Source organism: Lygodium microphyllum, chromosome 4 (assembly GCF_053477565.2).
Source record: "Lygodium microphyllum isolate KBCC chromosome 4, Lygodium_microphyllum_v1.1.10, whole genome shotgun sequence".
In the NCBI taxonomy this organism is placed as follows: Eukaryota; Viridiplantae; Streptophyta; class Polypodiopsida; order Schizaeales; family Lygodiaceae; genus Lygodium; species Lygodium microphyllum.
Window position 1 is genome coordinate 131,354,535 of NC_141138.1, and position 144,179 is coordinate 131,498,713.

The following is a 144,179-nucleotide window of genomic DNA, read 5'->3' on the forward strand; positions in this document are numbered from 1 at the left end:
CACTCCTACATCTTCTTCATCAAGTCGTCAAGAACAGAGAGATAAGTTATAACTCCATATCTTCAAGCTTTAAAAAAAATTAAAGCTTAGGAAGCTTTAAAAAGCTTAAAAGCTTCAAATCGTCATCGCATGGTAACAGAAGGGACCTCCAATTTTTGCACCGGCTGAGAAAAACGCCCCTCCCCCCCCCCTCCACGATTTCACATTTTGATTAGTAAGCTAAAGCTTACTTACTAAAGCTCCAAGTTACATAAGTCTTACAATTTAGCAAGTACTGCAAGTCTGCAAAGTTCAGATTCAGCAAGTCTATCAAGTCAAAGTTCTGCAAGTTCCATAAAGCAAGCAAGTTATGCAAGTCTACAAACTCTGCAAGTCACATTAGTCTGGTACTCTGCAAGTCAGACAAGTCAACTGGAATCAAAACTGACTTCTGTCCAAAACTCATAGAATGGCTGTTCCTGCGCAGAAACTCCGAACTGCAAAGTTGTTCATTGGAAGGTACTCTACCCATACGCAGGTTTGCTAAAGCATTTTCAGCATACGAAGAAGGATAAAACACAGATTTTTCGAAGATTTGAAAGCCACACCCAAAAATACATAAGCCTTGTATTCTCGAACTTGAGCTATGCTCATCCCGCTAACTTGATTTTGAGAGTGTAAGGTCTTTTGAGTTTTGCAGGATGACGGAACCACATATGGATGATTTAATGGCTGAAGGCGACCTACCTGAACCTACGATGGAGCAAAAGCTGGATTTAATCATGATGCAATTGGATGAAGAACGACGGGCTAGGCAAGCATTGCAAGTTCAATTGGCAAATTTACAAAGATCGTCTACTGACAAAGAAGAACCTCAATCTGAAGATCTTATCCGATGTACCATTGACGCGACTCTCGAAGCTCAAACTATCCGCAAGGAATCAAATATAAGTTCATTAGTCAGTTTGACGACTACTTTCATGAGGAAACCTATACATAAAAAGATAAAATCAAGTGTGTCACTAATCATTTAGTGGACAGAGCATCTCTTTGGTGGACTGTAGTACGCAAGAGTGTAGATTGTCCCGCTACCTGGGAGAATTTCAAGAAGTTCATGCAGAATTTCCTTCCTCCACAATTTCATGAGAAAGCCATAAAGCAATGGGATCTTCTTCAGCAACGGGATCGTGAGCTTATTCCTCAGTACACAGAGCGTTTTTGGAATGCATTACTCCAGTTACGCATGCTTGAAGACGTATCTGAAGCGACACACAAGCGCAAGTATATGTCTGGACTCCTTGGGCATTACTACGCTGAAGTTAACATGTTCAAGCCTGCTACTCTTGAAGACGCAATCTCACTAGCTCACGACACTGAAGACAAGCTGCGAGGTAGAGACAGATGTCCACAACAATTCCAAGCCAATGGTAACTATGGATCTAAACAATTCAACTCAAATTTTAGAAAATTTAATCAAGGTCGTTTCACTTCATCATCTTTCCGTAAGAATCGGGCAAAACCACCTGCTTTACCATACAATGCCAATCAAAATCCTAAGCCTATTCCACAGCCAAATCCCAATATCCCTAGACTTCCTGCCATTGCAAACAATGTAACCAAAGCCAAACCTATAGTATGCTATAAATGCCACCAGCCTGGACATTTAGCAACAAATTCCCATTCAAAGAAGCCACCTACCCATATCAACTACCTTGGAGCAATGGACGATGAAGAACATGAAGATATGCCTGATTTCACGGAAGATAAGCACATCACTATTCCTTCGGATACTTTACCACGTATGCCAACTCCACATTCTTTATTGACTATGAAATGTTCGGTGCATGGAAAGGAAAAGATTATTTTGCATGATGACGGTAGCACTCATAATTTTATTTCAGTAAAGCTAGTAAAGGAATTGAAGTTACAGATTGTACCTACGCATTATCGCATTAAAGCAACATTCTTAGGCACTAGGTATAATGGTACACAGGAAGTGCATGACTTAGAGATTCAAATTGGTCAATACACTGAAAGAAGAAATTTTCTAGTTGTTCCATTATAGTTGAGTGACATTATTCTAGGTATGCCTTGGCGTCATCAGCATAACCCAGATATAGATTATTCCACGCATTCAATTAATATTAAATTTCAAGGAAAACCTATTACATTGTATGGTATACATGCATCTAATGCTTTTCCACTGCTTTCGCATACTCAAGCTAAACGTGCATTACGCAAGAGTAGTAAATCCTATCTCATTTGGGTGAATGAACTACAAGTTAAAGAAAATTATATGCATCCTAGGCATAAAGAATTTCTTGCACATTTTAAAGACTGTTTTGCCGAAGATCTACCACCTGGTTTACCTCCTTCACGTCTAGAAGACCATAAAATAGATTTGATTCCTGGTACACAACCACCTTGCAAAGCACCATATAGGCATAACCAGATAGAGCAAAAAGAAATTCAAAGTCAAGTTAAGGAATTACTAAATAGAGGATTGATTAGACCTAGTAGTTCTCCATTTGGTGCACCTGTTCTGTTAGTCAAGAAAAAGAATAATACCTATCGTATGTGCATTGACTATCGAGCTTTAAATAAGATCACTGTAAAGAATAGGTATCCAATTCTTAGAGTTGATGACCTTATGGACAAACTGCAAGGATCTACTATATTTAGTAAAATAGACCTTAAGTCTAGTTATCATCAGGTGAGACTAGATAAGTCATACATATTCAAGACTGCATTTAGGACACAGTTTGGTCATTATCAATTTTTAGTGATGCCATTTGGATTGACTAATGCACCTGCTACATTTAGTAGAATGATGAACCGTATATTTTTGAAATATCAGTATTGTGTAATTGTCTTCTTTGATGATATTTTGGTGTTTAGTCAAAATGAGAAAGAACATTATGAGCATTTGTCATTGGTTTTTCAGTTATTAAAAGATAATCAACTGTATGCAAATCCTGAAAAGAGTGAATTCTTTAAAACAAAAATTGAGTATTTAGGTCATATTGTATCATCTGATGGTATTAAAGTTGACCCTAAGAAAATAGATGCAATATTGAATTGGCCTGTACCTAAAAATGTGCATGAGTTACGATCTTTCCTTGGTCTTGCTAGTTTCTATAGGAAGTTTGTGCGTAATTTTTCCTTACTTGCTTTACCATTGACTAAACTTCTGAAGAAATGTATTGTCTATCATTGGTCCGAAAATCAACAGAAATCCTTTGACTTATTGAAACATGCATTAACCCATGCCCCTGTCTTACAGTTGTCTGATTTTAATATACCATTCTTTTTAGTAGTGACCGATGCTAGTGGATCGGGAATAGGAGCTGTACTTATGCAGGATAATCATCCTATAGCCTATCCTAGTTGTAAGCTGAAACCCTCTGAACTGAAATATTCCACATATGACAAAGAACTATTAGTTGTTGTACAAGCCTTAAGACAGTGGAAACACTACTTAATGGGTTTAGACTTTATGATTAAGACCGATCAGCAAAGTATTAGACATTTACTTAGCCAACCCCAAATATCTGACCGACATATCAAATGGGCTGCCTTTATTCAGAGTTTTCATCCTATCATTCAATATCAACCCGGAAAAAAAAATGTAGTGGCTGATGCATTAAGTAGAAGACCTGCCATTCATAATATTTATGTTATATCTTTTCATTATTTGATTGCTATGAAAGATACTTATCATCAGGATATTACTTTTCATGCTGATTGGAATAAATTAGTTCAAAATAACTTGATTCCTATTGATTCACTATCATATAATGATGGATTTATGTTTTATGAAAAGAGATTGTGTGTTACAGTTCCATTCCGATCTTTTGTTTTGAATGAAATTCATTGTCCCCCATATCAAGGTCATAGAGGTATCATATCTACTTTACGTACATTAACTAAAGATTTTTATTGGCCGCATATGGACACTGATGTATCTAACTTTGTTTCTGAATGTTTGATTTGTCAAAGAGTTAAGAGACATCATGGTAAACAGTATGGATTACTTATGCCTTTGTCCATTCCATCTAGACCATGGGAACAAATTTCTATGGATTTTATTACTGGTTTACCTAATACTAAATCTAACCATGATATGATTTGGACAGTAATAGATAGATTTAGTAAACAAGCATATTTCATTCCATGTAAGAAAACTTTAACATCATCACAGGCAACACAATTGTTTTTGAAAACTGTTTTCACTAACCATGGATTGCCAAAAGTTATTATTTCTGATCGTGATTCTAGATTTTGTAACAACTTTTGGATTACTCTGTTTGCTAACCTAGGCACAAAGATTGATTTCTCATCTGCATTTCATCCTGAAACTAATGGACAAACAGAAGCCACTAATAGCACTATTCTAGATCTTTTACGTGCTTATACTATTTCTAAACCTCAGACATGGGATACACATTTGCATTTATTACAGTTTACATATAACAATACACCACACACATCTACAAAGAAAGCACCGTTTGAAGTGATTTATGGTTATAGATTATCTACACCTGTTGCATCTTTGTCAAATAGAATTCAGAGTGCTGATGATATTGCTAGTATGTATAATACTATTTTTGATGAGGTTAAAGACATGATTGCCAAAGCCCAGCAATCATATACCAAATAAGCCAATAAGAAAAGACAAGCAATGAATTTCAAAGTTGATGACTATGTTTGGTTGAGAATAGAAAAACGTAGACTACAAAGTGTAGATAGACATCCAGTTGTCAAATTAACCCCTAGATTCTATGGACCATTTAGGATCATTCATAAAATTAATGACAATGCATTCAAGTTAGAATTACCACCTCACTGGAAAATTCACAACACATTTTACATTAGTTTACTAAGACTATTTAGAGGCCAATTACCTGTACATCCTGTTTATGAAAACCCACCTTTGTTAGAGGAAGAGACTGAAATACTTGAACCTAAAGCTATCATAGACATTGACTTTATGACCACTAGAACTGGGCGAAGATATTCTAGATATCTAGTCAAATTTAAGAACCATCTTGTAGAGGAAGCACAATGGATGCACGCTAGAGACTTAAATGCTTTCCCCACTCTGTTAGCTCCACATTGAGCTAATAGCAATTGAGGTCAATTGCTATTCCACCCCGGGGGTATGATGCCAGGAGGCATATTTCACGGTGGATTCCGTGCCACGGTGGATTTCGTGAGGTTTTACGGTGGATTCCGTAAACTTTGGTGATCGTGGCTCATACACAAAGTGGATTCTTTGTGCGAGAAGTTGATGGGGACGCCTGTCCTTTTCGGGCGTTTCATTAATTTAGTGTGTACATGGGTGATTCCATAGCGGGTGATTCCGCAAAATGCATATTAAATTAATAAATGTTTATGAGTTTAGAGTGCACACTCATAATAAATTAAGGTTAGGATTTATTTCTAATCAGTTGATTTATTTATGTAGCTGAAGACTGCTAGGTATTCACTTTTGTCAGTTTAATTGTATTATTTTACTAACGATTGTGAATGCTTCAGTTGATGTGTAGAGATAGCAGCAGTGGCGGAGGAAAGCATTGGAGGATAGCGAGTATTCGATTTATGGATTATATTTTGATGGGCGCATACCTTAGGCATGACGCCTATATTTTGTCACGCCTATTTATTGAGACGTTGGATATTTATTATTATTTTGTATGCGCATAGACGCACGATTATGTTATTTCTATTTGGACATTGTATTGGGCATGCCAAATTCTTTGGGCACCGCCCATTAGCTTTATTCCTATTTTATGTTAAAGCAAACTCAAAAGCTAAAAGCTTGCTATTTTGTAATTTGGGCTATTATTTGAGCTTGAAGATGAATAATACATAAAATACATGCTTTGTGGAGCGCTCACAAAAAGGCATGGGGGGAGATTGCACCCAATTGGTCTCTTGCTCTTGTCGTTCATGCTTTTTACCTTGTAATTTGTGCAAAAAGTAGGGTTCTATTGTTCTTGGGGACCTTCCGGCATTCAATACGCGAGCGTACAGCATCCGATATGCGCACCACTTGGTTATACGTATCTTTCATAGGGATAAGAGAATCAAAAGATATCACGGAGATATTATGAATAGTCGGTCTTCTACTTAAGGCATCGACAATAACATTTTCTTTTCCAGGTTGATATTGGATAAGTGGATAAAAACTTTGAATAAAAGCAACCCATTTAATGTGTTTGTCAGATATTTGTGGCTGACTAAGAAGATGTTTAATGCTTTGTTGGTCAGTTTTGATCATGAATTCAGATCCCATTAAATAGTGTTTCCATTGACGTAAAGCTTGTACTACAGCTAGCAATTCCTTATCATAAGTAGAATACTTGAGTTCAAAGGGTTTAAGTTTGCAGCTAGAGTAAGCTATGGGATAGGAATCTTCCATAAGGACAACTCCTATTCCAGATCCACTAACTGACAAAAATGGTCTAGTAAAGTCAGGAAAGTTAAAGCATGTTTCAGTAAATCAAAGGACTTTTACTAATTTTTGGACCAATGATACACAATACCTTTCTTTAATAATTTTGTCAAAGGTAATGCAAGCAATGAAAAATTTCTCACAATTTTTCTATAAAAGCTAGCAAGACCTAAGAAAGAACGTAGTTCATGCACATTTTTAGGTATCGGCCAATTCCAAATTGCTTCTATCTTTTTAGGATGAACTTGAATACCTTCATATGAAACAATATGTCCTAAGTATTCAATTTGTGTTTGGAAAAATTCACTCTTTTCAAGATTAGCATATAATTGATTCTCTTTCAATAATTTGAAAACCAAAGATAAATGTTCATAATGTTCATTTTCATTCTTATTGGAAACCAATATGTCATCAAAGAAAACAATGACACAATGCTGATGCTTCAAAAATATGTGATTTATCATACGACTCAATGTAGCTGGTGCATTAGTTAATCCAAAAGGCATAACAAGGAATTCATAGTGTCCAAATTGAGTTCTAAATGTAATTTTGAAAATGCCAGATGTGTCGAGTCATACTTGATGGTATCCAGATTTAAGATCTATTTTGCTAAATATTGCAGACCCTTGTAGTTTGTCCATAAGATCATCTACCCTAGGGATCGAATATCTATTTTTTATAGTAATTTTATTTAGGGCACGATAAATGCACATCTTATAAGTGTTTTTTTTTTTAACTAATAGAACAAGTGCACCAAATGGAGAACTACTGGGTCTAAAGAGTCCCCAGGTTAACAATTCTTCAACTTGAGTTTGAATTTCTTTCTGTTCAATTTGATTATGTCGATAAGGTGCTTTACATGGTAGTTGAGAACCTAAAATTAAGTCTATTTTATGATCTTCAGGTCGTGTGGGTGGTAAACCAGGTGGTAAGTCAGCAGCAAAACATTCTTTAAATTGTGAAAGAAATTATGTGTGTCTTTAGGATGCATATTATTTTTCTTAACTTCAATTTCATTCACCCAGATTAAATAGGATTTGCTACATTTTCTTAATGCACGTTTAGCATGTGTATGACTAAGCAATGGAAAATTATCAAAAGTGGACATACCATGCAATGTGATTTGTTTTCCATGAGAATGAATCTTCATTGAATGCGTGGAATAATCTATATCGGGATTATACTGATGACTCCAAGGCATGCCTAGAATAATGTCACTAGATTGCAAAGGCACAACTAGGAAATTTCTACGTTTAACATAATAACCAATTTTAATTTCCAAGTCATGCACTTCTTGTGTTCCATTATATCTAGTGCCTAAGAATGCAGCCTTGATGCGATAATGAGTGGAAACAATATGTAAATTCAATTCTTTGACCAATTTTATAGAAATAAAGTCATGTGTACTCCCATCATCATGTAAAACAGTATTTTCTTTACCATGCACAAAACATTTCATTGTTAATAAAGAATGGGGATTTGGTATACCTGGTAAAGTATCTGAAGTAGTACCGTTATCGTCCTCATCTTCCGTGAAATCTGGCATTTCTTCATGGTCTTCATATTCAGTTACTCCCAAATAGTTGATGTGAACAATTGGCTTTTTGGATTGACATTTCGCCACCAGGTTGATGGCATTTATAACAGACTATGGATTTGGCTTTAGACACATTATTGGTAGTAGCGGGAAGTTTAGGAATGTTGGGATTTGGCTGAAGAGGTGGCTTAGGATTTGGATTTGTGTTTGATGGTAAAGCAGGGGGTCGTGTCCAAGATTTACGGAATGAAGATGGAAGAAAACGATTTTGATTGAATCTTCAAAAATTAGAATTGAATTGTTTTGTACTGAAGTTACCATTGTTTGAAAATTGTTGTGGTCGCTTCCCTCGTCCTCGAATCTTGTCTGCAACATCATGGGCCAAGGATTTTGCATCTTTGAGAGTCGTTGGCTTGAACATGTTCACTTCCGCATAGAAGTGACCAAGTAACCCAGACATAAACTTGCACTCATGGGTCACCTCAGGTACATCTTCAAGCATTCGTAGTTGCAATAAAGCATTCAAAAAACGCTCGGTATATTGGAAAATAGGCTCACGATCTCTTTGTTGTAGAAGATCCCACTATTTGATTGCTTTTTCGTGGAATTGGGGTGGAAGAAAATTTTGCAAAAATTTATTTTGGAAAGTCTCCCAAGTAGTAGGACAATCAATGCTTTTGCGGACAATAGTCCACCATAAGGATGTTCTATCCACTAAATGATTAGCGACACACTTAATTTTGTCTTTTTCGGCATATTGTTCTTCATGGAAATAATCATCAAACTGGTTGATAAAAGCAAGTACAGTCTTTCCATCGCATGACCCATTGAAAGTATGAAATTTGAAATTTCATTTACTTATCTTTGTTTCTTTCCAAATAGATTGCGCTTCAAGTGTCGCATCGATCGTACGTCGTATAATATCTTTAGACTGCGGTCCATCTTGATCGGCAGTAGATCGCTGCAGATTGGCCAATTGAGCTTGCAAAATTTGACATGCTATTCGTTCCTCTTGAAGCTGCATCATAATTAGGTCTAGTTTTTGCTCCATCGTTGGTTCTGGTAAATTACCTTCGGCCATAAATTCTTCCATATTTTGATCGGTCATCCTGCAAAATTTCAAACAACCTCACACACTCGAAATCCTATTAGCGGGATGAGCGTAGCTCAAGTTCGGGATTACAAAGACTTGCTCTTTTTTTTTTTAAATAAGCGACTTTTAATGATCTTTCTTCTTCACGGCTATGGAAATTGATGTCGGCCTTCTTCCAAGAGGATACTTCATCCGTGTAGATTGCGTATAGCAATCTGTGTGCTAGGATTTCGGCTCTGCCAGAGCGCATGTGCGAATGGGGGCTTGCAGAGAAGTCAAAAACCGGTTCAGGATTAACCAGTGTGAATGCAGGCTACTAGAAGCTTCAAACTGGTTCAAGAGTTCAAATAGTGTGAACACCCATGATAGAAGATATAATTTATGACTATTGTGATTACGCTTGTTAAGCTTAAGAAGATATATGGGGTCATTTTTGCTGATGACGTGGAGGGGGGGCTTTTTTTATGCTGCCGTCTGTAGTGACATACTCCCGCAAAAACACTACAATTTGGAGAGTTTAAAGCTCTTATAAGCTTTTAAAGCTTATATTATACTTAAGCAATAAGTGCTTATAAACTTATAAACTTCTTCTTCTTCTTGCTTATCTGTAAACAAGTGACTTGATGTGGGAGTTTGTCTGCTAGTCCTCCGCCTCATGCAGCTGGTCCTTCGCGATCAGAGGGTATAGCAGAGGATATTGACGGATCATCGTAAGACTAACTGTAGAGCCCGTTCGTTCCAGGAGCTTCGCCTTCGCACAAGATAGTAAGCAATTGGAAGCCCTTGATCTCAGCTTTGCTCTGATACCACTGGTGTGCAAATCGGATGTCGTATGTGTACATAGCGAGCGCCATAAGGTCCCCAAGAACAAAGAACTCTACTTTTTGCTCAAAAACCAAGAGAAAATTTACACGACATGAAGCAAGAAGACCAATTGGGTACAATCTTCCCCCATGCCTTGTGTGAGTGCTCTACAAAGCATGTATTTTATATATTATTCATCTCCAAGCTAAAAAATAGCCCAAATTTACAATTAGCACACTTAGCTTTTGTGTTTGCTTTTGTCTAAATAAAGAATAAAGCAGTTGGGTACCCCAAGAGTCGAACTGTGCCTAAATGCAATGTCCAATAATGAATATTTAAATAGTGCACCCATGCGCATACAAAATAATAAATATATGTCAAGCGCTTTAATAAATGAGCGCGTCAAAATAAATATCGGTGCCACGCCTAAGATGCGCGCCCATCAAAAATGATAATTTCTTCTAAATAACTTGAATACATGCTATCACCAGTGCTTCCCAGTGCCACCACCACCTGCTCTACACATCAATTGAAGCATTCACAATTGTTAGAAAATAATAAAATTAAACTGACAAAAGTGAATACCTAGTAGTCTTCAGCTACAAAATAAATAAATAGGTTGGAACTCAGTCCTAACCTTAATTTATTATGAGTGCACACTCTAAACTCATAAACGTCCATTAATTTAAATATGTATTTTGCGGAATCACCCACTTGCACATTAAATTAACGAGACGCCCGAAAATGACAGGCATCCCTATCGACTTTTCGCACAAGGAATCCACCTTGTGTACGAGCCCCATAAAATAAATATAAGTTTATGGAATCCACTGCAAAAACCTCACGGAATCCACCATGGAATATGCCTCCTGGCATCAATAATAGTATGGTTTTATTAATGGATTGAATATTATGCACAATATTTTGAATTTTCAATTGGGAGTAGATTATGCTAAAGCCTCTAGTCAACTGGTGGTTATGATCTAGATGGATATTGAAAATGGTTTTGATCATGCCAACATGTCCATTCTTCAACATTAATGTCTACTATAGGTTTTGGTCCTTGAATGACTTCTCTTCTTGATTTAATTAGTTGTGATGTAGTGGCACAAATAGTGCTTCATTGGCTGAGGGGGGAGGGGTTTTATGGAGATTGCTCTCACTCATTCCCTTCATCACGCATGCCCCCTTAGTCATTTGCTATTTGTATTGTTGACTTATTCGAGGCTCTTCTTGCTATATAAGTTGGTGATTGATGGTCTTGTTGTATAAATTGGTGATTGATGGTGAAATCATTAGTTTGGCTCTTTCAAGTGGAGTCTAAAATTTGGGACAATGTCTTATAGATGATTCACTTATGTATGTTAAGGATGAGAAATCTAATTTGGATAAATTGATGAACGTTTGGAGATTGTTTGGTCTAGCTTTGGGCCTGTACATCAATGCATAAAAATCCACTCTGATCAGTTGAATAAGGAGAGATTTGCATGCTTTGGGTTGGTAGGAAAATATTGTTTATTGAGGTGAGATCACTAAAAATTTGGGTTATCCCATTGGGGTGGATGTGGCCCCTTGTACTTTGCTTAATTGGATATCTTCATGCATTCGTGTTAAGTTTATGTATTGGAAATCCCAAGTACTTTTAAAGTTGCGCAAAATAATCATAATAAGCATGATCTCCTATTTCTTGCTTTTGCTTCCTTGGACATAGAAGTCATTGCAATAATTGATGCAACCCATTTGTTTTGTATTGTGGAACAAGTAAGAAAATTGTTTGGGTCGAGTGTGGGTCTCTTATAGGCAACATTACTACACCAAAACGTTTGGGTGGTGTTGCCTTTGTTGGATGTTAAGATTCATATGACAACCTTGTCGTGGGTCCTGTTGTAGTCTTTATGTCTACAACATCATCCTTGGACAGTATGGCTTTTATTGAGGAAATTAGCATCTCACATGACTCATTTGAATCTTATTCTCAAGGTGGAATGTTTTGGATTCGAATTGAGCATTCAAAACTTCACACTATTTTCTAGTTTTTGCGCCTCTTGGCAAAACATCATTTGTTTCGTTGCTTAGCATCCTTCTAACTTTGAAAAGGAGGTTAATTCCTTGCAAGCAGAGGTTTTAGTCACATCTAGGTGGCTTGACTAGCCTAATAAGCACATGGAGTGGGTTGAGTTTAATAAGATATCAAGATTGGGTTTAACGACTATACAAGTGCTATCATTCCTAGTCAATCTTGAGCTTATTCTTTCGACCTTATTTGTTAGTACTTTCAAGTGCCTCGAGGTTATAGACTGATTTAGTAGAACTTGGAGGAATGACTTCAACAACATTTACCTTTGCTCAATGCTTCACAACCTCCATCTTATTCATTTGAACATTCAACCAATCAAGATTATCATAAAACGATAACATATGGATGAATGAGAAAGCAAACAAAGTCTGCTATGTTCAAGGTAGTAAAGCTAATTGACATGAGTGGTTGCTTCAAATTTGAAGTTTGAACTTCCTTACCAAGTAATGTTTTTATATGGGGGCTACTTATTGGGGATCTTCCCATAGGGGATATGCTACATGGTTGCAATATCTTTAGTGGTATATATATATATTCTATACAACATGTGATGAGACCTCTATTCATTTTTTATCTCTTGGCCATTTACTAGATAGATTTGGAATTTCATTTCCTAAGTATAGACTTTGCTGACACATCAACAAATGATCGTCTACTCTTGGGTTTTAAATAAGATGCTATCCATGGCCATTTTATAGCTGTAGCATCCTTGTCTTTTTCATTTTATGTGATGGATTGTTCTTTGGTACGTCTAGTAGACTCCTAATGCTTTTATTTGATTTAGCATCAAGCATATGTGATCATGTGGGCCATGTTCAAGACTACCATCTAGCAAACTCCTAATGCTTTTATTTTATTTAGCATCAAGCATCTATGATCATGTGGGTCATGTTCAAGACTACCATTATTTACTTCCATGGTTTTGGTTGGTATGATACCTTGAGAGGAGGTTGGTCCTTGGATGGATATCATTCACACCACCCCCATTGTGCCTACTTCGTGATCACCTTATTCTATTCTTATAGTATTGTATTGTGTGCTTGCTTCATAATCATCTTATTCTATTCATATAGTCTTGTATTTTCATAGCCTTTTGGCTTCATGAGTACTTGCTGCCTGGTGCGCAGATCGGACGCAGATAGCTCACGTGGTGAATTCCCAAAGGTCCCCAAGAACAAAGTACTCTACTTTTTAGCACAAAAACCAATGTAAAAGCAAGCACGACATGAGACAAGAGACAAATTGGGTTCAATCTCCCCCATGCCTTGTGTGAGCGCTTCACAAAGCATGTATTTAATGTATATTTCCAATCTTTATGCTCAAAAATAGCCCAATTACAAAAATATGACAAGCTTTTAGCTTTTGAGTTTGCTTTCTACCAAAAATAGGAAAATAAAGCTAATGGACGGTGCCCATAGTGTCTGGCACGCCCAATCTCAATATCCAAATAGAAATAACATATCCAGGCGCATAAGCGCATACAAAATAATAATAAATAATCAATGTCTCTATAGACATAACAAAATATAGGCGTGGCGCCTATCAAAATATAGTCCAAAGGTCGAAAACCCGCTAGACTCCAATGCTTTCCTCCGCCACTGCTGCTATCTCTACACATCAACTGAAGCATTCACAATCGTTAGTAAAATAACACAATTAAACCGACAAAAGTGAATACCTAGCAGTCTTCAGCTACATAAATAAATCAACTAGTTAGAAATAAATCCTAACCTTAATTTATTACGAGTGCGCACTCTAAACTCATAAACGCTTATTAATTTAATATGCATTTTGCGGAATCACCCGCTATGGAATCACCCATGTACACACTAAATTAATGAAACGCCCGAAAAGGACAGGCGTCCCCATCAACTTCTCGCACAAAGAATCCTCTTTGCGTATGAGCCCCGGTCATCTAAGTAAGTTTACGGAATCCACCGTAAAACCTCACGGAATCCACCGTGGAATATGCCTCCTGGCATCATACCCCCGGGGTGGGATAGCAATTGACCTCAATTGCTATTAGCTCAATGTGGAGCTAACAGAGTGGGGAAAGCATTTAGGTCTCTAGCGTGCATCCATTGTGCTTCCTCTACAGGATGGTTCTTAAATTTCACTAGATATCTAGAATACCTTCGGCCAGTTCTAGTGGTCATGTAGTCAGTGTCTATTATGGCTTCTGGTTCAAGTATTTCAGTCTCTTCTTCTAGTAAAGGTGGGTTTTCATAGACAGGGTGGATAGGTAATTGTCCTCGAAATGGTCTCAATAAACTAATATGAAATGTATTATGAATTTTCCAATGGGATGGCAGTTCTAACTTGAATGCATTGTCATTAATCTTATGAATGATTCTAAATGGTCCGTAGAATCTAGGGGCTAATTTGACAACTGGATGTCTATCTACACTTTGCAGTCTACGTTTTTCTATTCTAAGCCAAACATAATCATCAACCTTGAAATTCATAGCTTGTCTTTTCTTGTTGGCTTGTTTGGTATATGATTGTTGGGCTTTAGCAATCATATCCTTTACTTCATCAAAAATAGTGTTATGCATAACAGCAATATCATCGGCACTTTGTATTCTATTAGACAAAGAGGCAACAGGTGTAGATAATCTATATCCATAAATAACTTCAAAAGGTGCTTTCTTTGTAGATGTGTGCGGTGTATTATTGTAAGCAAACTGTAATAAATGCAAATGAGTATCCCATGTCTGAGGTTTAGAGATAGTGTATGCACGTAAAAGATCTAGAATGGTGCTATTTGTGGCTTATGTTTGTCCATTTGTTTCTGGATAAAATGCAGATGAGAAATCAATCTTTGTGCCTAGATTTGCAAACAGTGTAATCCAAAAATTATTACAAAATCTAGAATCTCTATCTGAAATAATCACTTTCGGCAATCCATGGTTAGTAAAAACAGTTTTCAAAAATAACTGTGCTGCTTGTGATGCTGTTAAAGTTTTCTTACATGCAATGAAATATGCTTGCTTACTAAATCTATCTACAATTGTCCAAATCATGTCATGGTTAGATTTAGTATTTGGTAAACCAGTAATGAAATCCATAGATATATGTTCCCAAGGTTTAGATGGAATAGATAAAGGCATTAATAATCCGTACTGTTTACCATGATGTCTTTTTATTCTTTGACAAATCAGACATTCAGAAACAAAATTAGATACATCTGCATCCATATGCGGCCAATAAAAATCTTCAGTTAACATGCGTAATGTAGAAATGATACCTCTATGACCTTGATATGGGGGACAATGAATTTCATTTAAAACAAAAGATCGGAACGGAATAGTAACACACAGTCTCTTTTCAAAAAACATGAATCCATCATTATATGACAATGAATCAACAGGAATGAAATTATTTTGAACTAATTTTTGCCAATCAGAATGAAAAGTAATATCCTGGTGATATGTGTCTTTCATAGCAATTAAAGAATCAAAAGATATGATAGAAATGTTATGAATTGCAGGTCTTCTACTCAATGCATCGGCAACTACATTTTCTTTTCCAGGTTGGTATTGAATGATAGGATGGAAACTTTGAATGAATGAAGCCCATTTGATATGACGGTCAGAAATTTGGGGTTGGCTAAGTAGATGTCTAATGCTTTGTTGGTCGGTCTTTATCATGAATTCTGAACCCATTAAATAATGCTTCCATTGTTTCAATGCTTGTACAACTGCTAAGAGTTCCTTGTCATAAGTGGAATATTTAAGCTCAGAGGGTTTCAGCTTAGAACTAGAATATGCTATTGGATGGTTGTCTTGCATTAATACGGCTCCTATTCCTGATCCGCTAGCATCAGTCACAACTAGAAAGAATGGTCTATTAAAGTCAGGCAATTGTAGAACAGGGGCATTGGTCAATGCACGTTTAAGTAAATCAAAGGATTTCTGCTGGTTTTCAGTCCATTGATAAACAATACCTTTCTTAAGAAGTTTGGTCAGTGGTAAAGCAAGTAATGAGAAATTACGTACAAACTTCCTATAGAAACTAGCAAGACCAAGCAATGAGCGTAGTTCATGTACATTTTTAGGAATAGGCCAATGCAATATTGCGTCAATTTTCTTAGGATCAACTTTTATTCCTTCTTTTGATACAATATGACCTAGATATTCTATTTCTGTCTTAAAGAATTCACTCTTGTCAGGATTTGCAAACAATTGATTTTCTTTCAGTAATTGAAAAACTAATGATAAATGCTCATAATGCTCTTTTTCACTTTGACTGAATACTAAAATATCATCAAAGAAAACAATCACACAATATTGATATTTTAGAAAAATACGGTTCATCATTCTACTGAAAGTAGCAGGTGCATTAGTTAATCCGAATGGCATAACTAAGAATTCGTAATGGCCAAACTGTGTCCTGAATGCAGTCTTAAATATGTCGGATCTATCTAGCCTCACCTGATGATATCCAGATTTAAGGTCAATTTTACTGAATATAGAAGATCCTTGCAGTTTGTCCATAAGGTCATCAACTCTAGGTATAGGATACCTATTCTTTACAGTGATCTTGTTTAATGCTCGGTAGTCAATACACATCCGATAAGTATTATTCTTTTTCTTGACTAGGAGCACAGGTGCATCGAATGGAGAACTGCTAGGTCGAATTAAGCCTCTATTTAGTAATTCTTCAACTTGACTCTGGATTTCTTTTTGCTCTATTTGATTGTGCCTATATGGGGCTTTGCAAGGTGGTTGTGTGCCAGGTATTAGGTCAATTTTATGGTCTTCTGGACGTGATGGAGGTAAACCTGGTGGTAGGTCTTCTACAAAACAGTCCTTAAAATATGCAAGAAATTCCTTATGCCTAGGGTGCATATGATTTTCCTTTGCGTGCAATTCATTCACCCAAATGAGATATGATTTAGTGTTCTTGCGTAGTGCACGTTTTGCTTGAGTATGCGAAAGCAGTGGAAACATATGAGATGCATGCATACCAAATAATGTAATAGATTTTCCTTGAAAATTAATATTCATTGTGTGTGTGGAATAATCTATATTGGGATTATGTTGGTGTCTCCATGGCATTCCTAGAATAATGTCGCTAGACTGTAATGGGACAACTAAGAAATTTCTTCTTTCAATATATGAACCAATTTGAATTTCTAAATCTTGTACTTCTTGTGTGCCATTGTACCTAGTGCCTAAAAATGCAGCTTTTATGCGATAGTGCGTAGGTACTGTATGCAGTTTCAGTTCCTTTACCAATTTTGTTGAAATAAAGTCATGGGTACTACCGTCATCATGCAATATAATTCTTTCTTTTCCATGCACCATACATTTCATAGTCAACAATGAATGTGAAGTAGGCATACCTGGTAAAGTGTCGGAAGTAGTAGTAGGATCATCCTCTTCTTCAGTGAAATCCGGCATATCCTCATGCTCGTCTTCGTCCATAGCTCCAAGGTAGTTGATATGTGCTGATGGCTTCTTTGAATGACAATTTGCTGCGAGATGCCCTGGCTGGTGGCACTTGTAGCATACGATAGGCTTGGCTTTGGTCACATTATTTGCAATGGCTGGGAGTCTGGGTATATTTGGATTTGCTTGTTGGATAGGCTTAGGATTTGGATTGACAGTGGATGGTAATGCAGGTGGTTTAGGCCAATTCTTGCGGAAAGATGGTGATGAAAAACGACCTGGATTAAACCTTCTGAAATTGGAATTGAATTGTTTAGATCCATAATTACCGTTTGCTTGGAATGGCTGTGGTCGTCGATCTCTTCCGCGTAACTTATCTTCAGTGTCGTGGGCTAAGGAGATGGCATCTTCAAGGGTAGCAGGCTTGAACATATTCACCTCAGCGTAGTAATGTCCAAGAAGTCCAGACATGTACTTCCGCTTATGTGTCGTCTCTGGTACGTCTTCAAGCATGCGTAACTGTAGGAGTGCATTCCAAAAACGCTCTGTATACTGTGGAATAGGCTCACGGTCGCGCTGTTGAAGTAAATCCCATTGCTTGATTGCCTTCTCATGAAATTGCGGTGGTAGAAAATTTTGCATGAACTTCTTCTTGAAATCTTCCCATGTAGCAGGACATTCTATGCTCTTGCGGACTACAGTCCACCAAAGTGATGCTCTATCTATCAGATGATTAGTAACACACTTGATTTTATCTTTCTCAGGATAAGTTTCCTCATGGAAATAGTCATCAAACTGGCTAATGAATGATAAAACAATCTTTCCTTCTCTTATGCCATTGAAAGTGCGAAACTTGAAACTTCGTTTACTTATCTTGGATTCCTTGCGAATGGTTTGTGCTTCAAGAGTGGCGTTGATGGTACGGCGAATCATATCTTCAGCTTGAGGTTCTTCTTTATCAGTGGACGCTCCTTGTAGCTTTGTCAATTGCGCTTGCAAGGCTTGTCTAGCTCTTCGCTCTTCTTCCAATTGCAACATGATAAGATCCAGCTTTTGCTCCATGGTAGGCTCGGGTAGGTCGTCTTCAGCCATAGGATCATCCATATGTGGGGTAGTCATCCTGTAAAACTCAACAAACCTTTCTCACTCAAAATCAGTTAGCGGGATGAGCGTAGCTCAAATTTGGGGTTACAAGGCTATGTATTTTTGGGTATTTTATTCTTCAATTTTCAGAAATTCTGAAATATTTCTGTCTCTGTTTGCTGAAAGTACTTCAACGAACTTGTAGATAGGTAAAATAGCTTGATGCGAACAACTTTCCAGTTCAGAGTTTTTGCAAACAAACAAGTCTTCTATGAGTTTTAAGCACTAGTCAGTTCTGATTTAGTCTGACTTGCAGAGTTGCAGACTTAACAGACTTGCAGAGTTGTGAACTTGCTGAACTTAGGCCGACTTACAGAACTTGCAGGACTTGATTCCAAGTGACTTACTGAACTTGTCTTCTGGAGCGCAGGACTCGGAGTTTACTGACTTTGTTTGCCTTAACTGACTTGCAGAGCTTGAAGTGTCTTAAGCTTAATTAGTTAAGCTTAAGCTTAATAAGCTTAAGAAGAGAAACAGTCGCCGTTTTTTTTTCGTGAAGGGGGGGGGGGGTCCGGTTTTTTTTCCGCGCGTGATTTTCGGGGCCCTCCTCTTGCCAGTCGACTGATGATTTGAAGCTCTATAAGCTTCTTAAGCTTAAGACTAAGCTTTAAGGTATTAATAAGCTTGATTAGGAAAGATCTTATCGCTGTTTGCCACGACTTGATGAAGAGAATTGATGAGTGGTCCTCCGCCGTCAGAGATTGGTCCTTCGCGATCTGACAGTGGAAATAGGGGTTCTTGATCGCCAGAAGTCTGCCTGTATCGACGGTTCGCGACGAGATTGACTGTAGAGGCCGTTTGTTCCTGGAGCTTCGCCTTCGCCCGAGATTGGTAGCGATTGGAAGCCCTTGATCTCTGCTCCGCTCTGATACCACTGGTGCGCAGATCGGACGCAGATAGCTCACGTGGTGAATTCCCAAAGGTCCCCAAGAACAAAGTACTCTACTTTTTAGCACAAAAACCAATGTAAAAGCAAGCACGACATGAGACAAGAGACAAATTGGGTTCAATCTCCCCCATGCCTTGTGTGAGCGCTTCACAAAGCATGTATTTAATGTATATTTCCAATCTTTATGCTCAAAAATAGCCCAATTACAAAAATATGACAAGCTTTTAGCTTTTGAGTTTGCTTTCTACCAAAAATAGGAAAATAAAGCTAATGGACGGTGCCCATAGTGTCTGGCACGCCCAATCTCAATATCCAAATAGAAATAACATATCCAAGCGCATAAGCGCATACAAAATAATAATAAATAATCAATGTCTCTATAGACATAACAAAATATAGGCGTGGCGCCTATCAAAATATAGTCCAAAGGTCGAAAACCCGCTAGACTCCAATGCTTTCCTCCGCCACTGCTGCTATCTCTACACATCAACTGAAGCATTCACAATCGTTAGTAAAATAACACAATTAAACCGACAAAAGTGAATACCCAGCAGTCTTCAGCTACATAAATAATCAACTGGTTAGAAATAAATCCTAACCTTAATTTATTACGAGTGCGCACTCTAAACTCATAAACGCTTATTAATTTAATATGCATTTTGCGGAATCACCCGCTATGGAATCACCCATGTACACACTAAATTAATGAAACGCCCGAAAAGGACAGGCGTCCCCATCAACTTCTCGCACAAAGAATCCTCTTTGCGTATGAGCCCCGGTCATCTAAGTAAGTTTACGGAATCCACCGTAAAACCTCACGGAATCCACCGTGGAATATGCCTCCTAGCATCACTGCCTGTCTTTGTTGTGGTTGGTTCGCCATAAGGAAATCATAGATATTACAATTCATTAATTCCATCTTATTATTATTATTCTTCTTCTTCTTCTTTTGAGAGAGAGAGAGAGAGAGAGAGAGAGAGAGAGAGAGAGAGAGAGAGAGAGAGAGAGAGAGAGAGAGAGAGAGAGAGAGAGAGAGAGAATTCTAACATCTCTTGAATCCAAGGGGTGGGAAGAAGAAGTAAGGGAATTGAAGTTTCTATGCAGTGGTACTTCTGATGTTGCAATACAAAAAGCACGTAGGGAGGATATTGACTTGAATATACAAGAAAGAAGGACATGAACTAAATCCTCATCAATTCAAACATATATGTTTAATTATGTTCATTCAAGAAAGATGATATTGCTATTGTACATAAGAGTTTTAACATATCACAATGCACTAGATCTTCATCCTTAAAAAATGTTTAATTTTTGTTAACTCATAAAACAAAGAAGCACCCAAAAGTATGAAAGGAACATAAGCCAATTCTAACACTAAGATAATTTTGATACATATGCCATGAATTAATGAAAGCCCATGTCCTTATGCATTAATAAAGAAATGGATTCCATGATCAATGGTACATTTAACACGGCAAAGTTCTAGTACCCATTATCAGAAGGCTAGTCAAATTACAATTCATTGACCTTCACCCACTTGGTTTTACAATTTATTTGTAGCAAGGTAATAAAAGTCTTTTGCTATAATGTGCCATTGGACTTGAGAAAGCACAATAATAGTTGTAAAGTAGGCAAAATGAGAACATTGCCTCAAACATTAAATTTGGATATTTATGTAAAGTTTCTTATGTACACAACACACGTTTAATCATACATCTACCACCTAAAAGAGGACTTGACTTTAACATCCTCTTAGTAAGGTATGTTCTTCATATTTCCAAACACAACTAGCTCCTTACATGTGTATGTGTGCGTGTATATTCATGCTTTCAAACATAGTTGAATGCACCTTGGTGACCCTTTGTTTAACTTCCTTTTGTTACCAAATAGAGCGGATATCTTTAACATGCAATGGATGAGCTTGCTTCAAGAGGCTTAAGGTTCGAATCCTCAAACCTTGCACAAACAATAGTTAGAAAATGCATTGATGGCTAAAACTTACAAAAAATTTCAAAAAGGGGTGACATATGTAACAGGCGCGAAGTAGAAAGGTACGGATGTTCCCACGTAACAATGTAGACATGTTATTTTTGTACACATTAGCTTCCATACATTAAGAGGCTAGCCTTTTGGGAATTAACGTGAGTTTACTAGTCAATTTCACAAGCATTTACCCACCATGGAGAGCACTTGATTATTGATGTCACTTAAAGGTTGACTACACGTGAAGTGAGAAACACTCACTTTATCCGTTGTCACCCAATCAAAGTGTTTATTTAGGGGTTGGGCATCCACTGTCCTTTACACATTAGATAGGTAGTGACTTGTTATGTACTTGCTAAATTGGAAAACTCCCCACCCACTTTTGGAGGGGGAGTCACCACTTGACCTCTTTACAAAGTGTTGGACAAGGAGGCACTTTTTGCATGTGTATGCCATTTAAAAAATTCATGTTTTTATTATTCTTCATTTTTTTTCACAATGGGTATGTAAATATATTGTGTCCAGGTTTATGCCCACTTTCAAAAAGTGTAGCTCATGCTTTGGACAAGGGGTAAGAGTCTGTACTTCATTGTGTACCATGTCTCAATGTGCAATCATATACATTTTCTACACGATTTAGAGACCACATGCTTTAAATCTTTGACGTGCCATGGAGTTGATGCATGCATTGAAAACTTAGGAACAATATATTTTAGAATTCATACCTTTCACTCTACAAAAGTTGCAATGGAAGCCCCTTAGAGGTAATAGCATATGATGCATGGAAATATGTGTGGAATTTCTTAGGGAGGTTTCCCAACCTTTCAGTCTACTTATTTGCTAGCCTGATACCCATTACACTAGTGAACTAGACCACAAATGAGTTTTGGTGCATACTGGCGTTGTAGTTTTGGATTAGAGTGAAGATAGTTCTTGTATTTATGCATGCAATCAAGCATGAATCTCATACCATTATTATGCACTTCACAAACTTCTGCTTGAAAGGCACAATTCACATGTGTGCAAGAAATGTTTTGTCTTGATGATAGGAATGAGGAGATTGATCGATAATATGAAAGCTTGTCTTAGGCTCATATTCTCTCTTCTATGAACCCACACCTTAGGTGACACCCATGAAGTATGGCTTACGATGGGACCCTTACACCTATGGACGTGGCGTGAACTTGGCAAAGTAATGGAGGTACCTTTAGCGGTGATTGCAATTTGTCACTAAATTGGGGTCTTCACCCTATATGCCTTACATATGGATTTGGCTTGAAGCCAATCTTGGGTATGGGAATATGTGCTAGGCTAGTGATGTTGGGGGAAAGGAGGGATTAATTAGTGAGGCATTTGCAGTGTCGGTCGCTCGCTGGCAGTGCAGACACCTGTTTCTTTTTCTTCTGCGCGGGCGGAGCTGGTACACGGAATGGAGAGGCCGCGGCACAGCTAGGAGGACGCGCGGCGCATTCGAGCGGCAATGCTAAAAGCCATTCTCCTCTTCCGCCTCTCCTTCTCCTGCATCGCCTGCCAGTCCTCCTTCCCTCCGGCTTCACTCGCACTCCATCCTGAGGTGTTTTCCAGGTAAGCTTCCGATGCGCGCCTTCTTCCCATTCTCATCCCAAGTGGTAGCTTTCCATCTTTTTTAGTACTGTTTTCTTGGTTCCGTCGTAAGTAGTCTCAGACCAGAAAGTCTTGGCTAGTGAGCTTAGGGTTCAGGTTTAGACATACATCTGTAGCATTCGGCGGGAACATTCACTGGTGATAGGTTGAAGTCATGCTACGATCTATGGCAGCATCGGCAGCGAAGAGTTTCTTTGGAGTACAACTTCTCACCTGGGCAGAGAGAGGCAGGCAGGGAGGGAGGGAGGGAGAGGAGTCTTTTGCCAAAACGACTGTTGGAAGAGGCAGTAAATAGTGATCTTTGTATCTTTTGTTACATTCTGCACAGACATCTGCTCGGAGACAGGAGTCATTTTTTAATGTGCTTTCTACGATGCTTTCATTTCTGCAATTGTTCATTAGCAAATGCACAAGAAATAATAACCTTGTTCATGCGCATAGGGTCTAATATTCTAAGAATCTGAGGACTTTCAATCGCTATAACAGCCTTATGCTGCACCAGGTACTCTCAACACAGGCAATGTTGTATGCATGTAATACTATGCTACAAATGTCGGTGCCTTTTATGCATTTGAAGGGTGTGTCTGGGATCCTCAATTATCAATAATCTATTTTGTGCACGTCCACATTGTTAGTTTTGAAACCTTCTATCTGTTAGATTGGCTGACATTGAGGTATACTGACCTATTTTTTTCTGGGATCTATATTAAATGTTAGTATTAAGAGTTTAGGTGAATGATTCAAATACAAAAATTTCAGGCGTCAATGGCAATTGAAATCACAATCATTCAGGCTGTTCAAGAGTCAATGGCAATTGAAATCACAATCATTCAGGCTGTTCAAGATACAAGCCAAATTCGTTTATGGGCTGCCTCCGCCCTAAAGTCTTCCATAATTTTATTTTGTATTTGGAGATCTTTTAGTTCAAATAATTTCAAGTATATGTGACCATCCCATTGATATAGTGGAAATTTTCATGCTACTGTTGATGGTAATTTTTACATGTTAGTAGAGTTATCCAGCCCTTTATGCATGTTTATTGTATATACCTATCCATTCCTTAGATATTTGGCAAGTGTACATACTTTCATTGTGTGTGTATTCTAACTTGGCATGGTGTACATATTGTAATGTAATCTTTATATGGTTGATTAAATACTTTCACATGTATAATTGGTGGTTATATACACTATTATTGCACATTTATTCTAGTTGGGTTAGTATACACCTTCGAATGCTAAGTTTAATTGGTTGAATAAATACTTATGCTTCTCAAGACAGTTATTACATTGCATTGATATTTTATTTCCCTATTGTTGCCTAGTATTGTAAGCTCCCCTACCCCTTGTATTTCTTCCCCTCCAAAAAACAAAAAAACAAAAAAAAGGAGAAATTGAATCAATGACCACCTTACTACAAAATAAAAACCAATGTAAAAGCACAACACATGCTTTGTATAGGACAATGACATGGTTACTAGGAACGGGGAACGGGACCCCTCGAAACGGGAAGAACATCCAAAGTTAGGAAACAGGAACCGGGGGAACGACACACACACACACACACACACACACACATATATATATATATATATATATATATAGAGAGAGAGAGAGAGAGAGAGAGAGAGAGAGAGAGAGAGAGAGAGAGAGAGAGAGCATAATTCGTGAAATTAGAGACATAATAATTAAGTTTCAACATAATAAAGATTCAAAACATTGTAATAAGCAATGGGTTGTTGCATTCATGATTCAACATTGTAATCATCAATGTTGCACAAGTCCAACAAGTGTGCATTACAAAGACACAAAATATGCACTAAATTTTAAAGTCTAAAGATCCGACGTACAAGAGCTCCAATTTTCAAGTCAATACTCTAAAGTTCTAAGAGGCTAGCTGCTAAGTGCTTTGATTCATGGAAGATGGCTCCACTGTGCCTGAATGCTCATCTTGTTGAACAACATCTTGGCCATTACTATCACCATCACCATCACCATTATCATCACCATCGTCTTCACGTATAAAACATCAATTGCAAAGGCTTTGAAGCATCATGACTACCAATGAAGCATACATCCCCACGAGAATATGTGACAACACTATTTATGGACGTATGGCGTGCCACTCCATCCATCTGCTATCAATGTCACTCCATTTCTTGCCCATTGATTGTGAATATTTGTTGTTGCAATCTCTATGGTTGCTTCCTCCTTTTGAAGCAATGTAGTCTTGATAGTTTCTGATGAAGGGGGCTTATATGTGGGTCCATACTTTGCAATCTTTGTCACCATATTTAAAAAATAAGGCAACGTGGCTGATTTGAATGCAATATGGTCATGGTAAAAAAAGCGTGCCATTGTTGCATCAGTTTCCTCTTTTTTCTTTGGTTCCCATGAAGTGTGCAATGAACTCTGTCTAACACCATGACCTATTGCCACTGATGGCCCTCAAGAAGGTTGCATAGCTACTAATCCTAGTGGTCTTCTACATGAAGCACCATGCCTTGTTGGTCTTGGGAGTCCATGTTGTTGGATCCACTGCTATATTTGGCATCAACCTGGTATGTGAATTCCCCATAGAAGTGGCTATGCGGTCAAGTAGCTCCTGCCTTTTCTCAATTGATACATTGGTGCAAAAATGCACCTCTTTCCCCTCCTCATGTAGAAGATAGGCTCTCACTTTATCAGTCCCACTAGTGTGAGCATAAGAGCAAAGCTTGCATTTCCAAGGGCGAGCCCCTCCACCTCTCAATGGCACCCTTGCATCTACCTCATCCCACCATGACCAAGTAGTGCTTCGACTTCGTCCAGCTGTTGAGGATGATGAAGATCCCATAGATGTCATTGCTGCCATCTATATAAAAGTGACAAATAATCAGTAAAGTTCAATGAAATTGCAGAAATTTGTAGCCGAAATTTCAACATGCATGTGTTGAATGTTTGCTAAAAATGCCCGAACTTTGGTGCCACTTCAGCCTGCATTCCTTAACTGAAAATGCCACAATTTTGGGGCATTCCAACCTGCATTCCCTTGTTGAAAACGCCCCAAAATTTGGCGCATTTTCAGCTCCCAAATTTGGGCAATGACTGATTCAAAATGCCACAAATTTGGGGCATTCTAGCCTGCATTCCCTTGCTGAAAATGCCCCAAAATTTGGCGCATTTTCAACTCCCAAAGTTGGGGCAATGACTGTTTCAAAATGCCCCAAATTTGGGGGCTCTTTCAAATCCTGGGATAATGGATTCCAATGCCCCAAATTTGGGTACATTGCAACCAAATTTGGGCCCCAATCCTTGTTGAGAAAGCCCCAAATTTTGGGGCAATTGCCAACAACTAATCCAAAATGCCCCAAATTTGGGGGAGATAATGAGCCCTTTGAACAAAAATTAGTAAACAAATACTTTGGTGCTTTACACGAGTCCTTACTTGATTGCGGGAGTCGGGCCAGGCACGTAGGAGAGGTGGGCCAGGCAGGCGGGAGAGGCGGGTGGCGGGCTAGGTAGGCGCGAGTCCACATTCGAGTCGGGCTAGCAGGCAAGGCGAGATGACAATCGGGATAGTCACGACATGCGACAATTGGGCAGGCGGGAGTAACAGATAGGATCGACGATTTAAAAAAAAAAGCCTTGCTGCTAGAATGGCCGTTCCAAACAGGGAACAGGGCAAAACAAGCAAGAACGGGGCAAGGAATGGGCTGGAACATTCCGCCAGCATTTCCTCGGCATAGACCTCTCGGAACGCATTAATGCATTCCTAAGTGCCGGAACGGGTGTTCCTTGTCTCTATGGACAATGATAATACATCATAAGATGACAAACAAGAGTCTTACACAAGAGCCATGTAAAAAGCCAGTTAGGATGTCTATAAATAGATCATATGTGGCTCAAGATTTTTGGAGGGCATGTGGATTTATCCCAAAGTCCTAAAGGACTTATGATTTCTCTCTAGTAATTCGAGTTCACCTTGTGTGCCACCTTGAGTTGTTTAAAAGAATGATTAGGGTAAGATGAACTGACTAATTTAATCGAGGAAATCTTGCGGCTTGAGGATATTGCTTGATATATTTCACTTAAACTCGAATAGTGGTTCTTGACTATAGGACTAAACGACCTTGTCGGATTGTTTATCTCAGTATTTGGTCAAGTTGAAGAATCGCTTGGAGGCGAAGTAAAACATTTCTCTAGAATCCAACTTGCACGTGAGATATGCTACAAGTCACATTCAAGGAATATAAGGGATTAGACATCAAAATCGCTTCCCAGCCATAGAGCTAAATGGGCTCACCCTCGAGATGTCAGAGTGCAGTGATGCGGAAGCGTAGGACAAAGATTGAGAGAGAGTGAACACAGAGAGAAGAGAGAGAAAAAGAGTGTAAGGCAGAAAATTTGTAGTGTAGTATGCTGTATAGGAATGCAGAAATACACACAGGTGCAGAGAAAGTATCTGCGTGTGTCTCCGCCTTGAGGACCTGGATCTCCGTCAGCCCGGATGCTGTCCATCTCTGCAGTCTGTCTCTGTCAGATCTCAAGATTAGAATGTGTGTCCAAGTGCTGGACTGGAGTGCTATAAATAGCAGAGAAAATAATCACGAAAAATGGGCAGAATTAGGTTGGCTGTATTTAATGCAGTTGACTGCACAGGAAACCTGGCCGACTGTTGCTGTGCCACGTGGCACCTGTCCAACCTGTCCGACTGCTGCTGATGTGGAATCGACTGCACAGTCCGTACTGCCTGCTGCAGTACTGCTGTCCGGGGAATGACATATCTAACATGAGATTGGGAGTTAATAGCACTTTGGGTCATGACCACATCAAAGGATTGGTGTTCCATACCACCAACCGAGATGTGTTGGCCAATAGACCAAGAGTCCAAGATTGGTACTAAGGGGCTTTAACTTGTCATATAGCTTGACTTTTTCAGCCTTGATTCTTTGACAACTTAGAGATTGGGTAATGTATTTGATGGATTCCCACATGCCGCGTCTGTGGTGTAATGATCGGATTGCTCGCAAGCACAATGACACTCTGGTTGTCGCAGTAGACAACGGTGGGAGAGTCGCATGGGAAATGAAGTGCCGCTAGTAAACTCCTCAGGTAGATGGCCTTGGTGGTGCCATCAAAGAGAGCCTGATACTCAACCTCGGTCGTGGAAGCTGCCACCATCTCTTGCTTATGGCTTGACCAAGAAATGGGAGTTGAGCCCAAGGTAAAAAGGTAGCCGCCATGGGAACGTTGGGTATTGGGATCTCTCGCCCAATCAGAATCAGTATACCCATGCAAACATAAACCAGAACCATATGTCAGGCCATAATAATAAGTACACTGTAAATATTGTAACACACGAAGACATTCAATCCAATGTGACATCTTAGGTGTTGTGAAATATTGATTGAGTAAGCTAAATCTGGCCTAGTATGAATTAACCAAAGGAATTTTCCTACAATAGAGCGATAGGTATGTGCATCGAAGGGCTATCCTAGGGTATCCTTCAACAAGTGGACAGTGGGATCAAGAGGCGTGGTGACAGGCCGTGTCTGATCCGAAGTGTGTTGTTCCACTAGGTGAAGTGTGTACTTCTGCTGTGACACAAAAATGCATTTCCCAGAACGAACTACCTCTATCCCCAAAAAATAAGACAACAAACCGAGGTCTGTCATCTCAAAAGTAGCACTAAGCTTTGCCTTGATGTTTGCTAGGGCAAGAGAATTTGAGCTTGTGATGAGTAAGTTGTCAACATATAGTAGGATATAGTTGACCCCTTTTGCAGTAGATCGAACATATAAGTTTGGGTCATAAGGGGTAGAATGGTATCTATGAGTCCGTAAGAACTCATTCATCCTATGGAACCAAGATCGCGGTGCTTGCTTTAACTCATAAAGAGCTTTCTACAAGTGGAATACCTTATCCCTCCGGTTCCTTGAAGGAAAGCTCGGCGGCTGCTCCACATAGATTTCCTCCTCCAAATAACCATTCAAGAAGGCACTCTTGATATCCATTTGATATGTCGGCTAATCGTGGTGAGCGGCTAGCGTGAGAAGCAACCGGAAAGATGTCAACTGCGCGGTAGGAGCAAAGGTCTCTTCATAATCAATGCCATGCTTCTGTCGAAACCCTTGCACGACAAGGCGAGCCTTGTACTTATCTAGAGTTCCATCAGCTTTTAGCTTGGTCTTAAAAATCCACTTTGTCCCGATGACTTTCTTGTGGCTTGGACGATCCACCAATGTCTAAGTCTCATTTCGGTCAATACTCTCGAGCTCCTTCTCCATGGCTTGTCGCCATTGAGGGTGCTGAAGAGCCTCCTGCCATGTATCTGGCTCAAAATGTGTTATATAATTGATTGTAAACAACAACACAAATGAAGCATGAAGAGCAAACCGAGTAGATCTTCCAAGTCCCTCCGGAGTTAAATCCGGTGGTAGGATCCTCGAATCCCGCATGGTTTGTCGGTACCAGTGAGGTAATGGGTCGTGCGGAGGGGCCTTGGAGGATGAGGAATTTGCAAGAATGTCAGGAGTGGGAAGTAGACCAGGTTCAGTAGGCATGATCTCCGATGATGTGGAAGGAGGAATAGGATCGAAATTTTGTGCAAAGGATTGCAGGATAATCCTCTCGTAAAAAACGATATCCCTCCTAATGATCACCTTGTTTGTCCAAGGATTGAACAAATGATAGGCTTTTGCTTCAGAGGAGTGTTTGACAAAAATAAGGAGATTAGCTCAGCGAGTGAGTTTTCCTATCTTATCATCAGGCATATGTGTGTAGGCACGACACCCAAAGACTTTGAAGTGGGAAATGATAGGTCAAGAGTCAAAATATACCTTACACAAGGTCTTTTGAAGAAGAGCTGTAATCGGGCACTGGTTGAGGATATACACAGAAGTGTTAATAGCCTTGACCCAAAGGCGCTCAAGAAGCTTTGTTGTGAACATCATAGAGAGTGTCATTTCCATGACTATCCGGTTTCTACGCTCTATGACTCCATTCTGAGAGGGGGAGTTTGTAGAAGTGAGTTGGCGAGAGATGCCATGCTTCAGTAGAATCTCGGAAAACTCATGGGAGATAAACTCACCACCGCTATCACTCCTTATGCAACCAACACAACGACCGGTCTGGTTATGAACCAGCAGCACCACCCAAGTAGAAAAATAGGTAAAAGCATCGGACTTATGCTTGAGGAAGTACGCCCACATATATCTAGAATGACCATCCACTATGAAATAGAAATACAGCGCGCCGTTCAAGGTGGTAGTGGATGTCGGTCCACAGATCAACATGAATCAATCTAAGAGGCTCCTCAACACAATGTGTGGATTACTGAGGGAATGGGTACAGTGCTACTTTCCAAGTTGACAAGCTTTATAGACATCGCGAGCTAGTTTTAGGCAAGGAAGACCCTCAACCAGTTGATGGCGGGATAACTCATAAAGAGAGTCATAACCAAGATGCCCTAAGCAAAAGTGCCAAAGACGCTCATTGTTCGTAGGCTCTCGAGATGTGGCTAACGCCTGGAAGCTATGGAACACGAAGCCCTCGGCTGTTGGCTTGGTCAGAAAGTGTCATGTGGTAAAGGCCACTAGGCTGTGCCTCACCACGAGCAATCACTAAACCAATTTGAGAGTCAAAGATCTCGACTGTGGTCATTGTAAAGAAACTGCTCGCCCCAACTGCAAAGCTGTTGAATCGATAACAAGTTCACCCCAGGCTGGGGGAACATGGTATACATTGTCTAGAAAAGCTGGATTTGGATCCTTGTTAGTAGCAAAACTGACGCTACCTTGAGCTTGAATCTTGACCGAGGCGTTGTTTCCTATGTGGACCCGCCTGGTTGCAAGGACTCGGGTACAGAAAATGTCCTCTATAGGAGTCATATGGCATGTAGCTCCACTGTCCACAATCCAAACAAGAGTTGAAGTACTCGGCTGTGACGTGTGGGCCTTTGCGGTAACCTCGTCGGGAGGCAACTCACAGATGTGGACGAGACTGGCATCTAATGTCTCTATGGAGATAATGTGGGCCTTTGCAGACCAATCAAACAATCCCTCTGGAGTTGAGAATGTTGTCGATTGAGCAGTGGCAGTATGAGTTTCACCTTTAAATTGCCCCTTGCTATCACCCTACCTCCCTTGCTGGGGATTGCTCAATTGAGGGGTGGAGGTCTGATTTGAGACTTAGATTTGGGTGCTATGCCTCTAGCATTTGAGTGACACTCGTCGTCAAAATGACTAGCCTTTTGACAATGTTGACAATACCTATTCTTTTTAGGTACATTCTGCTACCCTTGTTTGAGTTGTGATTTGGAGTTTCCTTGTGATTCCCCGGATTGATTTTGTTTTGGATTTTGAGTGGAGGTTTGATTTTATTTGCCTTTCCCTTGTTATCTCTTTTGAGAATGAGCAACAAGAGCCCCCTCTGAGGAAGAGTTCATATGAAATTGATCAAACAACCGTGCATAACGCAATAGTTGACACTCAAATTCATAGAAAGTAGGCATGGTAAGCTTTGAAACTATACCTTTCACAAAGTTGAAGTATTTCCTAGGGAGTTTGTTTAGAAACAATGTGACTTGATCGTCAGAGGACTTGGGAGTCCCTGTAGTGGAGAATTCGGCAAGAAGTCACTGATACTTGGCCAACTTGACTTTCAATAGTCATCCTGGTCAGTGATTTTAAAAAGTTGGAGCTCATGGTTAAGATTTATATGACGGGTCCTTTTCGGAGCTGCATAGCAGTTAGTCAACTGTGCCCATTGCTTTGACGCTAAGTCAAATTCCTGAAGTTGAGAATGAAACTCAGGTAATAAGCCTTGCATCAACTCGACAATAGCGGAGGCATTCCTAGCCTTCCATGAGCGGACAACCTCGTATGGAACAAGTGCGAGATCGGGTTGGGGTTCCAACCCCTGCAAAAGATCCCATAGGTTTTGGGAGTCAAGGACATGTCTCATTAAGTTCGACCAAGTGGTAAAGTTTGACCCGTTAAAACGAGTCTTACCATTGAAAGCATGCTTGGCAGAAGATGAGGTGGAACCATGAGGTGTCGTGAAAATGGGATAAGATGGAGGTGGAGGGTAAGATGGTGGTGGTGGGTGTGTCTGATAGGAAGAATGAGGGGAAAAAGGTGGGTAGGTAGAAATAGGCTGGGAGTGTCCAATGAGTGCCGATTGATGCGGAGGCATTGGAACATGAATGTTTCCATAAGGTGCAGATGGGGATGGAGATACTGGGACATGAAAGCCCTATCCAAAGCTTGGTTGGGGCACAATAGAATGACCAGGAGGCCCACTAGGTAATGCTAAAGATGCAAGCTGTGGTACCAATTGATCCACACTCGGAAGAGATTGGGGGGGATACCCAGGCTGCAATGATCCCGAAAGTGTGTGAGAAGTAGGTGGAACACCACCCGACTGAGGAAAGGATGAGACCCTAAAGGCAGTGCCTATGTTTCCATAACCCCCCGATGCGGTGTGATATGAAACACGAGGTGTTTGATAGGGGAATGTAAATGGTGTAAAAGGAAGTGGAGAAGCAACGGAAGAATGTGGTGGGATGGGTGGGTTTTGAATTTGTGGTGTGAAAGTTGCAGATGCATATGGTTCATTTTTACCACTTAATGATTAAAAATGAAATGATGATGGTCATGATGTACCATGCAATGTAGAAATAGGAACACCAAATTCATTCTGATTTTGAGAAGTAAATTGAAAAGAAGGAAGGGTAGAAGAAGAGGTACCTGGTTTTTTCTTATAATCCCCACGACATGTGTTAATATACAAGAATTAGTCCTCAAGAGAACCTTTTCCATAGTCAATTGATTGTACTCTATCTTCCTCATGATTTCTACGAGTATATTGTAAAGCAGAAGAGGTAAAAGACAACGGAACAAAAGACGAATCTAAAGTACCTTGCATCGGAGTGGACGGAAGAGGATGAAAGAATGGAACATAATCTGAATCTCTTTCTCCAACAAGAGAGCCCATCCCTGAAGGAGGTCTCGACAACCTTGCAATATCTTAGATTTATGCGCAACATCTGAAGAGAGAAATTCATGCATATCTTCATTGAGTAGCTTCTCCTGAAGGGCAATCCTTCGATCGAGCTTCTCAATCTTCTTTTGTCTAAAGTCCATGATCACATGATATTCTTCAGTGGAAAGCTTGAATAGCCTTTCTTCCTTGTTGTCAAAAGTGTCTCCCACCATGTCAGAACTTTGTGGAGCAAGCTGTTCTGCCCACTCTCGCTCGGTTCTCGGCATAGGTTGTTTTGGAGATAGAATTGGCGTTGACGTGTTCAAAGTCATTTGAGCCTACTATTGTTCTTCTTGCGGAGAGCTTTGAGATCAAAGGCCTAGGTTTCTCAGAGAGTACTAGGCTCTAATACCATGTAAAGAAAAACTCAGATGCAAACACAAATAACATTCGTATGACAAACCACAGACTGATAAAAGAACACAGTTAGGGTTAGGGTAACTCAGAGACAAGGAACACAGAAAATCACTGAAGTGATATAATTGCTGAATATACAATGCTCATGCAGCAAACAAACTATGCAGTGAATGAATACCGAACCTCGAACTATTGTCCTGTATCTCAAGGATCAAGGCAGGGGTAATGAGCTGGAGAGTGTGTTGTACTTTGACAATCCCGAATCGCAGTAGGACAGCCTTCGGATGTCGAACACTAGCAAACACAGCAGTGAGAAGTTGGATCTGATGTAGATGGCAGTGAGGAGAGAGAAAGATTGAAAACGCAGGTAGGACAGCCTGCAGGATAGAGAAGAACTAAAAACGCAGGCAGGATAGCCTGTAGGAGAGAGAAACAGCCAAACGTAGGCAGAACAGCTTGGTAACAGCCTATAGGAGCTGGCGACTGTTGGAGGAGAGAGAAAACTGCCAGTCGACAAGTAGGACAGTTGGGCAACATCCTGCAGGAAGCAAGGAAATCAGGCGCCAATTGATAAAGACAACAATGGACAGCTTCGGCTGAGATGTCCTCTGCGAACGTGGTGTGGGCAGCAAGTTGAAACACCTGAAATCTGCAAAAATGGGATTGTGGGTTGAATGGAGGGCAGCATACGTATTTATAGAAAGTTCGGACCCTTCCAAGTGGGTTTGTGCTTATGGGACACAGAAACTCTCTAGGATCGCGTTTCTTTTAAATAAACTAGTGTAGGCCTCATGCCTTTAAATGTGCTCGGGTGTGAACGCACCCTTAGCACTTGCACTTACACATATATATCTATCTAAAAACCTAAAGGTACACACTCGTCATTGTACCTAAAAACGTGCTCTCTCTACTCTGTTCTATCTCACTCTCTCTGTCTCTCCTTGCGCGTAATGACTGAGTGTCTCGATCTTCGTTCCTCTCCCATCACTACAAACTGGTATTAGAGCGGGCAAGAGACAACTAAAAAGTTGTAGAAGTCCTAGGCGGACTCGATGATCAGCAGTCGGTAGTCGATTGGTGTAGAAGCGATTGTAGCTAAAGAATAGCCAGGGCAACTAGCAAGGAGTAGGAGAAGCAATTGCAGCTGACGAATGTTCAGCAGATGACTGATGGGACAATCGGGTGCAGGCGTAACGGGCTAGGCGATTGGTCGGGGGTTCAATGTGGACCACACCGACAGGAGGCTTTGTTGATGTGCAACAAAGTGACTGACGACTTCAGTGGGCTTTGCTGACGGCGACCATGCGATTGTCGACCAACGGACATGACGACTTCAACAGGTGGCAGTTTGGTAGGCGATGTGTCACGGACTTGAACGGCCGTTGACCCGGCATCTTTGTCCTCTTTTTCAAAAATATTTGAGATTATTTTTTTGCCTCCTCTCCTCCGAGTGTTCGCGCGTGCAAGCACAGTGTGCAAATCTGTGCAGGTTTAGGCCTAGAAACTTGGGGCTTTTCCCGAATTTGGGGATCTCAACGCAAAATTGGACAATCTGACTCAGAAATTGCAAAGGTGGTGCACATTTGCCTAGGATTTTTGGAGCTTTTCACATTTTAGTGAAATTCTTTCAATTTCACTGAAATTAGTGTACGCAGGACTTGGAAAATTTGGGGATTTGTCCAGATTTGGTGCGAGCAAGATGCAATAGTGATATTTGTCTCAGAAATTGCAGGAATTTTGTGACATTTTGTCCCCGACATTTGGGGCTTTTCATGTACATGCACAAATTGGGCTGAAATTTACCCAATTTCTCGACATTGATGCACATTGGACCCCATGCAATTTGGGGCTTTTGCAGTTTGGGCAAAATTTGTGGAGCATTTGGTCAGTTTATGTACATGTAGGTTAAATTCCACGCAATTTGGACTTCAACACTTGGTAAAATTTGGGGGTTTTGCTGAAATTGCTCTATTTTGGCAAAATTGGCCTGTTCTATGCATAATAGAGAAAATGCAGATGTGTGGTTGATGCTTTGAGCACAAAATTTTGGGGCTTTTGACCGTTTGTGTCAAATTTTATGCCCGTGGGTACATGTACAACAGAAATTGCAGCTAAAATTTGGGATTTCTCATGTAATGTGATGCATATGCCCTTGGAACAGCTGTAATCAGTTGGATAATGCTGTAGTACATGGTTTGGTGCTTCTGAAAATTTAATTACAGATCTGAAATCTGTGCTTCTATGGGTTACTTATTGCTGGTTGGTACTTGTTTGTACCTTGGTCACTCGGGTGACAGTTTTGGGCCTGCATTTGTTGCTTTTTGGTCACATTTGGGCTGAAAATCAAGGCTGGCAGCAATGACAGCAGTAATCTAATGCACATAAAGAAGCTTGAAGGCGCACATAACTTTGCACTTTGGCAAAAGCAGTGCTACAATATCTTGTTGCAAAAGAAGCAGGCAAAGCCGATCAAAACCAAAGGGGCAAAGCCTGCGGACATGGAATAGGACGATTGGGATGAGTTAAATGAGCTTGCACGCTCAACCATAGAGCTATCGATTTCTGATGCCTTGCTGTTCAACATTAAAGGTTTGGATTTTGCATATGCTATATGGACTAGACTGGAATAATTGTATGCATAAAAGAGTGCTGAAAGCAAAGTGTATTTGCTGAAAAAGCTTATGGATTTGCGTATGAAAGAGAGTACATCAATGTCTACTCACTTGTGTGAGTTTAACTCCATTTTCAGCCAGCTGGTCGCCTTGAAGTTCATGATTGACGAGGAATTTAAAGCTACTTTCTTGCTTTGCACTGTATTAGAGAGTTGGGATACATTCAGGACTGCTATGAGCAATTCTAATGTGATCCTTTTGTATGTTGATGTAGAGAGTGCTCTACTTATGGAAGAGATGAATCGGCAGAACAATGCATCCAGTAAGTCTTCTAGTGCTTTGCATACTAGGGGCAGATCACAGCAAAATGGTAAATATGATAGCAAGGGACGCAGTAAATCACGTGGCAAAGATGTTGAATGCCATCATTATGGCAAGAAGGGTCACTTTTAACGTGACTGCTACAAATGGAAGAAAGAGAAAGGAAAAGGCAAGAAGACAGATGATAGCAAGGAAGAGAAGAAGGACAATTAGCCTAACAATCAGCCTAAGAAGAGCAGTGTAAAAATTGAAGAGGTAAATGTAGTCACTCATGACAGTGATAGTGGGAGTGACGTACACTATGTCTCTTCACACTTTGGTGCACATGCTTTACTTGCAGATACAGATGATGACATGCATACTTGGATTATCGATTTAGGTGCTTCCTTTCATGTCACCCCTCATCGTGAGTGGTTCTCTGCCTATACAGGGGGTCAACATGGTGTTCATCTTAGGGATAACTATGCATGTGAGATTGCAGGTATTAGCAGTGTGCAGTTATAGTTTCAGCATGGCTCTGTCTTTACAGTTCAGCATGTACCTCATCTCAAGAAGAGCTTGATTAGCACAAGGTAGCTAGATGATGATGGTTTTCATACCACCTTTGGTGATGGAAAATGGAAGATCTGTAAGGGATCAAGAGTGATTGCCAGAGGTTGCAAGAGTGATACTTTGTATCCACTTCATGTATCTAGTGTGCGTGACCATGTTGTTGCCGTGATCGAGCAGCCAAGTGTTTCTTTGTGGCATGGCCAGTTGGGACACAAGAGTCAAACATGAATGAAAGTGCTTTCTCGTTTGGGTTACTTGCCTTGTCTTCGTTATGCTAATTTTGAGCACTGTGATCATTGTATTTATGGCAAACATGCATAGACGTCTCATAAAAAGTCTCTTTCTTTGAAATCTTCTCCTCTAGAGTTAGTACATTCGGATGTATGTCGAATGCTAGGATTATGTTTAGGGGGAAATAAATATTTTGTCACCTTTGTTGATGATGCTACCCGGAAGGTATGGGTTTACCGTATTTGTAGCAAGAATGAAGTGCTTGACAAGTTTAAAAAATTCTTGGCATTGGCTGAAAATCAGACAAATAAGACACTTAAGTGTCTTCACTCCCAAAATGGAGTTGTAGAGCGTATGAATCGGACCATACAGGATAAGATCCGTACAATGCTGTCTCATGCTGCATTACCCCATGGTTTTTGGGCAGAGGTTGCTATGACAGCTGTTCACATAATTAATCGGTAAGTAAACAGGTCTTTTGTGGGGGGGGGAGTTCCCCAAGAAGCATGGTCGGGCAAGCCACCTTCATTCCTGGCATGCGAATACTCAAAGATAGATCAAAAGGCTTACTCTATCTATTTCAGCAAGAGTATATCTCCAAGGTTTTGCAGCGTTTCAATTTGGAGGGGGGGGGGGGAAACGATTGGGGTTCCATTGCCTCCATATGTGAAACTCAGTGCAGAGGACAGCCCTACATCTGATGATGAGAAGGTTGAAATGGCCAAGATACCATATGCTTCAGCTGTTGGCAGTTTGATGTATGCTATGGTTGCTACACGTCCTGACATTGCCTTCGCAGTGGGAGTGGTTAGCAGATACATGACATCCCCTTGCAAAAAGCATTGGGATGCAGTGAAAGGTATTATGAGATACCTCAAAGGCACAAAGGAGTTGTGCATCTGCTTTGGAAAGCAGAAGGCATTTGTTGTTGGCTTTACGGATGTAGACTATGTTGGTCATGCGGACTGCAGAAAGTTCACTTCTGGGCATGTGTTTACTTTCACAGGAGGAGCAGTCTCTTGGATCTTTAGGCTATAAAAGTGTGTTGCATTGTCTACTATAGAGGCAGAGTATGTGGTTGCCACTGAGACATGCAAGGAGGCTTTATGGCTTTTACGTTTGGTGGGAGAGCTTGGTATCACAGAGTTACTTGTTCTCTATTGTGATAGTTAGAGTGCTATCATGCTAGCACGGAATTTCGTCTTTTATGCAAAGACAAAGCACATATAGGTGAAGTACCACTTTATTAGGGATGTACTTGACAACAAGAGCATTGAGCTTGTCAAAGTGCATACAACAGAGCGGTTTGCTCATTGCCGATAGATGATGGGAGTTGGATAGATATATGTATTTGAATAAAGGCCTCGTGCCTTTTAATGTGCTTGTGTGTGAACACACCCATAGCACTTGTACTTACACATATATATATCTATCTAAAAACCTAAAGGTACACTCTCTGCTATTGCTTTTTCATTCACTCTCTCTGTCTCTTGTTTGCGTGTAACGACTATTTGTCTCGATCTTCGTACCTAACCCGTCACTTTTTGCATGGATGTACGGAGCTAGTGGCTTCTCTTCGGAGGTTGAGTTTCGGGTTTTCAAGTTGACTCTGTCTACTGTTCTTTACTGCAGGTTACCTTTCAGGTGGAAATCTTGGATCTTAGGGATCCTCTATATCTTCTTCCTCCTCTTCTTCTTGCGTTGGTCACTTGGTTAGCATGGAGCCAACTTTCGAGTTCGAGTACGAGCATATCCGTATGGTTCCCGACACCACACAAAGTCCGACATTCCTCCTCTGCATTGCATGTTTTTATCATCTTTGTACTATGGCGCTTGGGCAAGTGAACAATTTTTCCACGAGGGACATTGTCTAAGTGTCACCTGCTGCATGAGTATTCTTTAGCATGTAGCATTTCATATCCACATCACTCTTCTCTTCTTCCCCTTTTTGGACCTGAGAGGGGGTGTCGAGAAACCCTTCACCCGCAGTTTGCGTTTTTTCATTTTTGCATTTTGTGTTTAGGGTTTGCAGCCCAAAAAGGGGGGCCATCCTAGACTGATTGTGCCTATTTATAGGCCACTCTCTCATTCATTCCTTACGGCTGATTCATTCAGTTCGTCACCTCTTCTCTCCAGTCTCTCCACTGCCCTCAGATCCCTTCAGGAGGACATTGTGGTTCGTGGTTCGTGGATATCTTCATCATCTTCCTTGTGCTACGGCATCCTTGTTCCCTTATATTATATTCACTCCATGATCAGAACTTCATCATTCCATTCATCAGAGTTTCTTCTCTCCTCTCTTCTCCTTTTGCTAAGTTCACCCTATGTTCCTCCCCATAAACCCTACTGTCTCGCTGGTACGCCATCTTTTGATAAGACATTGGGATAGACACAGAGATATACTATGATCTTCCCTATTTTCAGGAGCTGGTATGATCGACCTCGACATCACACCTTGGTGGTGGCTTGATCACCCACTGCTTGGGTATCCATGGTTCTACTTGGTGGTTCTATGTCGTATGGTTTATGATTCATTATCATTGTACCATTGTATTGTAACAGATCATCCATGATCTGAGAGAGGGTGTTAGCTGATATATTAGTTCATGTGCGAGTTTGTGCATGTAGAGGCTGGGGACATTATTTAGAATATTTTAGGTATTTTTAATGGTCTTCATTTTGGTCATATTTAGCATTTATTGTTGGTTGACCAGCATTAAATGTTGGTCGACCAGATCATATTCAAGACATATTTTTGTCCTATATATTCAGGCTCCTCCTCCTCACTTAGTCAATCATCTACCATCGTACGTGTGGAGACTTCATAGAGAGAGGAGCCAGTGTTGGTTCCCACGCAGCCATTGACTCAGTGTTATATGCGATTGTCTCATGTTGGATATATGGATTCCATTTCTTTAGCATACATTCGAGTTCTCATGTTGGATATATGTATGCGATTGTCTCAAGTTGGATATATGGATTCCATTTTTCGAGCATACATCTGAGTTCTCATTTGTATTGTGTTCTTCAGTGTTCTTTCTTTCCTTTTCTCTTTTGTCTTGTGTTTCAACAGTTTATTATAGCATATGTTTATGCTTCCATTTCCGGTTCACTTCTGACACATAGGCATGATACATTGCCTCTGTAGAAGAAAGAGCCACAGTTGGTTGCTTCTTGCTGCTCCACGAGATAGCTCTCGATCCAAGGGAGAATGCATAACCTGTAGTGGACCATCGCAAATCCACATCACCTACCCAATCAGAATCACTCCAACCAAAGAGAGTAATCCCCCCTTCATGCATGATCCCGTAGGATCAAGTCTCTTGTAAATAATGAAGAACGCGCAAGGCTACTCTCTAATGCTCCTAAGTGGGAGTCTTCATGGAAAAAGACAACGATGCCACAACAAAAGTAACATCCAACCGAGTGTGAATAAGCCAGATGAGGGAGCCAACAAGACACATATATTAGTTGGCATTTGTAAAGGGAGTTTTGGTTGCCAAAAGCTTGGACTCAGGGACCATGGGGCAAGAAATAGCCAACAATTGGTCATACCAAACTTCGAGAGAAGCTCGAAAATGTACCTATGCTGCAAAATAAAAATGCCTTGTGCTATTTGATAGATCTCCAAGCCAATGAAGAAATGTAGGATCCCAAGATTCGTCATGTCAAACTCCTGTTGCAAAATCTCCCGAGTATGTCAATCTCTTGAGTAGAGCTCCATGTAATGATAAGATCATCCACATACACGATGAGAAAAAGACACATGTCACCCTTAACCTTGAAGTATAGGTTGGAGTCATCAGCTGGTCGATGGAAGCTACTTTGTAGAAAGAAGCAATCAATCCTTTGGTACCAAGCATGAGGAGCGTACTTCAGGCCATAGAGAGCCTTCTACATTTGTAGACATGGTTCTCCTTCCCTTGCACAAGAAAACCCGGAGGTTGTGAAACGTAAATCTTCTCCTCAAGGGCACCATTCAAGAAGGTAGACTTGATGTCCATTTGATAAAAAGGCTAGTGGTGGTGGGCTGTAAGAGCCAAAATAAGCCGAATAGTAGACATTCGAGCTGTAGGTGCAAAAGTCTCAAAATAGTCCAAACTTGCCCTCTAAGCAAAATTTTTGGCAACAAGCCTAGCTTTGTACTTGTCCAAGGAACCACTTGCAAGGTACTTGGTCAATAAACCCACTTTACACATACCACCTTCCGCTTTGGGGAATGTGGAACTAGTTTCCAAGTCTGATTATGCTTGATAGAATTGAGCTCCTTCTGCATAGCTTGACGCCAAATATCGCGTGCAATAGCCTCCTCAATTGTAATAGGCTCATTGGCATGAAGAATTTGTGACATAAGAGCATAGTTCACACAAAGTGAACTATTCTATTGGGCTTGTAAGCGAGCTGACTTGTGTGGACTTGTAGGAGAAGTAACAATGTGAGAAACCCCTATATCTTGCATGAGTTGTCGGTACCACCAAGGGACCTGAATAGGCCTATCCTATTGCGAGGGAGATTGAGTAGCCTCTAGTACTTGCAATGCACCTGTCTGTGAAGTGACTTTCTCTCACCAAGTGAGGTAAATCCTCCTCATTAGAAAAAGACTTCCCCATTGACGGTTGAGCATCCCTAGAAGACTTCAGAGGGGAGGCCAAGGGGGTGGAAGTATGTGATGAAGAAGAAGAAGTCGCATTTGCTAAAGGTGGTAGGAAAGTTGGGATATAGAAGACGGAGGAGGAGGGGATGGAGGAGTCAAAGACTAAGAAGGGGTGCTAAGAGGCAACCTAGAAGGAAGGAGAGGAACTAAGGGTGTGGGAGGGTCAGTTGATGATGAAGAATCACATGGAATAGAATCATCAATAGGATCCTTGGAGGTCGAAGCCTTGTCGAAGATCACATACTTGCTCATCTCAAGCTTCCGTGTCTACAGGTCATAGAGTTGATAGCCCTTTGTGGTAGTGTTGTAACCCATGAAGATGAACTTCCTAGATTTTAAGTCAAGCTTCATCTTCCTTTTCTTCTTGTCCACATGGAAAAATGTGTCACATCCAAAGATATTGGAAGTGAGACACGGATGGGCTTTCGACCAAAGAAAGCCTCGTAGGGAGTCATGTCTTGTAATGTAGAAGTCGGAAAACGGTTGCAGATATGAATTGCAATAGCCACTGCCTCACCCTAAAGGGAATGAGGAAGACCTCTATGCTCTAACATCGATCAAGTCATCTCTAGCATGGTTCGATTCGCTTGCTCCACCACACCATTCTCTGAAGGTGTGTTTGAATGGTTATACTCCACCTGAATATTGTGATCCTTGCAAAACTGAGAAAAGAGATTAGAGGTAAACTCTTTACGATGATCTGCTCATACGCCACGAACTCGGGAAGTAGTTTGTGTCATAGCTTCTGCTTGCAAAAATGGGAGTAAGCCTCACTCTTGTACTCCAGAAAATGGCCACACAACAATTGAAGTCGTCGATAATCAACGTCAAATACTTGGCCTTTCCAAGGGAGGCCGTGCCCATAGGTCCGGAAAGGTTGGTGTGAACCAACTCAAGTGGCGTAGAAGCCCTTCTAGTTGGGAACCTAGGGATGAGGTTGTCTATGTTGCTTGCTTCTGAAGTAGCTAGGGCACAAAGTGTGAATAGGAGGGAAGTCATGAAGTCCCTCCATCATCTTCTTCCGAGAAGTGCGTTGGATAACATTAAAGTTGAGATGACCATAACAAGCATGCCAAAGCACCCCAAGCTTGTGGGAGGACCTCATGCCTAAGGTTGAGTGTGTAAAGCCCACTCTCGTATCTTGTTCAAAGAACGGCACTTGTAGAAGCATTCTCCATTGTCGCTGCATCTTGTGTAAATGCCATGTGGGTACCAAGTTGTGTAAGACAATGAATAAACAATAGGTGAAAACCTAAATTTGCTACATAGAGAAGTTTGGTTGAAGAAGATTGTTTGTTTGGCAACGAAGGAATAGTTTCCACTCCTCGAATGGGAACGATAGAGTTGTCACCAATGGTGATAGTGCCCCCCTTTGGCACTTGGATCTTGAAGCCAATCCTATCTGTAGGTCATGTGAGAAGAGGCCCTATTGTCAATGAGCCAAGGTTTCTCTGGAGTGGAAGAAGAAAGAGCTAATTCTCCTTAGCAAATACATGCACAAAGATAGACTCTGTCATTAGGGCAGCTTTTGAATCCTTCGAATCCTTCTCCTTTGTCTTCAAATGGGGATACTTTTGCCAACACCTCTCCTCGGGATGAGTGACCTTCCCACAGTGTGGGCATTTGGCCTTCTTCTCCTTCTTCCCATCCTTCTCGTCCTCTTGCTTCTTGTCCTTGGCATGTACCTTCTTCTTCCCTCCTCTTGTACTTGCAGTAAATGCCTTGGTGGAGACAGAACCATTGGTCCCAACCTCTCTGAGTTGCTTGTCGTGCTCCAAGACAAGTGGTGAAAACTCCTCCCATAAGAGTGTCTTGTGGGTCCTCCATGTGATGGGTCCTCCATGTGATGGGTCCTCCATGTGATAAGGCTACTATAGAAGACATTGAACTGAGGAGATATGTAGTTGAGTTAAAAGGATTATCGCCATGTCTTTGGAGGATATCATCCAATCAAGAGAGGCAAGCTTACCTCTCATGTCCTCTATTTTCGTGATGTGCTCCTTCATAGAGGAGTAATCATCATGTTTGAGCATTTGCAACTTCTTCTCAAGGGAAATCTTGTGGGAAAATGTCTTGTGCTGATACAAAGATGCAAGATTCTTCCACACTTTTGTTGCAGTCTTCAACCTATGAACATGTGCAAGGACAGAATCCTGCAAACTTATAAAGAGAAAGGATTGGGCTCGAGAGTTGAGTTGATCCTAGAAGGTTGCTCGGTCCATAGAAGTCCCATTTGTTGGATCGTCCTTAGGACGGGTGATGGAATTTGAAACAAGAGTCCAAAGATCGAAGATGTCCATTATGCACTCCGCCTTACACGACCACAATGAATAGTTTGAACCATCGAGTTTGTCTTCTTTGGGTAATGAAGGTAAGACAGGCACTTGTACCAAGGGTATCAAGAATGGCATCTTCATTGAGGATGAAGTCTTTTGTGAAAGATGAATAGAAGAGGGATGGGTGCAAATGGGGGACTTCTCTCACCGATTGTAATTGTGATAATCGCGTCTTCACTCAAAAGAGTGTTGAGAGAGAAGCTCCTCCTCTGAGTCATCAAAGCTTGTGAACTGGTAAGACATCTTCGATCTTGCAATCACTTAGAAATTTGCGTTTATCAAAGAAACAATTGTCACATGCCACCAGGAAGTTGTCACTTGGATTGAAAGGTGTTGCTTATGTCTAGGAAGCTTTTGCTTGCAGCAAAATGCTATTGCTTGCACCACCAGGAAGAGGTCACCTGCAAAACACAAATTTACGTTTTCTACAAAACACAAAAGTAGATGCCGCCTAATGCCTTGATGTTGTTGCTTGGGTCTTGGAGGCTGTCGCCCTTGGCTGTCAGGAAGGTTGGCAATGGACCACCTGTACAGGCTGTAAACATAGGCTGAAAATTAGTGTTTTGAAGATTTGGGCTGCTCCTTCGCGATAAAAACTTGTTCTTCTACTAGAAATCTCTAAATTGTGTCCTCACTTAGGCGATGATACCATGTGAGAGTGCACATTGAAAGGGAAATATATATATATATATATATATATATATATATATATAGAGAGAGAGAGAGAGAGAGAGAGAGAGAGAGAGAGAGAGAGAGAGAGAGAGAGAGAGAGAGAGAGAGAGAGAGAGAGAGAGAGAGAGAGAGAGAGAGAGAGAGAGAGAGAGAGCAAAAGATGAAGAAAGAATACTGCATTGATTGAAGAATGCTAATACAATTATGATGGATAGATTAGTCCTTGCACAGAGTCCAAAGCGTCAATAAGGGCACCGGATTAGGTTGATGACGATGGTAGCACCAAGGACAGAGAGTCGGAGTGTTGGAGTGTGCACTTGCAAAGGGAAGATTGAAGATTGAAGATTGAAGAGTGCGTGTGTTTGCCAAGTGGGGGGACTAGCTATAAATATGCATAAATGGCCAAATTTGGCCAACCTGTACTAGGAGAGGCCATAAATGCCAGCCGACCAGCAATAAATGTTGGTCACGAAAGAAAACAATGCTTGAAAATGGAAAATTCTTGGATGGCAATGATAATGTTTGGCAAGTGTAGGTAGATTGTGGAAAGAAGTAACTGGCCTAGGAATGCACATAGGAAGCCAGCAAATAAAGAAAATGCACCTAAACTGCCAAAGCTCCTATATCTCTGTCGGACTCTGGCAAAGCTCACAACTAGGAGATGACAGATTGACATAACTAACTTAGGCAGGCTAACAGGGCCCCCTAGTATTATGGGAGAAGACATATCATGAACACTTAATAGAGATGGAAAGGAAGGTGCAGCGGAAGTAGAGGATGGTATGGGAATGGGTGGGAGATTAAATGGATTGGTTGATGTAGTTGTTGGAAATGATTTTGGTTCCTTTTGTCCATTAATTGCATTAAATGAAGATGAAGACGGTTCACCTATTTTAAAATGACATTGAGAAGAAAAAACTAAAGGAAAAGAAGAGAGATAGCTTATAGGTGTTTGAGTTAATCTTTTTGACTCATCATCTTTTTTGTATTCCAAAACAAAATTTTATATTTTCAGGACTTATGAACCACTACCATGTTTGCACGGTCCATTCTGTTGAGCTAAAATATGCATTACTTGTTGATTAGCCTCTTAAATAGCCCCAAAACACACTAAAAATACTCTTTTAGAGTCAAACCCTAAAACGGGGAGCGGTTCGAGAGAGTTCAGTGGAAACCCTAAAACGGGGAGCGGTTCGAGAAAGTTTAGTGAAAACCCTAATTTTTGGGGTGCCCTTTCACATCTATAAATAGATAGGTTGCCCCCATTCAGCAATCATCCTTGTTTGCAGGTTACACCAGTCCACACACCCTCTGCTGCTGTTGGCGCCCAGTTTCCAGCCTGCAGCCCGCCTCCATCTGCTGTCCAGCCATCATCGATTGCAGCCACATCATCTTCAGCCTGTCCATTGCTGTAGGTGATAGCTCTCAGCTGCTGGCGACTGCTCCAAACTGTCCTAGACTGCTGTTCAGCCTGCTGTCCATCATCTCCAGGGTCAGCTAGCCTGCGTTTTCAGCATTGCAGGTCCTGACACTCTCAAACACTATTTCAGCCTACTGTTTACAGCAGATTGTGCACAGTTTCCAGCCCCCGATCGGTGGTACACTGCTACATTTTGGTGACCAGCCTGTTGCCATTCACTATTCAGCACTCCTACACTCCAACTGGTGGTCATAGACTTGGGATCCGTCTTCGGTGGACGTCACACTCCGACATTGCTTTGGCCTTGAGCACACTGTACACTCTTACATTCATTTACAACATTCATTCACTTCAGAGTTGTGTTCTCTCTCTTCCTTCTTCTGTTTGTGTTTGAGTTTCTGTGTTTGAGTTTTGAGTTTTGCGTTTAGGGTTTGAGTTTTGCCCTCTATGTCAGTGTCTGTGTCTTTGTGTTTCTGTCGTGGTCGTACACTCTGTGTCCTCAGTGCAAACCCTAGCACTCTTCTTAACACCTTCTTCATGAGAATCGCCTATATCTTGCTGAAAAGAGAAAGAAAACTTAAAAGATTGATAAGTATTGTTTTGCATGCTTGACATAGGAGTGAATGAAGATGAAGATGGAATAGATGAAAGAGGTAGAGATGGTGATGAGAGTGGTAAAGAGAAGAAGGGTTTGCACTTCGTGCCAGTTTTCACATCAGGATGGCCAACCCTTTGTGGAGCTTCTGTCCTTCTTGTAAAATCATTGGTGCTCCGAATCTAAAGGGGAAAACTTAGATTTACCTTCAATTTGTTGTTGAGCTCGATACATGAGGATGTAGTCGAATTTGGCTCTAGAAATCTCGTATGGGCTCTCAAATTTGTGGAGCTTCCGTCCTTGTAAAATCATTAGATTGGTGCTCCGAATCTAAAGGGGAAAACTTAGATTTACCTTCAAATTGTTGTTGAGCTTGATACATGAGGATGAGGTCGAATTTGGCTCTAGAAATCTCATATGGGCTTTGGACTCCATGGTAATCTAAAGTCTCTCCAGCCACGTCAGAAGATGACGAAGCAAGCTATATTGCCCACTGCCACCCGTTTTTCAATGGATTTGTCATGGGCGAATGAAGTGGTGATGTTGTGTTCGAAGTTATCTTACCCTCTTGTTGTTCTTGCTTCTTGCGAATGGCTTTCAAATCAAAGGCCTAGGTTTCTTCGGAGAGATCCTAGCTGTGATACCATGTAAAGAAATACCCTAATGTAGAAACACAAATACAATCGCATGACAAAGCACAAATTGAATAGAGCATAGTTAGGGTTAGGGTAATTCAGAGACAATGAACATAGTGAAGATTTGAAATGGATGAAATTTGTATAATACAATGCTCATGCAGCTAATAACGCTATGTAGTGAAGGAATATTATACCCCAAACTCTCATGGCTCCAAGACCAAGGCAAAGGTAATGAGTTGGAGAGTGTGTCATACTCTTGAGGGATCTTGCCAAGGCAGCCTCCGAAACGTCTGACATCAGCAGATGCATCAAGGTAAGATGGGCAAAGGAGAGAACTGCAAAATGCAGCTTGTGGAGGTAGATGCCAGCCTCAGTGGCAGCTATAGGGTCATAATGCAGCCTTCTGGGTGATGTGGAGAGCATGGCAGCAGCTGGTCAGCCCAAACGGAGCAGTTAGGAGGTTGCTAGGTGCCTTGAAGCTGCCAAACAGCAAAACATAGCAGGATGAGGGGCTGGATCAGCTGGTGAAGGCACTACAGGGTACGATAGCGAGGAGAAGGCTGGAAACTGGCGTTGGATGGGATGTAGACATTGATGGGCAGCTTTGGCTGAGATGTCCTCTGGAATGGAGAGTGGGCAATGAAGCTCTAGCACTAGAAACTTGCAAAACTGAGTTTGGTTGAATGGGAGGGTAAGCTGTCTATTTATAGAAAGTTTGGGGCTCCCAAATTAGGGTATACATATGGGACATTGAGACTCCCACAAACCACTCTTGGTTTAAAGAAATGGTTAAAATTCATTAATTAACTTGAGTTTTGGGGCGGTTAAATTAAAGCTAATGATAATTTAACTCAACAAGATTGTCCTAAGAGGTTGCTATGTGAGTTGCCATGAATAGGGTGACAACAGAGGCAACCCCTCTAATAGATTGAAAAGCAATAAATGTGCACAAATGCATGCTTATAAGAATAGAATGCCAATGCATGGATGCAAGAGGCAATTTAAATCATCATGCTCATGCAAATTGCTATGAAATGGTGCCACTTGGATAGTGCTCCTGTAGAGGAATAGTTCACTTGCCCAAGTGCTCGTTTACGATCATAATTATCTTGATGGCATAGATAATGTTAAACGTACAATAATGATAGTCTTTGAAGTAATCACAATCTTGCAGATGCCAAGAGTAGAAGATTGTTCCCTCGCACCATCAAACGGTGGAAGGAGAAGGTCTTCTCTCCCCTAGATATCGATGTCAATGGGGGAAAGGAGAAGCACTCAAGGAACAAGAGTAACTTATGTGTCTAATTGAAACATGTGAAATAAATGGCCTCCAAGGACGCCTCAAGGAAGGCAAGAGTTGTGCCTCGAGGAAAAGGCTCCTTGTTGGCCCAGAGTATAAAGGCCCATCTAGGAAGGGCAACCAAGAAGAGCCAAATGATCCAAGTCTTTGTTCTAATCAATCGGTAGGTCTTGTAAGGGTTAGTGTCATCTTGCAAAAGACAAGTTAGGAGCAAAAAGTACCATAAGTGACAAATGACCATAAAACATGTATACCTTAGTTTCAACGAAAAGCGCTTGTGAGTGCAATATGTGAGGTGTGAAGATGAACCTACTACCAAAAAATAGGCATGCTAAAAACGCAGGTAAGTAAGAGTAGCAATGCATAGCGGAATAGTGAAGCTAGACTAGAGTGTGCCTTGCAAGAATCAACAAATGTGTAGATGGGAGGTGTATGGTTAACGTCGCTTACATTTGAATTGGTGGAAAGCTCCACGATTTGTTGGATGGAAAGATCTCTAGGGAATGTGGGCACAAGTGCTTCTAGCTACACATTCGATATAGAGGGCAACTCAAAGAGTGAATGGGGCGCATCGAGTCTATTCTCAAGGGAGATGAGGAGTGCTCAAGGCCTACCGTCCAAAATAGTAGAGTGTGCATATATTTCTGACAACTCCTTTGGTGATGAGGGAGCAAATGGTCCAGCCACCATGTGAAAAGTAGATCCACCTTGTTGGGGCAGAGGATGACCTCTTGATTGTGGAGGTGGGGTAGAAGCTGTGAGAGTGCGTAACGGAAGAAGGAACATGAACATAGTGAGAAAGAGAGAGAAAGAGACAATAGGAGATGTAGGAAGAAATATTGCACTGACTGAAGAAGAATGCTGAATACAATTATGAGGACTGATCAGTCCTTGCATGCAGCCCACAACGTTAGTAAGGGCACCAGATCAGGCTGATGAAGATGGCAGCATCAAAGTCGAGGAGTGTTCGAGATGTAGCGTGCAAGATTTGCAAAAGAATGAATGATGAAGTGGGAGGGAAGGGCTGCTATATATAGCAGCAATACCACCAAACTAGCCAATTGCTGTTTGGGGCCCCAAATCTGGTTGATTGCTCATAAACAAGAAAATGACTGCAATAAATGCAGCTTGAATGCTCACAAAAAATGGAAAAATGGTGACAAAATATCCTAGCAGTTGTGGAGCAGGTAGACATTGGCAGGGGTTGTAAACCAACTGACAGACAAGGAAATGCACAGGAAATGTGCATAAAACAAATGTACACTAAATTGCGAGAGCTCTCATGTCTCCATTAGATTCTAACAAGAGCTCACAATCAAGAGATGACAGACTGACATGACTAAGATAGGTAGGCTAAAACCCCCTCTCAGATCTTGGGAGTGTCTGTATATCCAAGAACCTCATGTGATGAAGCATAGAAGCCTTGGGCAAAGGCTTCATGAAGAGATTCGTTGCATTGTCCTCAGTAGGATTGTAGACCACCGCTAACTTGGAATCCACGATCCTCTCTCGAACATAGTGGTAATGAACCTTGATGTTCTTTGTGTGAGGATGAAACAACGGGCTCTTTGCTAGAGCAAGGGCACTTTGGTTGTCCACGTGCAACTCTGTGGATCTTGTTTGTGGAAAGCCAATCTCTGCCAACAAGTGACGGAGCCAAACTGCCTCCATAGTTGTAGAACAAAGGGCATGGTACTCCGTGTTTGTAGATGAAAGAGCCACAATAGGCTACTTCTTATTGCTCCAAGAGATAGCTCGTGATCTAAGGGAGAAGGCATAACTAGTAGTGGACCATCGTGAGTCCACATCACCAACCCAATTAGAGTCACTCCATCCTGAAAGAGTAGCTCCCTCTCCATACAGTCCTGTAGGATCAAGTCCCTTGTAGATAACGCAAAATGCGTAGAGCAGCTCGCTAGTGAGCATGAGTAAGAGTCTTCATGAAAGAAGACAACAAAGCCACCACAAAAGAGATGTTCGATGGAGTGTGGATCAACCAAATCAACAAGGCAGCAAAGACATGTAATGGGTGGCATCACTAAGGGGATCACTTGCTGTCAAAAGCTTGGACTTTGGGTCCATGGGGCAAGAAATAGGCCGATACTTGGCCATACCAAATGTCGAAAGAAGCTCGAAGATGTACTTATGCTAGGAAATAAAAATGCCATGTGCCATCTGATTGATCCCTAGGAGTATGATCAACCTCTTACGTATCATTCTTTGTAATGATGAGGTCATACGATGACCAAGATACACTTGCTCTCCGCAACCTTGTAATAAGGTTGGGGTCATGGTCCCAGCAATGGAAGCCATTGTCTAAGATGAATCGATCAATGTGCTGATATTAAGTCCTAGAAGCTTGCTCAAGCCATAGAGGGCTTGCCACAACCTATAAACATGGTTTTCCTTTCCTTGCATAAGAGAACCAAGAGACTTTGAAACATAAATCTCCTTCTCCAAGATGCCATTCAAAAAGGCCGACTTCATATCCATTTGATAAATGGGCCAATGGTGATGGCAGCCAAGATAGCTTGAATAGTGAACATTTAAACTATCAATGTGAAAGTCTCAAAACAATCCAAACCTGCCCGTTGAGAGAATCCCTTGGCAACAAGTCGTGCCTTATACTTATCCAAGGTCCCATTTGCAAGATACTTGGTTTTGAAGACCCACTTCACACCAATCATCGTATGCTTCTTGAGACGAGGAACCAAATCCCAAGTCTGATTCTGCTCGATAGAATCGAGCTAAGCTTGCATAGCACTATACCAAACATCTTGTGCAAGAGTCTCACCAACTATAGTAGGGTTATGGTGCTAAAGAATTTGAGAAAGAAGAGCATAGTTCACACAAAGTGAACTATTCTGTCGAGTATGTAACCTAGTTGATGGGCGTGGTGTTGGGTATGGAGCTTGTGTGTCACTAGTTAGCTATGGAGGATGGAACTCCAAGGAGGAGAGAGAGAGAGAGAGAGAGAGAGAGAGAGAGAGAGAGAGAGAGAGAGAGCTCTTGCAAGTATACACAAATTGAAAGAGAGATTGATAATGATAGATGAGATATATGGGATGATAGTACAAGTGATAGGGCTTGAATATATAGGCTAAGGTATCCACATAGACCTTTGATCCTTATTTGCTAAGTGGTGTAAAAGGTGCTCACACCTAGACATGCTCTTTTACACACAATAATGTGTGTTCACACATGGGGGTAAATAAAACTAACAAACTCCCCTTTGGGTCATGGGTGACTGTAACTCATGACACAAAACATATGAAAAAAGGACAAGGAAATGTCTTACCTCGAAGAGGCAGTGTTTAATCATGTACAATGATTCTAGAAAAGGAGACATAAGTAAGAGAGAGACAACAGAATGTAAGTCATGGTCTACCGAAAAGCGTAGGGGCTCTATATAAGACATAGTTCAGAGGTGCATGTGCATGGTTGAGAGGTTAATTAAAAGCCAGCGTGGCTCAAAGGCACTGGGCACATGATTAGAGAACAAATACACAGGTATATCCTTCAGGATTAACTTAGAGGTCATGCGGGAAGTGGTTACGATACACCTTGAAATATAGCTCCTTTGTATATTAGATGGAAAGAAAATAAAAAGAAATATAAGACAATTTATTTTGGATTAATATCTAGATAGAGGACCCCACACAATTATTTAATAAGTGATAGAAAGGTCTTAGCATATGCAAGAGCACGACCAATGTCTAATTCCAACCGCACATTTTATATTTTATATTTTATTTTTTGTTAAACTTTACTTTTATCAAGATAAAAATCCCCCCTTGATGTTGATGTCGAGGACATCATGATTAAGGTCGATCGCTGGTGATTATGTCGCTAGGCATTGGATGCTTGGCAAGTTATTTTACAACCAATGTCACAAGCAAGTGCTTGTGCGGACTTCAACATGTTGTTTGATGCCTCAATTCAGTGGCGGAGGGCTCTAGGTACTTGATTCAAACAAGACAGTGCGATCATCTTTTGAGCTTTGGCTCCATTGTAGCAACTTTCCTTCTCATAGCACGATTCAGTGTATCATCACTGTGTTTTGTGTTTTTTGAGTTGCTCTTTTCTTTATGTATTTGTTTTTTGAGTTGCTCTTTTCTCTCTGTGTTCGTCGTACACAGTGTTTCTTGTAGGGACCAATTAGGCACGACGATCAAGACAGACTGTCCTACGTGTAGTGAGAGCTAGAGAGAGTGAGAGAGAGAGCAGAGTAGAGAGTGAACACGTTTTCAGGTACAATGACGAGTGTGTGCCTTTAGGTTTTTAGATAGATATATATGTGTAAGTACAAGTGCTAAGGGTATGTTCACACATGAGCACATTTAAAAGACACGAGGCCTTTATTCCCAACAACCTCCCACCTAAAGGCAATTTGTCTTAAGAGGAGAAAATAATCAACTAAGTCTAGGTATGTACAAAGCTGAAATACATATATCTATCCAACTCCCATTATTTGTCGGCAATGAGCAAACTGCTCTGCTGGAAGACCCTTCGTGAGAAGGTCTACAGTGTTATCATCTGTATGCACTTTGACAAGCTCAATGCTTTTGCTGTCAAGTACATCTCTAATGAAGTGGTACCTCACCTGTATGTGCTTTGTCTTTGCATGAAAGACATGATTTCGTGCTAGCATAATAGCACTCTGACTATCACAATGGAGAACAGGTAACTCTGTGATGCCAAGCTCTCCCACCGGACGTGAAAGCCATAAAGCCTCCTTGCATGCCTCAGTGGCTGCCACATACTCTGCCTCTGTAGTAGACAATGCAACACACTTTTGTAGCTTGGAGATCCAAGAGACTGCTCCTCGTGTGAAAGTAAACACATATCCAGAAGTGGACTTCCTGCAGTCCGCATGACCAACATAGTCTGCATCCGTAAAGCCAACAACAGATGCCTTTTGCTTTCCAAAGCAAATGCACTTCTTTGTGCCTTTGATGTATCTCATAATACCTTTCACTGCATCCCAACGCTTCTTGCCAGGGGTTGCCATGTATCTGCTAACCACTCCCATTGCAAAGGCAATGTCAGGACGTGTAGCAACCATAGCATACATCAAACTGCCAATAGCTGAAGCATATGGTATCTTGGCCATTTCAGCCTTCTCATCATCAGATGTAGGGCTGTCCTTTGCACTAAGTTTCACATATGGAGACAATGGAACCCCAATTGTTTTTCCCTCCTCCATATTGAAACGCTGCAAAACTTTGGAGATATACTCCTGCTGAGATAGATAGAGTAAACCTTTCGATCTATCTCTAAGTATTCGCATGCCAAGAATGTGATTTGCATCACCAAGATCCTTCATGTCAAAGCTGCCATGAAGACTTTGCTTCAATGAATCCAAGGCATGACTATCCCTGCCAGCAATCAGCATGTCATCAACCTACAAAACGAAGATAATCAGGTTGCCATTCTGCTACCTTCTTGGTGTATAAGCAGTGATCCACTTGACTTCTATGAAAGCCTTGGGACTGCATGAATGTATGAAACTTATGATACCATTCTCTTGGTGCTTGTTTCAGCCCATACAAACTCCTTTTGAGTTTACATACCATTTTTTCTTTCCCTTGTTCAACAAACCCTTCAGGCTGCTGCATATATATGTCTTCATGCAGATCACCATGTAAAAACACAGTCTTTATATCCATTTGTATGAGCTCTATATCCTCAATTGCAACCAAGCCCTAAATGGTTCTCAATTGCAACCAAGCCCTAAATGGTTCTCAATGTAGTCATCTTGACTACAGGAGAGAAAATCTCATCAAAGGCAATTCCATGCTCCTGCTTATATCCCTTTGCAACTGATCTTGCTTTGTACTTTGGTGAGGAATCAGAAGTGACCTTCATCTTGTAAACCCATTTGCATGGAAGATTTTTTTGCCCTTTAGGCAACTGCACCAAGTCCTAAGTGCCATTTTTTCCAAGAGATTCCATCTCTGACAGCATGGCTTTATACCATTTCTTGCTGTCCTATCTGTCCATTGCTTCCTGGAAGCAAGATGGTTCATCACAATCTGTCAAGATGACATAATCAGCCACATTAATTGCGCCAGGAACAAACATGTCAGGTTGTCTTATAGCCCTAGACGATCTTCTAACCCAATGGTCATTGTTTGCTAGCTGTTCCTACAAATTTCCATTTTCAGCATGCTGTCCTGGCATTTCAGCCTGCAAATCAGCACTAATAGCTTGCTGTCTTGGCTGTTTCTGCACATGTAATGGCTCATTTTCATGGGCAATAGTTGGCTGATCATTTCCGGCATCATTTCTTGCTTTTACAGGTTCATTTACAGCAGGTATTTGCTCCTGTACAACGGGCACATTTTGCTGTCTAAAAGGTATTTCTTCCCGGAATACAACCCTACGGACCTTCTCAGTCTTTTCGGGCTGTTTGTGCATGCGATCTTCTCGGAAGATAACGTCATTTCTGAGTACTACTTTCCTTTTCTTGGGATCCCACAATCTATACCTCATTTCACCCTCGTCACCATATCCTAGGAAAATGCATTTACAGGACTTTGGCTTACTTTGCTGCGTTTTTCTTTACGAATGTGCACAAAAGCCTCACAGCCAAACACTTTCAGATGAGCATATGAAGGTGGCTTGCCTGACCACGTTTCTTGGGGAACTCCTCCCCCCCCCCCCCAAAGACTTGTTTGCTGACCAATTAATTAAGTGAATGGTTGCCACAACAGCCTCTGCCCAAAAACCATGGGGTAATGCAGCATGGGACAGCATTGTACGGACCTTATCTTGTATGGTCCGATTCATATGCTCTACAACTCCATTTAGGGGCGGATTATGAGGGGCAGTGAGCTCCCTCTTTATCCCTTTGCTGTCACAAAATGCCTGAAATGCCTTGGACATATATTTCCCAACATTGTCAGAGCAAGGACACGTAAGTGTCTTATCTGTTTGATTTTCAGCCAATGCCAAGAATTTTTAAAACTTGTCAAGCACTTCATCCTCGCTACGAATAGGGTAAACCCATACTTTCCATGTAGTATCATTGACATTGACAAAGGTGATAATATTTCTTTCTGTCCTAAAGATAATCCTGGCATTTGACATACATCCGAATGTACTAACTCTAGAGGAGAAGATTTTAAAGAAAGAGACTTTTTGTGAGATGTCGTGCATGTTTGCCATAAATGCAATGATCACAATGTCCAAAATCAGTATAACGAAGACAAGGCAAGTAACCCAAACGAGAAAGCACTTTCATTTCTGTTTGACTCATGTGTCCCAACCGGCCATGCCACAAAGAAACGCTTGGTTGCTCGATCACGGCAACAACATGGTCACGCACACTAGATACATGAAGTGGGTACAAAGTATCACTCTTGCAACCTATGGCAATAACCCTAGATTCCTTACAGATCTTCCATTTTCCATCACCAAAGGTGGTATGAAAACCATCATCATCCAGCTGCCTTGTGCTAATCAAGCTCTTCTTGAGCTGAGGTACATGTTGTACATGCTGAAGTGTAAAGATAAAGCCATGCTGAAACTGTAACTGCACTCTGCCAATACTCGCAATCTCACATGCATAGTTGTCCCCAAGATGGACAACACCATCTCGATCCCCTTTATAGGCGAAAAACCACTCACGATGAGGGGTGACATGAAAGGAAGCACCTGAATCAAGAATCCAGGTATGCATCTCATCATCTGTATCTACAAGTAAAGCATGTGCACCAAAGTGTGAAGAGATATCACTCCCACTGTCACTGTCATGAGTGACTACATTCACCTCTTGAATTTTTACACTGCTCTTCTTAGGCTGACTGTCCTTCTCTTCCTTGCTATCATTAGTCTTCTTGCCTTTTCCTTTCTCTTTCTTCCATTTGTAGCAGTCACGTTTAAAATGACCCTTCTTGCCACAATGATGGCATTCAACATCTTTGCCACGTGATTTACTACGTCCCTTGCCATCATATTTACCATTTTGCTGTGATCTGCCCCTTGTATGCAAAGCACTGGAAGACTTACTGGATGCATTGTTTTGCCGATTCATCTCTTTCATAAGTAGAGCACTCTCTACATTAGCATACAAAAGGATCACATTAGAATTCCTCATAGCAGTCCTGAATGTATCTCAACTCTCTGGTAGAGTGCAAAGCAAGAAAGTAGCCTTAAATTCCTCATCAATCATGAACTTCCAGGCAACCAGCTGGCTGAAAATGGAGTTAAACTCACTTAAGTGAGTAGACATTGCTATACCCTCTTTCATACGCAAATCCATAAGCTTTTTCAGCCAATACACTTTGCTTGCAGCACTCTTTTGTGCATACAGTTCTTCCAGTCTAGTCCATATAGCATATGCAAAATCCAAACCTTCAATGTTGAATAGCAAGGCATTAGAAATCGATAGCTCTATGGTTGAGCGTGCAAGCTCATTTAACTCATCCCAATCGCCCTGATCCATGTCCGCAGGCTTTGGCTGCTTCTTTTTTAACAGGATATTGTAGCACTGCTTTTGCCAAACTGCAAAATTATGTGCGTCTTCAAGCTTCTTTATGTGCATCAGATTACTGTTGTCATTGCTGCCAGCCATGATTTTCAGCCCAAATGTGACCAAAAAACCAGCAAATGCAGGCCCAAAACTGTCACCCAAGTGACCAAGGTACAAACAAGTAAAATGACCACGTAGAAGCACAAATTTCACATCTGTAATTAAATTTTCAGAAGCACCAAACCATCAATATCAATGAAAAAAACTTGCTCATAAGCATCACCCCAATATGATCCCAAACACGAGTATTGGACAAGGAAAATACATTGTCATATTCACCACCTGCAACATGTGTGCCCTATGTATGCCTCGTGCTAGTAGCGTGTCATACCCACCCTATATAAGATGAAAGTGTGCTTGTCAAAAGTGGACCATCATAATCTTGTGAGGAAATAGTGGTTTTGTGCATGTTTTCAAATATTACGCGAGATAGTAAGTTGAGGCTGTGATGCTAATGAAACCCCTTGAGGATCCAACTTGCACACGACACATGATGCAGCGCTCAGCCGCGACAAAGAGCATAAAAGGAATGATCATTAGAATCACCTCTTAAACATAGAGCTAAACAAGCGTACTCCTAAGCTTGGAAGCTAGTAGCAAATGGGGTCACGATCACATACCGAGAATTGGCATTCCATACCACTAGCTTACCGCACCCATACTAGCGCCCATGTCCAAGGATCTAAAGTTGTAGACTTTTGACAAAGAATGTTCTTTTGCATTTGTCATGTAAATCCTGCCTTTGCCGAATTTGGTTAATTATGGTTAAAAGCATAAATCTTGTCCTATGCCTCTTCCAAGTTACACTAGATGAAAGCTTAGTTTTTTAATTTGAAGAAAAATAAAGTAAATTCTCACTCTAATATGATTGCTAAACAACGCGATTCACAATAAAATTCAACTCAATTTGATGCTAGGCTAACTTGAAGATTACGTGCAACTTTCAATCCGATCAGTTTGAGTTAGTCATACTGCTTTTGAAACCTACTCTGAAAGAGCTTTCATTAGATACCAGTATCAAAGGTCCCAATATTTTAGGAGGCCCCCTGAAATGGGATCAGATTTGCATCAAAACACTGATCATCTGATGCTAAAAGAAGCTAGAGAAGTCTCTGTTCAGTACATTTGTGACACGAGTTTCCAATTGTGCCACTACTTGTCCTGCTTTTTAACATGTGGCTGGCAGCTGCACATCTGTCTCATTCAGCTTTAGTTCCCCTACAACTCAAAAAGCTTTGATATCATATAAAATAGCCCTTTTCTTTGAATCCAGTACTTACCTCTTTTAAATATCTACAAGAAGCCTTTGTAGCTTTGGGCTCAACAGAAGTCCATCATCTGCCCTTTCACATGCCCAACCATTCCAATCCTGAACGCTTTCTTTGCTGGTTCTCCCTACATTGATATGCAATGTTTTCCAGCCATCTATGGATTGTGTACAAAGCTGTTCTGGATGTACAAGTCCTTGGCATCAAGAAGGCTGATTGATTCTTGTATTGGCTTTCAATAGTTTCTGTTATTTGCATATATACTTGCTGATTGTGTATGCAGCTGGATAGATGAGCATTAGAATAAAAGCTACTTTCTTTATTGATTGCTTGGTCCTAAGGGACTGAGGGCTTGAACAATAATACTCCCTTTAGGGGACTGTCTATCTTCAACCCCCAACTTACATCTCTATAGAATTTCTTTGTCAACTCTACTTCTGTGACTTTAATTGAAATAAGTTGTGGGTGTAATTGTACTCTAGTGTATAATTTCTTTGCAAAGGCTTGAATGTGCATATTAATCTAGTGTAGAATAAGTGAAGCTCAGTTGTAAGCTTATTTTTAATGGGTTGTTCACACTAAATATTATATTTAAAGCTGGCAGGATCCTACATTCTCTCTCTCAAGATAAATCATCTTTGTTCTATGTTCTCCGAGCTCCCACTAGTCTGACAGCTTTCCTGAGAGACTCTGCAACAGCAGTCTCAGTCGCTCATATAGTTAGTAAAATTACTGTCTTAAATTTCTTGGACACAGAATGGTACTACCAGCTAATTCTTTCACATGCTGTTTCTAGGGCCATTTGGCCATGTTGAAGTGTTCCTTCTTTTGATCCTCCTGTTTGGTTCTGACAAGTCAGACTTGAAATAGCAGGCCAAACCATACTGACCATGTTTATTGCTTGTTTCATTAAATGAATTCCAAGGCTTGCATCTTTCTTGCTGGTAAATTTCTATTTAAAATGCTAATGTTGTGACATAAATGATAGAGCACTGTTCCACCTGTCTGTTTTGTGAAACTGATAAACTTTATTTGCAGGTTCAACTATCAAATAAAGCACCCAATGGCCAAATGTGAGGGGAAGAGTGTCTAACGTGGCCTTGTAACGTGGTCAGTGGAGCTATGGCAGATCCAGTGCACATAAATGGGTATTGGGGGCCTACAACAGCTAGCACAACCTGTGAAAGACATTATGCTGTCTCTGCCTATGTTGCAGAGTTCTATAATACAATATCAAATGTACCTGGCATACTTCTAGCTGTGGTGGGGTTGATCAATTCAATAAGGCAAAGGTTTGAAAAGAGATTTGGGATGTTGCATCTTGCAAACTTGGTGTTGGGCTTGGGTAGTATGCTTTTTCATGGTACACTTCATCACATGTAAGATCTGATTGCGCGGTCCTTTTTGTTAATTTTGTTCTCTTTAGGTTGTTGTTGTTTGCTTTCTGTTATCATTCACTCTACAGTTCTTTGTCAGTCTTTTGAAGTCTTAAGTGCCTTGCAAGCTTTGACCTGAATCACTTTTTCAGTAGGTTGGGTCACCTGTTAGTTTTATGTAAGCAAGTTGTTCTCTCCCAATCGTAATTTTTTGAGTAGCTCTATGTTTTTGAAATCTTAGTGGGTTATTGAAGTTCACTTTTGTACACCAGTTCATGTAGAATTGAAGCCCATCCTTCCTAAACTCTGCTGGCAGCTGCTATGGGAGTTTGTAACTTTTTGGTTTTTTCAGACTTGATAAGTTGAAGCTTATCCTTTCCAAACTCTGCTGGCAGCTTCTATAGGAGTCTGTAAGTCTGTTGGTTTCTAGGCTTGAAAAGTGACAAGCTGAATAAAATGAAAAAGTTATAGGCCTTTGCTCCTGGTCTGAGCAGAGAGTGACTAGAAAGTGAGCATTTTGTCTGCACTTAAAAATTTTGGCACCTTACAGGTGGTAGTTTTGCCTTGAACATCTAAGATAGCAGCTCTGGATGCTATGATTCAATAGGCTTGCTAATTAAGAGATTTTCTGCGTCTTCTCATATGGGATTATAGTTGGATCAAGTGGATTCAGATTCGGATAAGGATAAATGGTTCACATAGGAACTTTGCCATTTATGAGTGGAATGTGCATCAGGAACATTGACAGAAAAATCTGCAGCAAAATGACTATTTCACATTACTGTGTTATCAACTGCAGCAGCTAATTGTTCATGGTGCCAACTTTGATCTATTTTCATGAATCATTTCTGCAGATTAGTACTCATGATTGGAAGAGATGGATTGTGTGATCCACCAATGCAGTCTCAACAACCATAAGAAAGTACTGTAATGTAATTTATATGAAGTGCCATCCTGGAGAGCTGCAACCAATCCTTGGTTCCATGAATGCAAAGCAATGGATTGCCATAAAAGTAATCTGCTTGTTCTATGACAAATTTAAATTCAGGAGACTCGAGTAGCCAAGTTGTTAGGCAGTAGTCTTTGACCATCTACTTGCTGTAGATGCATGTTGCATGGATTGAAAGACCGACTGGTCGATATCACTAATGGAAAACTTTGGATTATGATAGAAGTGACCTGCCTGCAATTTATGGTAAGTCCCAAGATTAGGAGTTGATTGAGGCCTCTAACCTTGACTACCTTTGTAAATTGTTAGATACTTTCTACCAGTCGCCTCCTATATTTTTCTAATTTATATAGTGTGAGCTGTTGAGCCTTGTCTCAAAGGCTGTGCACCTCTTTGAGATTCTTGGTGTTTCCAATGTTCTTTTGACCATACAGCCCATCCTGATGGTTGATAAAGCTTGAAGGAAAGACAAAAAGGATAGGGAAAGGGCAGATACTATTGTTTGTACAAGAGGTTAGGTTTCTCACATCTGCAGGTCTCCTTGTTTTATGTGTATACAGTGTGTGCTTACATACGCACAAGTGATGCCCATGTGAAACATACTCTCAACTGTCAAGCAGTACAGCGACACCTGGGAGTTGCATGTTTCACACCCTTCTACCACTTTGCCTTGGTTAAACTAGAGCAATGAGAAAGGGACAGAGGCTTTTATTTGATTTGCTCAATGATGCTATGTAACTCTTATGTCTGAATCTTCCATGACAAATGCGAATCTTTCCAACAATTTCAAAACCTAGAATTGTTTGGTTTAAAAAATGTACGGTATATTGAAAGATAGGCTGATTCTAATAATTTATTCTAAGACAAATTATTTGGCTGTAAAAAACCTTCGGAATATTGAAACATATACTGATTCTGATAATTCATTCTAAGACAGATTTGAGCCTTGATGTGTTTGCTGTTGCTTGTGCAGTCATCAGCAGAGCGAGGAAACGCCGATGGTTTGGTTGATGCTTATGTATTGCTACGTTCTCTACTCTCCCGATTGGCACTACCGAAGCACCATGCCTACTGTGCTTTTTATCTATGGATCATTGTTTGCAGTTCTTCATTCACAGTTTCGGTTTGTCTTAAGCTACCAAATCCATTACTTCTTTCTGGGTTCTCTTTGTTTGCCTCGGATGTACAAGTACTATATACATACAACAGATATACATGCTAAGCGGCTTGCCCATATGTATATTTGCACTATGGTTTTGGGATGTGCATGCTGGATCCTAGATTGGGGATTCTGTAAGAGTATATCCTTGTGGGCTGTCAATCCACATGGACATGCATGGTGGCATTTCCTCATTGGACTGGATGCATTTTTTGCCAATACATTCTTGCAGTTTTGTCGAGCTCAGCAGCTGAACTGGAATCCAGAGCTTCATTACTTCTGTGGGTTGCCCTATGTGAAGATAACGAAACCCAAGTTGCAGTGAAAGATAATGTTTCAGGTCCTTGGAGCTACCTGTTGGATTGAGGTCCGGTGCTTGCTTTACATTTTCTTTGGAAAAAACAGGCATTTATATATATCAATCTCATGTCATTGTACCATCTCCATTTTGGTGGTTTTTGGTAGTTTTTGGATTGCAGCTTCTCTCAAATGTTCCACAGCTTTTGTAGGCCCCTGCTGAAAAGGAACATCTTGCAAGAGAAGTTTTCCACAGCTTCTAAAGGGAAGTGAGAAAACTATGTGGTATACGATCAAGCATTCTGTGTTTTAGCATTGATGGCTTTAGGCTGCAGGTTATTTATTTCTTGATATTTTTTTAGAAAACTCTTCCAGACCCCGGTATCTCATTTGAAAGTCTTGGTAGCCTCTGGGAAGAGTATTGAAGATAAGGCGTCTTGTCTTAATCCGTGATGTTGACACTTTTCTTTAGATTGTATTCTTGTGCTTTGCGTGGTCTGATGAGGCCTTTAACTGCACTAATTCATTGCATGTGTTGATGCGGACTAAAGAGGCATTTTCCAGTGGTATCACTCCAGGAAAGTAGAAGTTAGTACTTCCATTGATTAACAGATTTCTATGCCTGCTTTGAAAGTGCTCTGCAATGCAGCAAACATAATTGTATTTCTATTTCCTGCCATTTTGGCTTTGCAACACTCGCAGTTAATGTTGGGTGAGGGGCTTCTGGTTGGACCCTTTTTTTAAAAATTAACTCCAACTGGCCACAATGGTTATCAGAACAGTGAACAGTAGGGGCAAGTCAATTGGGAGTATTATGAAGATTTTCTGAACATTGATCTTGATGAGATTTCTGGGTAAGTACAAAGGGACTAGAGTCTCTTCCAAGTCAAGAGCTGTGTAATGAACTCGTCAAACATCCAAATACTCAAACCTAGTAATATGCTATTACAAGAGGCTGACCTGTATGCAGAACAGCAGCTAAACAATGACATAAGAGGAGGCTTTGTGTCGAAAGGTCATTATGCAAATATATGAGCAATTGATGCACCAAGTCCTATTCTTCTGACCTTCAAACCATGGTTGAGCAACAAGGGGTGAATTTTCCTTGCAACTCGATACTGTAATGCTAGTGATAGAGAGTTTGCTCTGAGACCCCTTTGATGGTGATTTAATGCATACTGATGGTAAGATCATGTCCTCATGAAAATCTCAAATATGAGCCTGTAACCTGAGTAGTCTGATACATGGCTCTTGACTACTGTACTTGTTGATACTTTATGCTGTCATGTAAATCCTAGATATGTATATGCCTAGTTGGATGATATCGTTCGTCTTGATTAATTGAATTCTTTGAGTACTAAATGTTACCATTCTTGTCATGTCTTGGCCAAATGTCCCAATATACAAGTTTGTGAGGATGCTTTGTTATAGAGAGGAAGAAATATGGGTTGTGTATGCACTGTGGATGAAGGGGAGAATATATAAGCCTTCCCGAGCCTTAGAGAAAGTAAATATGGTTTGTGTGTGGAGCATGGATGAAAGGAGAGTGAAGCAGGGCTAAACCTTCGAAAAGATTGACTTGGCCAACCATCATCCGAAGAGAGAAGTGTGGACAGATGTGTACACACTTGGCCAAATCCCATTTTCAAAATTGGAGCATTTGATTTGTTAGAGTCAAATATTGCAATGGTGTGATTTGTTGGGGTCATATTGTAATGGTGTGATAATGATCATATAAGAAATAGATGCATGCTTAATATCAAGAGCACCAATGGTCTTTTGATGAATGGCCAAGTGAATAGTTTACTGCACTCAGATGGAAGAGGAAATTGGCTACTTGGTCCTTCAGTGTAAATATCTTTGGTCACCAAATGCATAGGATGCTTGGGATATTGTTGTGATAAGCATATTCAAGCCTCGTTTTGCCAGATATTGGAAAAGCATATTGTTGTGTAAATGGTGGCATCTTGGTTTAAATAGTCTCTTTTTTACTCTTCAACTATTGTATACTTAAGGGGTATCATGTAGGACATCATTTAAAGTTGTATAATGTTCAAACTACAATCATTTAGATGGTTAGTCATACGATCTCCCGTAATGATTCGTGGAGAGTTTTCTTTGCAAAGCTTGCAATTCAATGCTTTTGATTAGTGACTGGTGTCCTAATTGGAAATGGATATTTCTAAGAAGTGTTACGGTTTCTTGTTTTGGAAGGGTCTTGATCATAAATGATGTTAAGAACAGTAAGCTTTGCAAGAGGGAGGAGTCTTAAGAGTCTATGGATTCTTTCTTGTCATTTACACATTGGACTGGACATACATTCACATTATTTAAGATCAATTCAGTGGAGTGTTGTACTCTAATCATGCGAATTGTAAAATATTATATTTCAGTTGTAGACATCAAAGAGGTTCACACAATTGTTATTTGTTAGTTGGGTTTTGCCAGAGGCTTCAGTAGGTTTAGATTGGAGGACCAATGGACTTGAGTAGCTAGCATTTCTTATGGTTCTTATTTGACGTGTGAATGATTCAGAAATTTATGTCAAACTCATTGCAATGAATAAAAACTAAGTACATGTTATGCCATGACCTCTTTATTCCTTAGGATTTCATTACTTAGTATGCAAACAAAAACAAATTTTGGGTATTCATGCCATAAATGAGAGCACCTCTTAGTGAGGTTTTTGGTTTGATATAATTAGAAAGTTAAAAGAGTCTTTTTATAGTAAAGAGGATTGTATGGAAGATGGATTTTACACTGCAACAAATGTAAACTTGATTAATTGCAAAGGAAACAATTGGAAACATAATTGTCTTTTGCAAGTTCTCACATCATGTTGACAATGTTGACATTTTTTGGATATAATTATGTATGGATTTTATCTTGCACCCAATCTTGGGTATTGATCTTTGCATTGGCACCACTCACATGTTGGATACTTTTAAATATCGATTTTATCTTGCATCTAAACTTGGGGCATTGATGACATGAATACAAATGTATATGTGGTGAAGTTATAGCTTGAAACATTTTTTTGGTATAGTATGAGACTACTGAATATCCATCCATTTGTTTATAAGGTGATTTGATATTTCTTAAGTTTTAAGTAACTTGTGAAGTGGTGGTTTTCAACTAGACAAAGTGGAGCTGGGAGTTGGATCAAACCTTAGGGCTTGTGGTGTTGTCCCACACTTGAGGACCCAATTTGTGTACAAAGGGAGGTGCTATGGGTGCGACTCAGGGAGACATGTCTAACTTTAGGGGAGCATAAACTCCCTAGGTGTGTCCTTCCCTTGATGTGCCCCAAGTGTGAAGTGGGGACAGGGACTAGGTATATAATTGTCCCTAGGGGCAGTGTTTGTGGCACTATGATGGTATATAAGAGTTCTATTTCTTCCTTTTCTTGTGCTTTGTCATTTGTTCTTTCTTTGCCTTCTTTTTTTCTTTTTCTCTTCTCTTTTTTTCTTGTTTATTTTTTTATTTTTTATTTTTTTATTTTAATATATTTGGGGGGGGGGGGGGGAGCAAGCTAGACGTCATCCCTATGCTCTTTAGGAGCTACACTACAAGGGAGCCTAAGGGACTTGGTAAGAAAGGGCCTACTCTGCAAGTAGCCTTTTATGTTAATGCATACATTTAGGGGTGTCGTCGCGATAGGAAGAGGTGGCTGTAGTTGGTGAAGCGGTTGTCGTTCATATCTTCAAGAATGACCATACAAAAGGAAGGCAGGAGCATAGCCCTCATCATGAGGCAGATTATCGCACATCTATCAATTCTTGCATTTAGATTAAAAAAGAGTGGTGGTAGTCGGCGGGCCTCTTCCTCTGCAGGCTTTTGCTTGACCAAAATCCTAAGTAACCTAAGATAATCACATGTAGTAATAAAGGAGGGATTGGAGTAGGATAAAAACTCATCGAGGAAGTGCGTGATGGATGGGCAGATGTCTCACTTGATGAAGGTTAGGAACTCCCCTCTCGACTCCCTGCATTCACATTGTAGTTCCTTGGGAAATCATACATGCCATGCACGTTCGATTTATACTCTACCCCTAGTCTCTATGGTAAATGTTCTCCTTTGTAAGCAATTCATTTGATTTTGAATTGTAGATGTGCATGTGATATTGTGGTGGGAAATCTATTAGTTTGTAACCTTCATTTTGAAAATAAGATTCTACCAAGTTTCTCTTTCATGTCCTACCGAGGTTCCCATACATACGTGCACACATGTACATGTTTTTATTCTCTTCTTTATGGTGAACTTGTGGAATAGATTATCCAATTAGATTATGATAAATGTATATTTGAGTACTTCATACCTAGGGAGCTTATTCTAAATTCAAATTATAAACCACCCCTCATTGTTATGGTAATTGTACTTAGTTCAAACTATGACAATGTAAGTTTATTTTTGAGAATGGGATAAAGGAATGCCATTAGTTTTTATATGTTAGAAGTTACAATTTTTATTGGATTTGGAGCTATAGGGATACACACATATAGCTTGGAGGAGATTAAGCTTGAGCGTGCAAGAAGAGTGATACTAAAGTAGAAGATTTACAAGACACTTATACCCTAAGTAATAGGCATATAAACAAAGACCAGGGAAAAGAGTCTCATAGACGGGAAAAATGTGCCCAAGTATTCCCAAGTTTGTTCATATATGTCACTATTGAATTATGGTAAAGAAATTCTCATCGAGAGATGCGATGAACATAAGTTAGCCCTTTTATATAGGGAAGTGCCAAGGCTAGTAGACTACGATGAATCCACAAAGGGAAGTAAGCCCAAGGCTTCGTAAAAATTTTTAAGCTTCTCATGATGGGAAGCCTTTGTTAAAATATTTGCAAGGCTATCCTATATTGGCACATAGGCCAGTTGATCTCTTGTAATGACACTCATTGATATAATGATAGTGGGCCTCAATATGCTTAGTGCGAGTGTGGAACATTAGGTTTTATACGAGTGTTAATGCACTTTGATTGTTAATGAAGATAATTGTGGTAAATGACTATCCAACATCCAAATCAGTTAAAAGATGTTTGAGCCAAATATACCCAATCATAGTTATGAAGTTGCCTTGTACTTAGCTTCACCACTAAAAGTGTCCATAGTATATGCATGAGCTACCAAATATAAAGCAAAAACCAATTGTGGATATATAAGTATATATCCAATGTAGTTAGAATGTAAAAAGCATGTAAATTTGGTGGTAATTATTTCCCCCTTGGGATAAAATAGTCCAAGGTATTAAAAGTATCATGCAAGTAACAAAAGATGTGCTTCATTTTCTATTAGTGCTTAATGCCTAGGCTAGCATAAACACAATCATCTATGAGGTTGTAAACTAAATGTCAACTCTTGTAATGTGTTTATAAATCAAACATCCAACACCCTGTTGATAAATAGAAATGTTAAAGTAGTCTCCAACATCATAAAGGCTTACCTTCAAACTTGTCTCCAAAGGAGTGGCAGTAGGCTTGTAGTTCTCAAGTCCAAAATTTAGTAATGATGTCTTAAATACTTTGTTTTGACATATCTCGGTCACATTGCTTAAACCAAATGCCCAAATAATGATGTAATAGATTTAAATTTGACATGTCAAAAACTAAGTTTAATCAAGTCTTAAAATTAACAATACATGTCTCATTAGGATTAGTGAGCAACATCATCATTATAAAGCACAATGATTAGAGGTTTGTTATCCTCATGTGTGACATATAAGGTAATCTCTATTGGACTATTTTGAAAACCATGTGCAAGCAATACATGTATGTTCTCATAAATGATTAGAGACACATTACCCTCACGTTTGATATATAAGATGCGCTCTATTGGACTATTTCTGAAAACCACGTCTTATATCAATATATATGTATTGTTTTATACCAAGCTTGAGGTATTCGTAAACGTGCAAGTGAGCAATGCCTTTTATCATGCTAAGCCTTATATGGAGTGATATTGCAATGCCTCAATGGGAACTTGTTAAGATCATAAGTTGCACGCAAAATAGCTTCATGCCAAAAATTGTGGCAAAGCTCAACTTTTAATAATGGATCATGATATATCCATGAGAGATCTATTCTTAGATATACCATTATGTTGTGGTGTATATGACACTATGGATTGGAGTTTCACCCTTAATTTTAGCTAATATGCATTAAACTCCTTAGGCCTCTTCTTAATTAGACTAGAGTGTCCACTTTATATCCTAACAAATTTTTAGCAAAGTTACAAATTGCTTGAAGCATAAAACATTTCAAATTTAGCTTTCAAATAATTTATCTATGTATACCTAGAGTAGTCATCAATGAAAGTTATGAAGTATAAATGTAGATCAAAACAAACCCAAATAAAGAATCTTGTGATGCAACACCCAATGAGCTTTTTGAAAGGTGGAGGAAGACAGAGCACAAGCAGACGCAAGAGGATGTAAGAGTTGTGGAGGTTTATGAGAGAGAGAGAGAGAGAGAGAGAGAGAGAGAGAGAGAGAGAGAGAGAGAGAGAGAGAGAGAGAGAGAGAGAGAGAGAGAGAGAATATATGTAGGAACTCCAACATCAATGTGTGACCTACTTTCCCTTATTCCATTGTCATAGAAAAATTAAAGAATAAAGTAAGAGTGATGGGCGGTCATAACCTACACTGTATAGGTTTGCGAACACTACATACAAAGTAAATATAGGTGGCACCCAACCACCTCCCACTTAAAGGCACATGTGTCTAAGTGAAAAGAGAATAAGAAAAAAAAGGTGACAAAGTACAATGTGTACAAATAAGTACACTAGGATGAGGAATATATGTCATCTCATCTTACACCCATCATCTTCCTAAGGAAGGAATAACACTTGACTTGAGACTTTTAGTAAGCATATGTGCAATTTTCACATTAGTTGAAGCTCTATTTGCTTGTCCTCAATCATCTCTTTGATGAAGTGATAATCAAGCTCAATGTGTTTGGTCTTTGCATGAAAGATCATATTACATGTCAATTGGATGGCACTCATAAAGCTTGAATGCAATGTAGGAGTCATACTAATATCAAGGTCTATAAAACTAGATAGCCTACTAACCATAGGGCCTCCTTGCAAATCTCAATGTGATTGCAATGTACTCAATTTGGGTAGTAGATAAGTCCATGCATTTTTCCATCATGGACATCCAAGAAACAACACCTCAAGCGAACATAGCTAGAGGTGGACTTCCTACTAGTTGCATATCTTGCGTTATTTGAGTTTGTGTAGCCCATGACTCTAATTTCCTAGCCACCATAACAAACGCACATATTTGCAGTTTCCTTAAGGTATCTCATGATACCCTTCATTATGTCACAATATCAAGGGCTAGGCATTGCCATATAATGTGTGAAAGCTCCCACTATAGATGCTATGTTAGGTCTAGTGGGGCTATCATGGCATAGATCAAGCTACCCACTCTAGATGCATATGGGATCTTGGCAATTTCTACATTCTCATCATCTAACTTGGGACGATTTTCTTGACTGACCTTCACATGAGAAGATAATGGGTAGCCAATAGGCGTACCACCCTTCACATGAAGTCACTCGAGTACTTTGTGGATGTACTTCTTTTGGGCCAAGTAGAGAAGCCCCTTAGAGTGATTCCACATAATGCATATACTAACTATGTGAGGGGCATGCTTTATACCCTTCATCTAAAAGCTCTTCTTGAGCTGAGTCTTCAGAGCATCCAGCTTAGCATTTGCACTTCTAGCAACAATCAAGATATCATCAACATATAGTACCAAAATTATAAGGCTATCGTCATGTCTTCTTCATGTAAAGACATGGATAGATAACGATGCAGGAATAACCCTGTGAATGTATAAAAGCACCAAAGTGTGGCACCATTTCTTAGGTGCTTGCTTAAGACCATAAAGACTATTTGTCAGCGTGCACACATTGTGTTTCTAGCCCTTTTTCACAAAGCCCTTAGGCTGCTACATGTAAATGTTCTTATGCAAGTCCCCATGTAAGAAAGTTGTTTTCACATCCATCTAATAAAGCTCTAGATCTAGTGTGCAACCAAGGCCAAAACCAAATACAATATAGTCATCTTGATCACAGAGGAGAATATCTCATCGAATTTCACTCCCTTTTTTTGTTTAAAGCCCTTTGCAACCAAATGGGCCTTGTATGCTGGCTTAAGGCAACTAGGGGTGCTTTTCAACTTATATATCCACTTGCATGGCAATGCATGCTTACCATATGGTGAGAAAACCAAGTTTCATGTATGATTTTTTTGGTCGTGAATCAAACTCAATCTACACGGCCCTCTCCCAAGAGTGACTATCATCTCTGCACATAGCCTCCTCCATGAGTAAGGGGCTCATTAGAATCTGTCACCAAGGTATAATGTACATAGGACCCAAAATGATCAGGAGAATGAGAGGCTTTAGCAGAGCATCTCAGAGCATCTCAAAACTAGTTGTGGGACATGTACTATCTATCTTCTCTATCTAATATCATGATTCTGTACAATAAGCAAATCCTAGGCCACTACAACATTAGTAGTGGGATTGGTTGTATCATAATAGAAAGTTCCTCCCTGAAAGATCACCTTGCGTATCTCAACCACCTGTTGTGGTCTCTTATGCATCTTATCCTCATGAAGCACAACAGAATAGCTGTGGGGGTGGATCACCTTCGGAGCGTGTGGATCCCAAAGGCAATAGCCCATCTTATTTGCATCACCATATCTAGGAAACACAATTGATAGACTTTGGGTCTAACTTGGTGTGTTTGTCTTTGGAAATATGACAAAAAGTCTCACATCCAAAGACGTGCTAGTGTGCATATACGAGGGAGGTTTAGCAAACCATACCTCATGTGCAACTCAATCACTAAGAGTAGTGCACGGGAATCTATTAAAATCAAATGAGACATAGTACTAACTGTCTTAGCGCAAAAATGTTGTGGTAAGCCTTACCATCTAAGCATATTGTGCACTCTTTCCTGAATGGTTCTATTCCTGTGCTTTGCAACACCATTTTAGGGAGGGGTGTAAGGGGCAATGAACTGATTTTTAATACCCTCTCATTACAAAACTGCTCAAATGCCTTAGAGACATATTCACCCCCATTGTCAAATCGTAGATATATATACAAAAATTTTGGCTTTTATTTTATGGGCTAGGCATAAACCTTATGTGAATAATCAATCATCAATGAATGTAACGAAATACTTTGCACTATCTAATGACTAATAGGGCATGGGACCACAAACATCTTAATGCACAAGAGCCAATGGCTTACCCGTGCATGTAGAACTGGACTTTTTATACGAGATACAAGATTGCCAACCATATAAATAATGATTACATGAATGAAAACATGAGTAGTCAAGTGGTGGTAATTACTGTAAATGAGCCAAGAGTTTGATTTCTTTAAGGGGCATATGCCCAAGACAACAATGCTAAAGAGATACATGTGGAAGATCGGATGCGGCCAAAACATGATCAATAGATCTAGATACAGTAAGGGATACAGCCTGCCAATCTTGGCACCTCTAGCAAGAGTGAGATTGCTACATCTAATCTTCCATGTAAAATTGCCAAAAGATACATAATACCTATCATCATCCAATTGTCTAATTGAGATAGGGCTTTTAGTCAAAATCGAGATATGACATACATCATGCATCACAAAGGAAGTACCAATATCATGCTATGATCTCACATCACCTATGCCAACAATATCACATACATGATCATCACCTAGTCTGACTAAATTTGTAACAATGCGGTAAGTATAAAATCGATGAATGATGGGGAGTCACGTAAAAGAAATCCCCTAAATCAAGAAACCAACACTGAGAGTAAGGAGATTGATTATCAGTCAACTGAGTAGCATCAAGTGAAGAAGTAGCAAGTATGTAATCATTTGAACTGTACTCCAAGGCATTGAGCTCCTCAATCTTAACAGTGAACTAATAAACAATGCAATCACTAGAAGACCTGGCATTATCTTGCACTTTCTTGTTGCCTTTTTCATGCCTATCATTGTGCATTTTATGACACTATGGCCTTATGTGACCCTGCTACCTACAATAATGACAAGTAAGAGATGACTTAGGACCACGGGATTTAGTACATGATTGTCCACAAGACTTAGACTTGCCCCCTATTGGGATGTGAGTCTCTACCATGATGATTGTTATTTCCTTTACCATCATGTCTACCTCTACACGCAATTACACGAGAAGAAGTTGCATTGATGTTCTTCATTAGGGGAAGTATAGACTCAAGAATGCCTTTCTAGATTAGGAGTCAATCTTCTTTAAAAGCAAGAGAGATTTGAGGTGGACCAATAGGAGAGGGGGTGATGTGCACACTTTATCCATTTCCCTTTCCATCTTTGACTCATAAAGGTGGTTTCTCCAAAAGTTAAGTGGTTTTGTGTTATTTTCCTATTTTAAAATTGTGGTCCCTTTCGAAGGACATATTTAGCATGACACTGGTAAAGAGAGTTGGACTCTCAATTTTATAAATTCAAAATTGATTTGCTCCATATCAAAAATTGTTTTTTAGGTGCCCTAGACATATACATGCCACATGGGAAGAAGTATGATAAGTCGAATATTACATACTACAAAAATTAGAATTTGTAGGTCCACAACCATTAAAGCCAATAATTTCCCTAGTGTTGTGCATGGGAATAGAATCCATGCTCTCTCTTTTAGAGGCCTAGGCTCTTATCAGTGGGATAAAGAGCCAATGGTGATAGAAATGCGGCCTATAACATAATAAATGGAAACCTATATATTTGTTATAATAATTTCCATTGAAAATGATATTTTTTTGGGAGAAAACCACCATTAATCTCATCGTAGATTTTTAAACCCGCCATGTTGATCGATTTAAAAAAAATCCTCCCACTAGTCGCAATCTCTTACACGGCCCTTTTGATTCCATATTTTCCCCAAAGTTGTTCCTTGCTTTTGTAAGCAAGGCTCCCTCTACATCTCAGAGCATTTAAAGCCATCTCTCTTTAGGGAGAATTCACACTCATAGTAGTATTGAATGTATACCAATACTTAGGTCTTGTGATAAGCAAGAATAAAGACTTAATGTTATCCTCAAAGTGAATGCTATGTAAGATATGCTGGCTGAAAATGGAGTGGAACTCATTCAAATGAGTGAACATACGAGTGCCCTCCTTCATACAAAGATCCATAAGCTTCTTTAGCCCCAATACAGTTGTGAAGTATGACTTTGCTCATATTTTTTTTCATAAATCATAAGCGCCACCTTTAGTCACAATAACATTGAAGTAAACATGCTTCGACAAAGATAAAATAATGGTGGACTTGCATAGCTCATCAAGCTCATCCTTTTCCCAATCATTAGTATTCCAGTCTTTTGGCTTTATTTCCTTGGTTTTCAATTTCCTCACTTGCTTCTTTTTCACCAATACATGCCAAATTTGGGTCTTTCAATACGTGAAGTTATGGCAATCCAACTTCCCTATGTTAAAGATAGCATTGTCATTGGAAGCATTTGAAACACGTGCTAGTATATGCCTACCAATGAAAGAGAATAGGAGTTCTTGTAATAACATTAAATCGGCTCCAAAATTGAACCAAGAAGCGTACACATGAGGAAAATGAAAGGTGAGAAGGATCGAAGCTTGCACGCGAGCTATGGTGGGAGAGCAAGAGCAAGAAAGAGAGAGACAAGAAATGGGAACTCCAACAGTCACAATGTATGACCGGGCCTTCCTTTATTCAAACTGTCACTAAAAGAATAAAGAATAAAGTGACGTGACGGGCGCCCGCCACCTGCAGTGTGCAGTGGCGGGTACTGTCAGTGTAGTAATACACGGGGCGGCACGGCGGAGGCGCCTTTACCCCCAACAACCTCCCACTTAAAGGCGAATCTGCCCTAGTGAGAGAGAAAAGAAAAAAGAAAAGACAGTACAAATGTACATAGGTACAAGGGATGAGGAAAGGTGACATCTCATCCAACGCCCATCAACCTCCTGAGGAAGGCAAAGCGCTCAGTAGTGAGGCTCTTCGTGAGTAGATCTGCAGGATTCTCGTCAGTGGAGATCTTGACAAGGTCAACAGACTTGTCCTCCACGACACCACGTATGAAGTGATACCTCACCTCAATGTGTTTCGTCTTCGCATGGAAGACCGGATTCTTAGCCAACTGAATGGCACTCATAGAATCTGAATGCAGTGTAGGTGTAGCATCAATCCCAAGGTCAGCAACTAGACGGCTTAACCATATGGCCTCCTTGCAAGCCTCAGTGGCTGCAACATACTCGGCCTCAGTGGTAGACAAAGCCGTACACTTCTGAACCCTGGACATCCAAGAGACAGCCCCTCCAGCATAGGTGAATACATAGCCAGAAGTGGACTTCCTACTATCTGCATGTCCTGCATAATCGGAGTCAGTGTACCCCACGACCCCTGTATCCTGGCTGCCATAGCAAATACACATATCTGCTGTGCCCTTCAGGTACCTCATGATACCCTTCACGGCATCCCAATGTCTGCTGCCAGGTGTAGCCATATAGCGTGCCACAACACCACTTGAGCTAGGAAGCTCTAATTCTCAATACTTTTGATTCAAATAGAAGCCAAAGATGCCCTCCTTAAGATGAGCTATAACATGTCATAATAACTTTAGGACAGAAAATTCTACAATTCAATCTTTGAGGTTGAACTGTCCAAGCTTGTGCCCTATTTCAAACTGTAAATACCTTGTTTCAACTTGTAAGGGTAAAATGGTGGTTCCAAATGGCTATCAAACACTTTAGGAGGCTAAATAGGACCTGTGGGCACCCTATAGTACTTGCACTTGTACTTCAATAATGAAGTTGGTACCCGTAGGATCTATAAAAACCCTATAGTGTCTTGTAAAGTCCCTATTTTACCCCGTTTTGCTCTTGAAGGTACTTGAGTATTCAAAAGTTCTTAAATATTCAATTCTCCACTTGTTGTACCTGTGTGAGGGATAAAATGGTAGGACAAGCTCCCTACACAGGCTTCGAATCAACGGGGAGGTGGGCAAAGTCCCCCTCGGGTTGGTTGGTTGCACCCCTTCGGGATCTTAAATAGTAAGGGAGGGTCACCTCTCTTTTGTTCCACTATCTCCCTTGGTATCCACCTTTTTCCTTAGTGGGAATATCAACATGGTAGTAGCATACTACTCTAAAAAATTAGCATGAGATGCATTACTAAAATATCCATTCAACCCTTTTTATGAAAGATAGTACAATCTTTGAAGGCTGAATATTGAAGAATGGAGTAGAATCTTTGAAGTTGGTTGAGAGATTTCACTTGTCAATGATCTGAAGAAGTGCCAGAGGTTGAAGATTCAACATGAACAGTAGGGAGCACATTGGAATCAGCTCGAAAAATGTGTCACATTTTTTTAGGCTATTTCTTGCTCCATGGCTGAGCTCTTTGTAGCATATGGGTTGTCATCATTCAGATCTTGAAACAAGGAAGTCAAAGGTGTTGCTTTGTCAAGATGAGAAAGGGTTTGAAAGTTAGAAGGAGATCTTGATGGTAGACTCCATGAAACTTGCAGGAAGCTCCAAGAAAGGGGAAAGAGAATCCTCTCTTTACACCTCTCTTTACAAAGTAACCACAGTTTGTTTCCCCTCTCAGCCCGATTAACTCCCATTTGACCTAGTTACCTCCAAATTGCATGAAAATTTGATGACAATCTACCATTTTAGCCTTCCACCACCATATCTATCCTTGAAGATCTCCAAATACGGTCTTCAGCTAATTGTAGATATCCTGCAAACCTTTGCTAGTCACTGTCTATGTCAAGTATTTGTACTACTTGTGTGAGTTTGTTTTTTATGGTGGAAAATTAGACTGAAATAGATAAAAAATGGATCAAAGACCAAAGCTCTGATACCACTTGTCAAGGAGTGAACAAGAGAGAGGAGACTGCATAAGAGAGAGAAGAAGTGTGAAAGAGAGTGACGAAGCTCAGGCATATTTTTTAGAAATTACAGCAAGGTCTCATGGAAGATAACTTGCATTATTAGCTTCAAATTGGCCTCATCTGGTTAAATGGCAAGATTGTCATTCGCTCTACTTATTTTACACAGAAAATTATGGAGGAGTTGCATTCTTCACCTTTAGCTAGCCCACCTTGGAGTTTTCAAAACCTATGATAGGATTAGCAAAAGTTTCTACGGAAAGAGCTATGGAAAGATGTCAAAGACTTCTTCATGAAGTGCATGCCTTATCAGTAGAATAAGGACAATACCCATAAGCCAGATGGTTCCTTGAAAGTGTCAGACCTCTATCCAGAAGCAATCCGTGGGACATTTATCCACGAAGTGGAAGGTGAAAGGCAAGTGATGTTCTTGGATACTGACGGTACTGAATGTCACCTAAAAGTGGGTCTCAATCTTCCAGAAGAAGAACTAGTGGTCCTGCAAGACTTACTAAAGGAGAACTTAGACGTGTTTGCTTGGTCGTATAAAGATCTAAAGGGGATTGATCCCACAGTATGCCAACATCATATTGACCTAGAGTCTGATGCCAAACCTGTAAGGCAAAGACAAAGGCATATGAATCCTAATTATTCTGCTCTGGTGAAGGCCAAATTATTGAAACTTCTTAAAGCGGAGTTCATTTATCCCGTGGCTAACAGTGAATGGATTTCGCTCATTGTGGTTGTACCCAAGAAGAACGGGAAACTTCGAATATGTGTAGACTTTCGAAAGCTGAACTCGAAGATGAAGAAGGATCATTTCCCTATCCCTTTTACAGACCAACTATTGGACACAGTGGCAGGCCATGAGTTGTATTCCCTCTTGGATGGATTCAACAGATATAGCCAAGTCCAAATTGCATAGGAGGACCAATTCAAAACAACCTTTACCACAAAATGGGGGACCTATGCCTATAGAGTGATGCCATTTGGGCTCTGTAATGCTCATGCCACCTTCCAACGAGTAATGATGGCTGCCTTAAAGAATCATTTGCATGATTTCATTGAGGTGTATCTTGATGACTTCTATGTCTATAGCTTAATCCGTGAGTATTGGGGACACCTAGAGCAGTGTTTTGATAGATGCCGAGAGTATGGAATTTCTCTCAACCCCGACAAATGTATCTTTGGCGTTTCATTAGGAGTTCTTCTGGGCCATATTGTCTCTATACAAGGGATTGCAATAGACCCGGCGAAGATAGAGAATATTGCCGCCTTGGCAGCACCAACAAACCTCAAGAAATCGCGAGGATTTATTGGCCATGTGGGCTACTACAGAAGATTTATTGCACATTTTGCTACCAAGGCATCCCCTCTGCACAAGCTCCTAAGGAAAGATATGGATTTCCTTTGGACTGATGACTGTGAAGAAGCCTTTAATACCCTAAAACAGTGCCTTATCCAAGGACTTATCTTGCAACCTCTTGATTGGACGAAGGAGTTTCATGTGCACACAGATGCATTAGTTGAAGGGCTAGGTGCTGTCCTATGTCAAAAAGGCCCCTCTAAATTAGATCAACGAATATATTATGCAAGTCGAAAAGTAACCGACCGCGAGTGGAACTACACAGTGACAGAGCTTGAGTGCTTAGCAATGGTGTTTGCACTAGAGAAGTTTCAACACTATCTATTGTCAACACATTTCAAGTTCTACATGGATCATGAAGCCCTGTCCTTCTTGATGAATAAAGCAGATGTCAAAGGATAACTAATGAGATGGTTGCTCTTATTCTAGGAGTTCGATTTTGAAGTGATCACTAAGCCTAGTCGTTCCCATATCCTAGCCAATCATCTGTCATGGATCCCTCAAACTGCAAGAGAGGAACATGATGATCCAGACCTTCCTGATGCTTCCTTATTTCTAGTTGAAACAGTTACTCCCTGGTATGCAGGCATAGCCAACCTCCTGGCAACTCAATAGTATCCTCCTGGCAACTCAACAATATCCTCCTAGCATCTCAAGCCTTGAGAAGAAGAAGCTTCTGTTAGAATCAACTCCCTACACCTTGCTAGGCGGTGCACTATACAAGACGGGCAAAGATGAAGTGCTAAGAAGATGTATCGTAGGTGCTTGTCAGCAAACGGGAAAACCCACCAAAACAAGCGCTATGCCACTGCAACCTATTCTTCCCCTAAAGCCATTCAAGAAGTGGGTGATTAATTTTGTGGGTCCCATTTATCCACCCACCAGACGAAAGCAGAACATATACATCTTAGTATGTACGAATTATGTCACAAAGTGGTGTGAAGCTAAAGCTTTGAAGCAGGACGATGGTAACAGCGTAGCTCTGTTCATGTACGAAAATATTATCACCCCTTTTGGCAATCCCCTCGAGCTGGTAAGTGGCAGAGGTACTCATTTCCTTAACAAAATCATGGAGGAGCTGACAGAGCTGTATAAGATCTGCCATCGCAAGCCCACTCCTTACTACCCCAGAGCCAATGGCCAAGTTGAAGCCACCAATCGCATCCTTTGCTCGATCTTGACAAGAACGATTGGCACACATCATCGTGATTGGGACGATCGATTTACAGAGACCCTCTGGGCATATAGAACCTCCTATAAGGAAGCTACAGGACAGACCCCTTTCCAGCTAATGTATGGTATAAAAATTGTCTTTCCTGTTGAACTGGAATAGCCCTCTTTGCGGCGAGTGGCAGTTAAAGAACGCTTGGGAGATGATGAGTCACTGCAACATTGCCTCCTCCTACACTTGGAATGTTTGGATGAGATATGGTGGATGGCCCTACAGTGTATGGAAACCACTCAAGTGCGACGCAAGGCCTATCATGACAGTGTCATCAAGCACAAGGAGGTCAAAGAATGTGATCTTGTCCTAGCTTACGATTCGAGATTTGGCAAGTTTCCCGGTAAGCTTCAACAACGGTGGATGGGCCCGTACAAGGTACTTGCTGTCAACCCTAATGGCTCTGTTCAGGTGCAGATGCCTTTGATGATCCTTTTCTTATCAATGGCTATCGTCTGAAGAAGTAATTCCCTCCTTGGGACTCTTGACAATCACAGTCGCCCTATCCTCTCCTTTTTGGGCATCGCACTGTCATTCTCTTCGTGCTTCTGATAGCCCTTATGATTTTCCTCATGAGGCGGTCTTGTTCTGCTAGCCCCTCACAGATACCTCTCAACCCTACATTGTTCTCTTCTCGTCTGATCCAACAACGGTGGCGAGGTTGGTCATAACACATGGTATTTCTACCATTCTCTTTATTGGAAAAAAAAAACAAAACCAAAAAAACAAAACAAAACAAAATAAAAAAAACACAAAATAGTCAAAATTGTTATGGGAGAAAATGAAGAAATTCCCTATCATAACAGGTCTCATTCCAAGAAAAGGTGGAAACACCCTTGGGCGGGAAGATGACTGTGGAAAAGGTAGTAACATCCTGCAGTTCAGGATAGCTGCCTCACCAGTAGAACCTTTCCAATAAGTAATTTGAAGCCACCTCCCTTGGTGCGCTGTCTCTGCAATATCAGTCCGTTGCCCTTCTTAACAGACGACCTTTCTTACAAATCATTGAAGTACCAGAATTGTTGGCTGCCTCCCTGGATACGCCTCGTCTTCAATATCTTGATGACAACAACAGCCGACATGATCTTCATCACCAACCCCTTGAGCGATGTGATCTTTCATCCTAACAGGATGGGGGACGTGAGTATGGGCTGCCCTCTGTATCTCTCAGTGAGTGTAAGATAGAGGGTGGGCTAAGTGACCAGTCTTTCCCTTCAAATCAAATGCGAGGTGAGATGTGCAAATGGAGTGTTGCACGCATGAGATGGGCCTCTCAATGCACAATGCATGATCTATTCCTATGCACTGCACCATAAGGCTCCCTGGCCTTCTTTCTTGCACTGTATACCGACACAAGGAGGGATGCACAGTTACACCATCAAATGCGCACAAGGCATACAACCTCTGCACAAGTAACAGTGAGGATTACATCAATGGGTTTCAGGAATGGATTGCCCCCCTGGATCTTTCAATAGAGAGTGAGATAGAGGGTGGGATGAGTGTGACTAGTGTTTCTTCAATCAATTATTGAGAGGTGAGGCTTGAGGGACGTTACGATAATTGGCATCAAGTACATTTCTGTTTCCCTATGCACCCACGGGATGGGTCTTTGCTATTATCACAGGACACATCCCTCTGTTCTATACACTACACTACAAGGCTCCCTAGACTTCCTCCTTGCACCTATGCCAGATGGGTGGAACGCATGAATGCACCATCAATTGCACACACTGGTATACTCCCTCCAAATCAATTTCCCCTTGTTCAATTCTACACCGGCTGCGAGTTATGGGATTTCATGCTTATTCATTGAGCGATGTGCATCATGGGGTGAGCAACTATTATATCATCCTCTTGAGTGCCTGTGAGTTGACTGACTATCCTTCGTCAATGACACCTACCCCGATGGGCTTTACCGACTAGCTACCTCCCTGGGTGCTGTTGCATAGTCCCTGCCATGCTGGCTAAACATTGGAGCAAGCCATGGTACCTCCTACAGCCAACTCCAACCCTTCTGTAGCAGTGACGGTTACTTCGACCATACGTGAAACGGGCCAAGTCCTTCTAATCTTATCCTTATGATTGCAAGTGTACGTATGTTTTAAGTGTGGGGATGCTAGCGTCCAGTCAGTTGACGAGTCCTAGGCCATGTTGTTGCATCTAACCCTATCCGTTAAGGTTTTCAATGTGAGGACGAGTCCCTATGCATCTATGTTGCATACCCCCCTACATATGCCTCACTTTAATCCTACATGTATGCTCTGATCAGATTTTACCCTGATGAGGTCCCTTCCCCACCTACTCATCCATGTTCAACCCACCCTTGGGGCCGTTCCTTCTCTTTTTTCCTTTATCCCTTATTGTGATAATTTTTCATGAGAACGTATCATACGTTCACTGAGACCCCCATCCAACCTTACAATCCTATTCGTCCCTTCGCATGGTACACTTTTCCTTTTTACCAACCCTTGTTCTGACCGTCAGTTCTTGAGTTATTAATTTTTGAAGTATTTCCCGTAAATTGGACGATTTTCCATGTGAATGCACTTTTATTCCTTCATAACAACAATCTAACGTGACAGCCCTAACCTCCATCTTTCCCCTGACATTTTTTCTTTTTACTCCCTGTCATTCTGCTGCACGGTCCATCCGATATTAATTTTTGCACGTTTTCGGGCCATTTTCGTGCATATTTTTAACATTTTTAAATGTGAACATGCCCTATTTTCACCAGAATTCTAGTTTCATTTGACTGTTGTGTCTCGCCAGTCTTTCCCTACATTTTTTCTTTTTTCTCCACCCTATTTCGACCGTTGTATTTTTTGTTATTAATTTTTCCATATATTTTCGATTCTTTTTTGTGTTTTTCTTATGAGAACCCCTTTTAACTCCACCGAAAGTGCATTTTGATGTGACAGCCATGTGCATCCCCTTCCCATGGACATTTTCTCTTTTTACTACTCTTCATTTCGCTGCTTGGTTCTTTCTGTATTCATCTTTGAGCCCATTTCAAGTCCCTTTTTTGGGTTTTTTCCATGTGAACGCATCCTCTCTCGATCAAAACCGTGTGTTGGCGTGATAAGTTTGTTGGGCACATTATTTGGCACATTTTACCTTCGTTTCGTCTTGTGTTCCGACACGTGAATTTTTCCATATTAATCCCTATATGTATTTTTTGAGCCGTTTTTCGTGTTTTTTCCATGTGAACACCGTGATTTTGCCCCATCACCCGTGTCGCAATTTTATGTCATCTTCCGGCACATTTTTCCTTTTTATGGTCTTTCGATCCGGTGTATGGTTTGGATTTTATTAAATTTTCTTTCTATTGACGTGTGGCCACGTCTTTCGTGCTGCGCATGAATGCATATGTTTTTGGTTTTAAGCGCCTCACGTCGCCCCCGTGGCCTTTGTGCCTCGTGTGTCGCTGTCCCCGCCCCGTCTGATCCTGACGATGCAATTTACTCCCGCCCCGCGCATGCACGCGGGACGGGGGTGCGTTCACTTTTTAATGGATTATCCAAAAAACCCAAAAAAAAAAAACAAAAACAAAAACAACCACCCAAAAAAAAAAAAAAAAAAAAAAAAAAAAAAACCCAACAATTCACCCCTATCCCCACAAACAAAAAACCAAACAAAAAAAAAAAAAAACAGACAAACAAACAAAAACAAACAAAACAACACAAAACAAACCTAAAAAAACAAAACCACCATACTTTTTTTAATTTAAAAACAATTTTTTTAAAAAAAACCACAACCACAAACATTTTTTACACCAAAAAACAAAAAAAAACACACACAAAAAAACACAAAACCACAACAACACACCCACAAAAAAAAAAAAAAACAAAAAAAAAAAACACACACACACACACACAAAACCACAATAGTAATACTAAACAAGAGAAAAAACAAAAAAAAAAGCTACAAAAAAAAACAACCAAAAAGACAAAACCAACCACAAAAGAAAAACCCCCAAAAGACGAAAAAAACAAAAAAGAACAAAACCACAAACGAAAAAACCAAAAAAAAACCACACAAGAAATAAAACACAAACAAAAAAAAACAACAAAAAAAGGAAAAAAAAAGAAAAAAGAAAAAAGCAAACAAAAAGAAAAAACAAAAAAAGAACCAATAAAAACCAAACAAAAAATGAAAAAAAAAACCAAAAAAAAAAAGAAAAAAAATTTGTCTTCCTACCTGTCACACCGCACGGCCCTCCTCCCCTTCCTCTGCGTCGTCGTTTCCTCCTGCGCGCCCGCAGGGCCTCCCTCCTCTCCACCTCTTCCCTCTCCCGCGAGCTCTCCCTCTCCACCTCCTCCGTCCTACGCAGTGCTTCCCTCTCCACCTTCTCCCTCTCGCACAACGCTCTCTTCTGCCGCCTCCTCCCTCTCTCACACGCCTCCCTCCTCTGAGCCTCCTCCCTCTCCCTCCGCCGCCTTCTCTTCCGCCTCCACCCTCTCTCCTCTCCTCCCATTCTGCCTCCTCCTCCTCCCATTCCTCCTCTTGCTCCTCCAACCCTCCCATCGGCCGCCCCCCCCCCCCCCCCCCCCAAAACCTACCTCCAACCAAACCTAAACCCCCCTAACCCCAGTTACCCCTACCCTAGCCCCCTTTCCCACCCCTACCCAATTATCCCCCTCATAGCCCTCTTTCCCACCACCCCCACCCGCAGCAAATACGCAGCCCCCCCCCCCCCCATTTCTTATGAAAAAAAAAATCTACAACAACCCCCCACACGCAGGCCCCCTTGCTGCCCGGTGGTCCCATGTGTGCATGTGTTCACGCGAGCCTCGAGGTGTGCCTATGTGTACGTGAGCTGCCAGCAGGTGTTCACGCACGAGGACATGCGTTTGGTCTTATACATGCGGTGGTGTGTGCCGTCCCCGAGCACATGTAATTGTTCACACGAAGCCCAGGTATCTCCTTTGATTTTCCACAAACTCGCGAAAAATACCTAAAAACACTTAAAAATATTTTAAAAATAAAAAAAAAATAATTAAAAAATAAAAATTTACTGAAAATTTCCTTACTAAGTTGGGTAGTTTCTTGGTTTATCTTACCGATTATAATATAGAGAATTAATTGCCAAAAAAATTAATAATTTTTTAAATCTTTTTTAAAATTCACTAAAAATTGAGAAATTTTCATTAAAAATCCCTAAATATCAAAATTAAATTCAAAAAAATCACCAAAATTTCCATCAAAGCATTTGATTGCTTTTGGAATATTTTATAAGCTGAAAAAGCCTTAACACATGATCACTCTATTATTTTCGAACCCCAATGATAAACTTTTAATCTAAATTCATTAAAAAATTCATTTTAAATGCCAAAAATATGCTGTAAAATTATCATAATAATAATACATATCCATTGTTAAAGCTTGATGATTTCATTCTCATTAAGGTTTAGTTGATACCTTAATAAATCAAACATTTAAAAAAATACAAACAAATAAAAAAGAAAAAAGAAACAAAAACACACCCAAATCACAATGAAATAATAATAATAATATCAGCCAAGCACTAATCAACATTAACTAAACCAAATGTGATCCCACTAACATCACCTTGATATTTCTTTTGTTTTTTAAAAATAATAAGGTGTTTTATTTTTTTCAGTAAGTGGTTTTTGCTTTTTTGTTGTATTCCTTGCATTTGGAACTACTCAGTGCACCCTCGGTCTCTTACATACACACCCCTGCTAAGTATCTATCTTTCGTGTTTTATTTATTTTTTGACATTCCTTAACCACGGTTAATTGTTGAAATGAACTTTATTCACCTACTTTTCCACATGCGCTCGCGCTAAACACACATTTTTCTAATAAATTAAAATCAACCCGCTGTTCGCTTTACACACACTACATGCGCTTCATATGCACATTAATTTTAAATAAAAATGAACCAACCATCACAAAAATACACGCGCTGAAAAAGAAAAGCGCTTCAGACACATTAAATTTATAATCAATGGATGTGCATTTAGAGACCTGAGTCTAGGTATCGAAGTCTGGGCTTCATTAAAAGCACCATTTTACATTAATAAATTGTAACTAATAATTTAAAAATAAACCGCAGTTTTTTTTATTAAGGTTTACAACCTAATAAAATTTCAACCATTATTAATAGTTCATTAAAACAAACCCTTCACTAAAATCATTCCCCTCACTGCACTTTTTTCCCTTTTTTAATAAATATGCTTTGTGGGATGGGCACGTACAATCCTTTAAGCTGACATTGTTTATCAAAGTTCTGGTTATGTCATGATTAGGTTATTGAGGTATTATGGTTTGATTGTGTGATACGATTACGGGTGCGGTTTGTAGTTTCATTTTCTACCTGATATGGGGTCTTGGGTGCATGTTTGTTACATAGCATGAAGTTTTCAGTTACATATGTGTAGGGGTCATACCGAATTTTTTTAAAATGTGGGTTGTTTAGGGTGGTTAATTAGTTAGCTATGTCTGTGTTTATTAGGGTGCTTATTTTAATGGTTAATTAGGGTGCTTATTTTGATCGATTTCTTTTTTATAGCTATTTTGTTGTTTTACAGGCATTCAATGATTGTCTGTGTTTGTGGTGTGTGTGTATATTCCATCTGAATGACATCTCAAGCTCCTCCTCCTGTTAAGCATATCCCATTGATCAGTAGGGATTATTCTTCCTTATTGACCTTTGAGCCTATTGTGAAAGCTGGCCTTACATCTTTTGTGGCTGCTTTACTCCCTTTGATTCCAGACGATCCATCCCTTTTTGTGATGAGTTTCTTGTGTAATACAATAAGAAATCGGACTTGGTACGTGGTATTTCTATGGTCCTGATACCTAGAGGGTTAAGGAAGGCTTTGTCTCTTTCCTACAAAGGAGAACCCTTTGTTATAGCCAGACAGTTATTCTCAAATGACAAGATTCTCAAGATGTTACAGAAGTAGACTAAAGAGGTCCTCGATGTTAAGAAGGTGATTAACACTTTAGGAGTGTCTTTCTCAATGATCATTGATCCTCTCTGGAAGCTAGTCTATCAATTTCTCTAGGACAGGTTTATGCCTGCCAAGACACCATCTCACTATTTGTCCAAGGAGCTCTTCATAGCTTCCAGGATGGTTTTAGAAGGGGTTGCCATTGACCGGAGTACTTACCTTCTTACGAAGATGGACCAGCATTTTGTCAAAGTGACTAGAGGGAATGTTACCAATGTAACCTATGGTTCATATTTATATGCTTTCTTGACATATTCAGGCCTTAAGAAGGGTGTGCTACCTCCTCCTCCATCTAATCTAGTTCCTCCCCCTCCACTTTCAGAAGATTCAGAACCCATTGACATAGAGGATATTGATTCCCCTCCTCCATTGGTCATTCAGCGGAAGCGCTTGAAGCGTGTAACAGAGAAAATTACACCAGTCATTCCTTCGGTGTCTGTTCCTGCCACCTCTGGAAGTGACCTCCCTACCTACCTCACATGCAACAACTTATTCAGGGCACATCGAGAGGGTTCTTTAGAATATTAGTTCCTTCGCTGAATAGTTTAGTGTCAGGGGATGCCATTCCTTTCCTTTGTAACGATATCCAGAGTTCTATTAAACTCTCAGTGACAGCTTGTGTTCAATAGTTATATACTTCTTTCTATGAAGAATTGATGCAGTCCAAAGACCAGATGCATAAGGCAACCATAGAGTTAGCCTCTACTAAAGATACTCTTGCCGATCTGTTTAAGAAGATGGAGCAGCAGACACAAATGATTGAGACCCAGAGAGAAGAAATGTCTTCTTTGAAAATTTAGTTAGCAGAAGCTCAGTCAGAGGTCACTAGAGTTTCGGAAGAGAAAGAGAAAATGTCCAAAGAAGCTCAAGAGTTTAAGACTCTTTTGGATATGAAACTGTCAACTTTGCAGATTGTTCACAATACAATGGAATCCTAAGCTTCCCAGATTAAACAATTGAAGGACCAATTGGTACAGTCACGGTCCATTCCTCCAAGTCCTAGTGTCCCCATGATTCCTTCTATATCTCAACAGGACTTGGTAGTTCTCCATAGACAAGCCATGTTATGTCTGTTGTTTCAAGATAAAGTGGAAAGATTGCAGTCCACGATGGATTTATTATGGTCTACATTTGAGCAATTTTAGGAGTATGTTTCTCCCGACCATTCCTTTTTTGTCCACTATCAGCTGCAGAAGTTGGCCTTTTATATTAAGCTCTCAACGATGGATCTCCCTCTTCCAGAGGATGGTTGGAGTAGGGCTTGGTCTTCTGATTTGCTAACAAAAGTTGTCTATATGGTCTTTGAAGATTCTGTGATGATGGATACCATATTGCTGTCTTATATGTATCTACGAGGTGATCTGTTAATTTCAGATGATGTAGATATGGCTTGGTATATTCCTCATTTTAAGATTTTGCCTACCCATCTCTTCATCCTCTTTTACTTATTCCTCTTCCATCTCCTGCCACTTCTATTTCTCAACCCCCTCAGTTGGTTAGTGGGTACGAAGGATTTAATCAGCAGATTCCGAGAAGAAGAGGATGGAGCTCAATTGATTCTCTCACGGGACCACAGATTAATTGGCCATTAATTCTAGGGGACTGGACAACTGCTAGTCAAGGATACCAAAATTACCTCCATTTTTCTCAACAATATTCACAATGTCTAGATCCTTCAGTGAAATTGACAGCCCATTTTGCTTAGTACCTGACATATATCCATAGGCATTCCCATAACGATCAAAAGGCCATTCCAAAGCTTTGTATGAATGTCAATGTAAACATTGATTCCCAACAGTTGGATGTCCTATATTTTCATGCCCTTTGTCTACCTAGCAGATACCTTGTTTTGCTAGAACAGATGTGTTGCCTTCAATTCTTTCAGAATCCTCCAAAATCTTTTGTAGATGAGCCTTTATCCTTGGATCACTTTCGTAATCATCAAGCTTTTAAGAGAGATCATCTTCATTGATACCCCTGAATGTATCTTCTATGCTTCTTAATGAGATATTTTTTGGAGGTGTCATTCAGATGGTTGTGTTTGTGTTTGTGCTATAATAATTTGTATATGATGAGTTCGTGCTGGTTGAATAATTTGTTCGAGAGCTCTCTTTTCACCTATTGATTGCGATGGTGGATGGCAAGCCTACGATGCAAAGCTAAAGAACCTCTTATATCCTTTACAAATTTGTTATGACTTTCTATTGTTTATCAAATGTGTTAATGAATAACAAAGTTTTCCTTTAGTAGTATTCTTTTCTAGATACAGATGATAAGTTGGGGTCGTGGTGGAGTGATTGTTGAAGATACTACAGAAGATCAAATTGAGCTCTTTACTGAACTTACATTCTTCTTTTCCTTAGGTTGTAAGGGCGCTTCCTTTCTAAGTGTGGGGATATGTTGAGAGTGGAAAAAAGACTAAATTTTTTATTGATTTTTATTGTTTTTGAGGTCTGAATGGTTGATTTTTGATGGATTTTGAGTGATGTATGGTTGTTAATGGAAGTGTTTGAGAGTTTTTTGGATGATATTGATTATGTTTTGAAAGTTCATGATGATTCTTAGTAGAAATATGAGGCTCTGTGATGTTCTGATAGGTTTTGTTGAGGTTCTGATACCTTTTGTATAGCTTCTGTTTTGTTCTGATTTTCTGTATGTAGCATGGATTGATGATTGATGAAGGTTGAGGTCTTTTCGAAGTTTATTGAATAGTTTTTGATAGTTTGGAATGGTTTTAGTATGATTAAGGAGGATATGATGTTCTCTGATGACCTTCTGTAACCCTCTGTAAACCTTCTCTAGAGCCTCTGTCTCTAATCTGTTCCTGTTCTGTTCTATGGAAAAGTTTTCTAACTTTTGGAAAGGATGAATCTAAGTTCAAAAGAGCTAACACAAATGGAAGAAGCAGCTGATGAAGACTAAAGTGACAGTGACAATAGTGAGTTATGAAGAGACACTGTAGTGGCTTTGGTGCCCTTTCATACCTCCCATACCTCTTGGGAGGTGCATCCACGACCTAAGAGGGATTGCCATTATTGAGTATTGTAGTGAGGAGATGATGTATTATAAAGAGAGAGAGAGAGAGAGAGAGAGAGAGAGAGAAAGCCAATTCTATCAAAACAGTGTATCTGTATATGAGAGATTGAGAAAGAAAACTATGAAGACATTGAAGATGAATACTATGTGATTGATTTCCATTCAAAAATGGTGTATTCTTTATGTTCCTTGTTCTATTGGTGGATTTTGTGAAGATGTTGAAGATTATGGTTGATTCTATCAAATCCGTGGGAGATATCTACTACGATGCTGCGTGAAGAATTGTTGTTTTCTTTGTTTTGGTCATCAAAAGAATGAAATAAAAGCTTGTTGATGTTACAAGATAGATTTTCTTGCAGTAGAATCCCCTTTTCCTTGGTGTCTCTCTTGGGGCTCGAAAGGCCAGTTAGTTTATCGAGCAGATTTTTAGATTACATGGATTACCACAGGCGATTATTCATGTCAGATATTCAAAGTTCATGAGTAACTTTTGGCAAGCGGTATTCACATCCATGGGGACTAAATTGGTTCCCTCTATGGCCTATCATCCAACAGACTAATGGACAGAGAGAAAAAGTAAATAAGTGGCTGGAGGCTTATCTTTGCCATTTCTGTTATGATGTCCATAATTCATGGGATTCTTGGTTACACTAGGCTAAGTTTTCCTACAATAAATCCACTCATGCTAGCATTGGAGTTTCACCCTTTTATTCTATGTATGGCTATAATGTGCCCTTACCCACAATCATCTTTAATAAACGAATCAATCTTCATGGGAAAGAAGAATTGAAAAGAATACAGACCCTTCTTCGGCAATGTAAGATGAATCTTAGGAATCTTAGAATAGTTTTTATTTTGCCTAATTTTTAGAATTATGCCACCTATATAGGATCAAAGTACTCTTCAAGAGCTACATTTTGACATGTGGCATGCTTCATTTGGATACTTCTACCAGAAGTTATGGCAGATTTGGTTCATTAGGGTATGTTTATACAACAAGATATCTACTTCATTTTGAGCTCATCAATTTAAGACTTTAAGACTCCAAGTACTTTTGAAGCATTCTTGATCATATATATAGCTGAGGCCTACTTCCATTCCTTCATTCCAATCCATATGTCTCTTATCTTTTATTCATTTTTCCATTTGTAAAGATGAAAACAGAGTAGTACTCTATTCTATCCATCCTTTTCCAATCGTTGTAAGTTTGTTTTTTAGGGAAAAAACCCTTGGGATGGGATAGATTGTAAGAAGCTGAGAAGAATAAGGATTTAGTGTGTAAATAATAGCGATGCCATGTCACACTTACATAGATATAAAAAGGAGGGGACATGTAATTTTTCTCATCTTTTGACACATTAATACATTATTGTCCTTCTCTTCATTGCCTTGCTCTCAGCTTTAATGGCTTCTTTCTCTTTCATGCCTTTCTCTCTCCATTTCTAGTCTTTCTCTCTCCTTATCACTCTCTTTCTCTCTCTTTTGCACTTCTTCTCTCTCTCTCTTTTGCAACCTTCTCTCTCTCCAGTTCACTCCTTGACATCCCATACACTAACTAATCCATGAGAACAAACAACAAGAGAAGAGAGGAGAGAGAAATACTAAAATCAGGTCTCTTCATAGAATGCATCAATTTTTGCTCCTTTTGTCGCGATGGAGGGTGAGGAAATTGAGAAACTTGCTACCTTGAGCATTCCCTTCATCATCAAGAGTCAAGAAAATGAAATTTTTAATGATTTTGGGGGTGCAAAAAAAACGGCGCTCCCCCCCCTCCTCCCGCTCCCCCCACATTTCATGCAAATTATGTCTTTTCATTCTAAAGCTCAAGCCAATCTTAAGTTTTAAATTTAAAAAAAAACTCTTTTTGTGTTCACACTTTGGCAAAGTGGTTTTTTCCGTTACCTAGAACCACAACTGACCCCTGACCCATAAAATTCGAGTGTGATGATTCCTCCAAATGCATATCTTCTACGAGCTTGGAAACAAAGGAATGCATATGCACTGTGTGCCTTAGTTACAAGCTGTTTTGATAGTATTTTGACTTTGATTCAGCATACAATCAAGGCATTAGAAGTGTGGAATGTACTGAGAAGTCAATATGAAACATGAAATCAAACAAGGATTCAGAATTTGGAGAATCAACTAGCAGCAGAGAAATTTTTTGAAGGAGAGATGGATAAAGCATTCACCACTTGAATTAAGGATTTGCGCAACCAGATGATTGGCATTGGGATAACTAATCTTGGTCATGAAGTGAGATTCAACCAAACAAGTGCAAAAATTCTTAATAGTGATAGCAAAGTTGTTGGTAAATGAGAAAGGAGGAACAATCTGTATGAGCTAAGTGCTCTTATAGCCACCGCTGGAGTGGGCACAAGTAAGCTTTGGCATGAAAGGTTTGGATACATTGGATTTGCAGTTTTGAAGGAGATGCATAAGCAAGGTATAGTTGCCTCATCTACTTGCAGTTACTAAATTGAAGGATCCATATGAAGCTTATATGATGGACAAGCAATTGAGAAAGGCATTTCCATGATGATGAGGGGCAACAAAGAGTACATTGTCTTTGGTATACACACTTCAAAATGCAAGAATCCTTTTGGCACAATAGGTAGCAAGAATATTCAAAGGCCTAGTCTAGATGGCATAACAATCAAAAGAGCATAAAAAGGCAAAGCAAATGTGGTTTGAAAAGCAAAAAAGAACCACATTGTCCAATAAAAAGCATGTGCAAGTTTTGCACGATAGTGAAGAGGAAAAAAGGATATCTCACATCAAAGTACTTCTTCAAAAGATACATGCAATTGCTTTAAAAGAAAAACATATTTCTGACTTTGAGGCAAATGTTGAGGAACTAGTTTTCTATAATGTGCTGAATGCACCGACTATGAACTCTTATAGTGCATACACATCTTCATATGCTGCAAAGCTTTTTCTCATAGCTTGTCATAATGTGTATTATGATAAGATCAATATTCAACTAAAGGAAAATCCATACTTCTCAATAATGGTTTATGAAAGCATAGACATATCATGTAATCATAGAATGATTGTGTGTATCACATATCTTATTGAAAAAGGGAATGGGTCCATTTGCAGTCAATTTATGAGACTATTGGAGATAGTAGATGGTTATGCATATGCATTGTATGCAAGTCTTACATCATACCTCTTGGAACTTGAGTTGCCTAAGGCAAATTTTGTTGGTTTTGCAAGTGATGGATGTACTATAATGACTAGTTGTCAAAATGGCTTTGTGACTCAGTTTTTTGCAAGGGAAGTTCCCCATTTGGTGGGTATGCATTGCATTGCACATAGAGAGGCACTAGCTGCTAAGGATGCATTGGAACCATTTCCTATTTTTAATTATCAAAGCATACAAGTGGATTAGAAGCTCTTATAAATGCTATAAGGAGCTAAAAGAACTTTTCAGTGCCTTTGAGTTGCCACCAGTGCAAGAGGTTTTGAGAATGCACAATATTCATTGGCTCTCACAGGGTGATGTTGCACTAATATTTGTGAAACTTATGCCTGCTTTATTGCATCTTTTGAAGTTGGAAAGCCATGACTTATATGACTTTTTTACATATTTCAAGGTACGATTCTTTAAACATGCTCAATATAAAGTTCCAAAGTAAGAATGTTTATGTGACTTCCATTGGCACTAAGCTTGTAGTGACAATGGAGACATTGGAGACAAGGTTTCTTGGAGATATATTTGGCATTGGAGCACAACATTACACATCCTTTGTTAAAAAAGCAAATGATGGATATCTTCATTATACATGTGACACATATGGACAAGAAGTGCATGCTCTTCACATTGTTCATTGGAGATAAGGATACAAGTCATAATCTAAACTCTTGGGAGAGTTGCATATCTATAGGTAGACAATTTGTTGGAAAGATTATATCATCCCTAAGTCTGCAATTCAAAGATATAAAACTCCTTGAAGCAACAAAAGTATTTAGTCCAAAAGACTACCCTATTGAGCATAAGGCAATGTTTGCCATGGGAAGGATTTGAATGCCTATTTTTTTATAAAAATTTGGGGGATTAGTTGATGTGAATGCATGTAACTTGTAGTGTGAGGATTTCATAATTAGATTGAAAAGGACTTGTCCATGCATGAGTATGCACAAGGCATGGGTAATATGTGGAGTTGGCGAGCATTGGGAATAAATGTATGGAGAAATAAAGAAGCGTTGGCATGCTTCTCTAGTGATTGTTGCAAGTATAATGGACTATGAGAGGGGGTTCTCTCAAATGAATAGAATTAAGTCTCTTCAAAGAAACCGCATAGCTTTGGAGACATTAAATATGCTCATGTTTTTATCTTACAATGGTGAGAAAAATCCTCATATTGTGGATTGGGATGCCATGTATATTGCTTGGAATGGCTTGAAAGATCATCGAAATCCCAATGTGATGACAACGTAAGAAAGTGGTTTTCTTCTTGTTGCTTTTGACATGTGTTGATCTATAAACCTTTTTTTTTTTGCAATATAACAAATAATGTATTGGTTTGCAATTATGATATTTTTTGAAGCTTTACAATGTGGATTATGCCTTAAATTTAGTAGAGTCTTCTAACTTTTAAGTTTACGAAATAAATTTTAGAGATAGATATATATATATATGCATTTTTTTTCATGGCTATGCTCTTGAAAGGTACTAGAAAAAAAGTGCCTTTCCTTAAGAAAGGTAACCTCGAAGAATGCCAATCTTGAGAAAATAGGGTCCTAACTTGCAAAAATGAAGGTTGCTCTCAATAGTACAATACTATCTTTGAGCCTTTCCTACACATTAATAGCTTTGAATTTTTACCAAAATACACACTCTCTCTCTTTGTGTGTGTGTGTGTGTGTGTGTGTGTGTGTGTGTGCACTTTAAAATATTCTAGCAATTCTCTCCTATAATACCACAATAGTACCTTTGGGCTTCTCTTATATTAATAGCTTTGGACCTTTATCAAAATACATACACACACTCTGTGTGTGTGTGTCTTTAAAATTTTATACAATACTACATTACCTTTCACACACACACACACACTCTCTCTCTCTCTCTCTCTCTCTCTCTCTCTCAACAATTCTAGCAACTCTCTCCTGTAATACACTGCAGTACTACCTTTGGACTTCTCCTACATTAATAGCTTTGGACCTTTATCAAAATACTCTCTCTCTCTCTCTCTCTCTCTCTCTCTCTCTCTCTCTCTCTCTCTCTCTCTCTCTCTCTCTCTCTCTCTCTCTACAATTCTAGCAACTCTCTCTTGTAATACACTACAGTACTACCTTTGGACTTCTTCTACATTAATAGCTTTGGACCTTTATCAAAATTCTCTCTCTCTCTCTCTCTCTCTCTCTCTCTCTCTCTCTCTCTCTCTCTCTCTCTCTCTCTCTCTCTCTCTCTCTCTTGTGATCAAACTCCTCTATTTAAAAGTTTTTGGCCTGAGTACAATTAGACTAAAAAGTCACATTTTGATTATAATTTCAATAGTATAAAACTTTTTTAAATCATTGATAGGGTCTTTATTTTTTCAAATACACAATGCAAAAACAATAGCCATTATACATTATGTTAATTGTTAGTTTTTTTGTTAGGAGAATTTTTTTTCCAAAAGAGACGAGTGTTTTTTGTTCATAAGATCCAAACATTTAGTTCACTCACAAAGTCTCAATCTACAATGTCTCGCATTAAAACATATCATAAATACACACATAATATGATATTCTTAGCAAGTAATTATTTTTTATATCTTCTCTCTCATGTGTGTGTGTGTGTGTGTATGTGTGTGTGTGTGTGTCTTCTCTCATTCTCCCTTAACTCTATTGAGTCCTAATGACGAGAGAGAGAGAGAGAGAGAGAGAGAGAGAGAGAGAGAGAGAGAGAGAGAGAGAGAGAGAGATACACATAGTGAGAAATGAAGATAAGGGCCATGCACAAACACATACACATAGAGAGAGATGCACACACATGTACTACTTAATTTATTACTTAGTTAATAATTTAATAATTATCTAAACTTAATTAATTACTAAATAGAAAATAAAGAGAAGGTGTGAGAGAGAGACAAATATGAATGAGAAGGGGTTACCGACAACCCCCTTCCTAGTGGAAAGAAAATTCAAAGCAAGTCACACACACACACACACTCTCTCTCTCTCTCTCTCTCTCTCTCTCTCTCATTTTTAATGAGGAAACTACTACAACATTTAAGTGGACAAAGATTTGTCCTTCTAGTTCACATAGGAGATAAAGAGAATTTCAAACTAGATAATAATAGGAATCTCAAAAGTCGTGCAAGTAAAAACAAGATGGAGACTTTTCTACAGGCATAACTTGGTATCTTTCTATAGAAATATATTTGCAATGGTATCTTGTCAATGTGTTCTCTATATATGTAATAGAACTGTGAATGGCGGGTTCATGTATGGGAAATTTGGAAAAGGGGATATTGCAAACATTGCCAGGGGAATGCAAGGATTACATGGACTTGAAGGAGGAGTAGCTCATGTATGAGGATCACTAGATTGAGCAGCAGTGGAATGAGGAGGTGTACCGGAGATGTTCTATCTTCCTCAACTACCTAAAGGTTAATTCCCCTCTAATGAGACTGCATTATACCAAAAATACTTGAAGAAAAAAATGTGAAAGAGACATTAGGATCCAGATTCTTGGTAAGTTATCCCACATGTATTCTTTAGAATATGTCACACTTTTATGCCTTCTTCTAAAGAGACTATGGCTTATCATAAGAAAGTGATACCATTGGTACATTTGTTCTTGTAACTCATTCTTCAAGAAGGAGTCAGGGCGAAGCCACAGTTTCTAAATGTTTTGATGATATTGATTAGTCACACTTTAGCCCTATAATGATATTATTTGTAGATGATAGCACAAAGAAGATGCAATGTAACCCACCTAACTCCTTTATATGTCCATCTACATTTGAAGAAAGTCCCATGAATATCATCCTCTTCAAACACATGCTTTTCTATTTGACTGAGGAAAATCCCATGAATACCATCTTCTTGAAATACATGCTTCCCTATTTGACTTAGGTAGCATGTTTTCACAGGGGAGTCTACGAGCTTGTTAGAGAATACCCATTTCACCCTCTAGCAATGGAGCTAGATTGATATTTAATATTTTCAATAAATATGTTCATTTTCTTTATGTATAGTAGTTCACTGACTTGCAAATGCATTTGTGGATTTATATTTTTTTGTAGTAAGTTCATGCAGTACAATGTGAAATATATGAATACATTAAAATATTTGATTGTTGAAGTTTAGAGTGTAAAATGAAGAGTTATTGAAAGGTATAATAGCTACAGGTAATGAAGCAATAAGGAACTATATTTTACAGAGATTATGAAGCAATTGCTTGCAAGGGTCTATTTTAAACAGATGCATAACTTCAATCCATATCTAAGCCTGAGAGAGAGAGAGAGAGAGAGAGAGAGAGAGAGAGAGAGAGAGAGAGAGAGAGAGAGAGAGAGAGAGAGAGAGAGAGAGAGAGAGAGAGAGAGAGAGAGAGAGAGAGAGAGAGAGAGAGAGATGTAAGTGTAAGTGTGTCTAGTTTTACTCATGTGTGCATAATTGAAGTACTAACACATCATGATGTAATTGTAACATATATGGAAATAATTGAAAGAGGAGGGATATGAATGTATAAGTGAGTGTAATATCATTTGTATATATGTAATTCAACTACTAATATTGTGATAATATTATAAAAAATAATCACATAAGCTTAATGTAGTGATGTAAAGAAGTTAAGGAGAGAGAACTACTAACGTGTTATTAGAGAGAGAGAGATGAGAGAGTTGGGGGTAAAAAAGAGAAAGAGAAAGAGATAGAAAGAGTGTGTGTATGTTATTAAGAGGGAGGAGGAGAGGGAGATGCATGTCGTGGGTCTTTGAGAGAGAGAGAATTGGTTGTGGTTCTGATGAGGAGAGAGAGTAAGATGTGGTGGTGGTAGTGGCAGTGCTAGTGATGGTAATGTTATTGAGGGGAGTGAGATGTCAATGGTTGGTCCCCAACATATGAGAGAGAGAGAGAGAGAGAGAGAGAGAGAGAGAGAGAGAGAGAGAGAGAGAGAGAGAGAGAGAGAGAATTGGTTGCGGTTCTAATGAGGAGGGGAAGAGTAAGATGTGGTGGTGGTGGTGGCAAAGGAGGAGCAATAGTGGTGTTTGATTTATGCCAAAAAGAAAAAGAGGACCAAGTGGACTATGTGGAATAAAATTGAAAGGCGCCAAAAAAAGCTCACTCCAAAAGCTCACTTCTCACATGTACTCAATAGAAAAGGGGTATGTTTTTTATTTTGAGAAAATTCACACAATGATATTTTTAAATAGGCCTTGAACACATGTGATATAGAAGGTTTACATATAGTGAATATGTCAAGTTAAAACATTTAGAGCCCAACAAAAAACTTCCTTTGGTCAAGACATGGGGGAAGAGCTTAAGATTCCTAAGGTGGCATGGGATGATTGGACGGACACTCCCAAAAGAGGAAGGGGCGGCTCGAAGTACATAATCTAGACAACCTAGTAAATAAGTTGATAGCCAAAAGCTTATTTCAAGAAAGCAACGACTGGGCTATTGTTATGTATGATAGTTGTAAGCGCTTCCAAATCACATAGCTTCCAAGATGGAAAGGCCATGAGGTTATCACAATAGCATTTATCCAAGATAAATTTACAATAAAAGACTACTCGTTCCTTATCCAAAAGCTTATAGTTTGCACGGTTACCTTAGAAAGAAAACATAGGCAAATCCCCAATGCCACTAAATTGATTGCTTATTACACATTTTCTATTTAATAAATTTATGTCAATAAATTAATGACTCACTTTTCTTTAAGTGTTGATGATGATCTAGTATGGCCATGAGACCATTTAGAGACCAAAATTCCTAGTGCATCACTTAATGGGGTGATTGGAGCATTGCGATGGGGATATCTAGTACAGACAGTACAAGTTATGAAGGGGGAAAGAAGTGTCTACCAAGTGTAAGAGTACACAAGAACCAAGGAATTACATATGAATGAAGATGGATTGAGTTCTAAGAAGAGGAAGTGCATTAGCATTGTGTTTATGTGTTTATGTGTGCATCCGGGGATGCCTGGGAACGTTTACTTGTGTGTAATGGGCATTGCATTCATTTGGGGTCATCCTCTCCCTTACAAGTCAAGGTTTAAGGTATTTTCTTTCATTAAAAAAGACAAAAGAGGCAATTCTCTCACTAAGAAAGACGAGAGACATGATCCTTTGGAAGTGAGGAGAGAAGTGATTTTCTCTTTCTAACGTCTAAAATGACACAAGCTTTTATGTGGAATTCAATCTTAAGGTTGAGGCCCAAGGCAATCTAATGAACTCTCCTTATCTATAGCTCAAGGTAGTTGCATGACCACAAGTTAAGAGTATAGTTTAAAAAGTTATTTTTCTTAAAATAGACATGGTGAATCCATTTTAAAAATATCTCGCGATAGAAAGACAATCTCTAAAAATGGCCCGCGAAAGTTATCGGAAACAATGAGATCTACAACTTTTGTGTTGGACATTTTTTCATCCGAACAACGCACAAAGAGATATCTCAAAATTGGTGCTGCAGAGTAGGTCCTGGAACAACCACATCTTGCATGAAGATCAACCTTTCCAATCTTGGTACTCAAGTCTCTCTCCCAGAAGAGAAGCTCTTGAAAGCCTATAAAAGAGGAGGCTCTCCTTGGGTGTGGGGAAGGTGAAGAAAGCATCACTTTGCATGCATCCAAGAGGAGAAGAGAAGGTGCAAGTGCTGCGGAAGCTCTGCTGAAATCAAGTTCCAAGAGGAAAAGAGAAGGTGCAAGTGCTGCGGAAGCTCTATTGAAATCAAGCTCCAAGAGGAGATCCCTACACAATATGTGTAGGAGAGAAGGAGAGACTCAAGAAGGATCAAAAGGTGCCAACTTCCAAGTTATGCAAGTGTTAGCTGGTTGTATACTATGCAAGGAACCGTGATCTTGTTCCCAAGATCTACAAGTAAGAATTGGTTTATGTGTAACAGAGAAGCTTGCTCCTTGTCAATAATATAACTCCATAAGGGGGGGGGACTGGTCCATCTTCCAGTCCCTAGTGTGTTGTCAATCTCTCTATCTCTCTCTCTCTCTCTCTACATCTTTCTTTTCTCTCATATGTTCTCTCTCTGCGCTAGCATAATATTCACCATATATATTTTAAGTATATAAGAAAGTCAAGTGTATATCTCATATCTTATAACACCCAACTAGGAATGTCCCTCTCCCATGGGGTGTGGTAGTCCAAAAGGTTCAACATTTTCCATAACCCCATAGAGACTGAGTATTTGGCCAAAGCCCACAAGATCTCAAAAAAAGGAATCAAACATTGAGAGGATATATTGGATTAGGGCAATAGGAAGCAAATGAATCCGAACTAGTTGAGACAAGATATATCACTTGTGAAAACCATATATCCAACTAATTGAACAAAGAAAGAACTGCTAGGGGGGCCACCACTTTTAGCAAGTCCTTACAACAAAACATGTAGTTTAATCCTTGAGGCATCTTCTAGTACAATGGAAAACCACTCTTATGCCTTCTCAATATAAAAAACGAATAGAACAAGCAAATTACAAAGATAAACAACAAATGGGGGCTAAAGTAGAACCCCCAAAATTTGTATTATAGATTCTAGATTATATGGGCTAGTAGTATTCATCTAAAAGTGTCTTGTTGAATGTGGCTTATTCTATTAATTTCTCTTTGGTATAATAGTAGGGCACTCAAGCTTGGATTAGGTAATGGCTTGTATGCTAGATGCCAAACAAAATTGGAAACAATACCTCACATCTTCCTTACTATAAGTCTAATAACAATGCTCTATAGTTTTTGTAGGTACTCATCCCACCTTTCCATCCCTCACACATTTATGGGAAGGAGCTCCTTATCGAGAAAATTTATGGGGTGCTCCCCATGGCTTAAAACTAGACAAAAAACATTTATTTTTGGAATATTTGGCTATGCAAAAAAAAAAAAACACATTCGACTAGGAAAGAGCATATCCAATTTATGGTTTGAAGTCTGGATTTTTGTCGTAGGTGGAGCAAGTCAAACACAAAATCGCATAGAGAACCACAAGAAATGGCTATAGAAGAAGAATGTAGAAGAGGAAGAAGACGATATCACCTTCAAAATGTTTTGCAAGCATGAGGAAGAAAGGTGTAAGATGAAGAAGTGCAAGGTATGTTTGATTCCATCTTCTCACATAAGTTAAAATCAAATTTGTAGATTCCCTCTTCTAACATAAGTTGAATTCAATTTTGTAGATTCTGAGATACAAAGTTACGTCCAAACAAAACTTGGCTAGATGATACTAGAAGTTATCTAGGATACAAAAGATAAGCAAACCCTAGGTGCTATGTAATATTAGCCGAACATAAGCAAGGGTTAGACTTCTTGGAAAAAAAAGCCAATTTTGTAACAACTTTTTTCTATTCAATATACTTTAGCATTTCTTCAAAATTGGATGAACATATTTTCTCCATAAGAAAAGAAAATAGTGTGGGCAATTTGAGGGGTTTCACATAGGGAAGGGCAAACAGTTCTGTTTGCATTCAATGCAAGCAAAAGATTGCATTCACTTTGCCAGACAAAGATGCAATTTGCAAATAATACCTCTATTGGGTGCAAGACTTCTTTTTGAAATTTCTGGCATACAACTAAGGTCCACCAGGCCATGCCTAGGTCCATTTGAGCTGCACAGGTTGATGGAGTCAACTTATAGGGAGTGTGGTTGAGGTGTTTGATTTGTGTTACTAGAAAAATAAGACTCCACTAAGCAAAGGTAGCATCACCAAATATAGAGCTACTGGCTTGACTATAGTAAGTTCTACCAAGCGACAATTTTGTAATACTCTCTCACTATCTTTGCAAACCATCTACTCCTCGACAATTTTGTAATACTCTCTCACTATCTTTGCAAACCATCTACTCCTGTGCATTTCCGAGCTAGACTGCAAGGTTCACACAAGTTTTGACTTGCATGTGATCGTAGTGCTTTTTCCTCATGTCCCCATTCCCCTCCACTATAAGTACATGGACTTAGGCATCGCAGGACTCAAACTTGGCCATGCCCTAGGGCCTAAGTCCCCCTTTTTTGTTGTGTAATCACTCCATCACCAAACCTAAGAAGCTACCAGCTTTGGAATGGCCGCCCAGAAATTTAACATGTTGCATGAAGACCGCCAGCATTGAAGGAAGGAGGGGAATTCCTGATTCTCACTTCTCCTTTTGGTTGGTGCTCTTTTTGTATTTATTATTCTATAATCTATTTGTTGTATCATTATGATTATGACTGGCTGACAGCAATGCACAATACCCGCATCATGCCAGCAAGCTGGCTGCGCGCGCGCTCTCTCTCTCTCTCCCCCCCCCCCCCCCCCCCTCTCCCTCTCGCTGTCCTGTCTGTTTTTCTCTTGGTACTTCTGCATACCTACCTACATGTGAAAAAGCTCACTGATGATGACGAGACTCTGGGAGAGGTGAAAAGATTTGACTTAATTTTCACCTCATCATTGGGCCCTCCCGGACCTGTCCCTGCATTTCTGAGGATACCCCACCTCCCCACTTCGCCATCACATTCTCTCCTTCTTGGACTTGGATGAAGTTGGATCCTTGCTCTCTCCCGCCCCCCCCCCCCGCGAGTATCGACCATCATCATTCTCTCCTTTGTCGCTTGACGTGACAGACTGGGTTGTTTGTTCGGACAGGACCCAATACGCGGGAGGGGGCGGGCGGAAAGAGAAGATAGGTTGACATAGGTAAGTGTATGCCACTGTACATCAACAGAAAGCAGGGAGAGAAAGAGAGAGAGAGAGAGAGAGAGAGAGAGAGAGCACAAAAGACAAGTCACAAAGTGCTTGCTGTCTTTTGAGTTCTGTGTTGTAAGGAATGTCTGTCTGTTCCAATGGCATGCAGATGGTGATGGTATAGTGGAGAAAGCTCCTTCATGGAAGGCTTTTATCCTCTTTCTGTTTCCCTCTTTTTCCTCCTCCCCTGTTTCGGCATCTGTAAGTTTCGCAAGCAAATTACACAGGGGGACAAGGTCCCAGCCGCCACCTGCAGGGCACATTGATACCATCCAGCTTCGTTTTTTTTGTCGTAGCTCCTGATCGATCTCCATCTCAGCAAGTCACAGTTGGGCTTTTGCTCCCCCTTCTTCAGCTATGTGTTGCATCAAAGGCTAACCGCAATCCCCTCCCAACAGAGGCATGAGCAGGAAAAGAAGAAGAAAGAGGAGAGACCACTTGTAGAAGAGTTGCTGGGTGCCTTTCTATCTCCCTTTGAGATCAGACAGAAACAGAGCTTCGCATGCTTGAGTCGCATTGACCATCTGAAGTTTCAGCTACCCTGTAGTTGGAGAAGGCATTGACACACACGTGTGTGCATATCATACCCTCGCGCGGCGCGCCGCCCCGCGCCCCCCCCCCCCCCCCCCCCCCCCCCCACACACACACACAAAAACCGCACACATTCCAGGCTCCAACACCCTCCAGCACCTCTGCTGTCAAAATCACCTGTCAATCACACACACCAATCGCACATTCACACACATTGCCTGACAAAATGCTGTTGCCTCGAGATGACCCCATCCCAGGGCCTCAGAGTCGGCATCGGCGCAAATCTCTTAAGCATCTGGGGGAATCTATTCAATCCTTGCTGGGTTCGAAGCAGGATCTCACATTCAGATGGGCAGAATCGGTGCGCTTCATCATTGATGATCTTTCAGCTGTCCAATGTGAGTCACCGCTTCAATCGCCTCGTAGTACCCTTGATCCTATCACTCCAGAGGACAAGCAGCACCTGCAGGAAGACATCTCCAAAATGGAAGGTATTGTGTCAGTAAACATATGGATCTTAGCTTCTGCCTGTTTCAACAGTCCGACTCATGGTTTGATCCAAATGTTAATGCAGTTGAGCTCAAGAAGTTGAGAGCGCTGTTGAAGGAAGAGGATGCTAAGAGAAGCTGTCTGCTCAACAAATATCTTGATCTGAAAGGTAAGAATTTGTATGATGTCAGGTCCTCTAATAACTTGCGCTCTCAGTCTGGTAGTTCAGGCTCCAGTGTTCCTGTTTGCTGTAGAAGCACATGTTCTTCAAGACAATCTGACAGTTGCTCGTATTCATGCATTGAAGTTTATGTTTAGACACTCCACACAGCATGTCTATAAGCATACAAGAGATATCACTGATACCCAGTAAAGCAAGGCTGCCTGAGTAAACGATAGCTTTCAATGTTAGACAGGGGTTTTGAAATGTTTGATGGTGTGGCTGAGTGCTATATTCTTCACAAGCATTCAAAATCCCAGTCTATTTCTCAAGCTGTGTGATCAGATGATGAGAATTAACAGAGGATGTTGGCATGTGATGTCCAAACTGCTGCTGCTAATCATCACTGTGCAGTTTAAAGTGTCCATCTGCACGACATCACTGATATATTTTCTGGATTTCAGGAAATGTTCGCGTGTTTTGCCGTGTTCGACCCTTTCTTGGTAAGGAACAGCAGTCCAGATCCCCACCGGTTGTTGCCACTGGGCTTGATAGGCTTCTCATCTCATCTTCAGGAAAGAGACGCCCGTTTCAGCTTGACAAAGTGTTCCTTCCATCTGCAACACAAGGTATAGCCTACATGTGTGGTTCTTAAGTAACTTTCTGTATGTGTGTTTTCCATGCTTCTATTGACATACAAACTATGTGTGCACATAGATGATGTTTTTGCAGAAGTTGGACCACTCGTCAGATCAGCTCTTGATGGTCATAATGTCTGTGTTTTTGCCTACGGACAAACTGGTGCTGGCAAGACATTTACAATGGTAAACAATTTTGTAATGCCATCATTTAACTTCAGTCTGGGTAGTCAATTTTGTTTCCATTTTATGTTAGGAGGTAAAGTACAATGGAGCCATGATTTGGTATTGCATCTTTATGTTGCACTTAAACTCGATCTTTTCTTTGCTTGCAGGAAGGCACAAAGGAATGCCCAGGTGTAGTGCCTCAAACTCTTCAGTTCTTATTCCATCAGGCTTCTCAAGAAAGTATCAAAAAGTTCCACTTCACCTTCAGTATGCTAGAGGTTTACATGGGAAACATAAGAGACCTGCTTGTGCCACCAACTCGACGGATTACAGATCCTGCTCCCAAATGGTACCATCATCCCCTATAGTCTTTAGACTTTAATCCTCCAGGCCTCATAAATAACCGCGACACTGATACCCTGGGCCATGCTGTTTCTTTGCAGCCTCTCAATCCAGATGGATGTCAAAGGTGGTGTAGAAGTTGAGAACCTTACAGAGTTCATTGTTCAAGATGCATACCAGGCGAGTCAACTGTACCGAATAGGAAGCCGTGCACGGGCTACTGCCTGTACCAACTCAAATGAAGCTTCTAGTAGATCTCATTGGTAACATTATATCCCTATGAGAATGCGTGGTTATTGATGGTTTATAATTGAATGGGTCTTCATTCGGTGTTCTTTTCTTCAGAATTTGTGTAATATCTTTTAGTGTGATTAGCAATTCACAACTAAGCTAGAGGGTAGGACCAATTTACAAAGTTAAAGGTTAAATTCTTTCATTCTGGCATGGCACAAATGTTAGGGATCTGTAGGATATGCCTGTTTAAAATTTTGATGGCAATCGATCAGTTTGGAGCTCTGACTTTGAACAGCTTCATTTGACATTGCAGTCTCATTCGAGTCACAATGTCTTCCACTGAGAAGACTGGTGAGCATCCACCTCTATTTAGCAAGCTTTGGCTCATTGACCTGGGAGGAAGTGAGCGCCTTCTAAAAACAGATGCAAAAGGTCAAGTTATGGAGGAGGGGAAAGCCATAAACCTTTCCCTCTCAGCATTGGGTGATGTAATTAGCGCTTTGCAACGGAAACAACCACACATTCCCTACAGGTAGATGGTGTTCCCTTGATCTTTGTCACTAAGTCAATGTGGTAAGGCAGACATTGTTTGCTTTGCAGTTTTGATGTTCTTAAATAGATATGCTTGGGACATGTTGCGGTGAATTTTTCAATCCAGGTTAAATCTGTTAAAAGAAGCTCACTAAACATCGTCTTGTGTTGCGATTACAGAAACAGCAAGCTTACTCAAATTCTGAGAGACTCGCTTGGTAAGGGTTTGTAGGGCTTTTTCTAAAACCAGGACAGTCATTTGAAGTAGAGTGGTTGCATGCTATTTAAAAGTGTCTCTCAAGCTTCTTGTGAATCATTTCTCAGGTGAAGGTGCAAAGACTGTAATGCTTGTCCATGTGAGCCCCAAAGAAGAAGATGTGGGAGAGACTCTTTGCACATTGGGTTTTGCTACACGGGCCAGGGGCATTCACTTAGGCAAAGAGCTAACCATGGTGAGCAGCAATGATGCTATATTTTTTATAGGAAATGGCTGACTACAGAGTCTTAGTCCATGTTGTGATTGATGGACTGAAAAGGGAAAGGTGTTGCAAGGGCTCTGGAAGTTGTTAGTGATTCTGATGGTTTTACTACTACACTCAAGAGCTGTACTAACTAATTTTATGTGCAGCATGATAAGGAGGAAAGAGCCCGGATTATGGATGAAATATGGCAAAAGTTGCAGGAGCATGAGAACAGTTGTCAATATGCTAGAGACAACATTCAAGAGCTGGAGTTCCTATGCAGGAAGAAGAGGGAGATGCTAGAGGCAGACAAGCCTGATGAAACAGATGCTCCCAAACATGAGATGCCACTCTTGCCAGCTACTTCTGAGAGGACTACTGAGAAGAAGATGAAGGCCAGTCCAGCTGATTGTTTGCAGCCTGTCAATACCAGGCCAAGATTTATGACGGCAACTGCAAGCAGCCGTCTGAAAGGGAGGCTCGAATCTAACAATGTGGTAGGGATGGGGTTTGCAAAGAAGAGCAATGAGAAAAGCATACAAGTTCAGAGGAGGCTTTCTTATGGGTGCAAGGCAAAAGCAGCCAAGGTATCTCCCATGGACTGTAGCCTGCCATCAGATGATACTGTTGACCGCAACAAGCAAGGGGATCCTATTCCCCAAATTAGCGGCAGCCTATCTAAAAGTGCTAGTCAAGCTAAGGTAATCCAGCAGCTTGCAGGATTGAAGCCCTTAAGCAGTGCTGTCTCTCCTTTGTATACCACATTGATGAGTGTTATGGAGGATGAGAAAAACCTACTAACACATTATCAACAACCCAAACAACCAAGAAGGTATTCACATCCCCAACAGTGCAAAAAGCCCTCACGGAGGCCCATGGCAGTCACTAGAAGCCAGTTAACAGTGGACTGTGGAATGTTCTGGCCAAATCACCATAACAAACACAAAGTTTTGAACTGAATCTTCATCTAACATGGAGCTCATTTGCAAGATTGACACACTTGTAAGGCTTGAAGTAAGCTGACCAAGATTCTCTATGACATGGGGGCTGGAGTCCCCTTGCTGTTGATCTATTTAACAGATACATGACAGTTGCAGCTTTGTGCCTTGATTCTGACTTAACAAAAAGAGACTCTGGACTTGGGGATAATACGCCTCACATTCACACATACAGCAACAAAAAGCTATGGCTGATTGCAATGTCTGCAAACCAGACATTTGATATGCTTCTTTTGTAGCTTATATGTATAGAGTCTCAACCATAAAACATGCTCTCTTATGTCTGCGAAGAAAACCAGCTTGATCAGTATGATTGGTTGTATGTGCTCTGTATACTTCGTGATGATTCAAGATGAATGACTTAATCACTCGCATCCATTAGAAGATTCTGATTCCTTAAGCAAACTCAGACTTGTACTAAGGGTATTGTCATGCCTAGAGTCTTAACAAGATTTTCAATATAACGGTAGTCATGAAGGTATCAATTGTATAAGGTAGCTATACTCTTAGTAATAAGGCAAAAAAAACAGGTCACATTATTGTTCATGGTGCACAGATCGGTCGCCGTATGCGTGCGTAGTGAGCGTCAGAAGGTTCTTAAGAACAAAAGAACTCTACTTTTTACACAAAAATCAATGAAGAAAGCTTGCATTACATGAACCAGAGACCAATTGGGTGCAATTTTTTCCCATGTCTTGTGTGAGCATTCCACAACGCATGTGTTTTATATATCATTCATCTTTAAGCTCAAATAATAGTCCAATTTACAAAATAGCATGCTTTAGCTTTTGAGTTTCTTTGTGTCAAAAAAGAATTGAAGCTAATGGGCGTCTAAAAAGTCAGACGGTACCCAAATACAATGTCCAATACAAGTATTTAAATCGTGCGTCCATGCGCATACAAAAATAATAAATAAATATTAAGCGCTTTGATAAATAAGTGCGATAAAATATAGGCATTATGTTTAAGATTCGTGTCCATAAAAAATTGACGATAACTTGAATACATGCTATCCTCTGATGCTTTCCAATGTCATTGTTCACTTCACATTAACTGAAGCATTCACAATTATTAGAAAAATAATACAATTAAACCGATAAAAGTGAATATTTAGTAGTCTTTAACTACATGAATAAATTAGTTGGAAATCAATCCTAATCTTAATTTATTAGGAGTGTGCACTCTAAACTCATAAATGTTTATTAATTTAAATATGTATTTTGCGGAATTATCCGCTATGAAATCATCCACTTACACATTAAATTAACAAAACGTCCGAAAAGGATAGGTGTCTCCATCGACTTCTCGCACAAAGAATCCTCTTTGTGTATGAGCCTCGGTAATAATAAAATTTTACGGAATCCACCGCAAAACCTCACGGAATCCACCGTGGAATATGCCTCTTGGTATCATTTCACTCGTAAGGCTTCCACAAAGACTAGTTTAAGCTAAGTGTGACGTGACTCTAAATCATACATCAAAACATGACAATTTATACACTGGTGATTTGCGAGCTTGAACAAAAATCAGGAATCAATTGATATCACTAACAAGCTATCGAGTGCGATTAAACCAAAACAACAGAAGGCACATAGAATTAACTAAATGTCATTTTAGGAGTCTTTGGATTTAAGGATGAGTATCATCACTTGGACGCGTTAGCCGGCCAGAGACAACGACAACAACAAGACTGAGCCATCGCAATGGTCGAATGAGAAGAGACGGACCAAATCAAGCGCACACAACTTCCTTCCATCATGAACCATGCAAATGCAGCTCCCCCATGCGAGAAGGATATGAAGAGAGAACTGTTATCTTCGCCTCCAGCCACCTTCATCCGAATGCCGCATTCACAACTGGAGACCTCGCTTAGACGACAAGCCTCCAAGATGTCACCGCCAGCTACCCTTGATGAAGATGAAGCCTCGAGAGGCTAGGCTATACAATGAGCCTTGAAAAAGGCATAGGGACATTCTTTATTATTCTACTCCCTGGTCATTCAAACGAAGAGAGAGAGAGAGAGAGAGAGAGAGAGAGAGAGAGAGAGAGACCCACAGAGGATACATACACTAGGCTTGGTGTGTACCTAGATTCTTCTAGATGCTTCCTATCTGGATTTGAGAGCATGTTTCATGTAGCATGAGGTCTATAGGAGATTGATATATAGAACATAATCCAAACTTGGAAAGCTTTTGTAACTAGGATTAATGCAATGTTCACAAACAAGTAATATATGGAGATGTGGCACTCACTAATGTATACGGAATGAAAGATCAACATATATAATAATTAATACCACATGTACATAAATATATCCAAGTAATATATATAGGGATATGGCCTAAACCATATCTCCAACAAAATTAGGGATATGACCATTTTGTTGGAGATATGGTTTAGGCCACAACAAAAAAGCTATCCAAGTAATATAAAAAGGGATGTGACCTAAACTATATCTTCAACAAAATCTAATGATCATTTTGCAAAGTTTCTCAAATATAAACACATTCAATGGTGATTTCTATCCACATTGAGCCTATCATAGGGTGTATATATTCTTCTCACACACTAAGCCAATAACATTATATAAATTTGATAACCCATAAACTATATTGAGAATTTCTTCTTCTTGTTCCTCTCTCTCTTTTTCTCTTATAGATAATAATTAATAATATATATACATAAGTATATATGTTTAATATATTAATAAAAATATAATTATATATAAGTCTATTTGTGTGGTCTCATAAAATGTGTGTCATCTCTCTCTCTCTCATCATTTTCATTTTCTTTGCTTTCTTTTTCTTCCTATTGTATCTCATCTTTCTTCACCTTATATGTATACATGTGTACATGTGTATATGTGTATATACATTGCATGTATATGTATATATGTGTATATATATTGCTATAGTTCCTCTGCTATTTTGGGAGCAATATTTGTGTGTGGATATGTGTCTACATATGTGCACGTGTGCATGTTTTATAGGTGTATATCCATTCTCTCCTATGCTCTCTCTCTCTCTCTCTCTCTCTCTCTCTATTTTTTCTCATATATATTTATGTTTTATGTATATATGAGCATGTTTGTATATATGCATACATGTCTGTATATGTTTATACATGTATGTGTACGCGTACATGTGTATATGTGCATATATTGTTTATATCTTTTTATAGTCCATGGACATTTATATGTGATTTGAGTATGTATATATTGCATGAACATGTTCAACCATTAAAATTATTATTCCATCCCATAATGTTCAAGAAAAAAAACACATCTTTTTTAATAGTATATGTGCATTTGTGAATGTTTTTAGAGAGATAGGGTATGTTCAACCATTAAAATTAATATCCCATCCCATAATGTTCAAGAAAAAAAAAACACCTCTTCTTTAATAGTATATGTGCATTTGTGGATGTTTTTAAAACTATGTACATATTACATGTACATGTTTAACCATTAAAATATTATATCATTTCATGTCTAATTAGAAAAGAATTCATGTCTCTCTCTAGGGAGAGAAAAAGAGAGAGAGCCATATAAAATTTATCAAAGACTCACTCACCTTTCCCCTTTACATGATCGTATCTTATATTCAATTGAGAGAGAGAGAGAGAGAGAGAGAGAGAGAGAGAGAGAGAGAGAGAGAGAGAGTGTGTGTGTGTGTGTGTGTGTATGTGTGCACATGTGTTCAATTGGGTTGGGGAGATAATAGAGAACAAATATGACCCCCACTCACTCCTCAAGAAAAAGCCATCTTTATTTTGTGAATACCAAACTCCTTGTACCACATAAAAGTTGTAGCCTTCAATTGGTGCTAGATCCCCAAGGCAAAGCTACACACACACACACACACACACACACACACACACACACACACACACACACACACACACACATATGATTTATGCCATTTTGGTTGCCTCCTATTCTTGACTAACGGTAGTCATTTAGCTCTTGCTTGAGCTCCAAGATCATTGGCCACTTATTTGACATCCTCCTCCCTAGCATTAAAGGCTTTCATTTGAGCATTGTTTTTGAGTGATTGAGGTCAGCCACCCATTGATCTACTGTTCAAGACAGACCTGTTGTATAATTTTTTGGCAGTATGTATTTGAATGTATATTGCTTCACTTATGCTTATGGGACAAGTTTGTAATGCCTAGTTGATGATTCTTGGGAAAGGCTTTTGGATTTGTTAGAATTTGAATAGCTCCATCATTGAAAGATTCTTTGCCATTATACCATGTGGACAGTAAGCTTACAGGTTGAAGGCTTATGTATTGAATGCCGACATTTGCTTTGGGGATACTCCATGGATGTTTTTATGCTTAGCATTGATTATTATGCCCACATATGTTTATGTTGAGCTCTAAGGTTTGGATTTGAGCTCCTTTGGCTACATACTTGAAGTGGCATTTGCTTCAGTGGTTTCCTATTTACAGGCTTGAAGGCTTATTGTGGGTATATGCTCCCAGATGTATTAGTTTATGTCTTTGGGTACCCAAGTGTTATAAACACATGTATTGAGCTTTGCTTTGCTCATGGACATTTTGGATTTGCTTTAGTGGAAGAACTTAGATATTTTTTATTACAAAGCTTGATTTATACAAGACAGTGGCAGTATTTTGTCTATGTATATATGCTTAGTTGATTTCGGTATACAACGTTCTTGCAGACATTGATGATTGTAGGGTGATTTGGCTTTGTTTTGTACACATGGTACTTTCCCTTGTTAGATGGTTTTGTTAGCTTTGGATGCATTCTTGGTTATGTACTTGAGCTTTATTATTCAGTAGTTAGTTGCAAATTGGTGGATCTCTTTATGTTTGAAGATCTCTTATGTATATTTGGCTTATGTACATGCCACTTATTTACTTGGGGGTTGCATCTATGTATGTGACATCTTTAGATTCTAACAACATTTGGCCCATGGTGGTTTATGCCTTTTCTTGCACTACTAGTTGTATTTTATATCCCAATTACTACTTTGATATCTTAGTGTGGAAGCTTTGTATTTTGATATCTTGCCAATAGTTATAACTCATTTACTAGAGTTTTGTGGATAGTCAAGCTAAAAATTCAATTTTGAGAAATTTCTTTGAGAGCAGACACTTGTATTGAGCACTCTAGTACTTCCTCTTGTGGACTATAGTGTAGTGGCTTAGTTTTCTGTTGGAGGTAAAGGCGCCTCCGCCGTGCCGCCCCGTGTATTACTACACTGACAGTACCCGCCACTGCACACTGCAGGTGGCGGGCGCCCGTCACGTCACTTTATTCTTTATTCTTTTAGTGACAGTTTGAATAAAGGAAGGCCCGGTCACACATTGTGACTGTTGGAGTTCCCATTTCTTGTCTCTCTCTTTCTTGCTCTTGCTCTCCCACCATAGCTCGCGTGCAAGCTTCGATCCTTCTCACCTTTCAACTGGTATCAGAGCTTGGCATTCTCTTGCTCGAGCTCGACTCGGTGCTTCCCGACCTTCTCATCGAGTCACTTCACGCATTGGGTCTCCATCCCGGCAGCCATATCCGATCTCCCCGAGCTCCCGTCACTCCCCGGCTTCCCGAGCACCTTCCCAGCCTATTGAGGCACCTTCAAGGCATTGATACTGAGGTATTTGATCATTCTTTCAGGGTTTTATTTCAGTCTACAGGTTGCAAACAGCAAGGGCAGCCATGGCTTCAAACCCTTGAAGCTTATTCCCCTCATATTGTGCCTTACACCTATCAAGGCTCAAAGAGGCTTGTCATAGGCCTTTGATAGGCCCTTCTTGAGCCCCCCATTACCCCCTTTTCAGCCCATGTGGAGCAGCAACAAGTTCAGCACCAACAGGGCAGATTGCATCATTTTTTTTCAGGCTGTGAGCACTCATCTACTTCAGCTCCACACTTGGCCATTGCTTCTTGCTCTCTACCTTGATCAAGAGGGCTATAGACTTCATGTTTGATGTCATTCAAGCTTTGGGCATTGGTCTTGATCATTCGGGGCTGATTTCTTCAGATTTGGGACTGTCATAAACTGTCATAACAGGCTGAAAACAGGGCAGCATCATTGGCATTAGCATTTGTTGCTTATACTCCATTCCGGTTGTGCTATTTGATGCCCGTATGCGGTCTACATGATGCCTAGTACCTTAGGAATGTATGCACATGATTATGCCATGATTTTGGCCTGAAATATTGGCTGATTTGGGACTGTTATTTACTGTTATACAGTGCTGGAAACAGGGCAGCCACACTTGGCATTGGCATTTGATGCTTATACTCTACTCCGGTTACCTTATTTGATGCCCGTATGCGGTCTACTTCCTACCCGGATGTATTGGGGATGTATGCATTTGGTTTGACCATGATTTTGGCTTGAATTCAGGGCTGAAATCTACTGTTTAAAACAGTAAATACATGCTGGAATAACAGTGGGCTGAAGGTACTTTACATGCTTTGGCACTTACCTACCGATACCGGATGTATGCTTTGAGCTTTGGCATGATGTCTCTGACATTTGGGGACGACTTGGAGCATATGTATGAGATTATGGGATGCTTTTGAGCTTCGCATTAGCTCCGTCTTCACTGGCATTTGGACCGACTTGGCATGCTCGTGGACCGCCTATGCCTCATGTCTCTGCTTGACAATTAGGCTTTTGCATTACATGCTTTGGTTCGTGACATATGCTATTTGGTTCGTGTATGCCATACCGACATTTGGAGCTTGGATTTGGATGTATTTGAGCATTCCCGGCTTACTTGATCACTGATCTTGGTTGCTATTTGGATGTCATTGAGTTGACCGAGAGCTTATTTGGGCTTATGTATTGCTTCATGGTTAATACGACCGGTGCTTCATGTATGTCATGCTCTCTTGGATGCGCTTGATGCATTGGCAGGGTCACTTATCACTGATGCTTTCTCTTGGGTTGTTTGAGCTTCTGAGCTCGCTTTGTACGCCTTTTGTGCCAGTGGGAGCATTTTACATGCTTGCTTGACCTTTGACAGTTGCATGCTATTGGAGCACTTACATGTATTTGGAGCAGTTTATGTCTTGAGCAGCTACATACGCATTGAGACTCTGGGATCATACTCCGATCTTTATGGATATGCATTGATGTACTCTTGGTTCACAGGATGCTTATGAGCTGAGTCTCATATTTGGATCTTTCTCTTTGAGCAGACACCTATTTGTGTCAGGTTTTGGCAGTTACATGAACACTTTGTCTAGAGTGTCTGGGAGTGTGCCTTTCACTGGCAGATGTTATTTTGACATGCTTCGGTGTTGAGATCATGTTCTTTTCACTGTCATGGCCTTGCTTATGTCCGTTTCATGCCGGCTTTGGACCTAGCATTGTTTGCTTGACATTGGATCCTATTTTGGGACAGTTTGCTCTCTAGACTGCATACCTGCAATTTATTACAGCAAGCAGTTATTGGTGGACTGAGGTGTACTTTTCATGCTGAAATATCCTGATTTGGTGTACCGCACCTAGTACTAAGTGGGCAGCAACTTTTGGCACACTTTGCTCACCCTTTGGACCCCATTTTGGTCATTTTTGGGCAGTTTCTGCAATAAAACAACAAGCAGTTTTTGGACTATTTGGGCATTTCCAGCCTGCATAATGGCGTCATCTTCGCATGATAGTGCCATGTTTAACATTACAAAGTTGGATGGTACCAACTACTCTTACTGGAAGAGTCAAATTTGGCAGGTCTTGGTGCAGAAATCTCAGATTAAGCCACTTCGGTTGAGTGGGGAGCAGCCTGAAACTATGGACATTGACGACTGGCTTGAACTTGATGAGCTATGCAAGTCCACGATTGTATTGTCTCTCACTGAACAGGTACATTATAATGTATTTGAGGAAGCACAGAGTGCATGGGATCTATGGAATAAGATCAATAATCTTTATGATAAGAAAAGTCCGGCGAGTCAGATGTACTGGTTGAAGCAGCTTATGGATCTGCGCATGAAGGATAATGCGACTATGTCTGCTCACTTGAGCCAGTTCCATGCTATACTGAAGAACCTGACTTCGCAGGATATCACCTTTGGAGAGGAAGTAACTCCTCTTTTCTTGCTTGGGACTCTGAATGAGTCATGGGATGTATTCCGCACTGCTCTTTGTGCCTCTAGTGCTACTCTAAAATTGGCAGATGTTGAGAGTGCTCTTCTTCAGGAAGAGGTGAATCGCAAAAACTTGGATGCCTCTCGTGGTAGTCATGCTTTGACAGTTAGAGGCAGGAATGACAGGTATGACCGTGGTAATGGCCGAGGCCGTGACTCGCAGAAGGGTCGGTCTAAATCTCGTGGCAAGTCGCGTGGGCGCAATGCAAATGTCACTTGTCATCATTGTGGGAAAAAGGGCCATATTAGACCACAGTGTCATGAGTTGCGCAAGGATAAGGGGAAAGATAAAGTGCAGGAGAAGTCCTCTGATCGCAGCATAGTACCTGCGAAGTCCAGCGTCAAGATTGAAGAAATTAATGTCATGCAGACCAAGGATTCCGATGGTAGTGATGAGTTCATACTTGCAGCTAGTTCTTCTGATGCTTCACACTTGACTGAGACACCTAGTATGTATGCACAGTGCTGCTTATTGGATTCAGGTGCGTCATTCCATGTGACGCCTTACCGTGAGTGGTTTCACTCTTACCGTACTGTATCTGGATCAGTCAGACTTGGAGATGACAGGTCTCTTGATATTGTGGGATGTGGAGATATTCAGTTGCAGTTTTCCACTAGCAGTTCCTTTTTGCTCAGGGATGTACGTCATGTACCTGCGCTTACGCGCAGTCTTATGTCTGCAGGACAGTTGGATGATGCAGGATTTCATGTCTGTTTTGGGGATTCTGCCTGGAAGATTACCAAAGGCAGACTTGTGCTTGCTAGAGGCGCCAAGGCTGGCAGCCTCTATCCTCTTGTTGTATCTGGGTCTTCTGTAGACCATGTTTTGGCAGTGGGCTCTATCCCACATGTATCACTTTGGCATGCCCGTTTGGGGCATATGTCTTTGAAAGGAATGAAAATGTTATCTGGTTTGCAGTATCTTCCGCCTTTGGACTATGCACGTTTTGACTCGTGTGATCATTGTCTTTATGGTAAGCAGAATAGGTCTACGCATAAGAAATTGGGTAGGCCACGCATGAGTGAGCCCTTGGCATTGGTGCATTCCGATGTTTGTGGGCCTATGCCTTGCATGTCTATGGGTGGCGCGAAGTACTTCGTTACCTTCATTGATGATTTTTCTAGGAAAGTGTGGGCTTATCCCATAAAGCAGAAGTCCGATGTCTTGGCAGTTTTTCAGAGATGGCTTGCTCTTGTTGAGAACCAGACTGGGTATAGGCTGAAATGCCTTAGGACAGATAATGGGGGAGAATATGTCTCGCATGCTTTTGAGTAGTTTTGTGATGACAGGGGTATTAAGCGTCAATTGACCGCCCCTTACACCCCACCCCAGAATGGTTTGGCTGAGCGCATGAACAGGACTATTCAGGAACGTGTGCGCTCTATGCTTAGCCATGCAGGCCTACCCCAGAGTTTTTGGGCTGAGGCAGTTAGTACGGCAGTGCACGTCATAAACCGATCGCCTTCCAGTGGATTGGATTTCCAGGTTGCAGAGGAAGTTTGGGCTGGTAAGCCACCCTCTTATGCGCATCTCCGTGTCTTTGGATGTGAGGCATTCTGCCATGTGCCCAAGGACAAGAGGAGTAAATTGGATCCAAAGAGCATTAAATGCATATTCCTTGACTATGGTGAGTCAGGAGAGATGGGCTATCGCCTATGGGATCCGCAGGCGCGGAAAATAGTACGCAGCCATGATGTCGTCTTCCATGAAGACAAGATGCACAGGCAGCCTGAGAAGGTGGTTGAGATCCGCAGAGTGATCTTTCAGGAGGAGCCTAGAGCTCCAGCACAGCCAGTAGTATAGCCTGCAGCAGTTTCTCCACAGGGCGAGGGTGTTGGACAGGCAGCAGAGCCTGCGGTGAGACGGTCTGCTAGAGACAGACGTCCACCTGACAGATTTCAGCGCTCTATGCATTATGTTTTGGTTACAGATGCAGGAGAGCCTTTCACTTATGATGAGGCTATGCGCAGGGGTGACAGTCACTCCTGGGAGAGGGCTATGTAGTCTGAGATAGACTCCCTGCATAAGAATGAGACTTGGGATTTGGTTGCCTTGCCTAAGGGCAAGAAGGCTTTGCCATGCAAGTGGGTGTACAAGCTGAAAAGTACCCCTGGACACCCCAAGCCAACATACAAGGCTAGATTGGTAGCAAAGGGTTTTAAGCAGGAACATGGTATGGACTTTGATGAGGTCTTCTCTCCTGTGGTTAAGATGACCACCCTGCGCTTAGTCTTGGCTTTGGTTACACAGCTTGACTTAGATCTATATCAGATGGATGTCAAGACGGCTTTTCTACATGGGGACTTGCATGATGAGATCTATATGGATCAGCCTAAGGGCTTTGCAGAACCTGGCAGGGAGCACCTAGTGTGCAAGTTGAAGAAGAGCTTGTATGGCTTGAAACAGGCACCTAGGGAATGGTATCATAAGTTTGATGCCTTTATGCAGTCACAGGGCTACAGCAAGAGTGCTATGGATCCGTGTCTTTACACGAAGAAAGCCCGTGATGGTAGTTTGCTTATCTTGGTACTCTATGTTGATGATATGCTGATAGCAGGGAAAGCTCATGATGAGCTAGATGCTCTTAAATCTCAGCTGAAGAAGAGCTTTGAGATGAAGGATTTGGGACAGGCCTCACATATACTTGGGATGCGCATTAAGCGCGATAGGCATCAGGGGCTTTTGTATCTCTCACAGCGGGAGTACATTCATAAAGTCCTTGAGCGCTTCCGCATGCAGGACGTAAAGCCTATTAGCTGTCCATTACCTTCTTATGTGAAGGTATCACAGGCCGATTGTCCGCAGACAGATGAGCAGAGGGCTGAGATGGCCAAGATCCCTTATGCTTCAGCCGTGGGCAGTTTGATGTATGCCATGATAGCCACTCGTCCAGATATTGCGCATGCAGTACCCAAAAAATGCTTCCATTGACAAGTTAGTAGAATCTAATGCTCAAATAACGGCTCAATTCTTCCAATGGATGCAAATGTAAATGGGATCCAAAGAAGCTGAGGAGAAAGCTCATTCAAACAGTGAACCCTCGTTCCCACTTCAGCCACCTAACCAAAATGGTCAATGCCATGGAATCATTGGACAAAGGGGTATTCCAAATAGCCAATATGAAGTAGGTGAGACTTCATAAAGACATGATGACTATTTGGGCAGTTTGAATGGTGCCAAATCCCAAGCTTTTGTGTTGAATACCCAACTTCCTAGAGGTCCTCTACCAATAGGAAGGTTTCATACTAGTTCTACCTATTGAGAGAGTTCCATCTCTAGTAGGAGCCTGACTAGTGCCTTGGAACCAATTCTGGGCCCGTTTTAGGTCCCGAAACTATTAGAATTCACAACTTGTCCTCTTTGGGTCCCTCTTCTTCAAGACTACTCTCTTCTATTTTGTTGTGTATCATAACCTTGACCACGACCACCACCTTGGTCTTTGCCATGACCTCTACCTTTGCTAGAAGAGTAAAACACCTGTTTGGACTTGTTCTTACTTTGAAAAGAAGAGGAATCCAAGCCAAGGTTCTTCTCCTCAAGTATCAGCATACGAATCAAGTCTACAATATCATGGATATCATCTCTTGTATTCATAGATGATTTGAAGCTATTGTATTCATCTCCAAGTCTATCTAAGCATACATGCACAAAATCATCATCATCATCAATTACCACACCCATATATCTGAGAGCTTCCACAATACTCTTGATCTTCAAGGCATAATCATTAATGGACATGTTTGCTCTTTTCACTTGATTCAGCTCTAACTTGAGCTACAGCTTTCGAGTCTTTGTATTTACTTTGAACATCCTTGCCAAATTCTTATATGGAATAGTGAGGGTTTTAGATTCCTGCAAATAGCCCATCATGCTATTTGTGACATTAAAAAAGAGCCCTAAGGGGCACACCTATAAAAAATCATCCATATTACATGTGTTCAAATGGTATTAAGAAATGTCAATTCTTTACATGCTAAAAGGCCATAAAATGATCCCTTTTACTTTACTAAATTTAGATTTTTTAAAATTAAATAAAAAAACTCATTTTATAAATAGAATCCTATAAATTTTACTAAATAAAATACCCTTTCCTTTGAACTCACATGGTATCTTACATGTTCTATAAGGTGGACCCCCTAGGCAAATAGCCAATACATGACTTTACTCTGTGTTTGCTCTTACTCTTTCTTATTCTTTAACTATTCTACAATAGCATTTTGTGTAGGAACTTTAGATTCTATTGTTGTGCCTCCTTCAATATAATTCTAAATACCTTTACTCTTCAAGAAATTTATCATCCTAAACTTCAATATTCCACGGTGGATTCCATGAGTTTTTATTCCACGGTGGATTTCGTAAGGTTTTGCGGTGGATTCCGTAAAACTATATTTATTTGCTAGGCTCGTACATAAGGTGGATTCCTTGTGCGAGAAGTTGACGGGGATGCTTGTCCTTTTCGGGCATCATGTTAATTTAATGTGCATATGGGTGACTCCATAGTGGGTGATTTCGTAAAATACATATTTAAATTAATAGACGTTTATGAGTTTAGAGTGCATTCGTATTAAATTAAGGTTAGGACAGAGTTCCAACCTATTTATTTATTTTGTAGCTGAAGACTGCTAGGTATTCACTTTTGTCGGTTTAATTTTATTATTTTCTAACAATTATGAATGCTTCAGTTGATGTGTAGAGCAGGCGGTGGTGGCATTGGGAAGCATTGGGCGATAGCATGTATTCAAATTACCTAGAAGAAATTATCATTTTTGATGGGTGTGCGTCTTATCATTAAAGGCGTGGCGCTAATATTTATTTAGGCACGCTTATTTATTAAAGTGCTCAATAAGTATTTATTATTTTGTATGCGTATGGATGCACGGTTTAAATATTTCATTGTTGGACATTGTATTTGGGTAGATCCCGACTCTTGGGCCACCCAACTGCTTTATTATTTATTTGGACAAAAGCAAACACAAAAGCTAAAGCATGCTTATTGTAAAATTTGGGCTATTTTTGAGCTTTGAGATGAATAAATTTATAGATATATGCCTTGTGAAGCGCTCACACAAGGCATGGGGGGGGGGGGGGGGGGAGATTATACCCAATTGGTCTTTTTGCTTAATATCGTGCAAGTCTATCATCTTGATTTTTGAGCTTAAAGTAGAGTTCTTTGTTCTTGGGGAACTTCCGGCACTCGCTACGCACGCATCCAGCATCTGATTTGCGCAACAGTGGTATTAGAGCGAAATTGATATCAAGGGCTTCCAATCGCTTACCATCTCGCGTGAAGGCGAAGCTCTTGGAACGAACGGGCTCTACAGTCATTCTCGTAACGATTCGTCAATACCAACGTGTTCCTGGTGGTGAAGAACCCCCGGCTGTGCTGTTGTATCACGAAGGACCACTCTTTGTCGATGGAGGACCACCCGGGAAGTTTCTTTGAAAGTCATTTTTCTTCTCAGAGACAGAAAGTAATAATTTCATTAACAATAAGCTTAAGAGCTTTATAGAATCTTAAGCTTTACTTAAGCTCTACAATTCTCATCGAGTGCGGCATGAGGATGTACTATAGGCCAATGGCGACATCAAAAAGCTCCTAACATCCTATCGCAGCCAAATTGTTGGGTCAAAAGCCTTTTACTATAAAGCTTAAGCCTAAGGTTAAGCTTTATTAAAGTTTAAAGGCCTTACTCTTCAAATCTCCTGCTTAGAGAAAGTTCACGCTGAGCTCTTCTCCAAATCAATCCTGAACTCGTTTTCAACCTCCCTGTAAGCCCATGTTCATACCTACACTCTAATAGATCCAATTTCCAGCAAACAAATTGCTATACGCAGTCTACATGGACGAAGTATTCGTTGGAAGAAAGACTTTATCAATTTTTGTATCTGCAAAAAGAAGAAAGTCACAAAAATCCATTTAAAAAAAAAGGAAGCAAGTCTCATAAACCCAACTTTGAGCTACGCTCATCTTGCTAACAATATTTTGAGTGTGTGAGGTTGTTTGAAATTTTGCAGGATGATCGATCAAAATATGGAAGATTTTATGGCCCAAGGTGATTTATCGGAACCAACGGTGGAGCAAATATTGGACCTAATTATGATGCAGCTTCAAGAGGAATGAAGAGCACGTCAAATTTTGCAAGCTCAACTGGCCACTCTTCAATGAAACAAGATGGACCGCAACTCGAAGATGTTATACGATGTACGATCGATGCGACACTCAAAGCACAATCTATCAGGAAAGAAGCCAAGATAAGTTTAAAAAAATTCAAATTTTGTACTTTTAATGGGCTACGTGATGGAAAGACTGTTCTCGCTTTTATCAGTCAGTTTGATGATTATTTCCATGAAGAACAGTATGTTGAAAAAGACAAACTCAAGTGTGTCACTAATCATTTAGTGGATAGAGCATAGGTATGGTGGACTGTTGTCCACAGCAAAAGTATTGATTGTCCTACTACTTGGGAGGCTTTTGAAAATAATTTTTTGCAGAATTTTCTTCCACCTCAATTCTATGAAAAAGCAATAAAACAATGGGATCTTTTGCAAAAAGAGATTGCAAGCCTATTTCACAATATACCGAGCGTTTCTAGAATGCCTTATTGCAACTTTGAATGCTCGAAGATGTACCTGAGGCCATCCACAAAGCACAAGTTTATGTCTGGTTTGCTTGGTCACTTTTATGTCGAGATGAACATGTTCAAATGAACGACCCTCGAGGATGCAATTTCTTTGGCCCATGATGCTGAAGACAAAATTCGAGGATGAGAGAAGCGACCACAACAATACTCAACTAACGGTAACTTCAGTACAAAGCAGTTCAATTCTACCTTTCGAAGATTCAATCAAAATCGCTTTGTTCCATCTTCTTTTCGTAAATCTTGGACACGACCCCCTGCTTTATCATCAAACACAAATCCAAATCCTAAGCCATCTTTCCAGCCAAATCCCAACATACCTAAACTCCCAGCCATTACCAATAATGTTTTCAAAGCTAAACCCATAGTCTGCTACAAGTGCCATCAACCTGGATATCTAGCAGTGAATTGTCAATCCAAAAAGCCAATTGTTCACATAAACTACTTGGGAGTGACTGAAGATGAAGACCATGAACAAATGCCAGATTTCAGAGAAGACGATGACGATATCAGTACTACTTCAGATACTTTACCAGGTATGCCAAATCCTCATTCTTTATTAACGATGAAATGTCTTGTGCATGGTAGAGAAAAGATTGTTTTACATGATGACATGAGCGCACATGTTTTTATTTCTGAAAAATTAGTCAAATAATTGAATTTACATGTTGTTTCGACTCATTATCGCATCAAGGCTGCATTCTTAGGCACTAGATACAATGGAACACAAGAAGTTCATGACTTAGAAATTAAAATTGGCGATTATGTTGAGCGCAGAAATTTCTTAGTTATGCCTTTGCAATCTAGTGACATTATCTTAGGAATGCCTTGGCATCATAAATATAATCCCGATATAGATTTCTCCATGCATTCAATGAAGATTCATTCTAATGGAAAACAAATCACATTACATGGTTTGCACACTTTAGATAATTTTCCATTGCTTAGTTACACATAGGCTAAACATGCATTAAGAAAAGGTAGCAAATCCTACTTAATATGGGTGAATGAAATTAAAGCTAAGGAAAATCAGATGCATCCTAGGCACACACAATTTCTTTCACAATTTAAAGATTGTTTTATCGCTGATTTACCACCTGGCTTACCACTTATACATCTTGAAGATCATAAAATAGACTTAATTCTAGGTTCTCAACCACCATGTAAAGTACCTTATTGATATAATCAAATTGAACAGAAAGAAATTCAAACCCAAGTTGAAGAATTGTTAACTCGAGGACTCATTAGGCCCAGTAGTTCTCCTTTTGGTACACCTATCCTATTAGTTAAAAAGAAAAATAATACCTATAAGATGTGCATTGATTATCGTGCCCTAAACAAGATCACTGTCAAGAATAGATATCCGATCCCTAGGGTAGACGACCTCATGGATAAACTACAAGGGGCCACAATATTTAGAAAGATAGATATTAAATCTGGATATCATCAAGTATGATTGGATAAACTTGATCTTTTCAAAACTGCATTTAGAACTCAATTTGCTCATTTTGAATTCTTTGTTAACGCTCGGTATATTGTGAAATAAGTTCACGATCTCTTTGTTGCAGAAGATCCCACTGTCTTATTGTTTTTTCGTGGAATTGAGATGGAAGAAAATTCTGCAAAAATCTATTTTGAAAAGCCTCCCAAGTAGTAGGGCAATCAATACTTTTGCAGACAACAGTCCACCATAGCGATGCTCTGCCCACTAAATGATTAGTGACACACTTGAGTTTGTCTTTTTCAGCATACTGTTCTTCATGGAAATTGAAATTTCTTTTACTTATCTTGGCTTCTTTCCTGATAGATTGTGCTTCAAGTGTCACATCGATCATACATCGTATAACATCTTCGGGTTGCAGTCCATCTTGTTCGACAATAGATCATTGAAGAGTGGCCAGTTGAGCTTGCAAAGTTTGACGTGCTCTTCGATCCTGTTGAAGCTGCATCATAATTAGGTCCAATTTTTGCTCCACCGTTGGTTCCGGTAAATCACCTTCGTCCATAAAATCTTCCATATTTTGATTGGTCATCCTGCAAAATTTCAAACAACCTCACACACTCGAAATCTTGTTACTGGGATAAGCGTAGCTCAAAGCTGGGTTTACGAGGCTTGCTTCTTTAAAAAAAAAAGGCTTTTTGCGATATTTCTTCTTTTTGTGGGAACATAAATTAATGAAGTCTTTCTTCCAACGAATACTTCGTCCGTGTAGATTGCGTATAGCAATTTGTTTGCTGGAAATTGGCTCTGTTAGAGTGCAGGTATGAATAGGGGCTTGCAGGGAGGTTGAAAATGAGTTCGAGATTGATTTGGAGAAGAGCTCACTGTGAACTTCCTCTATGCTAGAGATTTGAAGAGTAAGGCCTTTAAACTTTAATAAAGCTTAACCTTAGGCTTAAGCTTTTTAGTAAAAAGCTTTTGACCCAACAATTTGGCTGCGACAGGACATCAGGAGCTGTTTGACGTCGCTGTCAGCCTGCAGTACATTCTCACACCGCACTTGATGAGAATTGTAGAGCTTAAGTAAAGCTTAAGATTTTATAAAGCTCTTAAGCTTATTGTTAATGAAATTATTACTTTCTGTCTCTGAGAAGAAAAACGACTTTCAAAGAAACTTCCCAGGTGGTCCTCCTTTGACAAAGAGTGGTCCTTCGTGATCCAACAGCATAGCCGGGGGTTCTTCATTGTTAGGAACATGCTGGTATTGAGACAGATCGTCGCGAGACTGACTATAGAGCATGTTCGTTCCAGGAGCTTTGCCTTCCCGCGAGATGGTAAGCGATTGGAAGTCCTTGAACTCAGCTTCGCTCTGATACCATTGGTACGCAAATCGGATGCTGGATGTGTACATAGTAAGCGCCGGAAGGTCCCCAAGAACAATGAACTCTACTTTAAGCTCAAAAATCAAGAGGATAGACTTGTACGATATGAAGCAAAAAGACCAATTGGGTATAATCTCTCCCCATGCCTTGTGTGAGCGCTTCACAAGGCATGCATTTATAAATTTATTCATCTCAAAGCTCAAAAATAGCCCAAATTTTACAATAAGCATGCTTTAGCTTTTGTGTTTGCTTTTGTCCAAATAAAGAATAAAGCGGTTGGGCGGCCCAAGAGTTGGGCTCTGCCCAAATACAATGTCCAATAATGAAATATTTAAACCGTGCACCTATGCGCATACAAAATAATAAATATTTGTCAAGCGCTTCAATAAATAAGAGCACCTAAATAAATATTAGTGCCACACCTTTAATGATAAGATGCACGCCCATCAAAAATGATAATTTCTTTTAGGTAATTTGAATACATGCTATTGCCCAATGCTTCCCAACGCCATCGCTGCCTGCTCTACACATCAACTAAAGCATTCACAATTGTTAGAAAATAATAAAATAAAACCAACAAAAGTGAATACCTAGCAGTCTTCAGCTACAAAATAAATAAATAGGTTGAAACTCTGTCCTAACCTTAATCTAATACGAGTGCACTCTAAACTCATAAACGTCCATTAATTTAAATATGTATTTTGCAAATCACCCACTATGCAGTCACCCACATGCACATTAAATTAACATGATGCTCGAAAAGGACAAGCGTCCCCGTCAACTTCTTGGATAAGGAATTCACCTTGTGTACGAGTCTCGGCAAATAAATATAGTTTTACGGAATCCACCGCAAAACCTCATGAAATCCACCGTGGAATAAAAACTCACGGAATCCACTGTGAAATATGCCTCTTGGAATCTTACCCTGGGGCGGTGAATAACCCCCTACTATGTTGTTGGATCATGAAGGACCACTCTCTGTCAATAGAAGACCACCCGGGAAGTTTCTTTGAAAGTCGTTTTTCTTCTCAAAGACAGAAAGTAAGAATTTCATTAACAATAAGCTTAAGAGCTTTATAAATGCTTAAGCTTTACTTAAGCTCTACAATTCTCATCGAGGGCGACGTGAGGCTGACAGCGATGTCAAAAAGCTCCTGATATCCAGTGGCAACCAAATCATTGGGTCAAAAGCTTTTTACTAAAAAGCTTAAGCCCAAGGTTAAGCTTTAGTAAAGTTTGAATGCCTTACTCTTCAAATCTCTTGCATAGAGGAAGTTCACACTGAGCTCTTTTCCTAATCAATCCCGAATTCATTTTCAACCTCCTTGCAAGCCCTTGTTCATACCTGCACTCTAACAGAGCCAATTTCCAGGAAACAGAGATTGCTATACACAGTTTACACGGATGAAGTATTCGTTGGAAGAAAGACTTCATCAATTTTCGTACCCGCAAAAAGAAGAAAGATCGCAAAAAGACATTTAAAAAAAAGAAGCAAGCCTTGTAAACCCAACTTTGAGCTACACTCATCCCGCTAACAAGATTTCGAGTGTGTGAGGTTGTTTGAAATTTTGCAGGATAATCGATCAAAATATGGAAGATTTTATGGCCGAAGGTGATTTACCGGAACCAATGGTGGAGCGAAAATTGGACCTAATTATGATGCAGCTTCAAGAGGAACGAATAGCACGCCAAACTTTGCAAGCTCAACTGGCCACTCTTCAATGATCTACTATCAAATAAGATGGACCGCAACCCGAAGATACTATACGATGTACGATTGATGCGACACTTGAAGCACAATCTATCAGGAAAGAAGCCAAGATAAGTAAAAGAAATTTCAAATTCCGTACTTTTAATGGGCTACATGATGGAAAGAGTGTTCTCACTTTTATCAGTCAGCTTGACGATTATTTCCATGAAGAACAGTATGCCAAAAAAGACAAACTCAAGTGTATCACTAATCATTTAGTGGACAGAGCATCGCTATGGTGGACTATTGTCTGCAAAAGTATTGATTGTCCTACTACTTGGGAGGCTTTTCAAAATAATTTTTTACAGAATTTTCTTCCACCTCAATTCCACGAAAAAGCAATAAAACAATGGGATCTTCTGCAACAAAGAGATCGCGAGCCTATTTCACAATATACCGAGTGTTTTTGGAATGCCTCATTGCAACTTTGAATGCTTGAAGATGTACTTGAGGCGATCCACAAGCATAAGTTTATGTCTTGTTTGCTTGGTCACTTTTATGCTGAGATGAACATGTTTAAACCAACGACCCTCGAGGATGCGATTTCTTTGGCCCATGGGGTACGATGCCAGGAGGCATATTCCATGGTGGATTTCGTAAAACTATATTTATTTTCTGGGGCTTGTACACAAGGTGAATTCCTTGTGCGAGAAGTTGATGGGGATGCCTATCCTTTTCAGGCGTCATGTAAATTTAATGTGCACGTGGGTGACTCCATAGTGGGTGATTCCGAAAAATACATATTTAAAGTAATGGACATTTATGAGTTTAGAGTGCATTCGTATTAAATTAAGGTTAGGACAGAGTTCCAACCTATTTATTTATTTTGTAGTTGAAGATTGCTAGGTATTCACTTTTGTCGGTTTGATTTTATTATTTTCTAACAATTGTGAATGCTTCAGTTGATGTGTAGAGCAGGCGACGGTGGCGTTGGGAAGCACTGGGCGATAGTGTATATTCAAATTACCTAAAAGAAATTATCATTTTTGATGGGTGTGTGTCTTATCATTAAAATTGTGGCTCTAATATTTATTTAGGCACGCTTCTTTATTGAAGCACTTGATAACTATTTATTATTTTATATGCGCATGGGTGCAAGGTTTAAATATTTCATTATTGGACATTGTATTTGGGTAGAGCCCGACTCTTAGGCTGCCCAACTGCTTTATTCTTTATTTGGACAAAAGCAAACACAAAAGCTAAAGCATGCTTATTGTAAAATTTGGGCTATTTTTGAGCTTTGAGATGAATAAATTTATAAATACATGCCTTGTGAAGCGCTCACACAAGGCAAGTGGGGAGATTGTACCCAATTGGTCTTTTTGCCTCATATCGTGCAAGTCTATCCTCTTGATTTTTGAGCTTAAAGTAGAGTTCTTTGTTCTTGGGGACCTTCCGGTGTTCACTACGTACGCATCCAACATTCGATTTGCGCACCAGACAATCTAGTTGAAGTTGTTACACATTTTGACAAAATTGAAAACCTTGTAAAATCTATAATCTATAAGCAAAGCTAATACCATGTACACCATAACTAAACACATAGCCTCATTTACTGACTACATAATAATAACTACAATCTGTAATCTGTATGCAAATACCTTTTATGTTTGCAACCCAACAAACACATGAAACCTTATAGATTCAAAATTTGTAATTTGTGCACATGTAGATGACGGACATAGCTGAAATTGTAGTATACCCAATTAGGATTTTTTTTGCTGTGCTTTTTGGCATTTGATATCCCAAAGATAGCTCATAGATTTCTCTTCCTTGCACTGCTTATCTTTCCTAATTCTTTTATCTAGAGTGACTTTCTTTCCTAAAAGTAATATTTAATAGATGAATTTTTATATAGTCAAGCCATACATAAATAAAATAACAATTCTAAGCTTTTATAAATTATCTTTCAAATAATCACCAGTGCTTGTGTATATATAACCATCATGTTGAGGAGCATACATCCATAAAATAATTCCATGCTCCTTAAGCACGTTATTGATATTCCTTGTATACCATAAGTGCTTGTTGACAAAATAATATTTTGTTTTAATAACTTACTTCATCAAGTACAAGCAGCCAGTGTCATACGTAGGCCTATGAATGACAAGCTATATGTGGCAATTAAATAATATTAAAAATCCACAAAAAAATCATAATATTAATTTTCCATAATTATTCCTTTAATTTTGATAACATGTCGAGGGGTTAAGAAGCAACTTAGACCTTAGTTGAATAAAATAATTCATAAATAAATGCATAGGTGGCCAACATGGTTGCTCAATGCAAGGAATCTACACTAAAACAATAAGAAGGACAAAAGATTTATGTATTGTGTCAATGCAGTGAATTGGTATATACCCAAAAAAAAAAAATGCCAACCATGGATTTACATAGGTCACTATCCTAGTGCAGCAAATCTGTGACCTTTGTACTTTAAATGTGATTTTAAGTGATAAGAAACACTTAAAGAATCATGAGGGAATATTTATGATTTTTGAATTTATTGGGATGGTCAATAATCTTCTTAGGAACTAAAATCTCAGTATCCTCATCTAACAAAGGTGGATCCTCAACTCCTTAAGCTCATATGTAATATATTTATCAAATACTCCCTTCATGGGATGATTTGGTAGCCCATCAAGAGATAGGCCTTGGCAATGATATCGAGAACTCCCTTGAAATATTGTAGACTTCGATACCTAGGATTTCTTGAGTCCTACAATTTCTATTATTGCCTAAGCACAATGATTTTGAGTATAATAACTTTTAGGGATAAATCCTAAAGCCTCATCATCAATACGTTACATCTACTCGATTTTCCTTTGTGTAATGCTGTAAATAATTAAGATTTTAGCCAATATATCAGCATTTTTACCCTCAAAAAGCTAATTTATAGCATCATACCTTTCCAAAACATCACATGTATTTTTTCCAAAATCATCCTTTATGCCCTGTAAACTAGGCTGCTCTTCCATCTACACCACATCATTTGCTGGATCATTAAGGATTTATTTTTTCCTCTTTATAATGCCAATAATTTCATCATGAAACTTATTCTTTGCAATCAAGCACCTCCCCAAGATTAAATTCCACTCTGCTATTGAGATTATGCTTTTTGAGTGCTTTCTTTATAACCATCACAGTCTCAATGTTAGACCATAGCTTATAACCTAGTTATTTATTTATTTTCTTCCCTTCTTATTTCTTTTCTGAGGTACATTCTTCATTATATGCTTAGGAGTAGGTTGAGAATTGAAGCCTTAAGCTACTTAGGATTTCTACTGACACTCTTTTTGAAGTCCTTGCAGCATCTTCATCCCTCTTTCTTTTATCCTTCATAATTACATCTATATTTTATAACTTAGCTAGATAAACATACACTAAGAAGGAATCAATTGATGGGGCCCATCATGTCATGTCACAAATGCTTGTGCCTACAATAGCCAATTCATTACTTGATACATTTCCCTTCTGAGTTGCATGCATCATATTTCTTAAGCCTTATTTTTGTTGTTTGATATTCCAAAATATGTTTCAAACTCTCTTATAAAGTAAGATCTACAGCCTTAAAAACATCTCAATCCCCTATGCCTCTAAAGCCTATTGCTTTGCTACATTTAATTGATCGTATTGGCTTTCAAGTTCACATACTAACTTAGTGGCTATAAGTCCTTTATTGGGCTTTGTTACCCACTCTTAGAACGTTTTGCAAGTAGCCAAATTAGCATCATTTATGTAAAAATCTTCTCTTAAATCCTTTTTCAATTCAGCCCAATCAAGATACTTCAAATACAATTCGGTAATGTGTGCATTTAGCCCATGCACCATGAGCTGCTAGCTAGCTCCATGCAAGTAGTGTAATCCTGAAAATTTCCATTTTCACTACATACATATGCAAGTAAGCTAAAACATTATGGTAATTGAATAGTTTCAATTCATTTTCCATAGCTTGCAAAGCCTTAACAGTTGTAGATTCCAATTTTGAAAAAGCATGCATCCATTGTTGTTATTGCAATTACTACTACTAAGATTGCAAATACATATTGAAAGACTAAATCAACTACTTCATCTCATCACATGCTCCTACAAATGAACTCAAACATGATATATCACCCATCTTGCACCCTTATGATGGCCTTGATATTAGGTTCAGGGATATTAAGTTGAAAGCTTTAACTATTGGGGTTTAAGAGAGAAGGATGCATAAGTACAATCTAAAAAGGATAAGAAAAGAGAAGATTGAATCAATTTGAGAATAGAGAAACTCTGATTGAAGCCATCACAAAGCCCTTTGATTCATATAATGCACAACAAAGCAAGTCCAATACATGCACTCAATGTACGAGCGCAATACCCTGTGTTGGGACAATTTTTCAAAAGCCTTGAGATGATAGCTTAGACATAACTCTATAGTAGGATAATTCTCTACTATACATAGGCTTTATGCAATTAATAAACTTCAAATCTCATATTCAATCGAAGAAAATCTATAGTATATAGTAGCTACCATCAATTAGGTATGATACAAAGTAATGGTAAGCAAAGAAACCAATGAAATCCTTGAATGGGCCTTAATACATGAGTTCTCCCCTATTTTAATATTATTTATATTAGTAAAGAGTTATCTTTATGCTACCCCAAAATTAGCCTAGAGTAGGCTCTTCGTATACTTCCAGTATATACCTATTAAAGAAAGGCATACATCAATTATTGATCCCTATAGCCAAATATTCATGTTAAAAATTGAGGGCGGCAATATTTAGCTTGACTAATCTATTTTACCATCTCATAGCTCTTGAGAGTGCCATAAGATTCCTTCTTTGTTGCCCAAATCAATTGTCCTGGAGTATCTAGCTTTTTTCCTTCCCACCAAAAGCCTAAACTTGCATGAAATTTACCCTTCTTCCTCTCCACATTTATTGATGTCCTTCCATGATAGTCTACACATGTTTTTCCACACATGTTTGCTTCCCCTCTTCTCCAAATTTTTCTCCACTTTCCCTTCCCTACAAAAGTTCCATAATTCTCCAGTCCAACCTCATTACTTTGTAACTAAACCAATGAATCAAGACTCTAGAGTGACTCAAGATAACCTACAACTTTTCCTATAATGTTATGTTTAGAGATCCCTCAAAACATGGAGTTACAGGTTCTCATCTACATTAGTAGTCTGGACATGAAATTGTATGACACTAGTTATCACCACATTGGAGAAATGACAAAGAATAGTGCAAGTTATCATCCAAACGAACTATTATTCGATATATAAATGGCTTCATACTTGGTAGTTTTAGTACTTTACTACTTAAGAAGCATAGATAGGATAAATATTTCTTGAGTTTGTACTAAAACTATTGCAATCCTATTGCGTCAATATTCCAACTATTATTTTCAGCATTAATGAAGGGTATCAGTTCAATGTCAACCCAATGAAAAGTTTCAACGATAATTCCTAGCTCAAGTTAGAGTAGGGAGGCCAATTTTTAGTTTAATCAGATCATGTAGCATTACAAGCTTACATGGATTAAGACCTTAGCACTATTAAGGTGAGTAGTATACATGTATGTTGTTTTCCTAATTAGTTTATTGGTTATGAAGGAAAGCTAGACATGGTAAGGACAAAAAAGTTGTTGCCACACCTATTACTCTTACATTGTATTAAACTTCCTATTGCTTATGCAATCATCTATGTGGCATAAAGAGTCAATGCTAAACAATAATAAACTTCAACATGCATTTAAATTTAGGGATAGAGCCAAAGTTAGCCAATGTAATCAATTCTTAGTTGATCTAGATTATAATCACCAAGTATCATTCGTAGCCAACTAAGATAAATACTATATACTTACAAAGATGACTAAAACTTATAGTATGACTCTTTGACTAGACTTTTAATAACATTTACTATAAGAATCAAATTTTTCTTAATTTAGTCCTAGAATTAGGATGGAGTATGCCCAAGTCAATGTGTCACTAAGATACATGGATATGATTAATGATATTAGTGGCAAATATAGTTTGTAAGTCCAATATTCCACATCTAAACTCAAATTATTTTCAAAACACTTTGGTTTTGCTATAGTCTTAGCTAGGTAGTGCCATGGGTATCCATAATATCTAAATATTGCACATATCAAAGCTAAAACTATAGGTTAAAACCAAGGATACCATAAGGATATAATTCTAAGAAAGCCATCTTTGATCATTATCACATAATCCCATGGAGAAGAATCTTGGGGGCTTGTTCTAGTGTTTCTACCATCTATTGGCATCGGATGCCAACAAATGGGCTTTGATCATTCTTCATAGTGCTTTGTATTTATATAAAACACCATACATGGTGGGACTTGTACATGACTGATGTGGCTTCCACCATAATAGAGCACTTGCTTCAATGAAATTTTCTAATATCCACATGCTTAACATTGTGATGCACTATGACCCTAGGGCCATTACTATGCATTAGGCTCTCTAATTGAAAATAAGCATATAGCAAACATATGTATTATTGAAATAGTAGTCTATGACAAAGATTTTTGTGCCATAAATCTTAAACGAATTAAAAAGTTCATCTAATTCTTAGAAAGTAATATCCAAAGACACTTGTTGTAAGAAAATCATTCTCAAATATTTATTTTTGAGAAAAGTTAAATTCATGACATACATGAACACACTTAGAGATTTACTTCATCACCTTAGGGCCAAAAGAATTATGTGTATGTGAGCATGGATTTATGAAACTAAAAGCACAAAAGTGGTCAGAGATCAATAAAAGAGGCGTTTTTGGTGAAAAATGTGTTGATCACGAATCAAGGAGCTGGAGTTCTCATATACGCATTTCCATGCTAGGAATCCAATGGAAGTGTCCGTTTGTTGATGGTTGCACGGTTTGGTGTTATGAAGCAGCTATTTGATCCAGAAGCCAAAAAGTAAGTGACGGAGGCCAAGGTAATAGATTTCGATGCCAGAAAGATGCCTGTTTAATTGGATCACGAATCCGAGGTCTTTTATCCCTACATTTGGATAAAACCAATTGCAAGAAAATGTAAACACGTTGGAGTGAACCTATTTTTTTAAAGAAGCTTGAAATAACAAAAAACTTGATCGGGGGGGGGGGGGGGGAGACTTTCTTTTTTATCAATTCCATTACAAGAATTGGTTTTTTGTGCTTCTTGGCATCATGCATTCTCCTCCTTGGGCTAAGATGTTGCAATTCTTCGCTCGGCATCATGAAAAATAGCAAGAGATTTGATGCATGTATGAGAAGTTTAGATTTCAATCTTTCCCTCTTGCCATAAATGTTCTTTATATGGGCTAATAGGATGAGGGGGAATGGGTACCGATTCATGATGAAACGAAAGGAATGGAGCAAGGAAGTACAAAGGAGACATCGGTGGTTGTAAAAGAGCGTCATCAGCTTCTTGTTTTTGAAATACGATGTGTGCATATGCAGATTATAGCATAAGCAGACTTTTATTGACTTTTATGATGAAGCTTTCATTCTTATTATAAAAAATGATTGAAAATAGTTGATTATGCTTGAATATGTCTAAAATTATAGAATAATCAATAATTTTGAGCAATTCACCTAATGAAAATCAAAATCACATAAATGTGTAATGCGAGATTTAGTAGCAAAATGATAATTTCATGGATTTTTATGGCTCCAATAGTGTTTCTATGAAGTTAAATCGAACGTAATGCTGAATCATAATCCACATAAGCTTCATAAATTTGAAAATAAAAAAACTAGTAACTAATATTAAAGTAAATAATAAAAATAATAAATATGGATATTTGATTAAAAAAATAGTTTTCATGTGTAAAAAATTACTATAAATTAAGTATAGTGAAGGTAGGGCATGGAGATTTGCCTTAGTCTACCTCCATCCTTATATGAAAGTGTGTGTTGACCGCTTTTCTACATGAAAAATGACATGAAACACCCTCTTAAACCGGTGCACGATTGCAAAACCTAAACTGTAGGGGGAAAGGGGTTGTGGAAAGTTAAGTATCAATTAAATTACAATTTCTATGCATATCATGATATATATAACTCAATTCATTTAAGTTTAAAGGGACAATATCATGCATTAGTTTGGTGTTGTTTCTAAACAATACAACACTTCTTTAGAAAGGAAATCATTGAAAGAATGTTTTTCACGTGATATGTTGGTTGATTTGCAGTTAATTTGTTTGAGCACTATATGGCATTACACCTTGCATTTGCATTCTCATACATGGTATCAAGAAAAAGAAAGTCTCTTGGATGCATTGCATTTGGTTGTTAAGTCTATTGACCAACAATGAGAGTGTGAGGATCCCTAAGCTATAAGATAGTATGATTTTCTTTGCGAATTGATTAAGTGAGAAAAAAAAACTCCTTGGATGTGCAGTTTGAAAAAAGAGTAGAGAATGTTACAATTGTGTTTTATGTTTGAAATGACACATCCTTGGACCAATTCCTAGGGTATAGGAGACCCATATGAGACACAATGATTGGCTAGCAGATGCTCCATATGTATGTAAATCAAGATGTTAGTTATCTATATGTGTGGTATACTCCCTTTGTTAGAGTTGAAAAGTGGCAAAATGGTTCGATTACAAAATTGATACAAACACATGATTTAGCTAGATCAATGTATAGCATCTAGATGCTCCTAGCTACAAGCCTGTAAGGGTGGTTTGGTGAGCATAAGAGGCTTACTTAGAGCCTTAGAGCCAGTGTGTCCATTTTTGGTGTGGGTAGTGCATTTATCAAGAGTCGCTAATAAGTGGCGATTCCCAAACCTTGGTTAATTATGGGGACTAGTCAGTTAGTTTATGCCAAATAACATAGAAATAGACCCATTATTTTCTGATAGCACTATCAAGTTGATGTCCAAAGATAAGAAATAACTGAAAGGGCTAGACAGTGGGCCAAAATCCTTAGGAGGTATTCCCCTCAATGTAGTGGCCTAATACTCCTACGAGGGGGAGATCTTAGCGATCCACAAATAGTCTGTTAGGAAAGAGGAGGAAGCTCTAGTGCTCCCCTTCTCCTAGTAAGTTAGTCCACGGGTTGTAGTCCCATCATTATGAACCCCTATAGAAAATCCAGTCATTATCATTATGGCACAACCCATTGCAATACCTGCTGGAATGCTGGATTTACCAACCTTAGGTTTCCCTCTATCCATCTTTAATGAGTTAGTAGAGGAGGATGCAAAACTCCATATTAGTGAGTTCTAAAATTTAATGTTTAATTATTGAATTTAAAATGAAGGACATCTTATGATGCTCTTTAATATGACTTCGAAAGGAAGAGCTGCAATGTGGTATCATGGCTTGAAAGCCAAAACCATGACTAAGATAGATCTATTTTATGTGGCCTTTTGAAGAGAGTTTGCCCTTGAGAGAGGTGGTCAATATTGGCTGTGTGTTTTGAATGTGACACGTCGAGATCCTCATGAGAATGCTCGAGCATACACTAAGAAACTAAAAGAGGTGTTTCGCAAATTGCAAACCTCTATTCCTATTCCACCTGATGCCCAACTACATTACTTTTTACATGGATTAGACTTCAATATCCAAATGCAGTTGAGTAGTATTGCTCTTGTTGATATAGACAGTGCTATTACATGAGCAGAGGAGATAGAGTCACTCTTACAAGCAGCCTACACATCTAGGGAAAACCTAAGTTCGAGTTTAGGTCCTAGAAATAATTTGACCAATTCGAATGGAAGAGGAAGCATAATGCAGAATGCATGTGCCCATGCTGCTGGCCCCTCCTAATGTTGCTATGCTAAAGCTCTGCTGGTGGTCTCTTGGCTCTTATTGTTGGGGCCTCTTCTAATGCTATTTTGATGCCATCTCATGTACTTTGCCCAATAGTTCTACACCCATGCCATCACGTTATTCTCATTGACCACTACTTTTGTGGCTCCTTGTATTGGGGTGGTTGTGGTAGCCATGACTAACGGTAGTAGCACTTGTTCATGGGTCGGGCTCATCATGGCTAGCTCTTGGGATTGAGAGGGTTGTTCTACTAATCTTTTGATGACAATGACCACACGCTCCTTCTCCTCTTGTCTTAACCTTTCTTCCTCCTCCTCTTATCTCTTTTTACATTCCTCTTTGAGCTTCCTTGACTCTTCTTCATCCCTCTACAAATCTTTGCTTTCTTCATTGGCGGATCTGGTCTTCCTGATTGGAATTCTCATCATATTTCTTCACTTGTACCCCTCTAATTGGATGGTGCTGAGCCTTGCTCCCCTTGCTTACTCACCATTCTCTCACTTGAGGTTCCTTGTTGTTGAGGTTTGGTAGTTAGCTTCCTCTTCTTAGCTACTTGCTTTGCTTCTTCTTCTTGAACCCCATTAGCTTCTACTTCCCTAAGCTCCCCTATAGAGAAGGAGATGGGGGGGCTCACTAGAATGTGTGAGTGGTGCTCATGGATTGGTGATTGTTCTAGTGTTTCCTCTCCTTTCTCTTCTTTGTCCATTCCCTCCATGGCCTCTTATATTAGGGTTGTTAGCACTCCTCCAAAGATGCGGGTTTTTTTCTTTCTAACTCAATCCTTGTCCCACTTGGGATTCACCGCCCTCGTGGCTCTTAGAGCTGATGCCAGTATTGTAGCTGGGAATTTTCTCATCCACAATGAGGGTCTAGTCGTACAATAGATTTAGGTCATGCACCTTAGTCCATTTCCACTCCAAATTCTCCATGAGATTATTAAGAGGTTTAAAGTTTGCAACTGGATTACCAACTAGCTCTCTCATTAGGTACTCTAGAATTCTGTGGAGTTCAAGTTTATTCATTGGTACATGGTAGGTGATAAGCATTGGTTGGCTGATGGAACTCCTGGCCATCATGCAGAGAGGTACTAATGATGTAGAATCATTCTTTAGGTAACTCAGAAGGTATGACTTCATTGGGTTTACTAGCTGCTTCTACAGCTTGCTTGTAGTCATCCTCATCATATGAGAATGGCAAGTCAGTGATTGCCAATACATGCATCCAATCACGCTCATCATCAAGGCAAGGAATATACTTAGTTAAGGGTCCATACTCGCTCTTTCCTTGTGAGTCACCCTTTAGTATTGTAGAGATAACATCAAGGTCAACTCGTGAGGTTTTCCAAGTGTCCCTCTCTACTCAAACAACTTCTATTTATTGCTCAAGAATATCAAGCTAATATCCCAATCCTCTATCACTCAAGCATTTCTCATCCATGGCCTACCTAACAAAATATCATAGTGTGACTCTCTTCATGACTATGAAGTTAACCAAAAATTGGATTCCTTCTATCTTTAGAGGCCAATCTTTTAGCACATCGTATGGTCTGACTTTCATTCCATTTGCTAATGTAATATTATTGTGTAGTTTCCATTGATGGGTTTCCCTAAGCTTGCAAAATTGCATGGCTAAGCACACTAACTCCTGCTCCTGTGTCCACGATTCCTTTCCATGTGGCATCAGCTAACAAAAATAGGTTAGATTGCATGCATTTCTATGACCTCCCAAAAGGCATTCAATTGTAGGGATCTAGACAATGGGTTCAATGTTAAGCTTGGTATAGGCGTCTCTGCATCGTAGATCGACAACTTCTTCAACACTTGCCATAGAATAGGTTTTTGCCCAAGAAATTCTTCTAATGGCAAGGTTACAAGAGTTGATATCAGTGTTGTGAGCAAATTGTGTGACCTTTTCCTTTTGCTCTAAGTCAAGGCTTTTCTGCCAATGTTGTTGGGCAGTTCATTTGTCTACGTCATCTAGGTTCTATTTGTATGGTGCTACATTAGGTGTTGATGTGCCCCTTGATCTTAAGTGCATAGGGGAGACTGGTGGGCTCATGCTAGAGAACTCATTAATCTCATCATCCAAGATAGGCTCTGCATCTTGTAGGTGCACTTGATTTTCTAGATTAGATCCTGATTGAATTAAGTATTGGAACATATAAAATTTGAGGAGCCCTATATCTCCCCCAAGGATAGGTGCCGAATCTCCATACCAAGAAGGGATGCTCCCAGTTTCTCTCGAGATGAGGACATCTCGATTCCTCTAAGGGCGAGAGGATGTAATGTCTCCTTTCCCTCCCCCCACTCCCCTCCCCCGTGACCCCCGTGCTCCCCGGGCCTCCTTCATAGGAACAGTCCCCCCCCTTAAAATTTTTTAAAATTTTTTAATCTCTCCCTCTCTCTCCCCCTGTCGTGTGCATGGCGGAGAGAGAGAGAGAGAGAGAGAGAGAGAGAGAGAGAGAGAGAGAGAGAGAGAGAGAGAGAGAGAGAGAGAGAGAGAGAGAGAGAGAGAGAGAGAGAGAGAGGTGAAGTGTGGGAGTTGGGGGGCATGCAACCCCCACATGGCAGTGGACAGCTACGCCCCCCTTATAAAACCTCCCCCTCCTCCCTCGCACACAGGGCAGCGGCCCCCCCTCCAATGTCCACATTCCTCCCCTCCAGCAATGGACGATGACTCCCTCCTTGGCTCTCGATCTGCAGCAGCGCCCCCCTGAGGGCTCCGTCAGGGTGTTTTCCCCCTCCTCGTCGAATGACACCTACGCCCCCATGGATAGTCTGAAGAGAGAAGAGGGAAGAGAGAGAAGAGGGAGAGAAGGAGAGAAGAAGAGAAGGAGAAGAAGAAGGGTAAGGAGAGAGAGAAGAGAGAAGGAGAAGAAGAGGGAAGAGAGAGAAGAGGGAGAGAAGAGAGAAGGAGAAGAAGAGGGAAGAAAAAGAAGAGGGAGAGAGTAGAGAGAAGAGGGAGAGAAGGGAGAGAAGAGAGGAGAGAAGAGAGAAGAGGGAGAGAAGAGAGAAGAGAGAAGGAGAAGAAGAAGAGAGAGAAGAGGGAGAGAAGAGAGATAAGAGAGAAGGAGAAGAAGAGGGAGAGAAGAGAGAGAAGAGAGAAGGAGAAGAAGAGGAAAGAGAGAGAAGAGGGAGAGAAGAGAGAGAAGAGAGAAGGAGAAGAAGAGAGAGAGGAGGGAGAGAAGAGAGATAAGAGAGAAGGAGAAGAAGAAGAGAAGAAGAGGGAGAGGAGAGAAGGAGAAAAAGAAGGAGAAGAAGAGGGAAGAGAGAGAAGAGGGAGAGAAGAAGAGAGGGGGTAAAGAGAGAGAGAAGAGAGAAAGAGAAAAAGAGGGAAGAGAGAGAAGAGGGAGAGAAGAGAGAAGGAGAAGAAGAAGAGAGAGAAGAGGGAGAGAAGAGAAAGAAGAGAGAAGGATAAGAAGAGAAGAAGAGGGAGAGAAGAGAGAGAAGAGAGAAGGAGAAGAAGAAAGAGAAGAAGAGGGAAGGTGAGGAGAAGTGAAGAAAGGAGAAGGAGAAGAAGAAGAGAAGAAGTAGAGGAAGAAGAGAGAGAGAGAGAGAGAGAGAGAGAGAGAGAGAGAGAGAGAGAGAGGGGTGGAAGTTTAGGGATTATCTCTAGCCAAGGTGATTTTCAAAGTCACGAACACTATCGGACTTTCATCTCCCTCATCGGTTTGGTGACCACTTGCGAGCCGCCCTTGAACAAAGCCACCACATCAAGGACCCAGGGCGAAGGATCGTGTATGCAAGATGGCTCCAAAGAGAAAGCTTACTAAGAGTACTAGTGCGGAAGCCGCGGTTGAAGATAGAAATGCCAGTGGAATCACAACCAACCGTAACATCTCGTCACCCTCTCTCCACATCTAGGTGACCTGTAAAACTCGAAAGGAACTTCTGTACTCCATTGTACGCATAATTTAATCTATAAGCATGATTTATCACATGAAATGAAAGGAATTTCTAATCTATTCCCGCATAGGATGCAAACTTATTAAGGCTTAGTACGAGTCATATAATGTTCAGTTGAGGTTATGACATAGATTGCATCCTAAATAAGTTTATAATCAATATCGAAACTGCTCTCTTAAACATCTAAGTTGTCCTACACTATGATGTATCCATTTAGGAATCATACTATCCATGGGGGCGTAGGTGATAAGAGTGGCTATTGCATTGGTATAATCCAAGCGCATGAGGAGTGAATTTGACTAGAAAATTTTTTCATAGTATCACACTTAAAGATAGAAGGTTAGAAGATGTTGCATTTACTTAAAGTTGATGTCCAACTGACGACCAACAAGGAGGGTTTATTGCCATACCTTGAAAAATTAAGAACCCAACTCCAAGGACTTAGTCGTTTCTTTTCCAACAAAGGGTTGTCCATCAAAGGCTCTATGGTTGTGAAACTCAATGAACTGGACAAATTGTCAAGTAAGTCGCAACCATCGACGAGGGCCACGCAAGACAAAAGGACCTAGAAGGAATTTGTTAAATCGACCCTGCGATGCCCTAACCCAAGGGGGAGAGCGAACTTTAGGGTAGTTGATTCATGCTAAGCATGTTACTCAGGACTGTTTAAATGCTTTTAACGAAGGCTGGTCTTGTTCGAGATGGATTGTTGACCCAAGTTATGCTTGGTTGTTTGGAAAGGTTGTAAAAGTGTTTGATACATCCAAGTTAAATTCTGATTGTGCATGCAATGGGATTGCGATGCCTTGAAGTAAGAGGTTGTGCATTCAACTGTTTGTTGATGTGGTTTTGGATGCTAATCCAAGTTGTTTGTGATTGATGATTGCATGGCCAGGTCTAAGATGACTGATTGCCATGGAAATAAAAGGGATGTTTTCTCTAGTAATTGTTATTAAGCTGGGTGCTTCAGCTATGGTTGATTTCCTAAAGGGATAATTAAGGAAGGATGGTGCTAGCTACCCCCCCTCCCCAAACCCCCCCGCAAACCGCCAAACCCTAACCAAGGGGATTATGAATTTCGCACCGGGAATGTGGACTGAACCCGTCACGAGAGGTCTCTCTGTAGAAACTACTTGGCATAGGAAGACGCTTGGGTGCCAATGGGGGCTCTGGTCGTAAATCCCAATGCGTTTGGGCCCGACACAAGTATTCTACGTGACTCGAGATGGGATCTCGAGGCCTTGATACTAGTTACAAGGTAGAATCTTGGTAAGATAAACCTTTGGGTTTTGTTGTGCTGGGAGACAGAAGGATTTTTTTGCGGAGGCAGAAAGGAACAATTAATTCTTCTGTATGGGCGGGAGACAAACATTAATCCGAAGATAGGTTAAGGAAGTGTTTAATCTTGTTTTATCTTGTCTTTGTGTCTGTGCCCTAAATTACATAAAGGAACCTGTGGCTAACGGGTTAATTAAGGAGGCTGTTTTTATGTGTCAAACATAACGTGGTAGGTAATTAGATAACTAAAACAACCCTCGAGGGAAGCATGGTGGATGTGACCAATGGGTCTATCCTATGGAAGGGTGGCCTCGGTTAGCCGAGAGCTGTCCTCAAAGGAAATGTTAGGAAAAAGTCGGTTTGTGACCTTAGACAATGCTGACTAGGAACTCGGACTTCAGGTTGATCCTAGTGGGAATGGCCGGATAAGTTCCATTGCGGGGCAGACTCGAGAGACCCTAGTTGGCAAACCCCGTGTCATTCCTTGGGAGTGCCGGGCAGCGTCTTCTAGATATATCTCTCAATGGACTGGTAAGACGTGTCCTGTGATTTGAGGAGCGGGCACATTACAAGTATGCACCATTTATGGATATTATGGAGCAAGTATCCAAGTTTTGCCATGGATTGGAAGATCCCTTGAACACACGGCTTGAAGCAATGCATCCATTTGAACTCCAAGACGCATTGATAAGAGCAAGACCAATTGTGCATGAACTCCAGTCCAAACCAAGAAACAATAAGCCTTGGAATAATAAGTTCAAAAATAGAAATATGTCTAGGGGCTATACAAAAAGAGCCCAAGGTCCATTCCAATCTCTTAATAGCAAGAAGGCTAAGACATATGCGGTGGGAAACTTTATTCCTTCTACTAGTAGTAACAAGGATACTTTCAGTTGCTATTATTGTAACGAACCTGGCCACATCCAAAGGCAATGCTCAAAACTGAGACAAAACAAATGCTAAAGCCAGTTTCGTAATGACCAAAGCCGGCGGGATAGCCACAGCTAGAGGAAGAGTTGCCGACATAACCCTTAAGGAAGTAGAAGATGATGAAGGTCCCACTTTGGAAACCGACATGGAGAGAGCAAGAATTCACATCTCTCTCAACAAGAAGGGACCAAATCAACAGCTCTTAGTGATTCAAACACCATCAAACTATAATGGTAAACCCTTTAAAATTTTGATTGATTGTGGAAGCACACATTCATTTATATCACCAAGGTGTGCTAGAAAACTAGGCATAGACACAATGCAGACACTTGGGTTGATAGTTGAGTTAGTTGATGGAAAAGAAGTTTCCTCAACACAAAAAACAAGTAAGGTGGAGTTTAATCTAGGTGGCAATTAGACCAACATGCATTTTAGAGTGATGAATATGGGAACCTATGAGTGCCTATTAGGAATGGACTGGTTAAGTCCCAATGACACTCATATTCATCATGAAAAGGGCCAAGTAACATTCTTGAATCTTGTAGGACAACAAGTGACCACACAAGGAGAAGTAGGGAAACCAAAGATTCAATTAGCGAAAGCTTATCGAATCATTAAAGGTTTAAGAAAAGGCTCACCTATACACCTAATCAAATTAAATAAGATTGAACATGATAAAAAAGCGAAAGATGAACCATTATGGCTTAGGGAATATGTTGATGTATTTTCTGAAGAAGTAATTAAACTTCCACCAGAGAGAGAAGTCGACCACGAAATCTAGCTAGTATCAAGAGTTGCACCAATTGCAAAGAAACCATATCGAATGTCCATTCCGGAAGCCATAGAACTAAAGGAATAACTCAAACAGTTCTTAGATTAGGGATACATTAGACCCAGTAACTCACCCTGGGGAGCTGCGGTGTTATTTTAGAAGAAGAAGGATGAGACTCTCTATCTCTGCATTGATTATCGAGGGCTAAATCAAGTAACGATGAAGAATAAGTATCTGATTCCAAGGATCAACGAACTACTTGATCGATTACAAGGAGCAAATATTTTCTCCAAGATTGATATTAGATCAGGGTATTACTAGATTAGGATCAAGGAAGAAGATATTCCAAAAACCACCTTTAGCACAAGGTACGGTCATTACGAGTTTATCGTAATGTTGTTTGGATTAACAAACACCCCTGCTACCTTCACCAGATTAATGCAAGATATATTCAGACCTTATCTTGATGATTTCCCTTTGTATTCTTTGAGGACATCTTAACATATTCCAAGGATGAAGGAAGTCAAGACTCACAATTGCGGACAGTTCTTGAGACAATGTGGATTGATAAGCTGTATGCTAAGAAGAAGAAGTGTGCATTATTTAAGAAGCAAATTGAGTATTTAGGATTTATAGTTTCAACAGAAGGAATTTCAATAGATCCAGCCAGGGTCAAGGATGTACAAGATTGCCTCCAACCACTGTAAGTGAATTTCATCGCTTTTTGGGTTTAACATGATGGTATTGGGTCTTTATCAATAATTATGCTTTGATTACTACACCCCTCACCGATCTACTCAAGAAGCAAGTTGCCATTAAATGGACCCAAGTTGAACAGTCTAGCTTTGACAGGCTCAAGTTAAGCTTAGTCATGACTCTGATCCTCAAACTACCCGATCTTAGCAAATAATTCGAAGTGGTGACTGATGCAAGCTCTCTTGCTTTGGGATGCATACTCATGTAGGAAGGACATCCATTAGCATATTCCTCTAGAAAATTGAAGGTTCATGAGGGAAATTATGCTACCGATGACCTGGAATTACTTGCAATTATCCACACCCTTAAGTTATGGAGACATTATCTACTCACAAAGAAGTTCTAACTGGCTGGTAACCGACCATAAAAGTCTTAAGTGGATGTTCACTCAACCAGATCTAAATATGAGGCAACATCGGTGGATCGAAGTCTTACAAGTGTATGATTTTAAGATCAAATATAGACCGAGCAAAGAGAATGTAGTTGCAAATGCTTTAAGCCGCAAACCATTTCTCAATACATGTATCTCAGAAGAACCTCCTAGAGCTCAAACACTAGCTACAATGATATCAATGCCTAACAATCCCATCAACGAGCTAGCCAAGGAGAAGGTGAACATTGATCCCAAATATCAGCAAATGCTGAAGGAAATTTAGAATAAATAACACAATTATAAGCTTAAGACAAAGTACCTTAACTTCTATGTTGACGAAGGAATCGACTACTTCATGACAATATTATGTATTCCTTCTAGTCAAGAACTTAAGAAGAAGATACTATGGGAAGCTCATGATTTCCCATTTTTAGGACATCTTCGCTTTGCCAAAACTCTCAATGCAGTTAGGAAAAGCTATCATTGGGAGAAGCAAAAAAGTGACGTACTTAAATATGTAAGTGAATGCTTGAGTTGCCAACGAATAAAAGCCAAATAAGTTAAGTTGCCAGGAAAAATACAACCACTTGATATTCCTCAGATGAAGTGGAAATTCATTAGTATGGATTTTGTAGGTAGATTACCCTCAGTTCAAGGAGGATACAACTCGATCATGGTAATTGTGGACATGTTGACTAAGGTTACCCACCTTATTTTGGTCAAAACCAGATGCAAATTCTCAGATATTGCTAGCTTATTTGTCAAAAAAATATATAGAATTCATGGACTTCCAAAGAGAATTATCAGCGATCATGATTCTCT

General features: G+C 39.9%; 2 protein-coding genes across 3 annotated transcripts; both read left to right on the forward strand.

Moving 5' to 3' along the window:
• Positions 1–22,659: 22,659 nt before the first annotated feature.
• ATCES1 (Alkaline phytoceramidase (aPHC)) lies at positions 22,660–62,642 on the forward strand. 2 transcript variants are annotated; one of them, XM_087676580.1, is made up of 4 exons: positions 22,660–22,939; positions 23,420–23,480; positions 59,534–59,874; positions 61,794–62,642. In XM_087676580.1, the coding sequence occupies exons 3-4, from the start codon at positions 59,618–59,620 to the stop codon at positions 62,302–62,304; spliced, it is 768 nt and encodes a 255-aa protein (XP_087532706.1). In that variant the 5' UTR covers positions 22,660–22,939; positions 23,420–23,480; positions 59,534–59,617; the 3' UTR covers positions 62,305–62,642. The 2 variants fall into 2 exon arrangements, with proteins under 2 accessions (XP_087532706.1, XP_087532705.1); XM_087676579.1 differs by lacking the exon at positions 23,420–23,480.
• A 38,677-nt stretch (positions 62,643–101,319) lies between these two features.
• LOC148037637 (kinesin-like protein KIN-14U) lies at positions 101,320–106,772 on the forward strand. The gene is made up of 11 exons (XM_087676582.1): positions 101,320–101,626; positions 101,784–102,696; positions 102,780–102,863; positions 103,319–103,483; positions 103,572–103,678; positions 103,828–104,009; positions 104,104–104,265; positions 104,550–104,768; positions 104,948–104,985; positions 105,092–105,219; positions 105,396–106,772. Exons 2-11 carry the CDS (start codon positions 102,432–102,434, stop codon positions 106,185–106,187), a joined length of 2,142 nt encoding a protein of 713 aa, XP_087532708.1. The 5' UTR covers positions 101,320–101,626; positions 101,784–102,431; the 3' UTR covers positions 106,188–106,772.
• The last annotated feature ends 37,407 nt before the right edge of the window (positions 106,773–144,179 follow it).

Excerpts from the sequence above, each read along its gene's own strand:
- LOC148037637 (XM_087676582.1), top strand. The coding sequence starts at position 102,432 with ATGCTGTTGCCTCGAGATGACCCCATCCCAGGGCCTCAGAGTCGGCAT. Across the intron at positions 104,010-104,103 it reads ACAGATCCTGCTCCCAAATG|CCTCTCAATCCAGATGGATG; the intron begins GTACCATCATCC and ends GTTTCTTTGCAG. Across the intron at positions 104,769-104,947 it reads CAACCACACATTCCCTACAG|AAACAGCAAGCTTACTCAAA; the intron begins GTAGATGGTGTT and ends TTGCGATTACAG.
- ATCES1 (XM_087676580.1), top strand. The coding sequence starts at position 59,618 with ATGGCAGATCCAGTGCACATAAATGGGTATTGGGGGCCTACAACAGCT. Across the intron at positions 59,875-61,793 it reads CATGGTACACTTCATCACAT|TCATCAGCAGAGCGAGGAAA; the intron begins GTAAGATCTGAT and ends TTGCTTGTGCAG.